We start from the raw sequence: 144,179 nt of genomic DNA, 5'->3' as shown, positions 1-144,179 counted from the left end.
CAAGCTATTCATGTTTCTTTATTTCAGCTGCCCATTGTCATGACAGTTACCTCCTCTTCATGCATTTATAGTTGCTTCAAGTATGTTTTTAACATTTTTTTTTTATTGGAAAGTCAGATATACAGAGAAGAGGAGAGACAGAGAGGAAGATCTTCCATCTGATGATTCACTCCCCAAGTGGCCACAACAGCCGGAGCTGAGCCAATCCGAAGCCAGGAGCTTCTTCCAGGTCTCCCATACGGATGCAGGGTCCCAAGACTTTGGGCCATCCTCAGCTGCTTTCCCGGGCCACAAGCAGGGAGCTGGATGGGAAGTGGGACAACTGGGATTAGAACTAGCACACATATGGGATCCTTGCACATTCAAGGCGAGGACTTTAGCCACTAGGCTACCATGCCAGTCCTGGAGCACATCGTTATTGAGGTTCTTCTGTACCTAATGTGTCTCTTTTAGTATGTTCTGGTAGTTTTGTTTCATATAGACAATGAGTACTTTGAGGGGAAGGATTGTTAATTTACATTGTGCAAGCAACACTTAATTGTTAGCACATACAGTCATGTGCAGCATGATAGAATTTTGGTCAGCAACCAACCAACCACTTGGACTTAGCTTCCAAACCTTAACTATTAGGGTCACAGTTTCACTAAGGGAGAGTGGCTTCAAAATGTGATACCATGGAATCCATGTTGTGAAACAAAAAAAGCTGCCACCTGCAATATTAGCACCCCATATATAGGTGCCAGTTTAACTCCTGCCTGCTCCACTTCCAGTCCAGCTCCCTGGTAATTGCTCGGGAAAACCAGTGAAAGATGGCCCATGGAAGTGGATTCCTGAAACTTACATGGGAGACCTGGCAGAAGCTCCTGGCAGCCATCTGTGGAGTCTACCAGCAGGTGGAAGACCTCTCTGTGTCTCCCCTCCCTCCATGTTTTAATTAAATAATTTCTTTTAAAAAATTATATCATTTAATAATATCAAGCTATATTCCTTTATGTAAGTATACTGTTTTGTGGCCACACAATGACAAAATTACCTAAGATTTCTCAGAACTTGTCCCTGTTATTAAGTGGCATGTGGTAGAATCAAAAATGGAGTTCGTTTGTGACATACCAGGTCAGACTGCCACGTGTAGTACCATTATCTCATATAGACACTGGTTCAAGACTCTGCTGCTCCACTTCCACTCCCCTCCCTGTTAATGAGCCTGGAAGGCAGTGGAAGATAGCCCAAGTCTTTGGGCCCCTCACCCCACAAGAGAGACTCGCATGAAGTTCCTGGCTTCTGCCTGGCTCCAGCCCCTGCCTTTGTAATCATTTGGGGAATAAGCCGACAGATCGGAGATCTCTGCTTCTCTCTTTTCCTGTCTCATTTTCTCTTTGTATCAAATAGATATATCTTCCTTTAAAAGATCATGATTATTAATTATGAAATAGTAGAAGCATCAAAACATCAAAATTTTGTATCTGAAGACTTTTCAAAATGTCATCATTTTAAAGAATTGTGTGTGTGTGTGAACTGAAGAATTCTTTGTTGTGGTACATAACTTGTGATGATGTGATTCACTGAACCGCAAGTGGTAAGTTAGTGATGCCATGTTGGCAGCTTCATACCATGGGAATGTGGTGTTGGAGATCACAAAACAGGACTACCTGAACACTAGTTTTATCAATTCTTACATATTTGTTCATTTGGGCAATAATAGCTGTTAAAGTTGAATTACAGTTATGTAAAAAATAGCATACATTTCCACATCTTAATCCATATAATATGAAAAACCAAAGAAATGTATTTGCAAAAATGTTGAGGACTGTATCAAGGTTTGTCTCAGCCATCATCAATTGTTTCTAACCCATCCGGGATTTAGATATTTCATTGGTCTGAAATCTGTGAAGTCCCAGAAGTGGCAGTAGTCGGTCAGTCATGTGTGATAGATAAAGGCCCGTGTGAGACATAACAAGAAGTGTAAAGGATCCTTTTTCAAAAAATGTTATAATTGGTTCGGTAATGTTCATGAAATTAAACTTAGTATCTTCAATTCTGAAAATGTCAATTTCCCTTTTATAACTGATTCTTTACCCCAAGATTTACTTGAGGAGATGACATTTAAGCAGAGACCAGAAATACACTATAGTTAACCAGCTAATAGAGGGTGGAACAGAAGGAAAAATAGCATGAAAAGGGAGATAGGTCACTTGTGAGGTCAGGTCTGGGTAGTTGCAGCGAAGTGGACGAGGGCAAGCGTCAAAGGAGGTAAGGTTGAACCTGGGGTAGGAGCAATGGGAAGCCACTTTGGAGAAAAAAAATAAGATAATTTTTATTTCGTGAAGATGGTTCTCTGGCTACCATGAGAAGATTGAAACTTGAAGATTAAAAAGGAGAATGGGAAGCATGTTGGAGAGGTGAAAATAGGTTGGCACAAAATTAGGGGCGGGGATTTGAGATTTACTTTGAAGGCAGAATCAAGTGATATTTTTTCTGTTCAATAATCTTATTTTTAGTTCTTCCTTGATTGTGCTTGTCTCTGTCACATTTTATTCAAATTTTGACTTTAAATTTCGTCAGTTTCATTGTAGTCAACTAGATTATATGAGTTAAGAAATGATTGTGCCATTATGAAATTTACTTACTACCTGATCTTGTCCCTAACAGAAGTGTTGTAAGGGATTTTCACATCTTAGCAGAATTCTGCATCTTAATGTTATTCATGTCCTCCTGCAAAGAAAAAGCTATCCTCCAGAGGGCGCACATTACCAAGCTACTATTTTGATTATTGAAAAACCGTCTTGTGTCAATATATTTTGAGTCTTCTAAACATTTATTACACTCAGTGTATCATTCCTCCCTCCTCTCTGCCTTTGAGAGACTTTGCAGGGTTTTCAATAGTTCTCTTACAAGGAAATTTATTAGCTGTTTTTGAATTTACAGTTAACTTTCTGTTACTGTTCACTTTTTGTGTTTATTTCCAGATATTGTTCTTAATTTAACATAAACTTGCTCCTTTGCTTGATCTGAGAGGTAGAGTTAGAGAGATAAAGGGAGAGACTGCGGTCTTCCATCTGCTGTTTCACTCCCCAAATGGCCTGGACTGTGCCATGCCGAAAACGGGAGCTTCTTCTGGGTCTCCCACAGGGTGCAAGGCCCAAACACTTGGGCCGTCTTCCACTGCTTTCCCAGGCACCAGAGCAGAGAGCTGGATATAAAACGGAACAGCTGAGTCTCGCCCATATGGAATGCCAGCATCACAGTTGGCAGCTTAATCCACTGTGCCAAAACACCAGCTCCAAACTTGCCCATTACTTTATATTGGCTTGTTACTGAGATTAAAGTAATCTACATCTTACGGCTTCCTAAAATATTATTTCTCATCATGACTATATGTGGGTTTCATAAGATTGAATACCGTGGAGCTACTTAAAACTCGTTTATATTACTCACAAAATAGTTGTTTTGTTTCACTTATCCCTTCTGCCTTGTTGTTTTTCAGCAACAACTAAGCTTATGTTAGGGAGTATCATAAAATTATGCTAATCTACTTCATTTTATTTATTTTGATTTGTTATATAGCTGCTGTAGCATGCACATAAAACAGTATTCTTAGTAGCGTATAATTGTATTTACCATTAGACTGCTCTGCCATATGTGAATTACCACTCTAACTAGTTAGTGTAAATGTAAATAAAATTTAGAAAGAAAAAGTAGTAATTAGATCACATTTGTGTTAGATTTTTCTCCAATTCCATAACAAGATTTAACTACTGCAGAATTGAGGGACATTAGCCAATAATAATTTTGCATCCTGGTTTTGTTTTGTTGTTGTATTGTTTTGCTTTGTTGTTGCTGTTGTTGTTATTGTTCAGATTGATGTTGAAAGTCAGAGCTAGTAACAGATCTGTCCGCTGGTTCACTCCCCAGATGGACGCAATGGCTAACACTTAGCCTGAAATCAGAGGTTTATTAGGTCTCCCATATGGAGGGCAGGGGCCAAAGACTTGGTTTGCTGCTTTTCCCAAGCCATTAGGGTAGAAGTGGATTAGAAACAGAGCAGCCAGCAGCAGACCCCTGTGGGATGCTCGTGTCTGAGGCGGCAGCCTTATCTACTACTGTACAACACTGGCCCTTCTACTTTTGTTTGGATAATAGTTTTAATCTGAAATAGGTATCTTTTCATTTTGATCTGAAAGAAAATTATGTTATATATCATTTACTCCAATTTTAAAATAATGGCTAAGCATCAATGACATTTTGCCTGTCATTCAAAGTGGCTTTGGTTTATATAAATGAATAATTTTGCCCTTTTTAATTTACAATGTACTGGTTTCCTTTTTTCCATCTGTTGACTCTTTCTTTCCAACATACAGGAATACTCTGAAGACAGCAACTCTGAGCCAAATGTGGATTTGGAAAATCAGTACTATAATTCCAAAGCATTAAAGGAGGATGACCCAAAAGCAGCATTAAGCAGTTTCCAAAAGGTTTCTATTTTTTCCCAACTATTTCTTTGTTAAGTTTTATTTTTTTGGAATCATGTTTTAGACAAAATTAAGTGCCTGAATGATTTTATTTCATAGGTGTGTTTTTCAATACCTAATGATAATTCCATAAGGTAAGTTTGCACTTTGCAGCACAGATAAATAGCCAGTCAAGTTGTATGTGCAACAGGACCTTTGTCCTGAAAAGCTGTGTGATTCTAGCAGGGAAAGCCAACATGATTAACAGGGATTATCGAAGCAGTCTTGTTCCTTTAGGTACCCATCATACAGGTGTGGTTTCTCTAGTGTAAGTTGATTTTTGGATTTACAGTACGCTGTAGGGTTATTCTTAGCAAAATTTACTTGGGAAGGAAATTATTTCTCTGACAATAATCAAGAAATTTCTCTGATTTTCTGATCATCAAAATGAACTCTGTAGGTAAGCATTGTAAAACTTGTCCTTTTTAAAAGCTTTAGGGGAGAAGAAGGGGTGGAATTGTAGGAGAAATGTTTTCATGAATATGATGTAAAGTTAATTCAAAACTAGACATTGAGTGCAATTTAAGAATAATATGTTCAATATTAAGTGAGACTAAAAATGTCTTCTGTTTTTAGGTTTTGGAACTTGAAGGAGAAAAAGGAGAATGGGGATTTAAAGCACTGAAACAGATGATTAAGATTAACTTCAAGTTGGTAAGGATTGTTTTGAGGAAAATCAGACTAATTTATAAATTCAGTAAAACTACAACAAAATACAGTTACATCTGCTCTGCTGTTGATTTTGGTATTCAGCCTCATTTGCAGTAGTACTACTCAGTAAAATATTCTGCATCGAATGTGAAAGTCTGTTTGAGAAATTAATGTTTTAGGTATACATGGACACTAATTTTCTGCTATACTTATTGAGTACATTTTCTACTAATGGTTAGTTTTTGGAGTTTCAAAATTTCATATTACAGACATTTTCTCTTGCACTGACTAAAACCAAAAAGCCATTATTTATCTTTCACCTGACAAATAATCCATTGGCAAATTAAGGTGCCCCACTATAGACTATGCTCTAGCGTGGCAACGTGACCATTTTAAAATGAAGTCAGGTTATGTCATTCCTTTGCTCCAAATCTTCTAGTGATCCTTTGCACCCCTAAATGAAAGCAAGGATCTTTGCCGTGGCCTAGAAAGGCTCGATGAGTTCACCCCTTGCTGCCTATGCAGTATGTTTGCTGCATACTGACCTCCTTGCTGGCCCTGCACACATCGCAAGTACACTGCTGAGTAAATGCCTTGACTCAGCTGTGTCCTCACCTCAGATGCTCTTCTGTTAATTCTGTTCTCTGTTCATATGACCCTAGTTATCAGGAGGTTTTTCCTGACAACTTAAAGTAACATCCTTTCTATTATCACTTAGTTTCATTTTACCATGCTTTTTTTTTTCTTTGCACATGTGACTACTTCTTCTATTTTCTTTAATACAGCTTGCTTCCTATCAGCTGCTCCCAACACCCTCATAATAAGCTGTAAGCTCCAAAATATGTCAAATGTTATTTAATATTATGTATATTATTTTTAAATTCTGTTTAAGGATAGTATCTGTGTTGATTGCATTAATGCTCTCTCCTCCTCTGAATTTCAGAGTATCTTATGATGCACAGAATCCCTGTACTTTCCTTTCTGCTTTTGCGTGTGGAAATATTAATTACAAATATTTACTATATTTAGTATAATAACTTACAGGGTTTGTGGGAAGAACTACCAAGAGTCTTAAGCAGCAAAAGTTTTTAAATAAGCTTAAGTGTAATGACATTAAGAGGCAAATTTGAAATATCTAGTGTTCCTGTAAAATTTGCTGTCTTAACACACTAGCTGTAGCTTCAGTTTTTGAGTCCATTTGAACAGTATGTTACTTTTATGAGGCTTGGTTTTTCCACTTTTATGTTGAGCAAAAACAGAGAAATAAAGGATATAGTTGTGTTTTATATTGTGATTTTCTTATCTGTGTTTTGATCTGTTCTGGGGCATCTATGAATATGTTATGATTTATAAGAGTGGTTTATGTCCAATCCCCACCACTTTTTAGTTGGATTCACTGTAGAACCCAAATTACCAGGTAGTTGCTTCAAACAATGAAACATCAAAGAGTTCTTTATCAACTTCTCTATTTCTTCATTACGGCATATAAAGCTGATTTACCCGATCATCCTTCAGTCTTTATTGATAAAACATAATCTTCAGAAAGCTAACTTTAAAGTTGTAGGTTAAGGAGATAAATTCAGAATTGTAACTTTTTGCTAAAATTATTTTCTCTGTAGCAAGATCAAATCTTAAGAGTTGGGGCATTCTCTGATTTCCCTTTTTCTGTAAGGTGCATCCTATAATATTTTATGTATTTTAGTTGCTCACTCATAGAATATTATCTGTTACTTTCCCACACAGGAAATTTATGTAATTGAGAGACAGAAATACAGAGAATGCACATGCTAAAGTTTTTGCAGTGGTTCTATCCATTTTTTCCACCTACTTCCACTACTATTTTTGTGTGTTTTTTTGTAAATCACAGCCTACTTAGAAGTTCCAGGAATAATTCTTATGTTTTCTTGTCTCTCTTGCTGTATTCCGTGACACAATATTGTCATAAGCAGAAAAGTTACTTTATTATTTTATTCCTCTAGTAACCACATATGCTCAGTTAGGAAAAAGGGCATAAATACACTTATCTGCCAGTACTTCATCTTCCTGATGAAAGAAATGGAGAGAAACCAATTTTTTTTCTTAAGACTTAAACTGGTTCATTACCTAAATGACTGCAGCTGCCAAATCAGGGACAGTCAGGAGCCAGGAGCATCTTTCAGGCCCCCCACGTGGGTACAGTGGTTCAAGGACTTGAGCCGTGCTCCACTTTCTCAAGGAGCTGGATCAGAAGTGGAGCAGCCAGGTTTCAATGGTGCCCTTATGGGGTGCTAGTGCTATAGGTGGAAGTTTAACGGGGTACACCACAGCACCAGCTCCAGAACCGAAAGTAATGGTAATGGGGGTAGTCAGGAAAGGAGGAGCAACCTCATCTATTGTTGACTATACAGCCTTCAGTGGGAGGATTTTTCTTGCATTGAGTCCTGGGGCTTCAAGAGATTCTTCCACTTCACATTTTTATGCAGTGACAGACAACCCGTGGCGGGGAGAATGAAAACATGCCAGTCTCATTAGAGAGCCTCCTAATGAAGACATAACTCCTTGGGGTGGGGGTGGCTCATGCCCATGTAGCTAATGACCCAGATATCTGAACAGTTGGTCTTGACAGCTGTGGGTCTATGAGTTTTATTAGTTTTTGTCACATACAAAAATGTATTGTTCAGTGAGGAACAATGTGTGAAATTTGAAGAGTTTATGTAAGTTGTTGTACATGTTTCATAGTTGAACTTACACATTTAATTTATGGATGAGTAATATTTCAAATTTAAGATACAATGTCTATAATGTTTTTATATAGTATGTGATCTAGTACATAGTTTCTCCTTCATATAATTATTATAAACTATATGAACTATATTTCATTTATGTATTTGTATATATGATAATTTAATTATGTGTGCTTATTTTGGCATCTAAACATGTATCTAATAATGCTTTCTTCTTCAATCACAGACAAACTTTCCAGAAATGATGAATAGATATAAACAGCTATTGACCTATATTCGGAGTGCAGTCACAAGAAATTATTCTGAAAAATCCATTAATTCTATTCTTGATTATATCTCCACTTCTAAACAGGTTAGACCCAATATTTCCTTTATGGTACCATCAATGTGATTATTTGTAATAATGAACTTTGTTGCTAAAAAAACAAAAGCCTAGAGGTTCTCTTCAGTCAGTTGTGCGAGTTATCAGAATAGTTTAGAAGTAATATGTAGTTTCATGAGTATAGAATTGTGTAACATTTAAAGGTAATAACTCCAACCTAATATCTTTAAATATCTTCAGATATCACAAATTGTTTTTGCATGCTTATATGAATGTTAGATTCCATGCAGTCACTATCACCATCCCTCCTAATGAGCCCCATCACCATGTCAGCCAGCCACTGAGAGGCTGAAGTAGTTAACAATCAGTCATGGGTTACTGATGTGTCTGTCATTAGGTTAAAATCCCTGAGAAAAGCCTAAGCTCCTATCAGTGCTTGACGTTACTCAGTACGTCCTCAGTAAAGGAATGGATGAGCAATGATGACAAGAAGGGCTACTGGTGCAAAAAACTAAAAGAAACACTGGGAGTGATATTACTTTCATTGTTCTAGATTTTTATTGTTAGAGAAAACATTGATTCCTATATATATTTTTGACTGAAGTTATTAAATAATTAGATCATTTGTGGGTTTTGTTTGAGTTTTGTTTTTGTTTTTTAAAGACTTACTCATTTGAAAGGCAGAGCTATAGAGCCATTGCACAGCAGGCTAATTTCTCCCTCTCTGTGCACCAGCATCCCCTATAGGCATTGGTTCATGTCCTGAGTGCTCCACTTCCCATCCAGCTTTCTGCTTATGGCCTGGATAACTAGTGAAGGATGGCCCAAGTGCTTGGGACCATACACCCTCATGGGAGACCCAGAAGAAGATCCTGGCTCCTTGCTTCACGTCAACTCCAATCATTGCAGCTCTTTGGGGCATGAACCCGGGGCTAGAAAATCTCACTCAATCTCCTTCTCTCTAAATCTGCCTTTCAAATGAAGATAAATATGGGAAAGAATTAAATAAAAATTTAAATTAAGAAGGCAAAGAAAGAATAAGAAACAGAAGGAGAAAGAAACACTGGCATCCACTGGAAGCTGGATCAGAAATGGAGCAGCTGGAACTCTAACAGGTGTGCTGGCATTGCAGGCAGTGACTTTACTCACTGTACCACAGCACCAGCCCCTGTGAAGGTTCTCTTAAATGATATAGTCTTAAACTTGAGTTTTCTTACTCTATGGTGTTTAAGCTCAAGGTGTGTTCTCTATTCTACATTTCTCAGGACATTTGATACTTTTTGTACTCAACATGTTCATTACAGGATCAGCCTCTCACTGTGTTTTGTATTAGATTTCATTTTAATTTCTTGAGATATTTTCTCTCAAGTCTTTACATTTAAAATGTATATAATGTGAATGTTCACCCTCAGTAGCACTAAGGGTTATTATGAGACTTTCTTAAATGAGAAAATGTTTGCCGAGCCTTAACAAACAGGTATTCTCATACATTTTTTTTAAATACTGTTTATCGATGTTATATCTAATGTTGGGGAATGATTGTGATTCTAAAATGTGAAGATATGTTCTAAGTGCTATTATATATAAGCTTTTTTTTAACTTCGAAAGAATAAATGTTGGCTGAGTGCTGCTCTGACTTGCTCTGTACTCCAGCAGTAGTCATGAGTAGATAGGCCGCCTCTCCTAAAGCACGTATCTTTCCTTCTCACGGCTCTTGTACTTCTTGATCCTACTGGGTAGAGACTGTGAGAATCATAGTCAAACAAAGAATAACAGTAGAAGGAAGGTGGGCATAGTTAACAAAAGCAGAGCTAGAAATAGGGAAAGGAGAGTGGGCAGAAAAGTAAATAGAGCAAACCTAGGGGGAAAATGGTACACTTGGAACTGAAATTAAACTAGACTTTTTCCACCCAGCTTCAAGGCTTATCAGTGACTAAAAACTGTCAGTAGGTAGTCTGTTTGTAAAAACAAATTTCGGGGAAGGAGTTCATTCTTTGTTTTTGTTTTTTTTCAGCATCGTGCAGATATTAGATGAGAGTTCAGTTAGTGGTATATACAGTGTTAAGGGTGCAGCACATCATTTACTTGTGTATGAGCTGATTTGATTAGAAGGGCAAATCAATGCTGTTACAACACTAGAAGTTATAGCACTATAGTTGTGGTTTTCCCACAACTAGAAGTTGTGGTGGGAAAATGTTTTCTGAGTTTTATAAATAGGAAAACAGGTTTTGACATGTATTCTATAATCTATATTTTGCTTCAGTTTTGTTCATTAAGGGGGCTAGAAGACAGTTGGTGAGATACAGATAGTGTATCTTATATGTATTGAAATTATTGAAGTTCAAAGATGCACTTTTAGTTTGCTCAAATAAACTTTATTAACAGGTACAAATTTGCTGTTTACAATTATAGAATTCTGATTTTTTATGTCAGATGGATTTACTGCAGGAATTCTATGAAACAACACTGGAAGCTTTGAAAGATGCTAAGAATGATAGACTGTGGTTTAAGACAAACACAAAGGTAACAGTTATATAATTACTTAAATGTATTTCTTCTGAAGAGTGGGTGGTTTTCCTTAATATCTTCTAAAGATTAACACCTTCTGTTGAAATGTTTCAACTTTAATAATTTTTTTTTCTTACAGCTTGGAAAATTATATTTAGAGCGAGAAGAATATGGAAAGCTTCAAAAAATTTTACGCCAGTTACATCAGTCCTGCCAGGTAGAGTGTTATCTTATTTTTTCTTAACATAAAATAGAAATAATTGTATTTGGAGATCATTTAGGGATATTTTGCCCAAAACATCAACCGAAAGTGGCATTTGGAAGATAAGCTGAAGTGCTGCTCTTCCTAAAAAGTTGCACTCTGTGTTATAATCCTAACTTCCAGTCGTCATCTCCTGTGAAATGAGTTACAGGTATCAGTGAGCAACCAGGTCAGTCATATTTAACTTCTTGTTGTTATAAACTTTGTTTTTCTTCCTGTTGTTGATTTTGTTTTATGGCTTTTGATTCAAGGGGATGTAAAGTAACAGTATAATAGACACTGTCATATCCAGATGTGAGGATACAATGCAGCATGCATCTCAACTTCCAAATCGAAAATGGACCCACAATGAAACTGTTAAATGTATCTTGACAATAGGATATTGGATTCTCTGCTATTGTCCATACCTGCAGTGTCAGGATACGCTTAAATGTTAGAATGATGGGCTTAGGACTGCTTATGAAGGACTCTAGGGGAAATCTGTGGGGAGGGATAGAAAATTTGGAGAGGGCAAAAAGAAAATTCCATAGCCTATGGAACTGAATCGTAAAATAATGAAATAAATAAGTTTAAAAAAAAACAAGAAAAAGAAAAAATGTTGATGGACCTGGCTTGGGGCAAGCAGGTTATGCCACCTATATGGGAGAATAGGGTAAGAATGCAATTTCTGCCTCCTGGCTTCACCCTTGCCCAGATCTGGCTGTTAAAGCCATTTGGGGAGTGAGCCAGTGAATGAAAGATCTCTCTTTCTCCCTCTCCCTTCCTCCATTTTCCTCTCTCTCACCCCCTTCATTTCCCTTCCACTCCCAGCCCTGTTTCTTTAAAAAAAAAAAAAAAACTTGACATTTAATTACACACTATAAAAATAGGACAAGTTGTAAACATCTGTTATAAACATATGTAGTATTGCAATTTATGATACATAGAGCCTATAGCAGCACTGCACAGAAGTTCAAGTGATACTGAAAAAATAAAGAAGGCTGTGTCAACGCTAGCAGTGTAGTGGTACCAACACTGCTTGTAGCTATCACACATTTGACATGCGGCCAGAGTAACAGGGAAACTGAGTTTTAATTTTAATGAATTTGGATTTGAACAGCCATATGGTTGTCAGTACTTTATAACTGTAGATTCTCATTTCCATTTCTTTTTTTTGTTCTGATCAAATTAGGCATTTGATATTTAAATTTTACAAAGAAATGCTATTTGATATTCCAAACTATTATTTTAATACTATATAGTTGTTTTTATAAAGAGGGAAATGATTAGGAACTTATTCTAAACAGATTATGTGCAATATTTTCTTTTAATAAGTTATTTTAAATGATTTACTATCTATACATTCTTAGGAATGTATTATTTGGTTCTCAAACAACTGTGGCTTCAGATCCGTGTAAAGTGAAAATGACCTAAATAAAAGAGTGTCTTTCAGTATACATAAGGTATACGTAAAGCCCTATGGAGAACGTTTGGCTGGTTTCCCTAGCAACATAAGGACATAATATCTGGATTAGCAGTATAGTTCTTAATATTTTGATGGAATTATTTTTAGCCAGAGACAGATGGAATTCCAGATGTAAAGATTTTACACTGATCATTATTAGTAAAAACTAAACAATTTTTAGTTGGAAGACACAATAAGCAAGTGTTTGCATAGTGTATAGCAGTGTCTGATGTTTCTGGATATCTCTTGAGTATGTGCTGTTTTCATGGCTCTCATTATGTGGGCTTCTGGTTGGTTATCCCTCGTAGTATAGCTGGTATGCCACCACATTTTGATCCGTTTGACATCTACCAGGTGAATTAGTCCTTTTTCTTCCATTTTTCCAGGTACTTGGTTCATGCTTCAGCTGGAATCATAATTGATCTCTTGAAAGTATTTGAGATGAGGAACTTTTGACTTAGGAAATAACTGTATTCCTTCAGGTTAAGCTCAGTGGCACGTGGATGACACTCAGCAGTGTTGTTTTGTTATTTTTGTTCTGTGGTGTTTTTTGTAATTGAATAAGTGAATCTAAAACAATTGTGGATATTTGGGCAAGATCATAAATAAAATTCTAAGAAAAAACCTGAGCAATTTAAAAAAAACCTTTCTGGTCACTTTACCTTCCAGTAACTAAAAGGTAGAAAGGACGCATGGATCCATTTGTTGTTGTTGAAGTGTTGTCTTAATACTGTAGTTCCAAAATAACATTTGGCATGCATTTTTGCACAAAAAGAATGAAATTCCCAGACTAAATCAAATACTTGTAAAAATTACCAAATTGTCTGCGAATTCTGTTTTGACTAAATGAAAGTATTTGCTTTCTTAGACTGATGATGGAGAAGATGACCTGAAGAAAGGTACACAGTTATTAGAAATATATGCTTTGGAAATTCAGATGTACACAGCACAGAAAAATAACAAAAAACTCAAAGCATTGTATGAGCAATCACTTCACATCAAGTCTGCCATCCCTCACCCCCTGATCATGGGAGTCATCAGAGGCAAGTATGATTGTGGGGGGTGGGTGATGATAGGCAGTGTCACATGCCAGAGCATGGGATTTTGCAGCTCTGTTACTGCTTCTGTTTCATTGCAAATAACTGGCTGATGTATTGAAATCAATGAAGTCTAGAAATTAGAAATTCTAATCTTAGAAATTAGGATGAATTCTCATCTTTTGAATTTTACAGCAGTAAAGATTCTTAATAGAAAATTTACTTTATCCTAAGTCCTGTTCCAGAATTATAATGATGTGTTTAAGATTACTGACTAAATGTGTATAACCTGGAGCCAGTAGTTTTCAAGATACAGAATTAAAGACTGAAAGCCACTGTAATACTTTCTTTTTCATCTTTATAAAGTGATTAATCTTCATATTACAAAACTTTTCTTGTGATTTGTTCTTTACAGAATGTGGTGGTAAAATGCACTTGAGAGAAGGTGAATTTGAAAAGGCACACACTGATTTTTTTGAAGCCTTTAAGAATTATGATGAATCAGGAAGTCCAAGAAGAACCACTTGCTTAAAATATTTGGTGTTAGCAAACATGCTAATGAAATCGGGAATAAACCCATTTGACTCACAAGAGGTGTGTATTTTAATTGTTAATTTCTTTTATTAATTTCGTTTTCTGGAGACAAATGCTTTTTTTTTTGTACATAGACATGTATTTCTTTTTTTTTACTGTGTTTAGGCCAAGCCGTATAAAAATGATCCAGAAATTCTAGCAATGACGAATTTAGTAAGGTAAGAAGGAAGTTTCCAGAATTCATTTAGTATTTGATATTTACTCTTTAGTGTTTTCAGATGAAATATGTAAATATTTGTAGTTTTAAACTATTTTCATTTGTTTTTATATTTGAGAGTAGAGAAACAAAGAGTCAGAGATCTCCTATCTGCTGGTTTGCTTCCCAAATGCCCAAAGTGGCCAAGGCTGGACCAGGCCAATTCTAGTAGCTGGTAACTTAATCCGTAACTTCCATGTACTGGCAGGGACCTACCTACATGAGCCATTTACTTGCGACTTAACAGAGTGTACATATGCAAAAAAACCTGAATATAAAGAGACTCTGGAATCAAATCTCGGTATCCCACTAGGGTTGGCATCCTAACCATTGGCTTAACCACTACATCCACACCTATGACAGTTAATCAATTTTTTAATCTCCTGAGGGCTTTTGTTACATTATCTTTGTTTTTTTCTTATTTATATGTATCTAATCCGTGTATATGTGCATGCATACATGCATACCTGCTTTTATCAGTGGAAAACTAATTGTAGATCTTTTTTTTTTATTACAAAGTCAGATATACAGAGAGGAGGAGAGATAAAGAGGAAGCTCTTCTGTCGAATGATTCACTCCCCAAGTGAGCGCAATGGCCGTAGCTGTGCCGATCCAAAGCCAGGAACCAGGAACTTTTTCTCGGTCTCCCACAGGGGTGCAGGATCTCAAAGCATTGGGCCGTCCTTGACTGCTTTCCTAGGCCACAAGCCGGGAGCTGGATGGGAAGTGGAGCTGCCAGGATTGGAACCGGCAGCCATATGGGATCCCAGTGCGTTCAAGGCGAGGACTTTAGCCACTAGGCCACACCGCCAGGCCCTGTAGATATCTTAAAACACTGCTTTACAACCTTTGTTACCTCTACCTACCCTATTCCAAAATGAAATTTTGAATGACAGGTGGAAAATATTTTTTTAAAGTATTACCCCAAATTCCTTGCTGAGGTGGAAGATGGGAAAGCAAGAGAGTTACTATTCAAAGATTCATTGAATATTTTTTTTTGTTTTTAAGATTTATTTTTATTAGAAAAGCATATCAGATTTACAGAGAGGAGAAACAAAAATGCATCTGCAGGTTCACTTTCCAAATGGCTGCAATGGCCGGACCCAGGCCCATCCAAAACCAGGAGCCAGGAGCTTCTTTGGGTGTCCCATGTGGGTGCAGGGTCCCAGAGCATTGGACCATCCTCCACTGCTTACCCCAGGCCATAAGCAAGGAGCTGAATGGGAAGTAGAGGAGCAAAGATAAGAACCCGTGTCTATATGGGATTCCAGCACTTGCAAGGTTAAGATTTAGCCATTGACCATCATGCCAGGCCCCGTTGAATATATCTTTGGAGAAAGATGTTGAACCATTGAAGAACCTGCCAGAATTAATTAATGTTAAACAAAATTGTGAGTCCAAACCAAAAAACCTCTAGATCAGGCTCATTTTTGCAAAAGATACCAGTTGAGCAAAGAAAACTGCTCTGTGCTTGGAAGAAACGGTGTTCTTTAGAGTGGCTTTCTTTGAAGAAAAGTAAAACAAGTCTAAGGGTTTTTTTAAGTCCTTTTGAAGTTATACAGCTGAGTATGTCACAACTGGGAAAATGTAGTTAGGGCAAAATTTTTTGTTTTGCTTGCAGGTATATGTAGATAATTTAGATGATTAAACATTTCTTACTAGTATTTTATCATTTGAAAATACTACTAAACATATAAATCATGAGCTACCTATATGTAGATTATGAACTTGGGGGAAATAGGTTATTTCATCATGTGAAATTCTTATGTACAATATTCTGATTTATTTTCTTTTTATTGGCCATTAGTTGTACAATTTACTAGATTCTGATTTTAAAGACATTTTAATTTTAGCTTTAGGACAAAATTTTTTGAGGAGGGAGACTAAGAATATTTGAGGTATAAACTCCTAACTTGCGATATTAAATCAATCTTTCTTTACCACTTTGTTCTAGTTTAATATGTGTTTGTTGGTTTAGGTTAATTTTAGTCATGAATAGTAACTTCTCCATCATTATTATGAACAGCATATTCTATCTACATCTGGCCATCTTAGCAAAAGCTAATTTAGTTAGGAATTAGCTTCAATATGCTTTTTAATGTTTTATGGTGTTAAATTGCCATTCAACAGTTTACACTTTTAAAACATTTTGAATTATTGAGGAAAGGTTTTTCTGTAGACATTGATATTTTATGCAAATAAATTGATTAGATTAACTTGGATTTGCGGACTGGATTGCTGTCCACTAAAAAGTACGGTTTCTATATATGTATGTTAACATCTGGCTGTTTATGCCAGTGAATTTAAGAGCTTAATTTAGTGATAAATTTTTTCCTAAACAAGTGATCCATGATGTCCCCAAATTTTATATAAAACTGTAAAAATAAATAAGTAAATAAACACCACTGCTGCAATGGAATAATATCTCATGGTTAAAATATAGTATGTGCGTATTTGAAGTAAAATGTACTTATGTGCAACTGTTTTCAATATTATTTGAGTATCTCCTCATACAGTATATTGGGTGAATGTATTTGGAACAGGTAAAAATGTAATACTTCCTAATTTTATCTTCCTAGTCAGTTGCCAGCAGTCTAGAGGAAAATAATTCCTGTTGAAGCACTTGAATCACCTGCCCCTAACATGAAGTTGCATTGCGACCCAACAGATGGAAGCCCATCAGAGAGCGTGCAGAATGGCTGTGATATGTCTTACATAAAAAGCAGACAGTGGTGCCATATCCAGAAGGTTGGCTTCTTCCTTCGCAGCACCTTGACATTCCCCATAGGGCCGTACAGAGTGCTTTCAGGAGTAGGTATTAGATGCCTCAGGGAAATGAGGAACATAAGTCAGCCTTCTGCGACAGGGAGTTCTATCACTCTACTGTGTGTGCCCACTTGGTGCTAATTTTCTGCTATTGATATTTCTGTTACAATATTTGGTGTGATTTTAAGGCTAGAGACACCTGAAATTGAAGTTTGTTTTTTTTTTTAAAGTTTTGGCAGTTTATGATAGCTCTCTGGAAGATGAAAATTAGAAACCTGCTTTTGTGAATAACCTTCAGAAAAGATATACTTTATTATTTTAAAGACAAGGCATTAGTCCTCCAGATAGTAATGTGCATGAAACCTGGTTTCTTCTGTTAATAATTACGATGTAAGATTTGCTTAGCTGTGAAGACACCTGGTTTTAGTGCCTGGCTCTGCCGCCTCCCTCCATCTTCCTGCAAGGCAAACCAGGGAGGCTGCAGTGATGGCTCCTGCCACCCATGTGGGAATCCTGGATTAAGTTCTTGCTTCTTCATTTTGGCCCTGATTAGGGCATTGGTTAGAACTCTTGCTCTGCCTCTCTAAAGTAGATTTTTAAATGATTAAATTTAATTTAAAAGTATTTGGTTTTCAAAACTGTTTAATAGTTATTTTTAGAAATCAGATGTTGCTCAATAGAAGTTTTGTTATCTTAAAATTGAAGATTTTGAGATGCTTTTAATTGCCTATGTAAAAACACAGTATAACCCCAAAAAAGATTTATTCAATCATTTAAAAAGCAGAAGAGAGGCTGGCACAGTGCCATAGAAAGCTAATTCTCCAGCTGCAGTGCTGGCATCTCTTTGGTGCCAGCTCCAGTCCTGGCTACTGCACTTCTGATCCAGCTCCCTGCTGATAGTCTGGAGTGCAGCAGGGGATGCCTTGATGCTTGGGCTCCTGTGGAAAGCAGTCCCTGGCCCTCAACGTCAGATCAGCCCACCTCTGGCCATTGCAAGCATTTGAGGAGTGAACCAGCAGATTTTCAGATTTCTCTTCCTCCTGCTAACTCTTTCAAGTAAAATAAATAAGTCTTTTTAAAAAGCAAAAGAACTAGAAAGAAAATTCTTTTTTGAGGGGAGGGAGCATAAAATGATGTGCTTGTGCGTATAATGCTAATTTCAGAGACAGAAACAATATACTTTAGATTTCTGTATATGAAAATTAAGAAAGAGGCACTTCAGATTGTCTGATTTTAATGACGTTTTCATGTTTGACAGTTTACATTTTCTTTTGTTAGTGCCTATCAGAATAATGACATCACTGAATTTGAAAAGATTCTGAAAACAAATCACAGCAACATCATGGATGATCCTTTCATAAGAGAACACATTGAAGGTATACTCTTTGTACTAACGGAATTCTATTTCCTTGTTGCTGTCAAACCAATGCTTAATAGAGCTGAAATTCATACAAAGTACAGAAACACTGCCATGAAATAGGAGGCCCTTAAAACGATATAGCAGTTTGGAACAATCCACTAATTGATTCTGCCTTGATGTGAGCATATTGTTGTGTCTGTCCCCTTACACACGGTAGCATGTTTATTGTTGCTTACAGAATATATATTTAGGATTTAGAGTTGACAAATAACAAAGGCATTGAAAAATACCCTGCTGTTAGTAGGCTGAGCTCTTTTACCACAAAAGTTCAGGTTGACATTGGGGTAGATTCATGTTAGTCCGTGAGTAAAATTTGTAGTAAGTGTTGTCAAGTTACCAAGGATGAAAGTCACTCCTTTATGCTCCCTCTTACAAAGGAGTTTTTCCTTTTTTACGATTTTTAGATCACATATCAGTAAAATCTGAAGGATACTTCAGAGGCCGTATTTTATTGTTCCCTAACTTCATTTCTTTGTCATGTAACAGACATTTTACAAGTCCTGATATGAATCTGGAATGAAACTGTACTTCACAGACATAGAAAAATATAGACTCATTGTCCATGAAATCCAATAGAATTTTTAAAAATTAAAAAACAAACCATCAAAAACAAAACAATTAAAAAACAATTGTGAAGAGACTGAGTATATAAAAGCATTGTATAAGATATGAATATTGAGAGTATGAAACAAGGAACTTGGCTGGTGTAAATCAGCCTCTTAAAGCATGTTGACTATTAAGGAAATGATTGGTGGAATCTTACTGGGAAGACAAAATACTTTAGTCCGAGTTGAATGTGTAAGAAATCAGGAGGTAGAAACAAGAAACCATGGGAGAGATGTCTGTAGCCATGGACTCACAAAGTTTCCAGACCTAAACACGTCAGGGTCTTGCACAGCAGAAAGATGTACTTTGAGAAATCAGAGGTGTGCATGATTACTGTGATTTAGAAATAGTAGTATTTCACAAATGTGTAATACCACAGATATTTGTGATAGTTGAGTCACAAAGACACCAAACTGCTAAATACAGATGGTTTAATTTTTGTCTTTTCTTTCAGAGCTTTTGCGAAACATCAGAACACAAGTGCTCATAAAGTTAATTAAGCCTTACACAAGAATACATATTCCTTTTATTTCTAAGGTACTTATGTTCTTGGATTTTAATGATATTTCTAATTTGTAGTTAATAAATGCAGTAAATTTGGTAACATTTTATAATATTGCATTATTTAAGTAAGTAGGTCTAAACTTTTCTTTTTGAATTCTTTATATAAATTTATATGATATAAACAGATTTCATGTGGTTCATATACAGTTCTAAAAAGGTAACCATACTTACCTTCTTCTAGAAATTGACTTGATATGTATTTTTGTTCTTGATATAAAATGAACTAACTCAAAAGCACTTAGCATTGTAACAAAAAGAAATTGAAATTCAATAAATTTTGTCTTAAATATTCCTTTAGCCTGAGAAAAGTATACAAGTGAAGGTAGTGGCTAAAATATTTTATTGATAAAGAATCTGTCTTAACTACAATAAAATTGAAATAAGGAAAATAATTCAAAAGTTACAAAGTTAAATCTTTAACTTGGGTCTTCAGAGATGTTGTACAATGATAATGGAATTTATTTTAAAATCTTCACTAATTTTCCTGTAGGTGTTAGAAATGACTTTAAAATCAAAATGATTATATAATTATTAAATCTTTAAAATGTTAGTAATAAGTCTTTCATCCTAGGAGTTAAACATAGATGTAGCTGATGTGGAGAGCTTGCTGGTACAGTGCATATTGGATAAGTAAGTACTTTACTGTTTTGTAAAAACCACAGAATGTTTCAGACCATAAATTTTAAATAATGAGTTGGCAGTTGAATTCTTTGTTTTTCATAGAAAACACTGACTCTGATTAGAAGATCTTTTGACAGTTTTTGATCACTGAATGAGCATATTAAACATGTCTCTGGAAAGTTTGAAATATTTTTTCAGAAGGATTTCTTATTCAGTAAATGCCTTTTATACAGTTGAAAGGATTCTTTAATGGATAATAGTTTTGTTTAATGCTCTGGTTGATAAAAGTTTAGAAGTTATCTGTAGTATATTATTTAAAGCTTCACAGTTGATATTTGCCTTTGATAATTCGGTAAGTTTATGTGTGGTGGTTCTTTCAATGAAACTGACAAAAGGTGACTGAAATCTTGTTTTTGACTCAGGTTTTGGTAAAACATTGTGCTGAAGTTTAACTCATTTAATGTAGATAGCAGTTTTTGTTTTTTTAAAGTTTAGTTACTATTTTTGAAAGGGGGCTTGGTGGGACATGGATGTTCAGTCTGCTGGTTCACTCAGTACCCTCAACAGCTGGGGTTGAGCCAGCCTTGAACTAAGCACTTGAGCCATCACCTGCTTCCCAGGGGCAGTAGTGGCTGCTTTTAGTAGTAGCGGTAGCAGTAGCAATAGCAATAAGCTGGATCAGAAGAGGAGGCACTGAGACTCTAACTAGCTGTCTAACATGAATTTCAGGGCATCTCAGGCTGGGACTTAATCCACTACACAACAATGCCTGTTCCAGCAGTAGCAATACTTGATGAAACACTAATCAGTAATTATGCTTAATGAAAATTGTTAGTAGAAATGCTTTCCTTTATTTCTAGCACTATTCATGGCCGAATTGATCAAGTCAACCAGCTCCTTGAACTGGATCATCAGAAGAGGGGAGGTGCACGGTATACTGCACTAGACAAATGGACCAACCAACTCAATTCTCTCAACCAGGCTGTCGTCAGTAAACTGGCATAACAGAACAGGCTTTGACAGACATCCTCGAGGCAACAGTGCAGAAATGTAAACCTTGAACTGGGAATGGCAAAACTACTGTCGGTTGATGTGTCCTGAAATTTATTGGAGTTATGGCAGAAGTGCTTTTTTGATCAACTGGTTTGTGTTTTGCTGCTGCATTTATCCCAAGAAAAACAGCTTTAATCTCCAGAAGAAAACCAAAATACCATGGGATTTATGCTGTATTGACATCTTGCCCTAAACATACAACATCATAGTAATTTGTCGTGGGCAACATGACCAGAGAGAAGATTTTTGTCATGATTTTAAATACACTGACACGCTACTGTTGGTTAAATTTAAACATGTTTTACCTGCAGAAATTCTCTCACAAATAACCTGCAATAACTTGAAACGCATACCCTTTTGAACACTTCCTTTTCTCATGTATAAATGGAAATGTTTGCTGCATTTTGCAAAATGTCAATTCTCCAAAAATGTGTCCATATATTTCTGTACCTGCAGTGTAGTAAAGGTTTAGATGAAACCCCATAATTATAGTGGCATACTGTCACTTAGGTTTCAAGCAGCAAAATAAACAGTGCAGCTCAGAAGTTGTAGTTTGGTTCTTGATGTGTTTTCATTACTTTTGGGATTGTTTTGTTTCTTAGTACCTTAGAAGTCTCAAGCTGTTTTATATTCAGTTGATTTTAAAAAGCCGGGGGCAAATAAGTTGTGGTTATTTGCTTTCAAGTTTATAAGTAGTCTTTATTGACGAAGTAAGGAGAACGACTTCCTAACAAAAATTCTTTTTTTAAATGATATTCCTTTAAAAAGAGTAAGTTCTAACTCAGAATGTCTCATATTTAAACAAATATGCCAGAACATAGACAGCTAAATGAATGTTACCTTGCATAGTGATCTTGCTGGAAGGTTATTTCCTGATGCCAGCAGTTTACCATTGCCCGAAACCTCTTGGGTTTGCTCTTTTATAATTGCATTCAAAGTTAACTCATACACAGTGTAATACCTTTATGATTATGCATTGTTTAAAAAAGAAAAAGAACATTTTTTTACGAAGCTGATTGTTTCTAGCTATCATCATTTTGACAGTTTCCAATAATAAAATCTGAGGTAATGCAGAAAGTATGCTCATGTCTGCAAGCAACACCAGAAGAGTTTTATAAAGATATTTTGAGCAGTGGCAGTTATAGTTCAAAGAATGAACTGTGGCCTTCCAAAGGTGACTACCTTAAAGGAACTAGGCTCATTTGAATGTATTGAGTTTTGGATGTATTTTGTTTTATTTTTTTCTTGAGTTCACATTAGTTTATAGTGTCAAAAGGAAGAACTAAGATGAACATAATTTCTTTGGTTTTTCTATTGCTTGTTATTATGTAAAAAGTGAGTGGCAGCGCAGAAGAAGACTGTTATAACTGAAGAGTTACAACCAAGAATTTTTGATCATTAAATCAGATTTTATAAACAGTGGAAGGAGCATGGACTTAAAGCAAGGCATGCTTATTCGGTTTTGTCAAAATTTTACGAAAATATGTGATATATATTTATACTAAAACTATATAATCCTTAGATTTAGGAAAGCGATCAGTTATTGTCTTTAGCAGAGTAAAGCAGTATTAAATACAGGTAAATGTTGGAAATTGTAGAAACCTGAGAGAAAACAAAAGACAAAATTACTGTCTATAGTAGGGAATAAAAAAGTTTAAGATATTATAAAAAAAATTATGTGTATTTTCTTCTCTTTTACATAAATCATTTGTGAAAAGTGTGTTAATTTTTTTTACAAGAGTGATAATTAGGATTTATTTTTCAGTATAATTTGGAGACCCTTTGTTATCCAAATAAAAATGACAAGTTTCTGTGCCTGTATTCCACTATGTATGCATGTGATAACCCTACAAAGCTGAAGTTCTACTTAACTCTAAATTTGTGGAATTACAATTCAAAAAATTTGAGTCATGTAATTTAACTCTTACTCTGCAACTCTTAAAATTTCCATTTGTCAGTTTCAAAAACAAAAAAGATTATCATTTGTCCTGTGATGAAGTCTTTACTGGGTATAATCCTGAATTTTCCAGATTCTAGGGAGAAAGCATATACTTTTCATATTCTTTGAAAAAGTGAGCTAGTTGTGGATATATGGCAGTATCCATTGCTATACACTAACCAGTTTAACTGTATATATATATCAGGCATATAATAACTTCAGATATACTTAATATCAGTCTACCATTTAAAACAAATTATTTTTCCCTTTTGAACATTTTTCTGAGTTAAATACTATAGCATTGAAATCTGAGAAATTGCTTTTCATATTATAACTAAAACTTTAAGTAAAAATCAATTTGGAATTTTCTAGTGATTATCCACTAGTTAAATCTTTTGCTCTTTCCCATAAGTAGCTTGTATCCTTGTAATGTAGTCTTTTTTTTTTTTTCTTTTTTATCCTAAACCTGGTTAAAGTTACTGCTACAAATACAGGCCATTGACTGCGAGAGCTGGACTTCTATTACTCATTCTTGCCCTTGGAATAGTTGAAGATGATTTGAGCTGATCCGTACTGAGTACTTCCTTTACTATTCCTCTGTAAGTGATTGTGGATGGTGTGCCTGTCAAGACTCTTAAGAACCTGGCATCACATGGGAATGTAGTTTTACACAAATCCTTATTTCAAAGAGCTGTGCTGTGAGTCATACCGTGGTGTGTGTTACCTGATATTAGACATAGATTTGTCCCGGATAAATTAAAAATTAAAAAAGATCTTGCTTTTTGAAATAGCAAATATAGAAGAAATTTTGGAAGAAACTTTATTCGGTAGTCCGTAATTCTTCAGTAAACAGGTAAGTGGATTTCTGTTTTAGAGGGGAAATGTGTAAATCAGCATCGGAAATGATTGTTTCGGTGTAGGACTCTGATCAGCTTAGTCCACAAGATAAAAAGTTAACTACCTGGTGGAGTCCACTTACCTCTAACAAGAATCTCAGAGATAACCCTAATGGTTCACTTACCAAGGCTTTTTGAAAAATTACTATGTTAATCCTGTTATTTAGTATTTATTTTATTGTATTCTATCTTTATTTGACAGGTTGAGTTATACAGAGAGAGGGATAGACAGATCTTCCATCTGCTGGTTCATTTCCAAAATGGCCACAGCAGCCAGAGCTAAGCTGGTTGGAAGCCAAACAATTTCCTCTGGGTCTCCCACGTAGGTGCAAGTGCTCAAGAATGTGGGCCATCTTCTGGTGCCCATATAAGATGCCAGTGACAGAGTCCCAACGTGCTGCCCCATGGCACCAGTGCCAAGTGTACAGTGAGATGAACATAAAATGTAAGTTAGGAATTTCATTCTTTGTGGCATTTACGGCAAGAAACTAGCATTTTGAAGGAGATAAACGTCATTTTTGACTAATAAATAAAGGGATTGACATTTGATTATTTTGTTTAAAAGAACATTGTGTACTTAGAACAAGAAAGATATCAGATCCCAAAACTCGAAACTTGGGTTTTTGATCTTCGTTTGTGTAAAATGTAAAATTTCCTTCTCTCTTTCGGAGGACTTTTTATTGTTGTTGTCTTTGTTTTAGACTTTAGGCCTTAGCTCCTCCTTCCCACGGCAGCATCCTGTAGATAATTACAAGTAGGAGTTTGTAAAAACTTAATGTGGACAAAACAGAATGTATTTTTTTTTAACTTACAAATTTCACTAGACTAACTTTTAGGATAGAGATTCAAATTCAGACGAAATTTGAAAAGGCCTAATTTGAATTTCAGGGTCAGCACTATAATATTAACACCATGAAGAGCCTTTACATTTTAATATCACATTCCATAATTAAAACTTAAATAGCTCTAAATATTTTTTGAAAAGCTAAGATTCAGTGTATAATTTATTTGATTTTGAGTGTTAAACTAATTTTTTCTCTTTCTAGTGTCATTATTAACTGCTGAAATAAAAACAGTTTTAAGCAAATTTTAGAATATCAAAGGTAGGTTTCAGCTGTGCCTTTAGCCTTTGATCATCAAGAAAATAATTATTCTCAAATACTTACCTTACTATTGGTAATGATTTTTTCTTATCTTGATAAAAACTAGATCTTGGTCAGGATTTCCAGATAAATGATTGACATGTACAATTTCTTGTGAGCATAGCTACATAACAAGATCTTTCCAGAAAGTCTTCAAAAAAGTCATCAAAACTGCATTTTCTGGAAAAAAAATAGTATTGGTTAAATTTTTTGAGCAAAAACTTATTCCATTTGGCATGAACTTTATGAAGTTCCCTTTATATTGAACATAGCTCACTCCTCAATGCTTCACAATATTTTTTTTCCAGTTTGCATTAAAGTTAGTATCACTTGTTTCTGACTCAAATATATTCCATGGAAAGAATTCCCCAAGACTTAAGTTTGGTGCCTAAACCCCCACCTTGTAAGCTCAGGATTCCATATTGGCACCAGGTCTTGTCCCAGCTGCTCCACTTACCTTCCTGCTCCCTGCTTATGGCCTGAGAAAGCAGTAGAGGATTTCGCAAATCCTTAGGACCCTATTCCCATCTGGGAGGCCTGGAAGAGCTCCTGGTTCCTGCCTTCAAATTGGCTCAATTCCAGCCGTTGGTGGCCACTTGGGGAATGAACCAGTGGATGAAAGATTTTTTTTTTCTTTCCATAAATCTGACTTTTCAATAAAAATAAAGTCTTAAGAAAATCCCCAGTGTACCTATAACTTGTCTTACAATCAATCATATGAGTAAAAATGTGTCTCATTTTAACCATCCCCTCAAATTGTACAACGTTTTGGCTATGCCTTATTATGTCTGTGGCCTACTCTAATACCAAGGGTTGGTTTTTGGCTTTTTTTTTTCTTAATATTTATTGAAAGCAGGCAAGACTGAGGAGGTTTTCCATCAGATGTTTGCTCCCCAAATGGCTGCAACAGCCAGGCTGAGCCAAGCCAAAGCTGGGTGCCAGGAGCTTCATCCAGGTCTCCCACATGGGTGACGGGAGCCCAGACACTTGCCATTTTCTGCTCTTCCCGTTCCACTAGCAGGGAGCTGGATCAGAGCAGCCAAAACATGATCGGGCATCCATATGGAATGTGAGCACCACAATGCCAGCCTCTTCAATACCAAATTTGTGATGCAAGTATTTCAAGTGAGACTTGAAAGACAATGACAGTTTTTAATTGCTCTTCATCCAAAACATGGAGCAATAATGCAAAATTGTTCAGTTTTGCGTTATGTAATTGGTTATGAAAAAAGTTTTCTGAATTTTGTTGTATGTAGTATTAAGATGCTTTGCTCACATTAATTAGGCAGTAAGCAATAGGTGAATTGGGGCATTGCAGACAATGGCTACCTTCTAAAATTGGAAATCCCACAAATTAACACTTGAGAATTGAACTAACCAATAACTGCAGGATGAGTCACAAGTGATACAAGACTTAGGGACGCCAGGTTTCTTTGACTCATTTGGAAATACACATGCCTTGTTGTTAATAAAAGTTATGTGATCTACCTCTTAGAAAAAGTTTGTAAATATTAATGACAATTAGCTCGAGACCAGCACAGTGATATAAACAGCATCAAAAAGTCATACAGGTTTGAGTACTTCTATAAAACAACTTTCTAGTGTTTTAAGATTTTTTTCTCAGGACAGACAACGAAAAGCTCATTACTTTGGTTTGAAAATAAAGGCTTTAGTCTTTTGAAATTTTATTTTTGTTCTTTGAATTATTCATGGAGGAATGGGCCTCTCGACCTGTTAAAAATCATCTGTTCTAGAACAATTCACATTGTATACAGCTATTTTTTTTAGAAACAACCACTTTAGTTTAAAATTAAACATGTCCAAGCAAGAAATAAAGACAGGAGAAGAACCAAGGGAGGAAATGTACTCTTCCAAATCCCTGTTAGGGTGCTTCAAGTTGAACTCCCTAACTACAACCTCTAAGACACGACGTAGGTGTTTACCAGGTATCCAAAAATAGTACCGTTCTCAGGTATGACCTTAAGCCCAGGAACAAAGGACCAACCCTAAATCTCAAAAACTGATTATGCAATCATTGCTTGAAAGTCAAAGATCAGAAGAACTTTGAGACTAATATCTTAAGTGACTAAGGATCCAAGGTGTAAGTGTTGAAAACCAAAGTCACTGGAAATTGCAGATCCTTTGACCTTGTACGTTGTAGGAGTACGTCAGGGGTAAAACAGCTTAGCTACTTACTTAAGCTACAACAATAACAGTACATCACATTACACTGGTAAGCAGTAAGTATGCCTGCAACATTTTGATTTGCTTGTTTAATTCTTTCATGTTCCCAACTCCTAATATTTAGGATAATGAAAAAATTAGTTTTCTTCTAGGAACCTTTTTTAAATTTTGATCAGTGGTCTTCAACAGAAGAAAGACTACCTCAGAATTGTTAACAGTTGTTCTTGAGAATGTAGCTTACAAACTGATGTGCTTTGCTGGCTAGTGCAGGATTGTGAGGACATGGTTTACTCTTACTGCCTTCACGCTAAGAGGCAGTTAGAAAAGGAATCCATGTGTGCTAGAATTCCCTTCAGCTGCTATTTGATAGGTTATGTGCTGTGCAGGTGTTGTGTGCTCGCCATCTGCCTGGGGCTATTCTAAAACTGAAGATATGTGAGCTAAATCGTCCTTTGCTCATCAAGCTTAGTTCTATGGCGAGAGGCAGATAAGCAATTTGGTTTTAAGTGGAGCAAAGATCTAGCAGCCATTAAGAGAAAGCTGGCTTCAGACTTGAGTGAGGAAAGGAGACTGTGCAAATCTAGGGTAAGAGCTGATCAGGTAAGGTACATCTTAGCTGGGACAAGTGTATCAATTGCAAGCAAGGTGGAATGAGATAAGTTTAGTGAAGTGGGCAGGAACCAGATTATGCAATTGTGTAACTTGGGGTTCTGAGTTAAGACCTTGTTCTAAATATTGGGAAGCCACCATTCTAAATATTGGATACCTAAAAGATGATTTGGGCTGTTGTGGAAAAATATGGAAAAATTATTATTCCGAGACCAGCAGGAACCTACAGCTGTAGGCTAGAATGATGGAGCTTTTTGGAGAGGGCTTCACATATCCAGGAAGGAACCAACAGAACTTGCTTATGAGCTGAAACTGATCCTTAATGAAAAAAGGCATCAAGGATGACTTTTATGTTTTTTACTAACTAGTAGATGATGGAATCGTTACCAAAAGGGAAAGTGCTCTTGTTCTTTTTTTCTTTTGCAACAGAGAAGTCAGCAAAAGAAAAGTGGACTAGGAGATTGCAAGTGAATGAATGCTATCATGAAGAGAGTGTTTCAGTGGAAAATTATCGTCAGAGACACTGCCATGGCATTTTAAGTTAAGCCTCCACCAACGATGCTAGCATCCCTTGTGGGCACTGGTTTGAGTCCCAGCTGCACCACTTCTGATCCAGCTCCCAGCTAAGTGCCTGGGATGATCCAAATGCTTGAACCCCTTGTATCTATGTGAGAACCCAGAAGAAACTCCAGGCTCCTGGCTTCAGACTGGCCCAACTACAGCCATTGTGGCCATTTGGGCAGTGAACCAGCAATTGGAAGATCTCCCTCTCTTTGTCACTCCTTTTCTCTCAAAATCTGCTTTTCAGATGAAAATATAAAATTTTATTTTAAGTGAAGTTATCAACTGAATGTTGCTGAGATGTAGAAAAGATGAAAGTAGAGACATGCTTAGGATTTAACAAGCTGCAAATTTTCATGAGCATTTTCAGTGGAGTGATGGGGTTGACTATGAGGAACTTCACATAAACTGTCCTTAATTTCCCACTGTAAATCAAAGGCTTTTACAAAGGCAGCAACTTCTCACCTATGCCAAGTCACACATCCTGAGGCTTCATTTGGATGTCCTGCCTGGATGGCAGGGGCCCAAGCCCTGGGGCCATCTGCTGCTGCTTTCCAGAGCATTACAAGGGGCTAGATCAGAACTGGAGCAACTGGGATTCAAAACAGCTTCCTTCTGGGACGGGACTATACCCATTATGCTGCATCACCAAGTGCGATAACATTCCCTTCTGTTGTGAAACTTTTAAGACGTTTTCCTCAGTGTTTGGGGCTTTAGTAAGTTTCTGGACTCTAAAATGAACATACCATTTTTTTTTTCTTTTAGTTCCTTCATGTGATGAGTTACAAGTCATAGGTTTTCTGATGTTAATCCCGCCTGCTTTGATAAACTCAGACTGATGATTCAATTTTTCAGGAGAATGTTGAATGTATTAACCCACATTTATTTAGAAAATTTCCTTTCTCATGAGGCCTTTGATCAGTTTTGCTTCCAGGATTAGTTTACATCATAACATGAATAGGTAGCTCTCACTCTATTTTTTAGATCATTGTATGTAACAAGAAAATAATCTGTTCTTCAGAAGAACTCATAATTTCTGTTGGAATGAGATTTTTTAAGAGCTAGTAAGATTTTAAATTAGTATTGCGATTCTTGTAGTGATTATTTTTCCTTTCAAGTATTCATCTTCTGCCATTCTGACATTTAAAGTGTTTAAAGTTTTAAGATATATGAAGATTGTTTACATATTTATGTGGTATTATATGGTATTCTGCTACCTTTACACATTGCTTAATGTCCATTCAGTGTGAATAAATTATTCTATCTAGCATTTAACATTTCTTTTATCATGAAAACACCCAAAATCCCATTTTTTCAGTTCTTCAGCAGAGAAGTATATGTTATCTATAATAATTGCTCCATGGAACACAATGCCAAACTTCTTACTCCTTTCCTGTCAATCGACTTTTCCCCATTCCCCCCATACCCACTGTGCCCTCCAGCCCCTGATAACCACCTTTATATCTTCAATTTCAGTGAGATGACCTGTATTTTAGGCTCCATAGGTGAGACCATGTAATTCTATGCATGACTTGTTTCATTTAACATAAGTTCCATGCATGCCTTTGCAATATTTTTGCATTTTATTTGTTGTCAGAAATATGTCTTTTTTTGTCTAGCTCTTCAGGTATATTAAGACATAGTTTGTAATACTCTGAATTTTTAATAGGATGTATTTATTTTTATTTGGAAAGCAGTTATATAGAAGGAGAGACAGATTTTCTGATATGGTCTTAGGCAGCTAAGCTAGTTCAGGATCACACGTTTGGAAACCTCCCCGACCTGTGAAATTCTTTTTGCCCGTCTGTGCATCGAAGGACATGTACCCATCGTTACCTGGGACCTGAGGCAAGATGGTATTGCCTTGTTGTGTAACCACTTCTCTTTTAAGCCCTGTAAGGCCCATGGGCTTAAAAGAGCATGGGCTGGGGAGGGGCTCTGTCTTCCTCACCCTCTGGGTCGTGTGCCTCCTCACACACTTCATCACTCCAGCTCTTGCACACCTACTTGCTCTCTTGCTTCCTATGGACGGACTCCAAGATTAAAAGGGAACAATCTCTCCCTTACCCTTTCACCTCTGATTCACGCACCCTGAAAATGGCCCACATATGTCTGTAATCCTCACCCTCTATTAAGCTTCACCACTTGCTGAAGCCATGTCAGCGCCTGCGCTTAAACTGCTTTTTAAGTGAAAAGCAAGCACACAGTAAGTAAATATTAGGTCCAAACCTAGAGCACAACACTTATATCAATTGGCCCAACTCCCCAAACAGCTGTCTTGGCTGGAGCTGGGTGGGTTCAATCCAGGAGCGAGGAGTTTCATCACAAGTTTTGTGGAAATGTTTACATGTAGTTCTTAATGGAACTTCTTATTCCCAAAAAGAATAAGAATGTATTTAACTATCATTGTAATAGATTTATATACACGTGCTTATCTTTTATCTGCATGTTTTCTTTTACCTTAAGACAATTTCAGATCACTTTTAATGTGTTCTTCCTCAGTTATTCCTAAATCCTTCAGATCCACTCAATCTGCAAATATATATCATTTCAAACATCTATTTATTTTGGGGGAAGGCAGATTTATGGAGAGAGGGAGAAACAGAAGGATCTTCTATCCACTAGCTTACTACCTAAGTGGCTGCAATAGCCAGAGCTAAACTAATCTGAAGCCAGGAGCAAGGAGCTGCTTCTGAATCACTGTCTTTGGGGGCAGGGTTCCAAGACTTTTGGGCCATCCTTTTCTGCTTTCCCAGGCTATAAGGCAGGGAGATAGATGGGAATTGGAGCAGTGGGACACGAGCTGGCGCCCATATGGGATCCTGGTGCTTGTAGGTAGAGGATTGCCCAATTGAGCCATCATGCCAGCCCTGAAAGTATAAATGTTTTCATTGCATTCATTTTCATATAGCCTAGGAAAATAGGCTGCAAATAATACATCCTTGTTATTTAAAAATTAATCCAAGAGTATATAAGAATATATATTAAGTAAAAGAATTCTGACTTGGGGGCCAGTGCTGTGGCATAGTAGGCTTAGCTTCCACCTGCAGCACCATTCTCATTAGTTGCTTGTAGCCAATGGTACTCCCTTTCTCAGTTAATTGGTTTGATCGTTAGAATCCATTCCTGAAAAACATGTTTACTCCTTTGCTGCTACCCTGATTGTTACTTCATTTCCTTGCTGGCTATCTTTAGAGGGGCTTTCCATGGTTGCCTAGGTAACCTGCCCATTATATATTCTGTTCAATAAATTGCGCATTGCTTCCCTTGCCTCATATCCCCTGTGTACTGATCAGTTGTCACACCTCGGGTCCTGGTCTCCTCGGAGGGATCATCCACAAATCCTGACTTTGGATATATGGCCATCTATATAACAGGTTTTTATTTGCCTTTTAGAAATTATCAGCATGTAGCCATGCATTTTTCATAAATGAAATCACATTGAATGTTCTATTACTGACTTTGTATCTAATGGTATATTTTAAGCTGATGCTAGAATGCAAAGCCTTCAGCATGACATTTCACGCACAGTATTGCATTCTTTTATTCTCAGCTGCAACATAAAGCGCCTTTAAAGTAACCTTTTGTTTCTGGGTGCATGGCAGGAACACAAGAGTTTTATTATAAACAATATCCCACAAGAATGACTTATTCTTTGGAGAAAAACTACAGCAAAAATCTTGGGGAAATGTCATATGCATCTATTGGTGAGCAAAGTTTGAGTGGGATTTCAGTCTAGTTCTGCATTCCACACCAAACTCACAAAGAATGGGATTGTGAGGAGACTCATTTTACCAGTGGGATGTTGGATGTTTGACCAAGACACTGCCATCATCCTCAAGACCAGTAAAGTAGATTTATTTAAAAGCGCCATAGAAAGCATAACAGTTATTATTTTTAGCACTGCAAATGCAGTTGCTGTACCTTTAAAGAAATATCTCTCACTCGTTAATGATTTCAATGCTAACTATCTGACATCTATGATGAATTCTTTTTTTTTAACTAGTACTAAAAAAATATTCACATTGATGCAGTGCCATGTGGTATTCACACACAAGGGTACATTATGCTAGGCTCAACTTAGAATGGCTTCTTTACGTACATGAAATTTGTCCTTTCAGAAGTCCATAGGATGAGTACTGTTCTGTTTTTCTTTCCTGTGAGTAAATAAGAGAAGCACTCAAAGGTTGGATGATCTGTTCAATGCCACACTACGTAAGGGGAAAGCTGAGATTTAGACTGAGGTCGACTTGACCTCACCGGCTGTGTTCTAAGTTGTTCCCACCTAATGTCCTTGTGTTAATGGCACTCCAGTCAGCCCTTCTGTAATGCCAACTTAAACAGAATATTGGCTTTTCACAATTTTCATAGAATCTTCCTCCTAGGAAGTCTTGTCTTCAGCAGACACTTCTCATCACAGTGAAAGCAAAGAATTCAGGTTGGCCGGGTATCCTCTTCTGAAACCCAGACAACACATCAGCTCTCAAGCCACAGATGCAACACTGCATTTCAACCTCTCTCTCTCTCTCTCCTTCTCTCTCTCTCTAAGGAAATAAAGCAAGCATTATTTTAAGAATAGATTTCAGACAGTTTTTTTAAAAAGATGCAAAGGGCAAGTTAAACATGTCTGATTTGGTTTTTGCACCTCACTAGTCCAAATCACAGTACTATTACTCCTAACCGTACTATCACTCAATTGTTTTGCTTAATGTATGTTTAGTTTTATCTTTCCAGGCAAATTGTGTAAGTTTACTGAGGGCAGAAATGGCAGAGCTTTTTTTTTTTTTTTCTATAATCCAATGGCAGAGTACTAGGCAGGAAGTCAACATTCATTACATTTTCATTATGACTAAATTCTATCGGCCATGAACCAGAGTCTTTCAAGGTGAAGCTGCCTACCAGAAAACTATAAAACTTTCCAAAGGAGCCAGGCAACCAAACAAAAAGTATACTTCCTTCCTGAGCCCTCAATTTCTATGTAATAGAAATTTCCATCCTCCAGAAAAGTTATGTTAAGAGAGTATTGCTTCTAGCTTAGGACTCATCAATAATTCCTATCATAATGACTTAGGGCACTGCAAGCATGGCCCTCCATTATAGAATAATCTCCTCAGTACCAGCTGAATCTGCTGAGATGGGGACAGGAAAGCAGATCCAGGTGAACACAGAAACCTTGAAAGCTGAGCTTGAGATCCTGGAGTTAATAAAAGCAGCAAATCCTAGGCATCTACCCAAGAGGAATAAAAATATATGCTCCAAGATTTACCAGGAATGCTCTTAGCAGCCATATTCATATTAGCCCCAAACTGAAAGTAACGCAAACGTCCATCAAGTTATGGATGGACAGATAACATGCTGCCTTCATACAGCAGGATACCAAGCAATAAGAAGAATACGCTGGTACACACCACAAGGATAAACCTCGAAAACATGCCACACAAAAGAAGCCAGACTCAAGTACCCAGATCTATACACCAAAGGTACATTTATCTATTTGAAAGTAAGAGAAAGAGGGAAAAATACAAAGAGCTAAAGAGAGAGAGAGATCTTCTATCCTCTTATTCATTCTCCACCTGGCCAAAACAGCCAGCGCTGGGACAGAGCAAAGCCAGGAGCCAGAAAATTCTCCCAGACAGGTGACAGGGGCCTAAGAACTTGTTACATCCTACACTGCCTAGCCTAAGTCATTAGTAGGGAGCTGGATCACAACTATAGCACATATAGGATGCCAGCAATGTAGGTGGTAGGTTCTCCCACTACACCACAATGTTGGCCACAGTAACCAGATATTTTGTAATTCTCTTGACAATCAATGTCCAAAAATGACAAATTTTTATCAGACACAAAGACAATTCGTGATTACTTGATCCTGGGCACAGGACCAAGGGATTTTATTGGGATGATGAAAATGTTCAAAAGCTGATCTATTAAGAGGGATGTAACACTGGATAAGTTAGTAAAATATGAATTGTACACTTGAGTAGTTTTTATGATATATAAAATATACTTCAACAAAGTTGTTTCCAAAAATAAATTAATAACCCTGTTTCTGATTGTAGGAGAAATCTATATCCCTTCTAGGAAGCACAGGAAAACTCAAAGAAAAATAAAACTTATCAAGAGATTAAAAATCATTGTGGCTTTTTCATTTTTGAAAGGGAGAATGGGAAAGAGAGATAGAGATCTTTTTTAAAAAAGAAGATTTATTTATTTTTATTGGAAAGTCAGATATACAGAGAGGAGGAGAGACAGAGAAGTAGATCTTTCATCCAGTGATTCACTCCCCAAGTTGCTACAATGGCCAGAGCTAATCCGATCCGAAGCCAGGAGCCAGGAGCTTCTTTGTGGGTCTCCCGTGCAGGTGAGGCACCTGCTTTCCCAGGCCACCAGCAGGAAGCTGGATTAGAAGTAGGGCCGCCAGCATTACAGCCAGCACCCATATGGGCTCCTGGCATGTTCAAGGCAAGGACTTTTGCTGCTTGACTATTACATCAGGACCAAGAGAGAATTCTTATATTCTCTGGTTCACAACTGGGCAAGACCAAAAGCCAGGTATCTAGAATTTCATGATACATTGATGGCAGGGGTGCAAGTACTTGAGTTGTCACCTGGTACCTCACTGAGTGTACATTAGTAAGAGGTGAAACCAGGATAGGAGCCTGAACTTGAATGCAGGCACACCAATATGGGATACCGGCATCCCAACAGCCAACTGTCCCAACAGCAACCATCCCTGATCGCTGGCTCGCTCGTTCTCCCTTTAATATGTCTGTTTTACACAATTGAAACCATTCTCTAGATGCAATTTTATATCCTAATTTTCTTATCAAACATTACAGCACTTAATCTCATTTGAGACTTAAATATATGTCAATAGTGGCATAATACATCATCCCTGGAATGTATAAGTATTTGTTCAACTACCTTTTGTTGGTGGATATTTCCATTGTATGACTAATACATGGTGAACATCTTTGTAGAAAATGTCACTGAGGCTAATTTTTCAATACAGTATTTCTCTGGTCCTTGGTCAATGTTATGTGGTTCACAGTTTGAATTTGGAAATGTGACCTTTGAAATGTGGGCTTCTTTATCTTAGGTTGGTGAAATGAGCCCTACTTAAGTGCAGAGAGCCACTTGGGATTTCAGAATAGGTCATGAGTGACTCGAGAGTAGTGCTGATCAGCTGGGCCTGTTTGCACTGGGGAGAAGGCCAAGCAGATATCAGGGACTGCGACCTGCACCCGGCAGGTGAGGCCTCCAGTGCAGCAAGAGGTTGGGAGCAAGTCCAAGGGCCCTGGGAAGGGTGAGAAAGGTGAGCAAGGCAAGTTAGAACAGACTCCTGGGTGTCAGTGGGTTACCTGGAGTGAGTATGCTGGAACCTCGAGGCCAAGATGGAGCCAAGCAGAAAGAGGCTGACTAGCTCTCCCCATCTCTCCAACAACTGAGGGCAGACTGAAATACAGTGTCAGCCGTAGGAGCCCCGCAGCGGGCCTGGCCCTGGACAGATTACCACCTTCTCCTTCACATGTTGGCAGAAAGGAGACTGTGTACTGTGCATGGGAGGCCCAGTTAGCCCTCCTACCAATCCAGTGGTAAGGATGGAGTTATGTGACCTAATTAGTGCACCAGTCTTGCTTGGTTTGAGAAATCTAATTTTAAATATATAATTCTAAATGAGTCAATGGAAATTGATTTCAAATGCTGTATGACTTAGAGGTGATTATGCTCTCATCATTCATAGCAATTGATTGCAAATATTATAAAATTTGCTGCATGCTGGCTGAACAAACAGCATATACTAAAGATCACCAAATGGTCTACTTGAATGGAAGCTTTGTTTGTATGTCAGTAATACTGACTAAGAAAAAAAAAAAAATAGAGACCAGCACACTACCCTGGTGGCTAAACTCCTGCCTTGCAGGAGCCTGGATCCCATATGAGCACTGATTCTAATCCTGACGACCCAGCCTCCCATCCAGCTCCATGCTCATGGACTGGGAATGCAGTTAAGGATGGCCCGAAGCCTTGGGACTCTGCACCTATGTGGGAGACTTGGAGGAAATTCCTGGCTCCTGGCTTTGGGTTGGCACAGCTCTGGTCGTTGCAGTCACTTGGGGAGTGAATCATTGGACAGAAGATCTCCCTGTCTGTCTTTCCTCCTCTCTGTATATCTGACTTTCAAAAAAAAGAAGAAGAAGAAAGATAACTTGATCATAAAGGACTACTCATTAGCATTTTACAATGGAGCCCAGGTTCAAGATCTCTACCTGCTTCCCAGAGAACCCACGTTTCATCACTGAGAGTTGACTCTTCTGTGTCCTTCTGTTTCTTCACCCAGTCCTCAACCTGCGAACCTCAATGTGGAGGAAAGGTGGCAGAGAAAATGATGCCATTTGCCTCTGAGAGTGCACGGCCCTTCCAGCCCAAGGTGACGGATCCATAGAGGTATTGTTACAGCAACATGGGGGGAAAGCCATGCAAAGAAAAAACATGAAAAACATTAACAAGCTAACTGCAGTACGGGAGATTTCCCAATGATTTGCATGCTCATGTTTTCTTGCCTGTCAAGAGAGAACACAGGGAGCTTATTATAATGTTGTGGTCTTATGCAAGTAGTTCAGGGTCACAAGCTTGGAAGCCACACCTCCCCACCCCCTACTTATGTGGTCCTATCTATCCACCTGTGACACTCACCTATCATCACCTGGAACCTAAGAGAGGGTGGCATTGTGTTGTTGTGTAACCACTTCCCTTGCAAGCCCCTATAAAGGCTCATGATTAGGAGGGGCTCACTCTCTTGGTTGCACGTGCTTCCATCATTCTAGCACTCCAACTCTTAGCCTCTTTAGTACCTGCTTGCTCTCTGGTTTCCTACAGACAGACTCCAAGGACAGGTAGCCCCTGGACATGGCTCCTGTGTGTCTGTATTCCTCACCCTCTGTTCATTATTTCGGTGAGTCAGTGAAGATGCAAATGCTAAGATGTTTTGTATTTCCAATTTGTGTACTTTCAAGAGCTGCAGGAGGGGTGAGGCCTAGCAGTAATGAAATGAGAACAGAGAAGCCAGGAAAAGGTGACTGTTTGCAGCTTTGTGAATTGGTCCAGGTTGTTTGCTGCACGTCTCTTAGGATAACTTATATAGCTGGGGAAGCTGGAACATAGATCTTCAGTTTAATGGACAGACTTCCTGGTAATGAACATTTGTTCCTCTCAGGGTTTTGATTCAGATTGGATTGCAACATTGACTTTCATTTGCTAATTTCTAGTGGGTCCTGCCATCACCAAGCTTGGCAATAAAGACTCCTTAATACATCCTAGACTTGTCTGGCATGGTCTCTCTCACACACAGGAACAATCTCTGAATAGACAATCACGCATGCAGTTTTGTTCAGAGAACTTGCTCCATGAAACCTGCTTTTTGTTCTGTAGCAGAAGGCATCCAGGACACTGAAAACTCGGTGTGCTGTAAGAGCTGAAAGAAGAAGAAAAAGCAGAAATGAAGACAGGAGAAGGGAGCATAAAAAGTTGCCTTTTTATTGCTTGTATCTGGAGCATGTGTATTTAATCACATGAAAAAAATCAGTTGGAGATTCCAGCTTTGTAAGATAATCTGAGTTATTTTCTCTCAAATTGACTTCTACCTCAAAATATCTTCTTCATGAAGATACCAAACAGTAGCTGCTAATTGCCTCTTACTGAAAACCTTGTACCAGAGTAGCTGAAATCAGTTTAAACCTGCTTTATCAGGCCCGGCAGCATGGCCTAGTGGCTGAAGTTCTCCTCTTATATGCGCCTGGATCCCATATGGGCACCAGTTCTAATCCCAGTAGCTCCACTTCCCATCCAGCTCCCTGCTTGTGCCCTGGGAAAGCAGTCGAGGACGGCCCAAAAGCCTTGGGACTCTGCACCTGTGTGGGAGACCTGGAATAGGTTCCTGGCTCCTGGCTTGGGAATGGCTCAGTTCCAGCCATTGCAGTCACTTGGGGAGTGAACCATTGGATGGAGGATCTTCCTCTCTATCTCTCCTCCTCTCTTTATATCTGACTTTGTAATAAGAAATAAAATAAATCTTTGAAAAAAAAAAAAACCCGTTTTATTTGCAAGGGGCCAAAGGGTAGCAGTGTAAATTAAAACATTTTTCTAGCCACCATAACTGAGTTGATGTGGAGGACAATGTTACTTTGCACTGAAGCTCCGAAGGTTGGATCCACACTGGGGACAGGATTATTTGCTCTGTGGTGGTTAATGCGTTTCTGTCTTGATAGGTGGATTCAGAGCAGCTGAACATATGCATGGAAGGGAACATAACCATTAGCTGCACTCTATTTTGTGAATGAGAAAAAAACCAAAGCCCAGAGAAGTGATGATCCCATGCCAGGCCTTTCTACAGCGGACACAAACCTGGCTCCATGGAGGGCCAGCAGGTACCCTGTCCTCACTCCCCCTCATGATCTTTGTGCAGATTTCTCTCCCAGCACTACCTACACTCAGAGCAGAGCTGGGTCAGGCTGAGCAGATGGAAGGGGGTCTGTGGTTGGACTCAGTGTATGATAGATTGGCTGGCTAAGAAGTCACTGGATGATTCTGCATTTCCATCTCCTCGTGTCAACACCAGAATGTTCGCTAAAAAGTAGCAAATGTGAAATGCTGATGGTTCTGGGACCTGTGGAAAGGCTAAGAAAATAGCAGCAAGCTGTTCGTTTGTGGCAGGGCTGGTGCACTTGCTTACAGCTTTGGGGCTTGGGGTAATCTAAAGCAGGCAGCATTCCTTCAGGCTGCGTGGGAGTGGCCAGGGATGTGCCAATGATGGAGCCTGGGAAAGAGGCAGTCCGCAGCTTTCTGTCTCTTCCTGCCAGTCAGCAGGCTGAGCGCTGCGAGCTGCTCTAAGACACTTTAATTCGTGTCTTGCAGGGCAAAATCAAAATCTGATACAGCAATCACAAGAAGAAATCCAAATGTTTTCATTTTGACAATCAGCAAGGCTGTTCATTATACAAAGAGGTTTAGCGATTCTTTTGGCCTTTTGCTGAAGTTTAAATATTCATGGACAGCTGGGGAATCAGCCATATTTAAACAGAACTGCTTTCATGTGAAAATTTAGGACTTGTCACTTAAGAGTAGTTTGTAATGGGATGTATCTGCTCTCTGCTGAAGTTATAGCCTTCAGTAGATGAGAAGACACTGCCCTTGGGGATGTTTTCAGGCTAGCAGTGACCTTCAAGGTAACATGACCTGTTCCCCTGTGTCACAAGTGCTTCTTGAGGCCGGGATTTAGCCTAGTGTTTTTTTGTTTTGTTTTGTTTTGTTTTATCTTAGGAGGTTTATTCCAGCGGGGCAGAACAGCAGGATGGGGTGGTGGGGAGGCGAGGGGGAAGGAGTAGAGAGACAGAGCCGCACCTCCACCCTAGTGGTTTTAACATTGGTGGAGGATCTATCCAGGTTGGCTACCTGGCTGCAGCTCCTGACACCAGACCCTGGGAGGGAGCAGTGACATCTCAAGACATTGTGTCCCTGTCACTATGTGAAAAGCCTGGGGTGAGTTCCTGGTTCCTGGCATATTGATGGAGCCCCCGTGCAATGCTTTAATACATGTATACACTGTTCACAGTCTAGTCATGATGAATAATGCTGACCTCTTAACATTTCTCGGTGGTGAAAATAGTCAAAATCCTGTCTTCTAGTTCTTCTTTTTCTTTAATGGAGAAATACACGATGCACTGACATTCTTCATGGGTACCCTCTTGTGTAACAGAGCCAAGAATTCTTGCCCCTGTTTATGAGCGGGTATCTGTCATCCCTTCCTCCTTTCTTCCTAGCCTCTGATAACTTTAACTTTCTATGAAATCACAATTTTATTAGATTTCACATCCTATTTTTGAATATTCATGGATTGGAAAATAAAAATGGCACCTTTATAATTCTTAAATGTTTTCTCAGGGTATTTCAAAGGCGGAACAAAAAGTTGGAGAGGTATATCATACATTGGATTTGCACAATACTTAGACATCTCTACAGAGCAAACTAATTCATGAAAACAACAAAAAAGATGTAGAAAGAATTAATATATAAATTTATCTTGGGTTTTAAAAAATGGTGACTCACTTGGAAGTGAGAAGATTTTGGAAGAAGAAAGAAAGATTCTATTTTTAAACACTCAAAGCAGATTCGGAGAAGGAGGAATTGGCTTTGCTTGTTCTTCCGGAAGTAGTCACCCTGAAACATCAGACTATGATAAGAGGAAATTTGTTTCAATTGTAGCTGAAAGCTGAGCAATGAGCATTCCACCACCCAGCCTCCTTCCCAAAGCCAGCACAGGTCCTGCTTGTGATGGACGCTCCCTGAATTTTTTTTTTCTGAGAATCTAAACTCTGGAATATAAACTTGATGCTTACTGCTTCACCATGGCAAAACTGAAGTTATACAAAACAATTAAAACCGGGCCCAGAGTGATAACCTAGCAGCTGAAGTCCTTGCCTTGCACATGCTGGAATTTTATATGGGTGCCAGTTAATATACCGGTGCCCCCGCTTCTCATCCAGCTTCCTGCTTGTGGCCTGGGAAAGCAGTCGAGAATGGCCCAAAGCCTTGGGACCCTGCACCCACTTGGGAGACATGGGGTAGGTTCCTCACTCCCGGCTTTAGATTAGCTTAGCAGCTTCACTTCCCATCCAGCTCCCTGCTTGTGGCCTGGGAAAGCAATCAAGGATGGCCCAAAGCCTTGGGACCCTGCATCCACCTGTGTGGGAGACCTGGGGAGGTTCCTGGCTCCTGGCTCCTGGCTTCGGATCAGCTTAGTTCAGGCCGTTGCGGTCACTTGGAGAGTGAATCATTGGATGGAAGATCATGTTCTCTGTCTCTCCTTCTCTCTGTGTATCTGACTTTGCGATAACAAATTTTTAAAAATGCTTTAAAAAAGAATAAATGAATTAAAAAACAATTAAAATCAAAATATGATGTGAATCTTAAAAGGACATTTTATCAAAAACTAAAGAAACATTTAAAATCCTTTTAAACTTCTAAAACATTTCTTTGAACATTGAAGATGTTTGACTGTTGACCACATTGCTGTGAACTTAAGGCCGTTGTGTGGATTATGAAATAAAAGCTTGTTGTCGTTGTCTGCAGGACTGTAAAAAAGGAAAATAAAAAAAAATATATTGAATTTTAACCCAACTAAGAAACGGAGAAACTCCATGTGCCACATCAGACAGTTATAAGAGACTTTGGGTTTGAAGACAATATTTTTACTACTAGAAAAACGTAGCCTTGGACATTGTTTGCATTTTGTTTTTTGGTTTTAGGGTTTTTTTTTTTTAATTGGAAAGGCAGATTTACAGAAAGGGGAGAAAGAGAGAAAGATCTTCCATCCACTGGTTCATTTTCCAAATGGCCACATATAGCTGGAGCTGAGTAATCTGAAGCCAGAAGCTTCTTCCAGGTGTCCCCTGTGGGTGCGAGATCCCGAGCCCTTGGGCCACCTTGGGCCCTGCTGCTTTCCCAAGTGATAAGCTAGGAGATGGGTCCGAAGTGGACCAACCAGAAGATGAACTGGTTCCCATATAGAATGCTGGCATTTACAGCTAGAGGATAGCACAATGAACTACTGCACTGAACCCATCTATTTGCATTTTTGAAAACAATACTTTCAAAAACAAGCAATACTTTCCCCCTACCCCTTTACTATATATAGGAGGTTCACTAATAAAATGCCATGCATAAATTGGAAAGTAAAAATTTAAAAAGACAGGAAAGAAGTGGCATTCTGGAATCCTTCCATCCAAAGAATGCAGAGCGCCTCACTCCATAACGTCTATGGATACAATGGCTTACCTAAGCCGGCAAACAAGATAAGCATCATACTCGTTTTCAGTTTTGATGCCTGCTACTTTGTTTTTACCTAGTAGTATGTTCTGGTCAAGATTTCTACATTTTGTAAATAAATAAATAAATAAAATTTAAAAATCTTTCCTGTAGCTTTCATACTTTGCCTCACAGTACCGGGTATTCCTACTCCATTCCCATGTGGCCCCCCACTTTAAAGAGAAGTTTCAGAGGCGTTTGTTCATCCTACTTGAATGTCATTGTTTAAAATTATGGATGGAAGAATTTGCAAATTCCTGAAGATGGAAATTAAGATAATCTTGCACGTTTTGTAATCAGAGCCTAGTCAATGTCCAGTTTGCAGTCTTTTTTTCCCCCTAGGAAACAAATTCCGCAGAGCTACACAGCATTCCAGAGCATCCTCCTGATTTATTTATTTATTTATTTGGGAGGATAAAAAAGCTTTTTTATAGCACCCCCACAAAATCTGTTAGGCCATGCCCCGCAAGAAGTCACACATACCACTGGGCCCAACACAAGGCCTGCACTTGTCACTCTCCCCCTCTTGCTTCTTGCCAGCTCCGTCCTTCAGGCTGTACTTGGTACTGTCTCTTCTGAAGCAAGTTTGACATGATGAGACCAGTCCCGCGCCCGGGTCTGCCTCATGGGTGCTGAGGGACTCAGCCTGGGTACTCTGCAACAGAGGATCACGTAGGAAGCCTTCTGCTGTCAGAAGACAGGAGGGCAATGCTTGCAAGGCACTACCAACTACAGGAAGGAAGCCTTTCATTTCAGTAGCTGTCTTTCAAAATGTTCCTGGCTTCTTCTTAATAACTCAACACGTGATTTTATTCAATTTTTATTTTATTTTCTTGTTTTAGTTTTATTTGGATAGCTACCCAGCCACACATTTGGCAAACAGTTCAGTTTAGAAATTACGAGAATATCACTCAGAGAGAGTTTCCCTGGGGAGTTTTATATATTTGCTTTTTGGAGGAGGGAAAAGGGAGGATGTTGGTGAAGTGTGCTCTAACATTTTTTTTCTCATTTTTAAAAGATTTATTTAATTTTATTTTATTTATTGGAAGCTCAGATATACAGAGAGGAGTAGAAACAGAGAGGAAGATCTTGCATCTGCTGATTCATTCCCTGAGCGGCTGCAACAGCCTGAACTAAGCTGATCCGAAGCCAGGAGCCAGGAGCCAGGAACCTCCCCAGGTCTCCCACACAGGTGGATGCAGGGTCCCAAGGCTTTGGGCCATCCTTGATTGCTTTCCCAGGCCACAAGCAGGGAGCTGGATGGGAAGTGGAGCAGCCGAGAGATAAACCAGCATCACTGCAGGTGAAGGATTAACCTACCACATCATAACATTTGGTCCTGTTTTTTTGTTTTGTTTTGTTTTGTTTTTTCTCATTTCATTTGAAAAGCAGAGAGATGGAGAGACAGATACTCAATCTGCAACAGCCACGGACAGCCCAGGCCAGAGCTAGGAGCCTCAGACTCCAGTGTGTCTCCCACTTGGGAGGCAGGGAGTCAGTTAGTTGACGCCCAGGGTGCACACTAGCAGAAAACATTCCTAGGAGCAGCTTAACCTCTGCACCAAATGCTCAATCTGAATCTTGATTTTAAAAACATTTCCTATCTGTGTCACTTCAATGTGCTTCCATGTTATGGAAGGTTAAGTCTTGAGTAACTGATCTGTCCCAGGTTGACGGAGATGAACAAGTGAAATGAATCCCCCTGGCTGTTCCAAGTGGCTGTGCCTCACCAGTTTCTAATTCACAGATCCTGTGAGTCCTCACTGGTTAAAACCCACGACTGCCAGAAGGACCCAGCCTATGCCTGTGGCTTACTCCAGGACATAAGCAGAGAGCTGAATGGAAAGTGGAGCAGGCGGGACACGAACTGGTGCCTATACGGATGCCAGCACTTGCAGGGGAAGGACTAACCCAGCTTCTTGATGACCATCTTGAATGATGAGGCCGTGGTACATTTGAATTTAAGATGAATTATGTGTTGGCTGTCTCCACCTGATTTCAGATATTAAAAAAAGTCTTCAGATTCTTTTGAATAGCTGATAACTATTTGTTCTTCTAGATATGGCAGAACTAAAAGTAGAATTCACTAATCTTGGATGTTTCTGTTTCAAATAAATTTTTTTTATATTAGCCTTTGATTTTCCATGCCACTGTTTGCTAGTAAGTACTATTTACTCACCTTAACTCTGATTTTTGTGATTTCTCATACCTAATTATTGTAGCTTTTTCTCTCATCTCTTACTTCACGTTAAACACTTGGAGTTGGTTGTGTAAATTGACATTGTGCAATTTTTTTTAATATTTCACACCATAAATTCTCTGTAATCTTACCTTGTTATCTATTGCAAACTTTGCTAAAGGTAAAACAAACATCCTGATAGAGTGCTTGAAGTATTTTATTTCAATCCAGTTTTACTACAAACTCTATTTCACCCCAAAGCTCAATAGCATTTCTCAAAAACTTCCAGTTATTTTTTTTTCACCAGAGACCCTCCATTTGTTTTTTATTAAAAAGGCCACTTTTTGTTGGCCCTAATTAGTTTGGCTCAATCCCTTGGCTCTGCGAACAATAAACTACTTGTCAGTGAAATTAGCCTTTATCTGTCGCCCTTTCTCCTCCTCCTCCGTTTTCTAGCTCAGTGTAGCGCCAAGAACAGATTCTGCTGATTTGAATCCAATTATTTCATCCCTCTGAGCTTCAGTCTTGTCATTTGCAAAACAAGCACGACAATACACACATGTTAGGGTACCTGGGCCAAACTGAGCCAATTCCTCCAAAAGAATCAGCATTCAGTAACAGAATTCCCTTGCTTTCAACTCTACACGCCCCAGGTGAGAAACAAACATTTGCAAAGTTAGTGCACTAGCTCAGAAGCCGCACCCCTGAGCATTGTAGGCAAATCCACTTTGAATTCGTTGTTGCTGTTTTTTTTTTTTTCTTTTCCTGAGGACTTACAGCAAAATGGTCACTAATGCCTCCTTCCCCTCTCAGATTGCTCTTTGCATAAAACAGTCACAGTAAGACCATCTATTTCTTATTGATGTTCTCCTTTGTAGATAAATGCTTTAAAAGGTGTGGGAGATGGGCTAAGGGGCTAAGCTTCTATTTGAAGATACGCTAATGCAGAATCACCTTAGCAAAAACAGTTATCTTCTTGACACACAGTGGTCCTGTATCTTGTGTTAATATTAAGCTTTCCCCTGTTGCAACTTTATAACATTGTGCACTGCTAATTTCCTCAGGACATTGAGTCAGAGTTCTAGTACCTATTCCCAAAAGAGAAAAAGCAGCAGCTTTAGGCAAATTCCATTTTAGTTTCTTTCTTATTCTATGCAACAATAGTCTAATTGCTACAATCCTATTGAATATTTTTCATTCATTATTTAACTAAAAGTCCATTAGAAAGAAAATTGGCCTTAAAATCCATCAATACAAAAGGGGGGAAAATGTAATATTTCAATAAAACCAGGGACTAGGAATGGAAAGAATGTAGAATGGGTTTGAATTCTTCGGCAGCTTTTTTTCCCTGGAGGTGGGGAGTGGTGGTGGAAGGATGCTGGGGATGGGAAGCTTTTCTCTAAGAGTTATTGTGACAGGATCTTGTAACAAAGACAGCTCTTTTTCAATTGTTTTCCTGACCCTTATGGGTTGGGATAAGAACCTATGTGGACGGAGCATAGGCAGACTCAACACAAGACATTTTTGAAGAACATGGAGACTCTTTAGCTTTGCAAAACACAGTTTGAAAATTACTCACCTAAATCTGAATGTAAGTAGTTCCCATCTCACTCCAATCCTTGGGCTAAGTCACCCTATGTGCTGATGAGTTACCTGGGAATGTATGAAGAATGCACATTCAGTGTGTGGGGGGTGGAGATAGGCACTGCCTGTTAACAAGGAGGCTCTGAGGTGTCTCTCTAGATGACCAGTAAACTATGCTTTGAGAAACACTAGGATTTTAAAGATGTCTGTTTAATTTCTTAAGCATTTTTTTTCTTTTTCTTATTTGAAAGGCAGAAAGAAATAGAGAGAACCAGAAGGAGATCTTCCATTCACTGGTTCATTATCCAATAGTGCTGGACTATGTCAAAGCAGGAGGGCGGGAACTCAAACCCAAGTACTCAACGTGTCAGGGCTCCAAATACCAGAGCTATTACAGCTGCCTCCCAGAGTGTGCAACGGCAGGAAGCTGGAATCAGAGGCAGAACTGAGACCTCAACCGGGACATACCAATGTGAGAAACAACACCTCAACGACTGCATCAAATGGTCACTGCAAAAGACAAGTGCAGCTATTTCAAGACAGAACGGAACTTTGGGATTTCAACTGACCTCGCCATTATTCCCATTTTTCCTTCTCCATTTCTAGTCAGTGCCTCCAGTAACCATCCAAACACTTTCCATTAGCTTTCTGCTAGTGTTGTGGGCTTCGAGATCACACCCTACAAGTATAGGATGTATCAAATAGTCTATTAGTCAATTTTGGTGATGGCAGGACCCACTAGAAATTAGCAAATGAAAAGTCTATATCGCAATCCAATCTGAATCAAAACCCTGAGGGTCATTACCAGGAAGTCCGTCTGTTAGACTGAAGATCTATGTTTCAACTTCCCCAGCTATATAAGTTATCCTAAGAGACGTGCAGCAAACAACCTGGACCAATTTACAAAGCTGCAAACAGTCACCTTTTCCTGGCTTCTCTGTTCTCATTTCATTACTGCTAGGCCTCACCCCTCCTGCAGCTCTTGAAAGTACACAAATTGGAAATACAAAACATCTTAGCATTTGTATCTTCACTGACTCACCGAAATAATGAACAGAGGGTGAGGAATACAGACACACAGGAGCCATGTCCAGGGGCTACCTGTCCTTGGAGTCTGTCTGTAGGAAGCCAGAGAGCAAGCAGGTACTAAAGAGGCTAAGAGTTGGAGTGCTAGAATGATGGAAGCACGTGCAACCAAGAGAGTGAGCCCTTCCTAATCATGAGCCTTTATAGGGGCTTGCAAGGGAAGTGGTTACACAACAACACAATGCCACCCTCTCTCAGGTTCCAGGTGATGATAGGTGAGTGTCACAGGTGGATAGATAGGACCACATAAGTAGGGGGTGGGGAAGTGTGGCTTCCAAGCTTGTGACCCTGAACTACTTGCATAAGACCACAACACCAGGATCAGTCTACCCAGACAAGGTTCATGATAACATGGGATCTCTGACTGCCACCTTGAGTCCCGAATCCTGCACCCTCCCATCTGACACTTTCTTCTAAAACCACTTCATATTTTGTTCCTCAGTCCACAGGTTCACCCTTAATATTTCTCCAGATGTGCTGTCCTGGACCTCTGGGGACCATAATGACAATCTAAGAATGTGTCTAGAGTAGAGTCACCAGAGAACCCACATCCAGGAAGAATCAGAACGGAAGTATGTGGCTTAGGGGGATTTAGATATGTCAAGACTTATGGAAATCATGTTAGATTCTTTCTGTGGAATTCCATTAGTCCTAACTAGGATAACTGAATGCAAGTTACCCAAAAGCCTATTCTAGCTAAGACTAAGGGAAATTATCCTAGTAAAATGGTAGCTTTGCAAATACAAAAAATTTAGTCCTTGGGCATGTGTAAACGAAAGATGGAGAGTTTCTTATATAGGAATAGGACAGGAAAATATTTTATTAATGAAGATCAGAGCTGATTCATGTGCTCATTACTTCATAAACCTTGTAGATGGTGCCCAATGTGATGGCAATCCAATGACGAATGAGACATTTATTGCTTGTTGTTTTGAGGAATTCAAAGCCTGGTAGAGATTTGGACGTTTGAACAAATACATTGCAATATGGCATGCAACAGTAGCACAGTTTACAAACTGCATGCTGTAGAGATGCCAGCTCTGAAACCCTGAGCTGCCCAGCTGACAGCAGAAAGAGCAGAAACTGGCTCCCTGCAACCCTGCCTTTCTTTGCCCAAGTTGCGTGTTTTGGGACAAAATAGCTATTATAATTGTTTGAAGCACTAAATTTTTGTGTGGTTTTTATGAAGCTACAGATGAGTGGAATGAGGATGAGATCAATTAATTTGTGTAAAGAGCATAGGACAATTGCCTAGCACATGGTAAGTGCTCAGTAAGCACAAACTTTGATTATGATTTGATCATTACAAACAAGTACTTATCATGATCTGTATCTAGTCACATGTGGACTATTACGCTGTCTTTGAATTATCACTCTCCTGCCTGGGCAGGTGGTTGTCCCTCCAATGCATTCTGGGAGATTTTTTTAAGTCCTCTTTTCCTCCTTAATTAATCCATTCATTCATTTTCCTACTGATTTGAGAGTGGTGGTGGGGTGGGATGGAAGCGGGGCGGAGATGGACATACACACACTTCCCACTCACCTGTTCACTCCCCAAATGCCCATGGTTTCAGGAGGGACTGAGCCAGGCCCAAAACACAAGCCAAGAATCCAGTCCAGGTCTCCCACATGGATGGTAGGACTCAATTACTTGAACCATCTCTTGCTGACTCCTAGGGTGTATATTAGCAGGAAATTGGAATTGGGAGTAGAGCAGTCTGATATGGGTGTGGGTGTCCCAAGCACTAGCTCAGCTGAATGGCCACCTGAGAGTGATTTGTTTTAAAAAAAAAAACAAAACTCAAAATCTAACTATATCAGTCTCCTATTTAAAATTTCTAGTGGGACACAGCTCCCAGCCCTGTATCGTCTGCCACCAGTTCACCTCCCCAGTCTTGCCTTCTTAGTTCCCTGTGCTGGGACTAGCCTGATGCCTGCCCCTCATCTGCCTCCTGCTCCCAAGCCCTAGAAAAACAAGTTCGTTTCCTTCAACACTTTGAAAAGGCTTTTATTGGGTTATCACTGTCTTTGAATTATCACCTTCAGTTCCACTCTCACCAAAGATATTCTACTTCACAGCACTTCCTAAATGCTGATAATATAATGATTACTGTATAACTGCTGTATGATATCTTCCTTTACAAAGGCAGAGATGATGTCTTCGCAGCCACACCCCCAACACCTGGTATGTAGGAGGCTGATTAGTGTCTAAGTGATATGTTTCACTCAGGTGCAGTTTACAGCACTGTTTGATGAGCAGGACAGAAGGGTTCCCATACAACCCCGTGCAATATATCTGCACCTTTTTTACTAATGTACTAAGTGTCGCCTTGATCGCAATCAGTGAATCTGGCCCCTGACAGCAAGTGCTGCTGGATCGCCAGGGAAGAAGTCAGTAAGGAGTTGGAGAACAGCGAACAGCAAGCAACACACATTTTATTGAGAAAGGAAAACAAATATTACACACTTCAGAATCAGAGTCGGCGCTCACTGACAAGGGAGTGGCCCTGTCTCTGAACTGTGTTTAAAATGATAGTTGTTTAATTAAAAGCGGAATATGTTCTAATAAAGATGAAGAATCATAGCTTTTCCAGGAAGCAGGGGTAGCTCTCAGACTCTACCTGCTGGCTCTGCTGGCTCTTTATGTGGGCCAATGTTTCCTGCCATGGGCAATGTGCATTTATCAGGCTAATGAATTAGATTGAGTGTATAATGAGCTGCAAGTCAATCTAGGTCAGTCTTGATAAACACCATGATATAGCACTTGAGCCTGGCATGGGGTGAAAAGATTCAGTAGGCATGGTCAGTGGAAGATCCATTCCTAGAGACATTGACACCTCAATTAAGATGTAAAAACAAGGCTGGCTAAGCAACCTAAGCCTCCACCTATGCAACTAGCATTCCATATGGGTGCCGGTTCTTGTCCTGGCTACTCCAGTTCTGATCCTGCCCCCTGCTTATGGCTTAGGAAGGTAGCAGAGTGTTGCTCAAGTCCTTGGGACCCTGTACCCATGTGGGAAACCCAGGAAAAGCTACTGGTTTCAGACTGGCCTAGCTCTGGTTATTGCAGCCATTTAGAAGGTAAACCAGTGGATGGAAGATTTCTCTTTGTGTGTCTCTCCTGTTCTCTCTAAACTCTGCCTTCAAATCTATGAAAAGATAGTTCTTCTTAAAAAAAAAAAAAAAAAAAAAAACTAGTAGGGTTTAACCAATATGGAGTGGGATTTTCCTAATAAAGGAAACTATACGAATACAAACTATTTCACAGATGTTAAATATATATATATATATATATATATAGAGAGAGAGAGAGAGAGAGAGAGAGAGAGAGAGAGACAGAGACAGAGAGAGAGAGAAAATAAGAAACCATTTTAAAGCTAGCAATTATGCTTTAAAGGTTACAGGTATTTTGTTATGTCTAGGCCTTACAACAATCCTAGCAAGAAGTGTTTTTAATGTAGGCACAGAGAAGCCACCAAACTCCTCAGGAATGAGCTGCAGTTGGAACACAGTACCTGAGGAGATTAGCTTAGCTGCTGCCTGAGGCAGGGCCTTCAGAATCCGCAGTGACACAGTGAAGGTCAAGTGGCCTCCCTCCAGCAAGGGAGGAGGATTGAGTCAAGTGCATTTGTTTAACAACTATTCCTGAAATAGGGGGCAAAGCTGGGAGAAACAAAAGAGGAGGGGATCACTCAGGATGCTTTGAATGACAAGGAACAGAGGACTCAACTAAAAGCAGAGGCAAGGTAGCTGGTGTCTGCGGGGAGATTTGGAGGCCCCAGGCACCATCAAGGAGTGTCTTGGGCAGGCTGGTGCCATGCTCCTCAGGCCTTAGAATGTCTGCTATGCTTTCTGCTCTGGCAGATGCTCATGACTGTCCCACCACTAACCTTTTCCAGGCAAGAGTCTAACAGGTGCCCCCTCAACTATCACAGGCCGCTGCATTCTGTACATGCATGCATGGGACACTCCAGTACATCTCTCCCTGCAACCGGCCACCCCCGGAGCCAGGGACTAGATCCACTAGCAGCCTGGGCTGCTTGTCAAGAGACAAAAGGGCTAGAGACTCTCGTGGGCCCTGGGTTCTAGAGGACTCGGTTGTCCTGAGTTCCCATACAGTGGAGTAGAAGAGGACCACCAATTATATATGAAAATGTCCCCTTGATTCTTGGGCTAAGTTAGGGAACCATCAAAGAATTACCAGGGAGTTCTAGTCCATCCTTCATGGCATCCAGGGTCCTCTTCTCACTCCTCCATAACCGAGAGGAGCCACGGGCACTCACCATTAAAGCAAAGGTCCTGGGAAAGTAAACCTCACTTTTTAGCTTAGACAGCGGAAAAGACAGTGTAGCATAGAGAATGAAATGTAAGGTGGCTGTCACCATTATGGCCCCAGAAAGTCAAAAAGTAACATTACAAAGTTTTAAAAATTAGCACATTAGAACATATCAACTATTACCAAAGCTCCAAACTGAAAACAAACCATATTTTCACAAACAAATGGATGAATAAATAAATTATGGATTATCTATGAGTGACATTTTATTCACCAACACAAAGGAATCAACTATTAACACACAGAGTTGGATCCAGTGAATGAAACCACTCAAAAGAGTACATGCTGGGCCCGGTATGGTAGGCTGGAAATAAAGTCCTCGCCTTGCATGTGCCGGGATCCTATATGGGCACTGGTTTGTATACTGGCAACCCTTCTTCCCATCCAGCTCCCTGCTTGTGGCTTGGGAAAGCAGTTGAAGACGGCCCAAAGCTTTGGGACCCTGCACCCGTGCGGGAGACCCGGAAGGGGCTCCTGGCTACTGCTTTTGAATTGACTCAGCTCCAGCCATTGCGGCCACATGGAGAATGAACCATTAGACAGAGGATCTTCCTCTCTGTGTCTTCTCCTCTCTGTGTATCTGACTTTCCAGTTTTTTTTTTTTTAAGAGTGTATGTTACATGATTCTATTTAAATAAACTCCTGAAAACTTAAAACTAAACCATTAGAAAAGTTGACCAGCAAATATGGGCAATTTGTTAATGTTATGTCAGTTATATCTCAATGAATCTGCTTAGAAAATAAAAACAAAAGCATTGCTTAAGTGTTTCCTAGCTGGGTGGTTCAACAAGATTCATTTACCTGAAAATCTGTCTTAATCTATTTTCTGCTTCTATAGCTGAATACCATTCATTGAGTAACTTATTTTTTGGAAGATTTATTTATTCATTTATTTGAAAAGCAAAATAACAGAGAAATCTCTTCCATCTCCTGGTTCTCTTCCAAAATGGCTGCAGCATCTCAGACTGGACCAGGTTGAAGCCAAAGAGCCAGGGACCCCACCCGAATATCCCATGTAGATGGCAGGGACCCAATTACTTGGGCCGTTCTGCTGCTTTCTCAGGTGCATAGCAAGGACATGAATTGGAAACTGAGCAAGCCAGGAGAGGAACTGTTGCTTTAATATGTGATGCTGGTGTTGCAAGCTGCAGCTTAGCTCATGTGCCACAATGAGGAGCTGATGTTTAGAGCTGTGTTCCCATGGGAGACACAAATTGTGCTTCCTGCTCCTGACGTTGGACTCAGCTTAGTCCTGGCCAATGTGGGTATCTGGGGAGTGAATCAGCAGCTTTCTTTCTCTATGTTTCTCTCATTGTGTAATCTCCTTCTCAGATAAACAAATTAAAATGTTAAAAACAGAATTCAGCAGAAACAGGATTTCATAATTTGAAGTGAATAGATCTGAGAACCAAGGAGCCCCTGGGGAGCAGAAGTGGTTGGACATAGTGCTCACAGCCAAGCTTACTTTATATGATACAAATGGGTGTGCTTATGATACTGGCGAACTTGATGATACGACCAACTGATACATAGCCAAGCAGGGACTGATGCTAAGCATAGACAACAAGACCAAGTGTCACAACACATGCATATTGCAAATAAAGAGCAGAGTTATCATTGTAGCAGAGAGTTTAATTCAAACATAGTCAAGACAATACATTTATTCTTAAAATAGAATCTCCCCCCAAAATACCTGTGCTGAGCTTAAATTGTTAAAATTTGGTCCAAGAGAATGACTCCCTCGATCTCAGAAGGATTTCCTAGTCAACAAACATGCTGTTCCTTACAACAAGGAACACTATCATTAGGTACAATCTGTACCTTCGCACCACTTGGGATTGGTGGCCAAACAGAATGAAGACCAGGAAGGTAGGAAGAAGCGCCTCTGGCACCAGTGTTCTCTTTTTATGATAATAAATTAGTGCAGGCTTTGAAGTTGACAACTGTTGAACCTGCTAAGTATTGCATTACGAAGTGTAAAGTTTGACTTTCCACTAGTAATGCAATAACATAGGCTTTAATTTTTTATTTTGATTTATTTTTTGAGAGACAGAAAGACAGAATTCCTATTTACTGATGCTATCCTTAAATGCCAGCAGCAGGCTGGACTGGGCTGTGCTGAAGTGAGGATCCCAGAATTCCATCCAGATTTCCCACAAGAGTGTCAGATCCTGTGACTTGAGCCATCACCAGCTGCCTGTCAGGATCTATACTGGCAGACAGTCGGAGCCAGGAGTAAGGGCCGGGTGTTGAGCCAGGTAATCTAATGTGGTGCTTTTCTAATGCATCTCAAGGGGTTGGGTTTCTGTGGTATTCTGTGCTGAATTCAGGCACAACATTTACTGTACTGCATTTTAAGCTTTGATCATCCCTTTTCCTTCCAGTGTATTGTGCACAGCTTGAGATAAAAGACTGATCTTTCATTAGATCCCATAACATTATATACCCTCATAAGAAAGATTTTTAAAAATAAGTACAGGAAAAGTTGTATTATCATATAGAAATCAAAGCAAACAATGTTAGGTAACAAAGTCCTTTTCTCAATAAAAAGGCAAGGCTGTGTGATTGCCAAGATGGCCAAATTTTGAGGACATCTTTTGCCTCACACTTAATGTATTGAAATGGTTGAGAACTTCCCAAGATTCCCCCATGAAACCATTCATTGTTGAGTAAACTACTTCACCTAAGTCAAGCAGTTCATTAACAGAGGGCAGAACTGTAGTTCTTAGAGGCGGGGCTCTGCATAAAGCACTGGGAAGGTTCAAGGATTTTAGAGATGAGGGAATGATGCGATAGAGACCAAACTCTTGGAAGTCAATGATTTCATTTTCAAGTGGAAGGAGCCAGACACAGTCACAGGCTGTTTGATTTCACTAATATGAAATATCCAGAGTAGATAAATCCTAAGGACATCAAGTTAGTAGTTGCTGGCAAATGGGGAGCAATGGGGCTAACACAGTGTGATTGCTTGGGAATCTGCTTTAGGCGTGATGGAAATAGTCTGGAACTGGGTACAATTTTGTAAATGCAGTAAATATCACTGAATTTTACACTTTAACTTGGTTATAGGAGTCCTTGGTAAATTATTTGTGTAAATATTGTAATATTGATGAAGTGCTGGCTTATCTGTAATCCTGGCAAAACATCTTATGAAAAGATATTGTGAGTGAAGTCTATATTGTTTATGGAAATATGCTGTGTTTCACTTATTCGTTCATTAATTTATTTCTGTTACACATTCTGAAGCATCCTACGGTATACATCTTCAATATTTATTAACAAAACAACAAAAATCACTGCTAACCTTGTGATAGGTGAATATTTAGTACCAAACTTCTGTTTCTGTAATTACTAAAACAATAGTATTAGCTGACTGCAGAAACTTGATGAAGTACCTTAATTGTATCAAACAATTTCAAAACTCTTTTCAGTGAGCTTTAAGTTGTTACTGTTAACAGTAGCAGTTACCATTTATTGTGTTTATTATGTTTAAAATACTGTTCTTATCTCTTTGAGAATGTAAGTTCATTTAATTCTCACAATAATCCAATGATGTACTATGGTTATTTGCATTTTATTGTTGCCAAAGTTCACCCATCATAATAAACAACGGTGTTGGACTCAAAACTCCATTCTGACTAACTCAGGCCTATTTTATTAATAATGACTCAGAGGACATAATTAATACAGTCCATGGTAGGATGGATTGTTGGATGAAATAACCAAGTTTCTGTAAGTTTTTCTTAAAATACATCTCTGTGAGGTACACCTGTCTAGTAGTCAAGTGAATGAGTACAATGATGAGGTCTAGTTGATGAGCACAACCTTGAAGCGGATGTTAAACATACTTGATTCCATCAAAGTGAACAAAACCAGAGTGAGCCTTCTAAGTTCCCAGCGGAACTTAGATGTTGGGAAATCTGCCAACATCGTCTTACAGCAGATTTTCCAATGGCACAGACCCTGGGTCAGAACCCAGGGCCCTAAATTCCTTCTTAACAGGCTTCACCTCCAAAAGGATGGTAATAGCCTTTCCACAAAGGAATCCTTGCCATCATCATCTTTGTAACCATCATAATGCTGACAGACTCTTGGCTCACTGGTAATTCTGGAAAAACATCTTTTGAAAAGATACCGTGAGCGCTATCTTCATTGATTATGAAAATAAAGTCCTGTGCTTCATTGTCATTCATTCATTTATCTTGTTACACAGTCTGAATTATCCTTAGGCTTATGTCTTCAACTTTCTGAATATGATGCAACCCTTAGATCTTGCTGTCCTATGAATAATCCAGATCACCTGATATCGGGTGATGTGACCTTTTGGCATAAACTCTGGGCCTCTATCCAGCAGCATTTGAATATTATGCTCTTTCAAGGTTAATGTTCCTTATCCAGAGTCCACACTTACCTTGTTATCTCTGTGACTCACCACATTCTCCAAAAGAGGTTGATATGCCCGAAGCTGATCTTCAGTTGTTGTAGAACAAATGCTCTTATACATAGCTGCTTCAACTAGCCAGTGTTTCTGCCAGGGTAATAGATAATATTTAAAGAATGTGGTTTCATTGACTGGGACCAGGGTCCTTCTGAAATGTCCAAGTCTAATTGCTCAAGGGGTACTTATGGGGGCCACCAATGTGGCACGGTGGGTTAAGCTGCTACCTAAGATGCTGGATTTCCATATTAGAGAGCTAGTTCAAGTCCTGCCTGTCCCACTTCTGATACAGTTCTATGTTAACGTGTGTAGGAAGGCAGCAGAAAACGGTCCAAGCACTTGGGCCTCAGACACTCAAATGGGAGATTTGGATAGCCTTCTGGTCTCCTGGTTTCACTAGGAAGTGAATGAGTAGGTGGAAAGTCTCTTTCCTTCACAAACAAATCATCATCATGTCCTTTTATGTCTGCCAATAAAACATATCCCGAATCTGAGATCCCCCCATCCCGTCTTCCTTGGCTACTCAGCTTGAAGTTGTTTTCACTGTTTCCACTCTTTGTCTATTATATAGCTAAAGGTCAAACTGATCTTTCGAAAACATAAATCATGTCACTTTCTGTTCAGCCCCTGCAGTGACTTTTCATCATGTTTACAACACAATGGAAACTTTGAACTATAGCCTCCTGGGCTTAGCATACCTTTGTAACCACAAAGATACTGCCTCCCTGCCGAGTGTATTCTTCAGACTGACCCAGCCCATTCCCATCTGAAGACCTTGGTGCTTGCTCTTCTTTCTCCCTGGGGCACTATACTTTCCCCAGATGTTTTGCACTGTTCTTCCTTCCTTTTTTTCCAGGATCTATGTAAATGTCACATTTTCAACAAGGTCATCTTTGACTAGCTTATATACAACAGCCTCTTCTATCTAAGCTATTCTTGAACTACAATACATTTTTATTCCTTGTGGAAGTCATTTCTGACTATTAAGCGTATGGAAGGAATGTGTGACCAACTACCACAAGGTGAATTTTCAGTGCCTAATGTTGTCCAATTTTCTATCCAATAGCATCCATTCTTTTTGCCTTTGCATATGGTGTACTTGCGTCAGAACATATTCTCTCTCAGCAGTAAAAGCATATAATCATGCTTTCCCCCCCTGCGTCCAAACTAGTGACACTAATCTAAAATTTCAAGAATACAAAGTCTAAAATCACCATCCTAAATTTCAAGAAGATGTAAAGGTAAAAGCACTGAATCACAGGGTGCCACAGCCTGCAACCTTCTCTCCCACATCAGCACAGTTGTAAAATGGTACAGGGGATGTAGGTGAAAGACTGCCATGGGGTCCTGGATGAAGGAGGCAGAGACTCTTGCTATCGTGGTATCAAATTCCAACCGATGGAATTTAACCCCACTGAGAACCAGGACACTAAATCCTGTGCACTCAGATGATTCACTTCAATTCATTTCCTACTACAACAAACCTGGTAACGAGCCACACCCCAGAGCCGGGACCAGCAGCTCTGCTGTGCTTTCTGCTTCTGCGAAGAGCATTAACAGCATGAGAATGCAGGAGAGTGAAGCGATGGGAAAAGGAATGTGGCAGAATGGGCAAAGACCTGAGGGAAAGAAATAAACAGATCCTTGATGACCGGGGTGGAGCTGACACGATGAGCATTGTCGGTGAGATTCTGTCAGAGCATCATGCCCCTCAGCTGCCCCTGCTCCTGTTGATGGATAGCGCTGTTCCGGCCTGTAGTAATGGACCCGAGGAGAAGCAGGAGAGCCCAGGTTAGAGACAAGCTGTAAGGAGCACTCGGCCTCACTGGTTAGGGCCCTTCCTGCACACCAACATTAATTGCTCAAGAGGTACTTTTAGAAGCTATGATGATGAACTCCATAATCCAGGTGATTCCTTAACATTTCATCTAATCCTCCTCCTCCACCTGCGGTTTTGAAACAGAGAGCAGTTTCTCTGTATCTTCTCTGCTTGAGGCTCTTACTTCTCCTCTTTCTTTCCTTTCCTCTGTACATACACCTGGGCTCTCTGCTTTCTTCCTCTTAATGCCCTGGCTTCCCCTACACTCCGCACCCCCCCATCATTTATTGCCTGCAAAAGGAGACAATAGGTTTTCCTTACAGACTGGGAAATATATTACCAGATGTATGGACACCTGTGCTTCTAGGACAGCTTTGCCAAAGCAGTTGCTGCTCTTTTCTGGTCAGTTGGTTGGGACACCCCAGACCACAGGCTATGAGCAAGTTCGTGAATTCGCCTGGAAGGCCCCTTCTTTCCTTTAACCATTTCACCATGTTGAAGGGTGTTTTCCATGCAGGAAATTTCCACTTGGAATAGGGACAAGCAGCTGAGAGTTGCACTGTCTGGGATCATGTGATGAGAGGCAGCATTTTGGAAGGCTTGTCCAACTTAGAACCTAAAAGCCCATGAATTTCTTTCTTTTTTTTTTTTGTTTTTAAGATTTATTTATTTCATTGGAAAGGCAGATATACAAAGAGGAGGAGGAGAGACAGATAGGAAGGGCTTCCATCCAATGGTTCACTCCCCAGATGACTGCAACGGCTGGAACTGAGCTGATCCGAAGCCAGGAGCCAGGAGCTCTTCCAGGTCTCCCACACGGGTGCAGGGTCCCAAGGCTTTGGGTCATCCTTGACTGCTTTTCCAGGCCACAAACATGGAGCTGGATGGGAAGGAGGGCCACCAGGATTAGAACCAGTGACCATATGGGATCCTGGTGTGTGCAAGGCGAGGACCTTAACCACTGCACTATCGTGCCGGGCCCAAGCCCATGGGTTTCAACTCACGTTAGATGTCTCCTGCTGCAAGAATGGTCGGGGGAAGGCAGTATCCTTTGATTTGCAATATTCAAATCTCAGTGTTGTTACTTTCTAGCTATAGGATGTTTTGTGTGAGCTCATTAATGATTGCAGACATCAGTGACCTACCTCAAGGATTGCGGTGAAGACCACACTTGCTGTGGGAGGGCTTGCAGTGTTTCTGGGAGTCAGTGCAAATCATTGTTATAGTCACTATGCAGTAAGAAGTCATTGTCAACAGCCTTTGCTACTCATTCACCCATTGTTTCTCTTCCAGAGACCACTACTAGGTTTGTGCATGAGAGCCCATTAGGATGTAGCACAGTGGAAAATCTAGAGAGCCAGTGGTCAGCTAGCAAGTGAGTAGTATTTCAAGTCCAGGTGAAGAAACAGGGCAGAGCAGCCAGAAGGAACAAGCCTAGCAATGCTGCAGGCATTCTGCCAACCCCGTGCAAGGGCTGGAAAGAGCAGGGGGTACAGTCAGCAAGCGTGGTTTCTTGTTAACAGGTCTTAGATCAAAGTAGCACAGGATAGCTGTCATGCCTTCTCTATATCTCCGACACAATTTTAGAATCTTTTTATAAAAGATTTACTTGTTTTTATTGCAAAGTCAAATATACAGAGAGGAGGAGAGACAGAGAGCAAGATCTTAAGTCCGATGATTCACTCCCCATATGGCCACAATGGCTGGAGTTGAGCCAATTCAAAGCCGGGAGCCAGGAGCCTCTTCCAGGTCTCCCACACAGGCACAGGGACCCAAGGCTTTGGGCCATCCTCAATTGTCTTCACAGGCTGCAAGCAGATTATTGCTTGGGAAGCAGGTTTGCCGGGATACGAACCGGCGGCCATATGGGATCCTGGCGCATGCGAGGCGAGGACTTTAGCCACTAGGCTATCACACAGGACCCAGAATCTTTTATCATTACTTTTATTCTCCCAATACTTACTTCATATGAATTTCTGCTTGCAGGCTCAGAGCCAAGATATCTTAGACTTGATCTAATTGTCAACATGAAGACTCCAGCTGTTCTTTTTTTTTTTTTTTTAAAGATTTATTTATTTATTGGAAAGTCAGATATACAGAGAGGAGGAGAGACAGATAGGAAGGGCTTCCATCCAATGATTCACTCCCCAAGTGAGCCGCAACGGCCGATGCTATGCTGATCCGAAGCCAGGATCCAGGAACTTCTTCCGGGTCTCCCACACGGGTGCAGCGTCCCAAGGCTTTGGGCCATCCTCGACTGCTTTCCCAGGTCACAAGCAGGGAGCTGGATGGGAAGTGGAGCTGCCAGGATTAGAACCGGTGCCCATATGAGATCCTGGCGCGTTCAAGGCGAGGACTTTAACTGCTAGGCCACGCCGCCGGGCCCTCCAGCTGTTCTTTAAATGAAAGAAAATATTTGACATTTGTGGGAAAGTATTCTACTCTCCGATCAGTGATGGGCATCTGGACTTCCTGACTGGGTGGTGATCTGACCAAGGAACTCACACTTTGGAGTCAGTCATGGATCTCAACTCTCAAATATCTCTAGTTTGGTTGAATTCTTCTCAGGCTTCCAGATGTCGTTTGTACAGGTCCCCGAGCAAGGGAAAAAGATTTCTTCTTTCCCCATTTCTAGAGTGGACAGATACTCCTAAGGCCACGTGGTTACAGAAATGAAGACTGTCATATATGTCTATGCATATATGCATATATGGATGCACCAGGAACTAGCTTAAAAAAATCCCTTTTATCTTGGAAAGGTAAGTTGCTGAGTGGCTTTTTTTCTTATTCTGCTTTTATTGTTTTATTGCTAGGGATACTGAAAAAGAAAAATACCAATTTCTGTTGTTTATAATGTGTATTACTCTGGAGGTATCCTTAGCAGCGACTTTTTATTTTCCCCCTTGTGCTTGAAGTCTTGGCGGCATACCAGAGCTATAAGAGCTACTCGGTCACAGGTAGAGTGTTTCAAATTCCTAGGTCCGACCATCAGGTCCTGTAGGTGAGGGTTTTGCGAAGTTCAGAGAGGACATTCCAGAAAGAACCTAAGTTTGGGCAGCTGCAGATATGACTCACCGATTTGACGAATCTTGATAATTTGTTTACAAAGGCTTATTAAACAGAAGGCAGGGAAAACCATTTAGTTGAAGGAGACTTTTCAATTCATATTCTGTGACGTTTCCAAATGAAGGGAAACCATCAGAGAGTATTTTTATTATTGTGAACAGTATCTCTTAACAAAAGATTAACATTTGGAATAGCTATTGAAAATATTGAGAAGAACATCACAATAAATCTGGACCATTTCTCATTTGTATTCAGGATGGCCTGACTGCAATGTAACTTTCTATGTGGTTCTGCATCCATTTAAGAAATAGTTTTTTTTCCAGCTCATTCACACCTAAACCAGATTATTATTCACAAGATTATTGTATTTATCATTTTGTTGATCTTACCACCTGCCAATTATTTTTGGATGTTATCACCTTCTGTTTTTATTTTACTCACATGCAGCCTGTGTTCTGGAAGCATCTAGGGAGTTCCCTATGGAATCTACCATCTGATTACTTCTCTTTCTTCTTCTGTGAATGCTTGACTCAGTGATAAAGGCCAGCTCATTTGACCAATATTATTGAGTAACACTGTTCCTCTTAGAAAGGCAATAATTACATAAATAATTACACACAGTATACTAGCAGTCTATTGCAAGAAGTGGCACAGCAAGCTAGAGGAATTTTAAGAAGAATTCTTTTCACCCAGGAAATTATTTTTAATATGGGAGGGGGATCCTATGTAGAAAAAACATGAATAAAGCCAGGGAAGCAAGAAGACGCAGCACATGTGTGAGGCAGACAGTGAGCCATGGTAGCAGTTTTTAGACTGAGCTTGATAGAGAGCAGCAACAGTATCTATGTTCTGAGGGCTTGCTATGCTAACCAGGGTTCCAAACACTGAATACCTATTAGCAAGCAAAATTAACCCACAAAATCCCTTCCCTTGTTTGAGTGGGAGATGCTCCTCAGTTTTAGGCAATGATGAGTGGTATGGAGAACAACTTGGGAAGGGAAGGTGTATTTATGTTCTGGTTTAACAGGGGCTCAGAAAAGACCTCACTCAAAGGCCACAGTGATTCAATTGAGGCCTTGACTTGGGGCTTGGGTCGTGTAGGTTAACGGAGGGAAGAGTAGTCCAGGCTGTGAAATCAGCAAGACCAAAAGGCTCCCTTTTAGGAGAAGTGTTTGGAATCACAGGAGAATAGCCCAGAGGCCAATGTGGTTAAACACATTGAGTGAGGGTGAGGAGGAAGAGGAAATGAAGACATAACTTGGGGGCCTGGATGCTGCCGAGTTGAGGACTTTGGGAAGTTCCGCAGGAGAGTTTGAAAAGTGCAATGACATGATCTAAGACTTTATGACTCACTCTGTCTGACTCGGATATATTTGCTCTGGAGACTGCCAACTCTTCATTTTAATGTCCCTCATATTAGGGGCCATTCCTCTCAGGAGGGGAACCATTTTTCTGCTTAGGGCCAATTTAGATATTTATAACATCCTTCATGGGCAATATAAAATGATCAATCTAAAAAGTAGCCTGATATAGATCTATTGAACTTAAAACTCCACTTATGTTGCCTTGGCAGGCTCAACCAAATGATTGTGTGGGCCTTATATGGCCTGCGGGCCAGACCTTCCGCACCCCTAGGACTGATTACCGTATTCTAATGTTGGTGACTGCAACACAATCCTCTCTACCACTATGTAATGAGCAGTTGAGCAAACTGATGCCCAGGGAGGCTTAAGTGCTTTTCAAGGGCCCACAGCCTATAATTATAAGGCATAGTTGAGAGTTCTGAGCTCTTAGTTTCAAAGTGTTCTTCCCATCATAACACTGACATTATTAATGGGACCTTTCTTCTCTCGATTTTCTAGTAATACACTGGATTTCTGATGGGCTAATCTCAGCTGCAAACATGCAACCATGACCACCAGGAATCTTTTCCACTATATTGTCTTTATCCAGCTCGGATTCTGTTTTCTGTGACTTTTTTTTTTTATTGCAAAGTCAGATATACAGAGAGGAGGAGAGATAGAGAGGAAGATCTTCTGTCTGATGATTTACTTCCCAAGTAGCCGCTATGGCCAGAGCTGAGCCAATCCCAAGCCAGGAGCCAGGAACCTCTTCTGGGTCTCCCACGCAGGTGCAGGCTCCCAAGGCTTTGGGCCGTCCTCGATTGCTTTCCCAGGCCACAAGCTTGGAGCTGGATGGGAAGCAGGGCTGCTGGGATTAGAACTGGCACCTATATGGAATCTCAGCACATGCAAGGTGAGGACTTAGCCACTGAGCAACCACGCCAAGTTCCTGTTTTCTGTGACTTTAATTGCTCTCTTGCCATTACACCATCTTACTCTCCTGAGAAATAAATAAGACAGATAACTCAAACTGAGTTGTGTTCTGGCCTTAGCATTTGGTTCAAATCTGCTTTTCAGCTTTGTCTTCAACATTGATGTTTGGAAAAACCAAATTGTCAAATTCCTGTTTCACCTCTTGCAACACTAATCTGTGATAACATATGATCCCTCATCACACAGTGATCTCACTGGGTAACAGTCATCCATTCAGTACCACTTTGTAACAACAGAAACAAAGTATACAGGTCAGAGTTAGTGTTAACATGTGCATATGCACGCTCAAGTAAGTTAAGAATTTTGGATAGAACTCTTTATAACGAAGTACAACTAGTACTCGGAGTATGAAGCGTATTTCAGTAAAGATGATAGTTATGAAAATTGTACAATTATGTAATTGTTCCAATTAGGACTTTCCAATATTTAAATAAAAACCTACCAGTATTATATTAAAAATTGCCAATATGTAAATAAAAAGAGAAATAAATGAAAGTGAACACAATTATAAGAATGGTTGGATTGGTAAATTTAGGAAGAAGTGACAAGTATAGTTATACAAGGTATGTAGAAATAAACACATAGGAGAAATCAAAACTCCAAACACGAATACTAACCTTGGGTCTGCATCTCAAGATATCCACAAAGTATATCCTTTCTGCACAACACAAACTTGAGCTTCTAGGAGGAGGCTTCACTGAAATTGAATTGTTTCTGCTGGTCAAATCTTCCCAGCCCGAGAGTGGAAGAGGACATAAAACTATCTTAATTCTCTTAGATAGGAATGGAAATTTGACAACAGGGGGGCAGTATCACCTTCAGAAGTATCCGATCCCAGCAGAGCTGGCCAAAATTTATCTTGCACCTCATCTGACTTTAGCTGAGAGTGAACTTTCATTTAAAATTGCAATGTGTAGGGCAAGGTGGCACGATAACTGAATTGACTAATCCTCTGCCTGCTAGCACCTGCATCCCCTATGGGTACTGATTTGTATCCTGGCTGCTCCACTTTTGATCCAGCTCCCTGCTTGTGGCTTGGAAAAGCAGAGGAGAATGACTCAAAGTCTTGGGTTCCTGCACCCACATGGGAAACCCAGAAGAAGCCCCTGACTTCTGGCTTCAAATCAGCTCAGCTCTGGCCTTTGCAGCCATCTGAGGAGTGAACCAGTCGATGGAAGAGTTTTCTTTCTCTCTCTCTCTCTCTCACTTCTTTGTAAATCTTCTTTTCCAGTAAAAAATAAATACATCTTAAAAAAAAAACTTGCAATGTATAGGGATGAACATCAGTACAGTGATTAAACTGCTTCTTAGTCAATGACACATAAGGCAGTTCCTGGGTGAAGTCCTGGCTAATCTTAATCCTCCAATCCAACTTCCCGCTGATGCATACTCTGGAAGGCAGCAGGTGATGAGTCAAGTGCTTGGACCTCTGCCATGTAGGAGACCTGGTTTGAGTTTGGGGTCCCTAGTTTTGGCCTGGCCAAGTACCATTGTGGGAATTTGAAGAGTGAACCAAGAGATGGACGATCTCTCTGCTTTCCAAATTAAAAAAAAAAAAAGAAAAATAAATACATTTAATTTTTTTAAGATTTATATTTTTTTTTATTGGAAAGGCAGAATTACAGAAAGAGAAGGACAGACACATCCACAGAGAAAGAGATCTTCTATCTGTTGGTTCACTTCCCAAATGCCCACAATGACTGGAGTTGAACCCGTCTGAGACTGGGAGCCAGGAACCTGTCCTGAGTCTCCAATGTAGGTGCCAGGGCCTGAGGACTTGGGCCAGTCTCTGCTTGTGTTTTAAGCCATAAGTAGGGAACCAGATTGGAAGTGAAACAACTGAAACTTGTACCTGTGCCCTTATGAGATGCTGGTATTGTGGGCATTAGTGTAGATTTTCGAAGTTCACTAACAATGTTAACATATGTTAACATAAAGTTGTAATAATGATCCAATTCTTTTTAAAATACAGTGATTCATTTTTTAAAAACATTTATTTATTTGAAAGTCAGAGTTACAGAGACTGAGAGAGTGAGTCCCCAGATGGCTACAAGGGCAAGTGCTGTACCAGGCCAAAGTCCAGGAGCCTGGAGTTTCAGTTAGGTCTCCAGTGTGACTGGCAGAGTCCTAAACACTTGGGTCACCTTCTGCTGCCCTTCCCAGCCATTACCAGGGAGCTGGAGCAGAAGTGGAGCATTCAGAACACAAACGGGTGCCCCAATGAGATGCTGGCATTCCAGGCAGCAGCTTTACCTGCTGTGTCACAATGTCGGCTCCAATATTTCAGCTCTTTAGCTTTCAGATTTGTTTTTATATCCCAGAAGTATTAACTGTAATCTTTGACTTCTCGATATTCAGACAGAACGTGAATTCTGTGTACCTTTTCAAAATTCCTGAATGGTTTCAATGTGTGTCTGTGTGTGTGTGTGTGTGTAATAATTATTTTAAGAAGCAGAGAAGAAAATTCTTTTTTGCTGGCTCGCTTTCTAAATGTCTCCAACAGCAAAAACTGGGCCAGCTCAAAGCCAGTACACAACAATCCAGGAGCTGGGAACCCAATTCAAGTCCCCCACCCATGTGGCAAGGATCCAAATACTTGAGCTATCACTGCTACAAGGTCAGGAAACCGAAGTCAGGAACCCATGCCAAGAACTGAACCTTGCATTCCAACCGAACACCTGCGCCACCTCTCCAACTCCACTCCCCACGACATTTTGACTTAAAATTAAATTCAAATTCCTAGCCAAGGCCTGTAAGCTCCTACATGGTCTTATTCTGGTTACCATTCTGTTCATTGTTCTTCCCCTCCCACCATTCTCTATTCCCACTGGTCTCTCTGTTCCTCCAATGCACGATTGTCCCCTCCCAGGCCTTACTTTGCCATTCTCTCTCTCTCTTTTTTTTTTTTTTTTTTGTAGTCCTCAAATCTCAGGTCCATCTCCCTCTCCATCTGCAGTTATCAGAGTAACATGATCTGTTTCCTTCACGGTGTTCAGCTTTATTTGAAACTGACTTCCTTCTTCTTCTTCTTTTTTTCTTTTATAAATATATGCTCATTGTCTTCCAGACTAAGTCATACATTCCATGAGAACAAGAACTTGGTTTTGTCCATGATTGTATTATTTAGCATGAGACATGTTCTCAAACAGTATTTGTTAAATAAATAAACAAACAAGTCATTTGCTATGCAGTAGGGGCTCCCAAAGGACAATAGGCACCAAGTACCCTTATATCTTAAACCCAGGTGTTAGTCTCTCATGCAAGATGTTGGAAGACAGTGTAGCCTGGCATTATTCATCACTTATCTCCAGTCCTGAGAGGTGAGATAGGAGGGCAATGGGGGGACAGATGACTCATGAAGAGTATTGCTTTGGAGACATTTGATCCTTACGTATACCTCCCATGGGAAAAAAGGAGACGCTTCTCTTATCTCCAGCTATGTGAGAGGAGCTTTCAGGGAAATGCATGGTGAACTTGATACATATTACCTGGAGTGTGGCTGAGTACAGGGACTTGGGGGTCTGATACTATGTGGAGAGAGAGAGGGAGAGAGAGAGAGAGAGAAACAAGAAGGAAATGCTGGGAATAAGTTTCACTTTTACTGGCTATAGGTACATGACTTTTCTTCAAAGGAAAGTGCTAAAGTCTTTAATCTACTTTTATAAGCACCCAACACAAGACAGATTAATGCATAGATAAAGGAAACTATAGACGAATAGTTATGTGATAAAAGCAAGTATAGCAAAATGATCCCTGGGATTGGTGGAGGGAAATTCTGCCTGATGCCAGCTCACAAGCTTGCCTGGCTGAGTTCTCATGGGATCAAGCAGGGCTTTGAACCAAGGGCTGAGAGCTAGGTTCCTATGGGATGGCTCTAAAAGGTCACTTTTTTTTCAATACATATTTATTGAGCACCTGCTATGTGCTAGGCATTGCTATAGTAGTGAGAATGCAACAGATCATAATAAGGCTTTTATTGTAAGTAGAAAAATTTAAATTTCACAGGGGTTAGTGATAGTGTTCTGCATCTTGGCAGAGATTTGGGTGACATAGGGGCATGTATTTGTTAATGCCCAAGCTGGTTCTAGTTGTTTTTTTTGTTATGCAGTTTACTCTAGGTTGACACAGACAAGTCTTAAGTACATGTTTTCTGTGCTTTGACCAGTGAGTGACCACTACAGCTTTGCCTTCTTTCGTTGTCCTCAAGTAACCTTGCTATTTCACTAAGAAAAGAGAAGCCATCAGAGATGCTTCAGCTCTTAGCAGTGACCTTCGTATCTGCAGCCATTATCTATTTTTTGTTCCTTTCCTCCTGTTACAGTGTGCAACTTGTTCTGGCTCCCATGGGAGGTCATCTTCTATTGGTTTTTTCTTTGTATTGTAAGATCTCACGGGGGGTAGGGGTGGGTGGTGAGCACAAGGACACATGCTGAATTCTCTCATCAGGTGCTAACCATGCCATTTTCTCTCTCCTTTTCTTCTTTCCTCCTTTTTTTTTTTTGGAAAGAATTTTCCTTAATTTTTTTTTTTTTTAACTTGAAAGGCAGACAGAGTTAGGGGTAGACAAAGAGGGAGGGAGGGATGGAGGAAAGAGAGAAATCTCCCATCTACTGGTTCACTTCCCAAATGTCAGTCAGAGCCAGGCTCAAGCCAGGGACTCAGACGTCAATGGAAGGGACTCAAGTATTTGGGCTGTCACCTGCTGCTCCGCTAGGTGGGCATTAGCAAGGAGCTGGGATTGGAATCAGAGTTAGGTCTTGCACCCAGGCACTCCAATTAAGAGATGCAGGTGCGTTAAGAGGGGCTTAATCTCACTGCACCAGATGGCCCAATCCTTGTATTGAAATCACTTCCCTGCTTCTTTTCCTTTACCCAAAGCAACTCCTGCTCCAGGTCTTTGCTTAGATTCTGTTTGTTCGGAAATGCATTCCCAACCTTCCATCTGCATCTCATAATAGGACCAACTGATCTTGTTTATTTTTCACAAAACTCACATGACTTTTAATTGCTTATTTTGTGCATGGGTTGCTTCCAAGACAAATATTTTTTCTTTTTTTAAAAAGATTTATTTATTTTTATTGCAAAGTCAGATATACAGAGAGGAGGAGAGACAGAGAGGAAGATCTTCCATCTGCTGATGATTTACTCCCCAAGTGACCTCCATGGCCAGAGGAGAGCCGATTCGAAGCCTGGAACCTGGAACCTGGAGCCTCTTCTGGGTCTCCCATGTGGGTGCAGGGTCCCAAGGCTTTGGACCGTCCTCGACTGCTTTCCCAGGCCACAAGCCAGGAGCTGGATGAGTAGTGGAGCTGCTGGGATTAGAACCAGTGTCCATATGGGATCCTGGTTTGTTCAAAGCGAGGATTTCAGTTGCTAGATCACGGTGCCGGGCCCAGCAAATATTTTTTCTGCCTCACAGTGTTTTCTCAAGTATTATACACTTTCAGAACTTATCATAGCACCTGATACGCTCAATTCAGTATTGATACATAAATGAAATTATTAATTCAAATCCATTCATATCTGCAAATTCAGTCTTTTTGACATGTCTTCACAGACATTTTTTTTTAGGTAAGATTTTGTTTATTTATATTAGAAAGTCATATATAGAGAGAGGAGAGGAGAGAGAGGAAGATCTTCTGTCCAATGATTCATTCCCCAAGTGGCAGTAACTACCGGAGCTGAGCCAATCTGAAGCCAGGGGCCAGGAGCTTCCTCTGAGTCTCCTATGCAGGTGCAGGTTCCCCTAACTTTGGGCCATCCTCAACTGCTTTCCCAGGCTACAAGCAGGGAGCTGCTTGGGAAATAGGGCCACCAGGACATGAACCAGTGCCCATATGGGATCCTGGCGCATGCAAGGCGAGGACTCTAGCCACTAGGCTACCACATTGGGCTCCCTACCTTTGTTTTAGTAGTCTCAGTAGTCTTGGCTGTCTTAGCCTGGCTCTTTTCAGTGTGTTTTTCCATCAGATGTACCTGCTACCCTTACTAGTTAAGAGTCCATACATAAGATATTTTGAGTGCACAGAAAGTTCATATCATGAAAAAATTGTGCATGGATTGATTTTTTTTAATCTGCTAAAATTGACTTAGCAATTATTTCTCTTTTTTTCCTCCACAATATTTAAAATATTACGTTTAAAACATTATGTTAAAACACGTTTTTGAGAGGCAGAGACAAACAGCTCTTATTTACTGTGACTGGAACGGAGAACTGATCCAATTAAGGTTTCCCATGTGGAATGCAATCATAAGGACCATTACTAGTGTCTCCCAGGGTCTGCATTGGCGGAAAACCTCAACCAGCAACAGAGCTGAGTAAGGATCCTGCAGTGCAGGTGGGATGGGAGCATCTGTACTGTCAAGCCAAGTACTTGTCCTGCTATGCACCTTTTGAAGAACCGTTCAAGTGTTCTGACTGTAGTCAAGTTCAGCTAAGTCGTTCTAGGCATCTTGAACGGCACAAACTAGAACTCCTCCAGCCCTTCAGTCCACTGTGTAAATATGTAATTCCTCACAGATTTTTTTCTAATACCTATCACCATCTTTTTAACGATTACGTTGAATAAGAAGAGCACTTGTAATTTTTAAAACTTTTGACCGTCTTTATAGTTTAAATAAACAAACCTTTTTGTACATAGAAGATACTTGACAGGAACTATTTCCTGGCCTAGATTTCATGTCAGGTGGGCAGATACGTCGAGATTGTGTGTTTAAACCTCCTCAGGTCATTCTTCAGGACAAAGCCTTGCTGTGCTGTGGGTTAAGCGGCCTGCAGTGCTGATGCCCTACATGGGAGCTTGTTTGGGTTCCTGGCTGCTCGGCTTCTACTCCTCCTCCCTGCCGAGGTGCCTGGGAAGGCAGCAGAGGAAGGCCTACCTGCGTGGGCCCATGTGGCAGACCCAGATAAAGCTCCTGACTCTTGGCTTCAGTTTGGCACAGCCCACATTGTGGCAGTCATTGATTTGGAAAAGGAATCAGCAGGAGGAAGCCCTTTCTCAATCTTTCTCTTTCTCTATAACTCAGCCTTCCAAATAGATCGGTAAATCTTTAAAAAAAAAAAAATAAGTAATCAGAAGAAACAAACACCAAGGTACTGTGGCATTTTCATGACTCTATCATTTTTAGCTTTTTACTCAGAAGGGGTATCTTATGGCTGGAGACAAGCAGTGGGGAAGATCTGAAACTCGGCATGCATTCTTTCAGTTTTGAGGCGGATGATCATCTGTTCGGTTATATAACTAGACCTTATAAATAGCACAGTTTTTCTGAGCAACTCTAAATTCATTCAGAATTCATTGAATTCTGACAAGGTGCACCATAGGCAACAGGAGCCCAACATCATATTAATCGTACACACATGTAACAATCATACATACATGTGCAATTTATATCCACAAACATTAAATTTGAGGTGGTAGAAGAATGAATAAGATCAAATAAATAAGGGCTGTCCATGTAGCGGTATAAATATTGGTCTTTGCAAACCGTTCTTCCCGCAGCGTTCATAAAGCCTGGCTGACACAACACAGCTTCGTCTCAGCAGGCCAAAATTCAATACCAAGACAAGTACCAGCAGGGGCTTCACAGAACGGCCTCATCCTGGGAGTCTTAATCAGACAAAGCCAGAGTAGCCACCTAGGCTAACTCAAGAGTTCAGTGATGCCTGTTGATGTGTGACAAAGCACGTCTCTCAAAGTTCCCTTTCGCTTTAGCTGATTCTGCTTTTTCTATTCCTTCTTCTTCACCCTGGAGCTGACCTGTCTTGGGGGGAGGGTGTGTCTAGAATTTTCATGCTAAGAAAGTGCACAGTGTCACAGCAGTCTTTGCCCGCGAGGAGCTAACCTGAACAACTGCGGTGCATTCCATTGAGTGTAATTGCCTGGTGGGCGGTATGGCATGTGTTCTAGGTACAATAGAGGCGGGCCTGGACCCGAACCATGAATGAACTGATCAATAAGTATTTGTGGAGTGACTTCTAAGGTGGCCTTTCTGTGTAGACATTTTATATATGCGTTCTTCACTGCTATTTTCACCCTAATTCTCATTCGTTTCTGGTCAGTCCTCCTTTTATCTGGGGAACAGGAAGATGAATCCTATGAACAGCGGGCTGCTAACAGCTCTTACATCATGGTTAAGAGGTTGTTTGAGATCTTGAAGAAGTGTTTGAGGACTGCACTCCCTCCGGGTCCAAGGGGCCCGGCAGTCACTGGTGGACGGCACCTGTTCCTGGGCACCTCCTACTGACCTCACCCGGGCCAGTCCTCCTCCCCGCCCTCAGGCCATTTGCCGTCACTCGGCCTCCTCCCCGCCCTGCTTTCCCTTCCGTCAACGTCTCCATTTCCGACTACGCCTCCGCGCTTTTGGGCCCTCCGCGGCTTCCGTCCCAGATGATCCCTCCCCCGAAGCTGCCACCGCCTCCTCAGTCTCCCGGCGCTCGGGCCGCCTCCTCGGCCAGTGGCGTAGCCGACTCGGTGTCTCTGCCTGGCAGCTAGGGGCGGAGGTCCCGAGCCCAGCCTGGACCCGAGCGGAGGGCCATGGAGAAAGCGGCCCGCGGCATTCTCCTCACTGACTAGAGCGGGCCCTTTGCGGCTGCCGACGCCATGGACCGAGCCCCCAGCGACCAGGTACGCGGGCTCGGGCCGGGGCCGGCCGGGCCAGGGGTGCGAGGTCGCGACTGCCTCCCGGGCCGGGCCGGGTCGGGTCGGGTGGTTCTCCGACCCCCGTGGTGCGGGGGCCCGGCAGCTCCCCGCTCTCTGCATTGTTCCAGTTTTTGCCTCAGGTTGGGGGTGGAGGGTGCTTTGGGTGCCCGGCGTCCGTCCCCTGGCGCCCGGGGCCTCGCTTTCCCGGCTGGGCTCTTCGGTGAGGAGGGGTTCGAACTCCCAGCGGGGCTACCCCGCTCAGTTCTGGAATGTGTTGTTCAGGCGGGGAGGCTGCTGAAGGCTTGCCCCTTGCCCAGAAGAGCGTCCCACACTGCTTGATGACAGCGACGTGGGACGCACGGCCTTTGCGCTTGCAGGGGCTTGACGGAGGCTGTGCCTTCTGACAAACCCTACTTCGATTTCTCCTGGCTCCTCTGTCCTTTTTTTTTTGTTCGAAGAAAGTGTAGTTAGTCCCCCTCCCCCCCCCAACCCCCTTCTTAAACTCGAACTGAGATTTCCAAGGTTTCTTTGAGTTCATTTCCGAGTCGTCCATTTGGTCCCCCCCGTGTTGTGTTTTGTTTTCAGTTGCGTCAGATGCTTGGTGGTCCATGCTGGGAGGAGCTGGGTGGCAGGGATAACGCAGTGGGTATCCCCCTAGTGTTTTCCGCTCTGACGGTATCTACGAAACAGCTGTATTCGGTGAAGTCTAAGTTTATTCCCTCCTCCGTTGCAGTCTCCGAAGGCTTTGTCCAGTTTTGAGCTAGACAGACGCACGAAGAGGGGAGGCGAGTGGTCCGCCCGTCACTTCTACCACCTGAACAGATGAGACAGGGTTTCCCTAGTTCTTGCAGATGGCTGAGTGTCGTTGGAACCAGTTTTGAACTCGACATCAGACTCTATAAACAGTCCAAGCATACTTTCCTAAGAGGAGTGTTTTCTCCTTTGAGGTTTAACAGAAAAGCTTTATGTGGCAGTAGGTCCACAACAATGATTTTTGTTAAACAGTACATGGAATTACCAAAGCAAAGTTTGGGTGGGGGTGGGGGAGCCTCTTGCCACATTCACACAGATTTACCCCCCCCCCCCCGTAAAGCAGGAAGATTCTGTATAATCTATAACTAGTTTAAAAATACTTTCTCAAGATATGCATCAAAAAATACCCATGACTTTTAAAGTTCAGCAAGTGGTAGATTTCTTGGAGCACTTTTCCTTGTTATGTGTGTCACTAATGAAAGGGTTCATGGTCTCGGTCCTCCACCAGCGAGCTATAGCTGTAACCAGTAACGCTGCTACATATATACTTAGGGTTCCTTTCATCCTAGGGGAAATGTAATTAACTCATGAGATTGTGACTTGCAGCATAGCTGTTTGTGTGTGATTATCTTAACAGCAAGTGCTAGGAGCAGTTTATTTAAAATAGGCAACCTCTTCCTCTTTTCATCCTGCATCTTCCCAAAGTCCACTTCCTACTAAAATCTTGTAAAAATTTAAGAAATAGGAAAAAAAAAAAAGTCATGAGAGAAAGATTTTCTTTTGAAGAATTTTTTCAATACCTGCTGTTAATTCCTACCCCAAGCTGACAGGATAATTTGCAACTCTCCCACTCCTGAATACTTCCCCAGCCCTTGAAACATTCAGAAAAATAATGTATCTTTGCCTGGTTAGTTTAGGGATCTGTGAGTGAAGTGGGAGGCCTGTGCTTCATTTTCTGTGTGTGTTTTTCTGGGAAATGATTCCATTAGTTTCATCATGTTCTCAAGCAGGGCCGGGGCTGTTTCATTGAGGAAAATGTAAAGACCATTCACCTAATGGGTAGGGGCTGAGACTTATCAGCTTTCGGAAATCTCCGTTCTTTTCATTATGTTGTAAAACAATAGAATGGCTTTTAAAGATTATTTGGAATAGATCTTATACTTTACTGAAGTCAGTTTCAGTAGGGTAAAATCTATGAAAGTATATGTGATACTTTTCCATTTTGCTCACAGTTTTTTTTTCTTCCAATGTTGACTTGCATCCAGAGTTTCTAAATGCTTACAAGCGTTAAGATGCCTATAATGATAACCAGTTCGTAGAAGTTTGGTTTTTAAGAAAAGATTGTATTTAACTTTTTTTTGCATTTTTTAGTACCTTCATTACTATATTACTGTATATTCAAGTACCTCACTTACTGTATATTAATTCAAGTACCCCTAGAGATACTGCACAAGTGTAACTTTTTAGAAATTCTCAACTTTCTTTGCCAGAAAGTTTATGTTGTTGTGACTTCCTTTTAACTTTTATGTAAATTCTTCTTATAAAAAATAAGTTATGTATATTTTGATCAGATTATAACGAGTCCCTTGGAATACAAATGCTAGGCGGTTTGTCTTATTTGCAGTGAATGACTGTTTGAAGGACTGGTATAACCAGCGAGTGCCTTTAGTAAGACTGCATTAAATCAAAAGAAGCAGCTTAATTTTAACTGCTAGAGTTCCATGTTCTAAGAACAGATATTACATGGCAAGAATGAATTTTTTTCCTCTTAAAAAAGCTAGTGCAGGGAGGCGTGAAGGATACATCATGAGCTTCATTTTATTTAAAAGGCTTAGTGTTTTCAGTTTTAGAAAATTTAGAAAAATGTTTCGTGGTTTTTCCGTTTTCAAAAACAGTGGGCTTATCAGTGACCAAACACTTTAAGTTCCCAAACTCTTAAGTTATCACAGTGAATTTAAATATCAGCTTAATCTTTGGTGTATTAATATTAGATATATTCTTCTAAAATAATTTATGATTATTCACTATTAACGTGTTTAATTCTTAGGAAAGTAAACATGGAATGCATGGTTGCATGCAGTGCTGTTCAGCAATAGGGATATAAAGCAATCTGTTTTATAACTTTTAAGTAATTTATAAATTTCAAGTAATATTAGCATAACGAACTAAGTATACAGTTGACCCTCTGAATCCTGGTTAGTTGGTAGGTTGAAAAAATTTAGTGAAAATAAACACATCTGTAATAAACATATGTGCTTTTTGGGAGGAGGTTTCATTATTCCCTAAACAATATAGTTTGATAACTATTTACGTAATATTTACCTTGTGTCAGGTATTGTAAGAAATCTAAATATATTGATAGAGGAAAATGTATGTATGTTATAAGACAACATATAAGAAATTTGATCATTGAGGCTTTTGGTATCTATGGGGAGGCTTGAAAATGGCCCCAAATACCAAGGGATGAATGTTTTCTGAATGAGTTTCTGTAAATAGTTATTATCTAGCAATACTTGTATTTTTATATGTGAATAAAAGTAAATAATACATCTTATCAGTTAATGCTCTTGTAACCAGAAATAAATACATGCTCATTTAGAGAAAATGGCATTTGAAAATTGATGAAGACATTTTCAAGTCACTGTGTCAAGAAGGAAATAAAAAGTACAGTGTAGATAATTGAAAAAAATGATAGCAGTAAGATGTTATATATGAAAACCTTTGAAATATGGTTGAAGCGATACTCTGAGGCAAATGCATAGCAAATGCTTTCATTGTTCAACAGTTTCAAAATGAAGTAAAAATTAAGTACCCAAGGCAAGAAGTTAGCAGGGTGGGGAGGCCATCAAAGCAAGAGAGACAATAATATTTCTAAAAACTAAGTAATAGGTTAGATAATCTAAGAATTGGAAAGGTTATTTTTAGCAAAATTCCCTCAGAGTTGGACAGGATTAGATTTAATCTGTATTGGTAAAAGAGGAAATGTGTGGATAGAAAACAGCTGGGACAAGTCTAAATTAAATGTTTTTTTTTCAGTGTTTTCTGAACTCTTACAAAACTTACATAACTACAGCAGTTTGTTTTGGCAAGTGGTTTACTTTCAGTATAAGCCAATGAAGGCAGAAAGCAGTATAACCAGCAGGTTTCTTTTAGTTGTTTGTTGTCTCTTTTTTTCTTTAGAAAAGGAGATGTGGTGTAAAATATCCTAATATTTGCTGTATTTTTACTTTACTGTGGACGAAGAGGTGGGGTTTGCATGGGCCTCTTTTCCTTGTGGGTGGTTGGGACTTACTAAGTTTCACTGCGAGAGTCTTGTTAAGCTCTACTTTAGTTTTGACTTTGTGAGTATTCTGTCTTTCTGTTTGTAAATGCTGTTCGGTAGCAGTTTTGTTTGTATATATGAATATGTAGTCTTTATTTTGAGATAATTTTCTGCTGTAAAATTTCTGATCACTAAAATGTTGACTGTGGCAATATAGAGCAAGCACAGACATATAAGCTGAGAAAAACAGATGAGGGTAACTATTCAGAGTTTTCATAGCATGTGCCTATGCAACACATTTTTCTTTTCTTTTTTTTCTTGAAGATTTATTTATTTTTATTGCAATGTCAGATATACAGAGAGGAGGAGAGACAGAGAGCAAGATCTTAAGTCCAATGATTCCCTTCCCAAGTGACTGCCGTAACTGGAGATGAGCCGATCCGAAGCCAGGAGCTAGGAGCCTCTTCTGGGTCTCCCACGTGGGTGCAGGGTCCAAAGGTTTTGAGCCATCCTCCACTGCTTTCCTAGGCCACCAGCAGGGAGCTGGATGGGAAGTGGAGCAGTTGGGACACACAAACCGGTACCTGTGTGGAATCCTGGCGCATGCAAGGCAAGGATTTAGCCACTAGGCTATCACACAAGGCCAAGACATTTTTCTCTGATGTCTACATTAACACATGAATATTTCCAAAAGTTTGTGAAGTGAAAGCGGAGCCAAAAGATGCGCTTATTTTTGTGCAAATTTTGTGTGTGCAGAATTTTTGACATCCACCAATATAAGAGGTCTTCAAAATATTCACAGAAATGCATATTATGAAAAATACACTTAATTTTTCTGCACCAAAATATATTATTTAGTTTTATTTTCCCCACATTTTGTAAGTTACCTTATATAATTCATATATTACAAGTTTATGTTGTTTGCTTATTTTGTTACCTTTTATTGTGTGAAATTTTCAGAGTAGCTGTGTTTTTTACATTGCTTCTCAGGCCTGAGAACACATGCTGTATTTCGATATGTGCTGCCAAGGGCCTTAAAATCACAATACATGACTTTGGAGCATGCAGAGTTGCAGCGATAGGAAAAAGTTTGCCAGTCTGTTCCTGCTGGTGACATCTTCTGTTTGTGCAGCTGTTGACTGTAGCAGCTTTGCTCTCTCTTTCTCTTTTTTTTTCTTTCTGAAAACAAAGGAGCATTTCACTGTTTCTGAGTTTTATTGTTGAACTTTGATATCTAGAATTGCATTCAGAGTAAAAGCCAGTGCAGATTTTAATATTTAACGAAATATGCTATGCATATTTGCACATATTCATTTTAAATTATGCATGATATCTTTTGAATGGTAGGCTGCCTGGGTTTATAAAGCAGATATGAAATTAAGAGTAAGTTTATTGAAACATTTGACCTGAGCCAGGCTTTGAAACGGATTCATTAATTGTAGTAGTGATTAATATGGTTTCTTTTTGCATTTTAGATTGAGAATTTGATGTAGTTGTATTTATGAATATAAACAAAACTACCTACTGGTGCAGATTTATAAAATTTTAAAGAGTTTTTTTTAAAAAGATTTATTTATTTTTCACTTAATAGGTAGATTTGCACAGACAACAAAAGACAGAGAGGAAGATCTTCCACCTGCTAGTTTACTCCCCAAATGGCCGCAATGGCCAGAGCTGAGCCAGTCTGAAGCCAGGAGCCAAGAGCTTCTTCCAGGTCTCCACGTACTCATGTGGATCCGAAGGCTTTGGGCCATCCTGCACTGCTTTTCCAGGCCACAAGCAGGAAGCTGGATGGGAAGTGGAGTGGTTGGCACTAGAACTCACACCCATATGAGATGCTGGTGCTTCCAGGAAGGGGATTAGCTAATTGAGCTATTGTACTGGCCTTGAAGAGTTCTTTTTTTTTAAAAAAAAGATTGTTTTATTATTAATTTGAAAGGCTGAGTTAGAGTGAGAGAGAGAAAACGAGTGCTTCAGTTTGTTGGTTCCTTTCTCAGAATAGCCTCAGTAGCTGGGGTTGAGCTAGGCTGAAGCCAGGAGCTGGAAAATCCATCCAGGTCTCTCGTGTGGGAGCAAGACTCCTAGGCTAGGGGCTTTTTCTGCTTTCCCTAGGCACATTGGCAGAAAGTTGGATGGGAAGTGGAGCAGCTGGGATTTAAACTGGCACCTATTCGGGGTGCTTGTATTGTAGGCAGCAGCCTTATTTGCTGCACAATAGTGCTGGATCCATTCAGAGAATTCTTTTATATTCAAAAGGAATCCTCACTTTCAAAATAAAAAAATTTTTTTAAGATTTTCATTTTATTTTTTTTTAAAGATTTGTTTTTTAATTATTTTTTTTTTTATTGGAAAGGCGGATATACAGAGAGGAGAGACAGAGAGGAAGATCTTCTGTCCTATGATTCACTCCCCAAGTGAGCGCAACAGCTCCGGATCTCCCACGTGGGTGCAGGGTCCCAAAGCTTTGGGCCATCCTCGACTGTTTTCCCAGGCCACAGGCAGGGAGCTGGAAGGGAAGCGGGGCTGCCGGGATAGAACCAGCGCCCATATGGGATCCCGGGCGTGCAAGGTGAGGACCTTAACCACTGCGCCACCGCGCCGGGCCCAAGATTTTCATTTTATTTAAAGGACAAAGTTATGGAGAGATTGGGGGCAAAAGAGAAACCTTCCCTTTACTGGTTTACTCCCTAAATGATTATAACATCTGGGGTTGGACCAATCCAAAACCAGGAGCCAGGAGCTAATCTGGAAGCAGGGATCCAGGGATTTGGGCCATCTTGCACTGCTTTCACAAGAGCAGTACCAGGAAGCTAAGTTGGTGTTCAAAGGAGATGTCATTGTTACAGGTGGCAGCTTAATTTGCTATACTACAACACAATCTTAACGCTTACATTTAAAATGTGAATCAGCTTTTTCCCCCTTTTATACATATATGTGAACTGTGTAAAGCAAGTTACCATTTTTTTGTGTATTATCATGAGAGATTGCTTTATCCTAATTGGGGAAGTATTATATTGATTTGATCTGTTATACTTTATCTAAGTTTGAGGTTCTAATGAATCCATAAAGTGAAAATTACTAAATTATTAACATTTGAAGGAGTTTTGCTGCTTATGTTAAAATTAAAAAATCTGGGCTTGACACAGTGGCCTAATGGCTAAAGTCCTTGCCTTGAATGCACCGGGTTCCCATATGGGTACCAGTTTTAGTCCCAGCAGCTCCCTGCTTGTGGCCTGGGAAGGCAGTCGAGGACAGCCCAAAGCCTTGGGATCCTGCAGCCATGTGGGAGACCCAGAAGAGGCTCCTGACTCCTGGCTTCGGATGGGTGTGTAGCAGCACTGGCTGTTGTGGCCATTTGGGGAGTGAATCATCGGACAAAAGATATTTCTGTCTCTCCTCTTCTCTATATATCTGACTTTGCAATAAAAACAAATAAGTCTTCAAGAAAAAAATTCAAGAATCAACTGAGTTAATAATAAATGTTTATAAATGTTATCATTCTCCAGTATTTAGATTTGATTCATGCAGATATAAACTTCAAACTTAAATGAGCTAGGAAAGTTACTGAATGAATATTGTTAGAGTGTTTAGATTTTGTGTTTTCCATCCTCTTTCCCTTCTTTTTTAAGCAAGCATTTGTGAATATTTACAATGAACTATTTTTTGAAAAAAAGTTTTCCAAATAAAGACCATGTAATTGAATATATCAATTCTTTTTTTTTTTAAAAGATTTATTTTTATTATTTTGTTATTGGAAAGGCGGATGTACAGAGAGGAGAGACAGAGAGGAAGATCTTCCATCCGATGATTCACTCCCCAAGTGAGCGCAACGGGCCGATACTACGCCGATCAGAAGCCAGGAGCCTCTTCCGGGTCTCCCACGCGGGTGCAGGTTCCCAAAGCTTTGGGCTGTCCTCGACTGCTTTCCCAGACCACAGGCAGGGAGCTGGAAGGGAAGCGGGGCTGCCGGGATTAGAACCGGCGCCCATATGGGATCCCGGGCATGCAATGCGAGGACCTTTAACCACTTGCACCACCGCGCCGGGCCCGAATATATCAATTCTTGTCTTTAGATTTTCATAGATTTGCGGTTGATTACACTGTAAAACATGACTGAAATTTATTCTGGAAACCATGACAACTTCTTATTAGTGTCACCTTGGACAATTTGTTTTGATGCTAAGTTCTAATTAGGATCATTGGTGTCTATAGTAATTGTTTTGAGTCATTAGAAACTTGACTTTTATCATATTGGTTTCATTAAGGAGTTTAATTTTATTTAGATTGTATCATTTATGTATTTTTGAAAAATATTTTTATTTTGAAAGTGAGAGAGAGAGAAGTGGATGGATCCGTCAAGATCTCCCAGCCACAGACGAACTCTGCAGATGTCTACAAAGACCTGCTACAGGCTGGACAAGGTCTTCCTGAGCAGGGTCCTGGAGCAGGGTGTTAAAGCCAGGCACTGCAGTGTGAGTCTGCACATGTCTTAACCACAAAGCTAAATAGTTGCCCTTAGGCCTGGTGCAGTAGCCTAGCAGCTAAAGTCCTCGCCTTGAACGTGCCGGGATCCCATATGGGTGCTGGCAGCCCAAGTCCTTGGGACCCTGCACCCACTTGGGAGACCTGGAAGAGGCTCCTGGCTTTGAATCTAATGTTGTTATAGATACTTTGTAAACTAAAATTTGCCATTTAATGCACTGAAAAACATGTAAATCCAGTATTGAGTTTAATGATTCATTGGAAAATGAACGCCTCCTGAGTTACACACACACACACACAAACATACATATACACTTCACCGTAAGACACAGCTCTGTCAGGCATCTAGAAGCTCTCCCTAGGACTGATTCTTTTGACTTTCATGGAATTTACTTACTTTTCTTTAAGGCTTTTTGCTCAGTATATCCCTAAATAGTGTAGTTTCTTTGTCTTCTAAACCTCTGTGAATTTGGTATAAGGAAAAATGCAGAACGTAAACCAGAAGGGAGTACATGTTACAGACGACTTCAGTTGCTGATTTGTCTGCTTGGAAAACTCAAGTATTCATCCTCTCTTCCCATCGCCATTGAATTTTGAGCCAGAGACTTTTCCCTGTCTGGTTTTTTGTTTTGCTTTGTTCATCTTAGACATTTTCCTTCCTTTTAATTTAATGATACTAATCTAATTTCCTGAAATGGTCAAAAATAGGGTTTTTCTAGACTATTCAAACAAATATAATTATCCTTCAAAACTCTGTTTAGTGGTTTTTTTCCCTCTAAGAAAATTAGTTAAAAACGCACTGTTTTGTCTGAAGAGCCAGTTTTTATTACCAGCTTTATTTTTAGACCCTGAGGTATGACTTCCTTGTACTCTTGATTGTTTTAACAGCTTTGATTACGTAAGCCATGATTTCATTGAGATTTGGTAATCTTTGATAATTTTCCTCTTTGAAGACTGTCTAGATAATTTGATCATTAAAGTTGATGTTGTTATTCCTTTGGATATTTTGTGAACACTAAGAAGAGATCTGATTACTGTTTGGAAAGGCTGTTAATTTGTCAACTTATATTAAGTTATTTGCTCATGTGTTTGTAATCATTCCACCTTTTCTTTGAAGAATGTCAAGCTGTCAGCGGAGGTGGAGCCGTTTATCCCCCAGAAGAAGAATCCCGATACGTTTATGATCCCTATGGCTCTACCAAATGAAAATGGGAGTGTTTCTGGTGTAGAACCAACTCCAATTCCCAGCTACCTGATCACCTGTTACCCGTTTGTGCAGGAAAATCAATCTAATAGGTAATTATTTATTACTGTTTTCTGCATATTGGAGTGGTAGAGAATATCAAAGAGCATACTTCCAAAATTTTTTCTGTACCTGTAAAATAAAATTTATGATTTAATTTTACTTTCTAAAAGGAGTAAATAAAACCAAGTGATAGGAGAATGGGAACATTTTTATCAAAGGTTGTCTTACTCTTTCTAAGAAGAAATGGAATGTTTTGGATATATCTCCTGTGTTGCCATTGAACTGCATTGAGTTAAACTGACCGAGGGGAGGAATGAAGTATGTAGAAAGAAGTGAACAGGAACACTTTTGACAATAGGTATTTAATCTTAAAATTGCCAACGTAGTCTGGCATGAGAAGAAAATACCAAGCTACAGTACAAGCCTTTGATGTTTTTGGGGTTAGTTAGCACACATTTCTAGACTCCAGTTTTGATTTGGTGTGTAGACTATATTCACAAATTGAATTTGCACAGTGCTTACAGTTCATTTAACGTGTGGCCTGGGGCTGAAGGGTAGGTGCTGTGATACGCAGGATAGCCTTTCTAACCCTGCTTTAGCTTACCTGAGTGATTGGCAGCTCAGTGGTGTAGTTCCTTCTTTGAAGTATTGAAGTACTTTCAATCTTTTTCAAGTTATGTCAGATATAGAATAGTATGAAATAAATGGATGAGGCAGCTGTTGACTTCAGGTTCTGCCCAGCAGACTGTGAGGGCTGAGATGGTCAATATTGATACACAATTATAATGTATTTGTGTCACTGTAGTTTTTTTTAGAAATTCTGCGTACATGATATCTGAGACCATTGAGCTACCTTCTGATGTGTAAAGTATGCAAGTTATTATTATGAGTTTCTTAAAACATAGTCTAGCAGGTTGGACAAACAGTAGCATCTAAAGGATCCTTTTTAGTTATAGTTGAAGTTCATGTTAAAGCTCTTTGACCTGTTAGATAATGTGCAAGATGATTTACAAACTCAATTTAAATGGTACTTTTTTTTTCTCTTTGAAAAAAATGACTGGTGTAAAGTATGCTAATTTCTTGTCTTAACAAATAACCTGATAATTCATGAGCAGGACAGCAGATTATTCTAAAATATTTTTAGGATTTAAAAAAATCTTGTCATGTGACTATTGAAGAAAAACTCTATGTTTCAGCACCTTCCATTTCAAACTTCTCATTTGTCAGCAGCAGTGTGGAGTAGGGATGCTGGGACAGGAAGAATCTTGCTGGTGCTTTATAGGAGTCCTGTTAGAAGCAGTTGTAATGTCGGAGATGTTGGTAGATGAACTTGCTTTTGTTGCTAAGGAGGGGAGCCAGGAAAGCAGGTGCACTTTGCCAGGTGGTTAAGAAGGATGGAAAAGAGGAGGTCCTGGAATAAACAGAGTGAGAGTCAGAGGAATTCAGTCACCCTGCTTAACGAGTATCTTATACAGTGCTCTGCTGTCACAGTTAGTGCCAGCTGAAAACATTGTGCTGCCCTTGTTTGCTTATTCAGCAGCAATGTGTTAAACTTACAAGCAGAAATATCTTGAGGTTGAGGGCAGAGTTGCATACACATAGTAATGATTTGTGAATTGCAATAAAACTCATCAGTTTGCATTCCTTTATACTGCCATTTAAATAGTTATTTCACGTACCTAATCTGTAATTAAGCCAAGGAAAATTAAGAGATGGTATGTTTGTCTCTTTTTCCAGAATTTTTATGAGGGCACTGTTACTCAGTTTTTTATTAAACAGTTAAGATTTTGCTTTAGTTTGTTTTTAGACTTGTCAGTGGATTTGTTCTTGTTTGTATTTGGTTTTACAGACAATTCCCTTTATATAACAATGATATACGATGGCAGCAGCCCAATCCAAACCCCACTGGACCATACCTTGCCTACCCCATTCTGTCTGCTCAGCCACCTGTTTCTACAGAGTATACATATTATCAGCTGATGCCAGCGCCATGTGCCCAAGTTATGGGTTTCTATCATCCTTTTCCTACACCTTACTCCAACACCTTTCAAGCTACAAATACTGTCAATGCTATAACCACAGAATGCACTGAGCGTCCAAGTCAGCTTGGACAAGTCTTCCCATTGTCCAGCCACCGAGGCAGAAGCAGTAATCGAGGACCAGTGGTACCAAAAGTAAGTGACAGTTTTTGATTGGCCTTTACAGCTAATATTTCTGTTAATATAATTAGTCTGCTTCTTGTATTGATTGGTCTTTAATGCTGATTTTACTACAGAGCATTCACTAGCATAAATTATCAAGGGTATGTTACTTGAAAGTATTTTTTTCCTGTGGAAAAATTGGTTGGTAATATGACTTGCGACCACCTTTGTGATCTTTGCAATAATTTTATATAAACGGGATGTATAAGTATTTCTGAGTTACTTTAGTTTAAAACTAGTCATGAAAATTACATGGTGATGTCAACATTAATAAATGGTTAGCATGCTTCCTGTGCTAACAGGGTTGAACAGCTAGCATATTAAAAGATATTTTAGTTTTCTGTATTAGCGGGGGAAATTATTCTGGAAAAGGACATTTGTGATTCATTTAAATCACTTCAATTTCATTGCTTTAATTCTATGAATGTTTAGAAATTCATAGGGATTGTACTTTGTTGTTTAAGAGATAATTTACTGTTTTGTGAACAGTCTCCTAAAGTTGGAAAAAAATGAAAGATAAACATTTGAAATTAGTTTTATTTAGGCACAGCTGTTTGACTAAATTTTTCTTTAAAAAAAAAATGTCTCAAGAGGTCCTGGTGCAGTAGCTTAGTGGCTAAAGATGTCACCTTGCACATACCGGGATGCCATATGGGTGCTGTTTCAAATTCTGGCAGCCCTACTTCCCATCTAGCTCCCTGCCTGTGGCCTGGCAGTCAAGGGCGACAGCAAACCGTGGGACACTGTACCCACATGGGAGACCTGGGAAAAGCTCCTGGCTCCTGGCTCTTGTCTTCGTATTGGCACAGGTCCGGCCATTGCGCTCACTTGGGGAGTGAATCATCAGATGGAAGACATTCCTCTTCTGTCTCTCCTCCTCTTTGTATATCTGACTTTGCAATAAAAATAAATAAATCTTAAAAAAAAAAAATCTCAAGAGAGTTAAGGTTTCATTGTAGGCTTCTTTTTCATTATGATCTTAAAAAGCTAGTAAGAGGAAAAGCCATGCTTCTGGTGAGCACATTTAAGGTCCTGAAAGACGCATCTTCATGATTGTATCATCAAAAGATTGGTGCTTTTTCCAGGTTCCATTAGTCCAGCTCCTTTAGTGGGGAAAAAAAAAGATCGTTATTGCTTCTTTCATAATTTTTAAAAATTAAAAAAGTAAACAAGCAACTGAAGTTACTTAAATAAATTTATAGTCCTTGCTGGTGGCAACCCTTTGAGTCCTTTGTGAGTGAAGAGGTGAGTGAAGGAAACCACACGATAATACATAGTTAGAGAGCTTAAAGGATGTTGTTTTTCAGAATCTACTTCTAGCACTTTAAGGGAGTTTAAGTAGTTACATTTGGAATTAAATGTATTCTGTCAATTAATAAGCATCTACTTTAAAAAGTGAAGGAAGGGATTAGCTTTTATATATTTTCTTTTTGAACTGTGACAAATTTTTGTTTGCATTATTATAAAATTTAGTCTTGATGTTACCATTCTTTTTTGCCCCTTTAAATAAATATCTAGAACCCCTGGTGATGCAATTATACTCTTGTGATTTATTAAAATAAAAATCCAAGTAACAAGTTCATAGTTTATTGATCATAGTAATACTAACAGTTACTTGCCTATGGAATTTTACATAAAATAAAAAGGGAATGATGAAAAAAAATTATTAGAAAATACAGGTCAGTATATAATACATTATTAAGACTGTTTTGCAAATACTTTCATGAAACCTTGATATGGTAACTTTCTCCATAATGCTGTAGAACCTGCATTTAAATATATTTGGTGGTGAATATGTATTTTACACTTAGTGTACTGAATACTTTCTTGTTTTGTTTTGACTTAAATCAGCAGCAGCTTTTACAACAGCACATAAAAAGCAAAAGACCTCTGGTGAAAAATGTGGCTACTCAGAAAGAAACAAATGCAGTGGGTCCTGATAATCGATCAAAAATTGTGCTTTTGGTGGATGCGTCACAACAAACGGGTAAGACAAAGGTTCCTATATCACTGATTTCTGTCTTTTCTCACACATAGACTTTATATTTGTGGATTGTGCTATGTTTCAGGATTCTATACTTTCATCTTTCCTTTTGCCCTGCCTCTTGTGAAATTCTATATATAGGAAGCATAAAACAGTGCTCTTTCAGCTTGCTCACTGGTGTGTTTATGTAAAACCTGGAGCAGGATTTGAGGTTTCCATTTTTGCTATTGTAGTAGAGGAGTTATGACAGAAATTTGAGTACCCTGTTTTGGTAGAAATCAAAATTGTAAGTGTTTTTGATAACTAGATTACAACTCTTTATAAATCATTTAACATCCTTTATAGCACCTTTTTGAAATAACCTGGTTTTTCTCAGCTATATTTAAGCATATAACTGATAAGATCAGATAAGAATTAATAGCCTTTAACATTCTTTTTTTCCTAGATTTTTTTTTTTTCGTTTTAAAAAAAATTTAGAGATTCATTGATTTGCAAGGCAGAGTTAGAGAGAGAAGAGAGATCCATCTTCTATCTGCTGGTTCACTCTCCAGCTGGCTACAACAGCTGCAGCTGGGCCAGGCCAAAGCCAGGAGCGTGAAGCTCCGTCTCCATCTGAGACTCCCAGGATGTGGTGCCAGGATGCAAGCACTTGGCCGTCTGCTACTCTCCTGCTGAGTGGGCACTTTAGCAGAAAACTAAATCAGAAGTGGAGCAGCCAGAACTTAAACCAGTGCTTAAATGGGACACTGGTGTCACAGGCAGTGGTTTCACCTCCTATGCCGCAGTACCAGTCCCCAGAAACATTTGTAATTGGGAAGATCCATTGGAGAGTGCAGAGGTCTGTCCAGTGAGAGCAGTAGTCTGGTGTGCTCCATGGTGGAAAGAGCTTTTAAACAAGAAATGGTTTTTATTGTTTTGTTTTTTTTTAAGATTTGTTTTATTTTTTTTGAAAAGGCATATCAGATTTATGGAGAAAAGGAGACACAGAAAGATTGTCCATCCGCTGAGATTAATTGAGAGGTGATTGTGAGGGGTTTTGTTTCAGGAATTTCTTATCATGATTGAAGTTCATGAAATAAAAACTAACACAGCACAACTCCATAAGCAAATGGGTAGAAGTGAAAAAAAAAAATTCCAGGAATAAAAGTAACAGAGCTTCATAAAGGTGAAAATATTAGGGTTTCTACAAGCACCAGAAAAGATGCTAAACCTCATTATTAAGTTGAAAAATGCAAATTGAAACCCACAGTTTCTCTTTTTAAATACAAATCGGCAAAGATTATAGTCTAGAGAACTGTATCAAATATATGGTGAAGTGTGGATTCCTGAAGATATGTGTATGTATATATATATATATATATATACTGCTGGTAGTTTTCATTGTTTCAATCAACTTGAAAAATGATTAATTTACATTATTAAAGCTAGCAGCTGTCACCTTTGAGAAGCTTTCACACACACACACCAACATTTTTGTGTCTGTAAGAATGATTATAGTAGTATATATATATTTTTAATTTGTTTTTCATTTGAAAAGCAGAGTTAGAGGGAGAGGCAAAAATTTTCCATCTACTGGTTCATTCCCCAGATGGCCGGCCGCATTGCTGGAACTGAGCAAATCCAAATCAAATCCATTAATGAATTTCAGCCGCATTCATAAAAAAATAAGTCACAAAAGAATATTAACATTTAAAAAAAGTTAAGAACTGTAAAATTATGATTTATGTTTTAGGAATACAAAAAATCCACACTGAAACTAACAAAAAACACAGAGCTCTGAGTAGAGGTGATCTCTGCAGGACAGAGCGGGTGCGGTCACGGTCACAGGGCGCGTGGTGAACTTGAGATGATTGTGTTTTCTTTAATGGATGATCGTTTTTAAACAACATTAATGAGATTTTCATTCTGTTTTCATACTAACTTGTTAAAAGCCAGTGTGTCAGGAACATCTTACCTTTCCATGATCTCGTCATTATTTTCTTATGCCCTAATGGTGAGAATTTGTCACTCTGACCCTCACAAGGAACTGTCGTTACTCTTTGGTTCTTTGTAGATTTTCCATCAGATATTGCTAACAAGTCTCTCTCGGAGAGCACTGCCATGATGCTCTGGAAGGCCAAAGGCAGGAGGAGAAGGACGTCCCACCCCACCGCCGAGTCCTCTAGCGAACAGGGTGCTAGCGAGGCGGACATCGACAGTGACAGCGGTTACTGCAGTCCCAAACACAGCAACAACCAGCCTGCTGCCGGGGCTTTGAGAAATCCTGAATCGGGGGCGGTGACTGTGTGTACCTAGATTTCTTTCTCTTTCATAGAACTTAGTATTTATTATCTTTGCACGTTTTGATACCTAGGTGTCTATGTGCATTAGCAATTCCTGTACTAATATGTTAAAATAGTATTCTGAGATTTAATAAGCATGTTTTCAAATTAGATTGTCATGAAATATCTTGTAAAGTCTATAATGTTGAGAGGCTTAACTAGAAAATAATTCTTTTTTTGTTTGTTTTTAAGCATGTGGAGTCGTCCGTCTGTGCAGGTAATTATTTTCTACATGGTTTTTTTTTTTACATAGTTTCATTCATGTCAGTTTTCTGTTGATGCACGAAGCTTGTCATACTGCAAGAAAAAAATAGAATTCAAGTTATATCTAAGTACAGATTTGCCAAACACATTAGGAAAATACCAGTTGCAGGTATTCTGCAAAATGATACTTGTTTTACTATAAATTGATATACTTCTAAAAATTTAAAAAAATTAATAGCAAATTTATAGTGACTGAATTTCAGTACATAAAGGTAGGAAAATTTTGGTTTTGGTATCTTTTATAAGACAGTAATATTCTTGGGTCTGGTGCAGTGGCCTAGCAGCTAAAGTCCTTGCCTTGAACGCTCCAGGATCCCATATGGGCGCCGTTTCTAATCCTGGCAGCCCCACTTCCCATCCAGCTCCCTGCTTGTGGCTTGGGAAGGCAGTCAAGACGGCCCAAAGCCTTGGGACCCTGCACCCGCATGGGAGACCTGGAAAGAAATTCCTGGCTCCTGGCTTGGGATCAGCTCAGCATTGGCTGTTATGGTCACTTGGGGAGTGAATCATTCGATGGAAGATCTTTCTGTCTGTCCTCCTCTCTGTATATCTCACTTTGTAATAAAAATAAATAAATATTTTTAAAAAAGAAAGTCATGTTCTTATATCTCATTTGTTAATAGGTGGTGTAAATTGGTCCAGTGTAACTTGCCAGGCAACTCAGAAGAAACTTTGGATGGAAAAAAATCAGACGTTTTCTAGAAGTGGAAGGCAAATTGAACAAAGAAATAATTCACAGGTAATTTGGATTATTTTGGAGAAATCTGATCAGGTGTGAGAAGAGTTATTATAAATATGTTGGCAGTAAATGCGTATTTAGTTATATAAAATGAGCTAATACAGTGTCTGAAATATATTTCAAAATGGCTTAGCCAATAACATAGTTAAATGTTGAGACAAAATGGAAAGAGGTTGAATGAAAGTGATAATGAGTATGTGAGTAAGGAGTGTGGCCTTGTCAGTATTTTGACTTGGTCGTGAGCCCTGGCTGTGGGGATGGCAGTCCCTGGGAGAGGTTGGCTGACGCTTCCAAGCATCCCTTTGGGCAGTCTGTTGCAGGTCTTGAGCAAAGCCTATCCTCAGTGTGGCAGAGTCTGCCTTGACTGGCTATGAAATAGGGTGTTGTTTATTGATTAATATTTTCCTTTTCCCTTTTTTTTTAGATGTTGGATTCCTTAATCTACTTAAGGAATTAAAAGCTATCATAGGAATAGATTTGTGGATGAGTGAAAATAAGAGCTAGTAACTAATTGATCAATTTTGTCCTTGGTTTGCCCGTTTCCTTGCCTCCTGGAAATACACTTCACATTTACCTTAACATTAATTAGGTTACCAGGAAAGCACACAGTGCAATACCTTCTGCCCTGTAATTGCAAAATGGAATTATTGTTGCAGTTTTATTTGAATAAAAGCAAAAGAACTAAAATAAGAACAATGTGTGTAGTTTAAAGAAAATCTTCACCATGTTTTTGTGTGCTGAAATTTTCAGTTCTCATTGTAACAGTCTTGCCAGGTTTGCAGGCTTGATACTGTCTGTGGTATCAGTAGCCTGCTGGGGTAGGAATAGTACTGCGATGAGAAACATTTCTCAAACATTTCTCATCCCTGTCTCAAAACTGATAAGAGAGATTGCAAAAAAAAAAAAAAAAAAAAAGATAGTGTAAACACATGGTGGTGTTTTAAGTTTGGTGTTTTCTCTCTCTCTCCATTCCCAAAGTGGATACAACTGCTCACAGTGTGTTTATTTTCTTAACTACATCTGATGACTTGTTATTCGTGTACTTTTCTTCATTTGTGTGATTTTTAGGATGCAAAATCTTTATCTTTAAAGTCAAAATGTTTTTCCTTTTTGAAATTTATCATTATTTTTGAGCTTTAAAAATATTCTGGAAATCAAACAAATATTTGTAGTTTCTGCTACTTTTTAGTGGGGAAATATTTCAAAACTTTTTAGCTGAGATTTAATATGTGATGGAACATGATATAGTCTTACTTTATTTTTACGCACGATGAAAACATAATAGTGCAGATTTTCCGACTTCTTTTTTTTTTTTTTTCAAAGATTTGTTTATTGTTTGGAGGTCAGAGTTACAGAGAGAGAAGATCTTTTTTCCTAGGGTAGAGGAAGAAATCTTCCAGCTGCTTATCTACTCCCCAAATGACTGTGACAGCCAGAGCTGGGCCAGGCCAGAACCAGGAGCCAGGAGCTTCTTCTGGGTCTCCTACGAGGGTACAGGAGCCCAGAGACTTGGTCTCTCCTCCATTGCCTTCCCTGGCCATTAGAAGGGAACTGGATTGATGGAGCCACTTGGCCTTGAAACTGCGCCTGTATAGGATGCTGGTACCACTGGCTGAGGTGTAGCATACTGTGCCATGCCTCTGGCCCCAATGGTGTAGGTTTTCAAAGTTATTCTAACTTTGTAACCCATTATTTTGTGCTTTCATTTTAATTATTTGCTGATTTCTTGCAGCTAAGTTTGGTTTCTGTATTTGTTTTGCTTCTATTTTCCGCTATGTCATGCTGTTGAATTACAGTGAGTTTAGACCTTTTTCCAGTGTTTTAACATTTGATAAGGCACATCATTTTATGTGTGCTGATATGACTTTAATTTTAAATGATGAGAAGAGTATAAAAACTTTATAAAGCTTTATCTCTTGTTGAAAGGCAGAGTTTACAGAGAGAAGAGAGAGATAGCTTTCATCTGCTGGTTCCCTCCCCAAATGACCGCAACAGCTGGGGTGAGCCCAGGCTGAAGCTTGTAGCCCAGAGCTGCTTCTGAGTCTCCACATGGGTGCAGGGACCCAGGCACTTCTTGGGTCATTTTCTACTGCTTTTCAGGCACATTTATCAGGGAACTGAATCAGGAGTAAAACAACAAGGTCTTGAACTGGCACATTCATATGGGAGGCTGGCATGTAACAGGTGTTGTCTCAATGTGCTGTGCCCCAATACTGCCCCGATGTAAAAACTTTTAAAATGACTATTTTTTGAAATCAGTTGAAAAGTGAAAAAAGATGAATACAGTTCCAAACAAAAAATTCGTTTTCATCCTTTTCTCTCTTTGTCTTCTCCATCCTTTTTGCCTGTCCCACTTTGCTTGCTTTCTTGTACAGTCTCCCAGAGTTTCTTCATGTTATTATAAGTAAATATAAGTGTGTCATGCCAGGCCCATGTTTTTGTTCAGTTGTAGCACAGTAGATACCAAACCTACCTTTTTTAATACTCAGTGATATATCTTGGAGACATTAATATCATTTCCATGAAACCACAAACTTTTCTTTGTAAAGGTTTATTTTATTTTTTATTAGAAAGTTAGATATACAGAGTGGAAGATTGTCCATCCACTGATGACACACTCCCCAAGTGGCCGCGACGGCCAGAACTGCACCAATCCAAAGCCAGGAGCCCGGAACCAGGAGCCTCATCTGGGTCTCGTACGCAGGTGCAGGGTCCCAAGGCTTTGGGTCACCCTTGACTGTTTTCCCAGGCTGCAAGCAGGGAGCAGGATGGAAAGTGAGGCTGCTGGGGTATGAACCGGTGCCCATATGGGATCCTGATGCTTGCAATGAGAGGCCTGTAGCTGCTAGGCTACTGTGCCGGACCCTGGAGTCCCTTTTAGTAAAGTGACTGCTTCTGTCAGTGGTGCCTTGTACTCATGACTTATTCAGGGTTGGCATAAGCAGAGAGGTGAAAAGTGGGAAAAAGATGTGTCTACATTTATCATTCATCTTGTATCCATAGCCAGGGGAGCGGTTATACTATATCAACCTCTAGTCCCCAGAGTGGGGGAGTACAACCTGAAGGAGCAGGCCATTGGATGGACAACAGGCAGAGTATTACATAGTGGCAGGGCAATTTTTCAGTCCATATGTTGTGTGTTTTTAAGTTAAAGATGTCAGAAGACTTTTAGCAGTTGAATACAAAAGTAACATTGAGGTTTCCCCACAGGTAGCATCTTGTAGTACAACATCACATCACACGTATTAACATTCAGCAAGTTAAGATACAGAACAAATCCATCACAGTGCCCCCTCATGTGGTGCTTTCCATAGCAGTGCCTTTTTTTGTTGTTGTTCTCTACCAGCCATTCCTTAATCCCTACAATCCAGTCAGTTAGCATCCTTTCGTCTAAATATTTGTTGTTTCAAAAACTTTGTATATGTCTGTAATTTATACTCTTTGGGATTGGTTTTTCCTTTTTTTTTTTTTAAATTCATGTGGCTCTTTGGCAATGCATTCAGATTGTTGGGTTTATCTGCAGTTCATTTATTTTGCAGCTGATGGTCATGCTAGAGGATACAGTACATTTAGTTTAATTATTCACCCACTGAGCATCTGGCTTGCTTCAGTATTGAGTACTTAGGAAATGTTTATGTACAGAAAAGAAAATGTACACTAATTGTCACATTATTGTATTTTCTTCAAAATTCCCTTTTCCTATCAGTTTTGACTTTTAAAAATAAATTATCTGCTTGATAAAACTTCATTGAGTTGTAGCACTTTTATATACTTTTCTGCAAATATGCTATGCTTCATTAAAATACTTACCTAAAAATAATACAATATCTTTTCCCCTGCTGGGATTTGCTTAGGTTGGATTCAAATGTCGAGGACACAGTACTTCCTCAGAACGAAGACAAAATTTGCAAAAGAGACAAGATAATAAGCATGCAAATTCTAGTCAGCCCCACAGAAGTGACCCAAATTCTGAGTCTTTATACTTTGAGGTATCTTTTTCAAATTGTATTTGTAAACTGTTTTAGAGAATGCTGTATAAAGACATGAATTTTTCAATTTGTAAACACTGAAAATACTTGTTATGTTTTAACATGTGACCCTACAGCTCAATTGTAAATATTAAGTGCTAACTTTTCAATTATTTTGCTTATATGTATTAATCTAACAAGTTCATTAATGTTAATTTTTTATACATTTTTGTCATATTCATCACTTTGAGGTTATGTGTAGAGGTAGATCTTCATTCTTGTTGCTGCTGTTTAGTACATTTCTAAGGTTTTTCAGATTTGAACAGTTTGATTAATTTTATGCTGCCAGCAAGGGGGATCTTGGAAAGAATTAAATAGCTTTTAATTAAATACTTTCTCTGGTAGGCCACTTGTATTCCCCTTACTTACACTGTTTTTTTCTTTATTCATCTAACCAACTCTTTTTGGTGGCCTATCTTGTATGTGTAAAGTATGCTTTGAGGAACACCTACAAAGGTACACTAACTCAAGGAGGTTTACTAAGTCATAGAGGAGTATGTAGACATGTACATAATTGAATGTGGTTAGAGTTAAAAGAAATGGTGACATGGGTCTGTGTTGGGGAAATCAATAATTATTAGAATGGATTTTAAAGAATTAGGGGAATTTAGTTAATGTCAAGATGTTTCTACCAAATATTCCTGATAACTCTTTTCACTTACTCATTTTGATTGGATCATGGATTCTAAAAATGGGTTAATAAGTAGCGTTTAATATAGAAAACTCAGTTGAATCCATAGGGAAGGAACGAGCAACTTTTTGAGTTAGAAATTGACCTGAATTACTTGAGTGTATCTCAATTGTTCTATCAGTAGTAGTTTTAGTATAGCTGATTTTTTGAATATTTTTTAAAGGATTTATTTATCTGAAAGGCAGAGTGATGGCAAGAGGGAGAGAGAGAGAAAGAGAAAGATCTTATAATTGTTGTGTAACTCTCCAAATGGCTGCAGTGACCAGGGTTGGGCTAGGCCAAATCAGGAACCTGGCACTCTGTTCTAGTCTCCTATGTAGATGGCAGAGGCCCAAGTACTTAGCTGCTTTCCCTGGCACATCGTCTGGTTGCTGGATCAGAGGGTAGCAGTCTGATCTTGAAGTGGCCTCTGATATGCCATGTCAGTGTCAAAGGCTGCAGCTTAACCTACTGTGCCATACCACCAGTCCCACTGTGTCTGATGTTGGCAGCTTTATATGTATGTTGTATTGTATGATTGTTTCTGTGTTTTTATTTAGCTAAAGGTATTAGATACAATTTTCAGTTAAAAGAGAGATATATTGGCCAAGAAATTATTTTGAATAGATTTTTAAAAATTCTTTCAAATTTTAACCATATTAATACCTGTATGTAGTAATGTAGGATAGGAAAAACATTAGTGAAATTCATAAATTGCTTAAACTATTTTTTAAATTATCTGGATGTGATACAAATCTATTTTCAATTTTTTACCTACTCTCATCTGAGGATATAATTATGAAAAAATGAAATGGTAAGTGGAACACTTCAAAGGGTAGACATGTGTGGATATGTCCTTTTGAATATCTATGTTTTAGCCTGTGAAAAACGAGATGGCATTTTTAAGAATAGTAGAGTCCAGCTTCCCCATTATTCATTACCCTTAAGCATTATAAGAAATTTTTCCTAGAAGTTTGCCTTGAACTCTTAATTTTTTTTTACTTAAAATATATAACTCTTTCATTTCAGGGTGAAGATAGGTTTCAAGAACTAAGTGAGAATGGAAATACCAAGGATGAGAATATTCAACAGAAACTCTCTTCAAAAGTAGTAAGTGACTCTTTAAAAAGATAAGCAAAACAAAATATTTTTGAACTATGATTATGTTGAAAAGAAATATTAAAAGTAATTTGAAAACCGTGAGGCACTGTCTGATGCTGAAGTAGTGATTATCACTTACCTTTAGTATTTCTTTTCAACATATCCAAAACAAAGATACTTTTATATGAAATCCACAGTTCTATGCTAGACAAAAAAAGAGCACTAATCAAATGACACGTGGTCTGTAACAGAATGAATTGCCCCATTGTTATAAGATTTTGCTGTGGAGCTATTTTGTTTCCTTTTAGTCAGGGTTCTAGACAAGTATCTCCCACTGTTGTTAAAGTCTTTGGTCTCATTACTTCCCAATCTAAACTAATCCCACCATCTCACTGTGATTTTGACTTTGGCTCTTTTGAAGCCCTAGTCTTGCTAAAGTACAGAAGATCCCACATTCTGAATCGTTTCCTTGTGATGAGACTTTATGAGATCACTAACGAGCGTTTTTCTTGGGTTGTCATAGTTGGATGATTTACCAGAAAACTCACCAATCAATATAGTTCAAACTCCAATTCCCATTACCACTTCAGTTCCTAAACGTGCAAAAAGTCAAAAGAAGAAAGCTTTAGCAGCAGCCCTTGCGACAGCACAGGAATACTCAGAAATAAGTATGGAGCAAAAGAAATTGCAGGTATGTAGTCATTGTTTGAACAAATGTGATAGTTTATTTGGTAGGTTTAGGAGTTTGGATAGAGGAATGATAAATATCTTAACTTACTGCACTTTTACACTGTAACAAAAAAAGTATTTTCATGTTCCCCTTACAGGAAGCTTTATCAAAGGCAGCTGGAAAAAAGAATAAAACACCTGTGCAGCTAGATTTGGGGGACATGTTAGCTGCTTTGGAAAAACAGCAGCAAGCAATGAAAGCACGGCAGATTACTAATACCAGACCGCTCTCATATACAGGTAATACATTAGTATGAGTAGTTTGTTGTTTGGCTTTGGTAGTATATTTTGATTATTGATAATTAAAATTTTTAACTACAAACATAAAATATACAAAATGTATATGTACATATTTTAAGTCAGTTCAAACCCTAGTGCTTGAAATTGTTCAGGTTCTTCTGTTTGCACATCCTGCCTATTCCACTTTCTCAACATGTCCATAATCCTTACCGCTCACCAGGTCTTTCCTTCTTCTCTAGTAGCTCCATCGTCATACTGTTGAGTAGCAGTCTGTTAGCTACTAGCTGTCTTTCCTTACCCCAGTCCTCAGGTTATCTGAAAACATACAAACAGGAGTCTATAAAATCATGATTATAGACAAGATTGGTTGTATCACTCTACTGCTCATAGCTCTCTATTAGCTCTGCATCTCATTTTGCATGAAGTTAGAGTCCTAAGCCCATGTGGAAGTGGATCCTACTATTTCTTTGCCTTGGTCATCATCATAATTTTCTGCTGACACACACCGTCTTTCCCATATAAGTTGTCTTCTGCCACACTCAAGCTCAAGTACCTTTGGAGCTGCTATTCTCTATTCTTGGAATGCTCCTTGGATATCACTATAACTTGTTCCCAAGGGTCTTTTAGAACCCTGTTTTAGTGTCAGTTGGTATGCATTTTGAACCAACCACATTTCTTTTCTTTTTTCAAATGTTAAAAAAAAATCACAAGTAATGTGGCTCTTTTAACTAATAAATTGCCCAATTTAAAACCCAATGTCCAATAAGATGCTGGACTCTATGCTTGGTATATGTTTGCAAAGAAAGAATCTGGACTTAATTTGATCTGTAATACTACAACAAGGTGGAGGAATCCACCATGGGGAGAGGGCATGGGGAGGGATTGGGGGAATCCCAGAGCCTATGAAACTCTGTCACATAATGCAGCGTAATAAAAAAAAAAAAACCCAATAGCAAACAGGAGTTTTGGTCAAATTGTGTGTGTGTGTAACATACATGCATGACTTCCTGCTAAAATGTTAATTTTTATCTTAACAAACCTTGTCAGATTTAGAGTGTTAAAGTCCTAGTACACTTTTTGTTTGAGGAATTGGGTAAAGGAAAGGGAAAGGCATCTATTAAAAAGTGGTTATGCTAAAAGGCAGAATTGAGGTTTTTTCTGTTTCTTCTGTTCCCATGTGTAAGGATGTTTGCTTAGTAGACAAAGGCAAGTAATAATGTATCAATTTAAATGTGTACAGAATGTTTCAACGTATAGCTTGTTAATCCATGTAGTATAAATTTTTGCTTTGAGTAATTATTAGTTAAAAAAAAATCTCAAATGTATTGTAAGCCTTAGAGTCACATGTTCTTGAGATGGAGAGAGTGGCAGTAATATCAGATTGAAAGACCACAGGAAATAGAATTGAGATGGTAGTGTTTAGAAAGGCAGCATGGCTTGATGGCTAAAAGGAACCCTGGAATCAAGCTGCCTAGATTTGAATCCTCTTGTTCCATGTTTTCTCTAAGTTATTTAACCTTCCTATGCTAAAACTTCTTACATTAAACTAAGAATAATGGTACTACTGACTTGAAAGATTGTCTTAAGGATTAAATGAGGTGATATGTGTAAAGTCCTTCCAAAATCTGCCTTATGATTATTCAGTAAATTGAAATGGATATAGAGAAGAGATAGTTAACATTTGATGTTTTCAAATAATTTATTGTTAAAACTATGATTCCTTTAGTAAATGTTGATAAGTACACATATCAAATATCTGTATGCAAAACATAGTGACAGGAACTACTAATTAGAGATGATTAAGATACACCATTTGTCAAGTTTATGATTTGTAATTTAGTGAGGCAAAATACATAAATAAGCAAAAGCAGTGTCTTAGGAAAAATGACAACAAAAATTTATGACCTTGCAAAAGAATGATTTATGTCAACAGGAACGTAGGAGAAAGGTCTTAGTAGTATTTGGTCTAGGCTATGAAGAGGGAATAAGATTCTTGATAGAAATGAGGGTAAACTAATAACCTCTGTTTAAAATGGAAAATGTTGATTTTAAAGGAAGTCTGGGAACAATGAAAAAGGATTGTGAGTGAATGTGGAAATCTAAAATAACAAAATGACCCCATACCTTTTGACTTGGAGTGCTGTAGTGGTAAATACCGTGGTCATGGTGTGTCAAGGGAAGTATCACAGCAGAACTTTCTTGGGAAGAACAGATGCTGGTCCTATTGTTTTGACATGCTAACAAGAAGATCTAGTGATTCCTGTTTGGAATGAATGAAGGAAGTGTATGAGTTTCCCATGGAGGTGATTGTGATTGGAAAAAGATTGTTGGGAGGAAAAGATTAGGAGAAGATGTTCGGGGGATAAGGTCTGTGAAATGCTCAAAATTGTTAAGACAAAAGGAAATAGAACAAGAAAAGACAAATGTGGGAAAAAGAAAAATAGAACACTGTAATGTTCCAAAAGGCAAAAGGATTAAATTCTGGTACCAAGCACATAAAAAACTAGTAGAGTAAACATTTAATTATGTTTTGGCAGTTGCAAGGCTATGTATGATTTTGACAATAAGTTTTAAAAGAGTGGCTAGGGTAGAGGCCAGATGTGGAAAGTGATAATGAAGGACTCTTCAAAGGGTTTAACAGTGAAAAAGCAGAGAGTAATGGTAGTTTGGGTTGACTGGAAGACTTGAAAGCCAGGCAAACGTAGAACTTTTTGTTTTGTTTTACCCCCTTTTTTCTTTTATGTGAGATTTTAGTTTATTGAGTAGGATCAGAGAAGGATTGTAGCTGAAGATATGGGATTAGGAGCACATGATATCAGTAAACCTTGAAAGGGGTGAGGATGTCTGCCACATCCTTTCAAGTTGGTTTATCAGTTTATATTGGAGAACATTTGGGGGAAGTGGCAAGAAAGACCTGTTGGAGTGAGAGCATTGAGATTGGAGGTTTAGGAATATGAAAGGACTTGATTAAGCACTGGAGAATGAAGATATTGACATAAAAGGCATAGAAAATTACTGAGTCATCGCAAGAGTACAGCAGCTAAGGGAGGAAAATTAGCATTTTTTAATGACCAAGTGAAAGGAGGAGAGGTGGGATCTTATATGAGAACGAACCATAGGTTTCATAGGAATAGAGTACAGTCTCATAAACTTCAAAGATAAAGCAAAGACCAGTTGCAAGGACTTGCCATGCTTTTGTTGTTGTAGTAGGCGAGTACTACTTATTTCTGCCTCTTGGGGTCTCTAAATTGACTAGTTGCATAGTTGCCATCTCCTTTATACTATAGAGGCTAAAAAGATGGATAAAAGCTTTTCCATGCTGGGGTTACTGTGTAACTATGTACTACTTAATACTATGAGATGTATTCACTTCTACAGGAAGAAAATGTATTTTTATAGATTTTAGAGATTTTGAAAGTATGTAGAATTGTCTGGAGCATTAATATTCTTATTTATTCTTAGTGGTGGCTGCTGCTTCATTCCACTCGAAGGATTCAACTAACAGAAAATCTTTCACCAAAAATCAGCCCTGTTTGACATCCTTTAATTCTTTGGATGTTACTTCCTCTAAAGCAAAAAAAGGAAAGGAGAAGGAAATCGCAAGACTGAAACGACCCACAGCGCTTAAAAAGGTAAGCCAAGATCTGGAGGTTTACTTTACAGGATGCATAAAAAGTATTCATTCATTTTGCAGAAATGGTGGTGTGCTAGGCATTTGTCTTGGTGGTTAAATTGCCAGTTCAGATGTCCATGTCCCACTTGTGAGTATCTGAGTTTAATTCCCAGCTCTTCCTGTCTTACTCCAGTAGATTCTGTGATGAAATGATAATTGTCACAGATAAATGTCAAATTGTCACAGGAGAAATTGGATCGAGTTTCCAGTGATTTTCTCAGAGCCCAGTCCTGCCCTTATGGCATCTGGGGAGAGAACTAACAGTTAGGAATGCTTTCTTTTCTTTTCTTTTCTTTTTCTTTTCCTTTTTCTTTTCTTTTCCTTTTTTTTTCTTTCTTTCAAGATTTATTTTGTTATTGCTAATTCAGATATTCAGAGAGGAGGAGAGACAGAGAGGAAGATCTTTCGGCCATTGATTCATTGCCCAAGTGGCCGCAAAGGCCGGAGCTGTACCGATCTGGAGCCAGGAGCCTCTTCTGGGTCTACCATGCAAGTGCAGGGTCCCAAAGCTTTGGGTCATCTTCAGCTGCTTTCCCAGGCCACAGGCAAAGAACTGGATGGGAAGCAGGACTGTTGGGATTAGAACCGGTGCCCATATGGGATCCTGGCACATGCAAGGCAAGCACTTTAGTCACTGAGCTACCGTGCCAGGTCCATCTGTCTTTCTTTTCTCTCTCTCTTTTTCAGCTGGGTACGGGGGGATGATTGTGTCGTTTTAGCCAAACTCTCATTGTGCAGCATTCCTAGGCGTGCATCGTTAAGATGACGAGTTACATACCAAATCCTTGGACTCAGATTTAGAAACCCTGCATTTGCATTTCAGTGCATTCTGTATATGTAATGGATTATTGTAACAGAATAATATAATTCATGACCAAATAATTAAAAATGGTAAAATATTCTAATTGTGTGATATGGTTTCCAGATTCTTATATTTTTGGGAAAGTATAATTTGGTATCCTGGATTTAAAAATTATAGTAGATATTGTTTGATAGCTGTATATTCTACAATATAATTGCCTCTTTTTATTTTTGTTCAAAGTGTTTCATTTAACAGTGTCTAAAAGTACATTTCATTTTACTGAATTTTTATATAGCCAATTAAATTCATAACCAAGGAAAATCCTCATATGTATGGCTAAATGAACTACTATACCTGTGTGATAGTGTATTATAATCATTCAACACATAGTTAAGAACTGATAAGTAATTAAAGACCTGGTATACTGACTTTTAGGTTATTTTGAAAGAAAGAGAGGAAAAGAAGGGGCGTTTAACTGTGGACCATAATCCTTTGGGACCGGAGGAACCAGCAGAAATGCACTTAGATTTTATTGATGATTTGCCACAAGAGATTGTTTCCCAGGAAGGTAAGGAGGTTCTCTTTCCCTTTCATTCAGGGAGCAGTCTGGAGTGCTTTGGTTGATTAATTAAACCAACACTGCTTAGGCTCTTAGTTAGAGGATGTGATTTGATATAAATTTCTATATTGTTGAGAGTGATTTCTTTTGAAAAGGCAAAGTGAGTGGTAGTTGTTAGGCAATAGATCCGTTATATTTGGGGGGCTAAAAATCCCCAATTTTAGTAAACTTTCAGAACCTTTCATTTTTGTCTTCAGTTAACTTTACTTGTAGTTTTGATATTTTATTGAGTCATAATTTGCTAATGCTCCTTTTTGGTTTCAAGGGATTAGTACGTATGCCATAACAAAGAGTAGTATAAAGCAGAGTCTAGTTGGTCAGTAAAATTTAGTTACCCACATGAAGTAGGCAGCATAAGATACCAGTAACTTGACGAAATGATGCATTTCTTTCAGTATTTATAATACAACAAAGGAAGGTTTTTCTGCTGTTTTGTTATGTATTATTCTTAACCTTTTGATAACATTTTTAAGTCTGATTGATGCATAGATTAAGCAGTAGGGTTCAGTTACTTTTAGGGAAAAAATTACTTCTAAGGATTGTTCACCTAGGCAGATTTGGTTAGAAATCCTCTTTCTTATGTATTATGTATGTATTATGTATTATTATCGATCCATCCTTTCATCCAGGAAATTCTTGTTGAATACCCTGCTACTTGTGTTTAGTAATAAGAATGGGAGTAGTGAGGTTGGAGAATATAAAGATACCTAATGTACAGATCCCAGAATCACGAAATGCTTACAATATAGTAGGGAGATAAGATATATTTGTGATTTTCCTGGTTAATGAGTTAGATATATAAATATGGATTCCAATCCTGAGCTCAGCTGTTTAGAAAAGAAATAGTGATGAAGGAATATGGAAAATGAATGAGGGGGTAGTAAAGTCAAGAGAAGAATTCTGAAAACATGGCTCTCTGGACAGAACCAAAAATGGATAAAAGAGAAAAGGTATTATGCCTGAGAACTAGGAATGGTATGGAGAAAATGTATTGTTAGCAACAATGAGACTTTTTAGACGATAAAAAATCCTAAGCAATAGGTGGAAATGGGAAGCAAGGAGAGTAGGTGATACCATCTGGAAAGAAGTGCACTTCTTTATTCTTTTAATTCTGCAGTAAAACAAGTTTTAGGTTATTTGGTGTTTTGCTATCTCTTCTGTATACACTTATAGGCTATGCTTGAATTTTTTAAAGACTGTATTTTAGTAGGTAATAGGAACATAACATTTTTGTGGTGTATGAGAAATGTTATTTGTGATATGAGTGATGCTGAACCTGTTAGCTTCCAGAAAGTTGAGAAGTTACCCAAAAGACAACTGTCATTTCAAATTGTGTTTATCAGTCTAGAGCTTTTCGTCATTTGAAGTTTCTGAATTCTTTTCTATCTCCCACTTCTCTGTAGACACTGGACTGAGCATGCCTAGTGATGCGTCACTTTCTCCAGCAAGTCAAAACTCTCCGTACTGTATGACTCCTGTGTCACAAGGCTCTCCAGCCAGTTCTGGGATTGGCAGTCCAATGGCATCTTCAACAATAACTAAAATCCACAGCAAAAGATTTAGAGAGTAAGTATTGTTTTAAAAAATATTTATTTATTTTTATTGGAAAGGCATATATACAGAGAGGAGGAGAGACAGAGAGGAAGATCCTCCATCTGATGGTTCACTCCCCAAGTGACCGCAACAGCTGGAATTGAGCCATTTTGAAACCAGGAGCCAGGAGCTTCCTCCAGATACAGAGGTGCAGGGTCTCAAAGCTTTGGGCCGTCCTCGATTGCTTTCCCAGGCCACAAGCAGGGAGGTGGATGGGAAGTGGGGCCACCAGGCTTAGAACTGGCTCACATGTGGGATCCCAGCACGTTCAAGGTGAGGCTTTTAACTGCTACACTATCGCGCTGGGCCCAAGTATTTTATTTTTTAGGGGTGACTAGTATAAAGATCATCATTTTGAATGTATTATTACTTGGTAAGTTAAGCAGACAAAGTCAAAACATTTTAAGTTCTTTTAGGTTTTGGTTTCATGATTGATTTTTGGTTTACTTAAAGTATTGCTTTTTGTCGGTGTCCTTATTAAAGTGATTTGATAGTAAACATACTCTCTGGGTATCAGCGTTTTAACCCTGGCAACTTTACCACTATCATCTTTTTTTCAAAATGGGGGCAGGCATTTGGTGAAGCAATTAAGCTACTGCTTGAGACACCTGCAGTCCACACCACAGTGGTTGGGTTCGAGAAAAAGCTTCCCTCTCCATTCCAGCTTCCTGTCATTGGGTAACAGTTCAAGTACTTGGGTCCTGCAACCAATAAGACATTAGGATTGCGTTCCAAGCTTCTGGCTTTGGTCTGACTCAAGTCTTGGCTGTTGCAGGCATTTGAGAAATGCATCAATGGATGTGATCCTTGCCTGTCTGTCTCCTCAAACATATACAATAAATAAAGAAATTTTAGGAAGCGATACTGTGAGTTTTACCCCTATTTTGTTTATATTAAAACTTTTGTAGGCAGTTAATACCAAATATCTAAGAATATGTTACACAAGCTATTGATTTTTTTGTTGTGTTGTTTGGGTTTTTTTCCAAAGATTTATTGATTTTTTTATTTGAACGTCAGATTATAGAGAGGAGGAGAGATAGAGAGGAAGATCTTCCACCCATTCATTCACTCCCCGAGTGATCGCAACGGCTGGAGCTGTGCCGATATACTAATGAGGACTTTGCAGATATCTGATTCCAGGAGTCAGGATCCTCTTTGGGTCTCCCACATGGGTGCAGGGTCCCAAGGCTTTGGGCCGTCCTCGACTGTTTTTCCAGGCCACAAGCAGGGAGCTGGATGGGAAGCAGGGCTGCCGGGATTAGAACTGGTGCCCATATGGGATCTCTGCACATGCAAGGCAAGAACATTAGCTGCTAGGCTACTGCACCAGGCCCAAGCTATTTGTTTTTAAGCAAATATTTTAAGTTTTAGAATTGAGATAGAGGATCCTTAAAGTATGAGTTATTGTTGTGAAGGATTTTAACATTTGTGTAGATAAGTTAATTTGAACTTTAAAATGACATATGGAGCAAGTGTTTGCAGTTTGTCGTTTGAGACACCCACGTCTCATATCTGGAATTTCTGGATCCAAGTTGACCCTGCTCTCAATATGGTAGTTTTCCTGTTAATGTGCATTTCAGGAAGCAGAAAGTAATGACTCAGGACAGATGCGCATTGGGCACTTGGGAGTGTTTACTTAGTTCCCAGTTCGTGCCTGTGGCATGTCCCATACCTGGCTGGAGTGGGCTTTTGTGGAGTGAACCAGCAGATGTGAATTCTCTTTCATTTTATGTGTGTGCCTCTCAAATAAGCAAGAATAATAAATAAAAAATTGTAAGTGATGTATACTAATATAATCTGTGTGAGTCCAAATGATTTATCTATTGCTTTTCCTTATGCCATTGCTTTTGAGCAAATGCTTCTTGCTTAATTTTGAAAAGTTAATTAAATATCAAATAGCAGATGTGGAACAAATTAAACACTTGGAAAATAAAATATTACGTATGAATGAAGTAAGCAGCTTGAAAGAAAAAAAGAATGAAGAAAATTATTTTTTAATTGCATGCCTTAATTTTGCATACCTTATGACGATGAACGTTTCCTTAGTTTGCCCATTTATTCCTTCTGAAGTAGTTTTGTACTTTAAGTAGTTTTCATATAAGAGTTTCCCTCATAATTTTTTTTTGCACTAATGAAGGAAAGGTTTTTCTCTTGCATAATTTGGAAGTAGAAATGTGCTTTTGTGTTGTTGTTACTAGACTAGAAATTATCTCAGCTCTCCCTGGATATATTTTTCTCAGATGAATTTTCCTAATTTTTAATAATTTTTATAGAAAAATGTTAGAATGAGTTCATCTGTGTTTGTTTTCCTTTCCAGGTATTGTAATCAGGTTCTTTGCAAAGAGATTGATGAATGTGTGACTCTTCTTCTCCAAGAGCTTGTCAGTTTCCAGGAACGCATTTATCAGAAGGATCCTGTGAGAGCCAAAGCAAGACGACGACTGGTTATGGGCCTAAGGGAGGTTACCAAACACATGAAGTTAAACAAGATCAAGTGTGTTATAATTTCTCCAAACTGTGAAAAAATCCAGTCAAAAGGTATGCACATGATGCTTTTGAAGTGTTTTATTTTTTTTTAAAGATTGATTTGTTTTACTTGAATGGATTACAGAGAAAAGGAACGAGGGAAAGAGAGAGAGAAATCTTCCATATGCTGGTTCACTCACCAAATGGCCACAGTGGTTGGAGCTCTCCTGATCTGAAGTCAGGAGCCAGGAGCTCCTCCTGGGTCTCCCACATGGTTGCAGGGACCCAAGGATTTGGCCCATCCTTGACTGCCTTCCCAAGCCATTAAGCAGGGAGCTGGATCAGAAGTGGAGCAGCCTAGACACAAACCAGCACCCTTTTGGGATGCTGGCCAGCCCCTTGGTATTTACTTAGTAAAATTGTAGAATATATACCGTTTTGAAGTGGAACCCATATATCTTTCTCAATGGAGTATAGATATAAAACAAAATCTCCAGGATGAAAAAGAAAAAAAATTTCAGTACTGAAAGTAAGTCATGTGCTGAGATTGGACTGTACAGAAAGTGCTCTTGTGTGAACACTAGTGTAGAGAGTTTCGATCAGATCTGCAGAATGTCCCTCCTGTTGAGATCCTAGTGGGAGCCACTTGGGCCATTTCTTTATTTCTATATATTTCCTGTTTAAAAACTTTTAATATTAGCTTCTTTTATGTTTCTTTCTTCTGGAAAAGACTTAGGGCCAGCCTCTTCCCGAGACACTGGCATCTCATATGAGAGCTTATTAGAGTCTCAGCTACTCTGCTTCAATGTTGCTCCCAGCTAATGTGCCTGGGAAAGAGCCCAAGATAGCCTAAGAGCTTGGGCTTTGCACCCGTGTGGGAGACCCAAAAGGTGCTCCAGGCTCCTGAATTTCATCTAGCCGTTGTGGCCATTTGGGGAGTGACCCAGTGGATGGAAGATCTCTCTCTTTTCATTCTGTCTCTCCCCCTTGTCTGTACTGTTTATCAAATAATAAATTTAAAAAATGTTAAACTCTAAAAAAAATTAGATAGACAGGCGACGTTCTCTGCTTCTGTTGGAGATTTGTCAGAAGCCAGAGATTGCATGGATCAAGATGCATATACTTTGGGTGAAGCACTTTTTACCGTGTCTGTGTCCTTGCTTGTCCTGTTTGATGGAAGAGCTGTTTGGGTGACTGGCATAGGTAGAAGCATCTAGTAGTATTGTTAGGCACAAGCACAGGAAAAAGAGACCAGCTGAACCATATGTATTATCTGTCTGCACTGTGACAAGTCCCTGTCTGACCCAAAACATTGGTTATTAAAAGTTTTAATTAACTTATTTATAATGAATTTTGAATTGAAATTTGATTTTTGCTTTGTTAATTTCCATAAAGAAACTAAATTATTGTGCTCGAAGGAATTTAGAATTTAACTGGGGAGAAGGAGAACAAGTATCTCCATTTCTAAGAGACAAGGTCATTTAGAGTGTGTGTAACAGTATAAGTGCTACTAGCATCAATAAAATTCTTTACTGCAGTGTTTTGTGCTTTCACTGTGGCATGCTCTGTGAGCTCCACTTAGGAAATAACTAAATGAAAACCTCCGTGTGTGTGTTGATTTTCTCAGGCGGTCTGGATGAGGCTCTGTATAATGTTATAGCCATGGCACGAGAACAAGAAATTCCTTTTGTGTTTGCCCTTGGAAGAAAAGCTCTAGGGCGCTGTGTGAACAAGCTAGTTCCTGTCAGTGTAGTGGGAATCTTCAACTACTTCGGTGCTGAGGTAAGAAACACTGATCCTTCACACATCCCCTTGTTGAAACAGGCCAGCATTATCTTCACGCATTTGAAGGAGTGATGACTCTGAAAGAATCAATGGAAAATTCTTGACTATTATATTTCCTTTATGAATAGTGAAAAATTTACATAGATTAATCTTACAGCAATTTGAAAAACTTGTACTTTGTTTTCCTGGATCAGATAGGTAGTAGTTGATGATATCCTGGCTAAAAAGATCCAGTATTATGTAATGTGAAACAATTTCTTCTGCTTCTTTGATGGGTATGTTATTATGCTACCGGAAGTCAAGAGAGAAAAGAACCCTTTAAGTGGAAGGAACTTCTCCTTTAGAAAATGAAATTCTGAGCTCAGTGCAATAGCCTAGTGGTTAATCCTCACCTTGCAGGACTTAGTATCCCTTGCTGGTGCATGTTCCAGCTTCTCCGTTTCCCAACCAGTTGTCTGCCCGTAACCTGGGAGAGCAGGTTTGAGGATGGCCCAAAGCCTTGGGATCCTCTATCTACATGGGAGACCTGGAAGAGGTTCCTGGCTCCTGACTTCAGATTGGCTGAGCTCCAATGGTTGCAGCTGATGGAGAGTGGACCAGCAGATGGAAGATTCTTTCCCTCTGTATCTCCTTCTCTTCCTGTATATCTGCCTTTCCAGTAAAAATAAATAAATCTTAAAAAAAAAAGAAATGAAAATGAAATTTCTAAGCAAATTGTTAAAATACTTTGCATCTGTCGCACCCATTTCTCTCCTATTGAAATAAAGCTGAAAACTAAAAAGGTTATTAATACAGAATTTTAGACTTTTTTTGAAGTTGATCCTTTGTTACTTCTTGATGACACTGACACGCATTACTGTGCTAGTTTGTATATTTTAAAGTGCCCATCCCTTGCTTTTCAGTCACCGTGTTTGCATGCTTCCATTTCCTTATCCATTGAGCTTCTCTCCTGCCTATCACCTACTTTCTACTTTCTATGAAAATATAAGTTAATATTTATGCTCCCTCATTAGCCCATATTTTTCTCCTAGCTTACCATACTGCTTTGCTGTGGTTTATGTACCTTTCTTTCCTTTTAACAAATGTGACTTATTTGGCAGCAAGTCCCTTGTCTTTATATTGCTGACACTTCTCATTATTTGATCTTGAACAGCCTATAAACATTTATTGACGAATGTGATACTGTTTGTCTGCCAGCTATTCAAGTAAGCTGTTTGTGAAAATTTTATAAAAGCCTCTATGGAAAAGAAAGCTCATATATAAAGATCAAAATAAAGGTAATAAAAAAGAGGTTGATCATAATCTTTCTGTTTTCAGAACCTGTTCAATAAGTTAGTTGAACTCACTGAAGAAGCTAGGAAGGCATATAAAGATATGGTTGCCGCAATGGAACAAGAACAAGCAGAGGAGGCCTTAAAGAACGTGAAAAAGGTACCGCACCACATGGGGCATTCCCGGAATCCCTCTGCAGCAAGCGCCATCTCCTTCTGCAGTGTTATTTCTGAGCCCATCTCTGAAGTAAATGAAAAGGAGTATGGTAAGTTGTGTGCCATATTAAATTACTTTGAAATGAAACCATTTACAGGTTGCAGATCATTCCGTATAGGCATCTATGCTACTGTTTACTTTCAATTTTATTATTCAGATTTTGTTCAATGTTTTGGTTTAGAAATGTGTATGTGTCCATTAAAATTAGGTCGTATTTGAGACCTTCTGTGAGACCCTGGAGTTTAACCAGTTTCAGAAATCTTAAAAAGACCGTAATGATTTCCAAAACAGTGTATTATACTTGTGATGTATCACTAAGTGAATACTAGCAAGTTTTATTCTAATATTTTCAGTCTAAGCAAAACTTAGTTACAAAGCATTTGCTTTGAGCTAAATCTAATTGTAGAAAGAAAAACAGATTGAAAATAGCATTTACCTTTAATATTTTTATTTTGGTCTATGGCTTAGTACATTCCTTGTTTTAATTTTGTAATACTTTGAACTTTTGAAGTTCTCTTTCTGGGATCTCGTTTCTGATTCATGTCCCTATAGCCCTGTTCCTCTTTTTAGTCCTCTGTTCATCCTTTGCTTCTCCTGTTAATCTTATCTGCGAATTTTCTAAATAGCTGGTTGCCATCTAAAACCTAACATGCAAAGGCCAGAGTTCTCAATAAAGAAGGTGAAGAGAAAGCACTAGTTTTGTAAGTAAAGTAGATTCTGTGTGTATACTGAAGTGCCGAGTCTCAGGGGAAAATGACAATAAATGCATAAAGCTGTGAGTTTGTGCAGATGACACAGTAACGGATAATCTTCCTATGGATGCAAGTAAAGTAGTGGAGGCCAGTGTTGTGGTATAGCAGGTTAAGCCAACAGCCTGTAGTGCTGGCTGGCATACCATGGGCACTAGAGCAAGTTCCAACTGCTGCACTTCCAATTCAGCTCCTGTGTAGTGCACCTAAGATGACCCAAGTACTTGGGCCCGTGCATCCAGGGAGACCTGGATGGAGTTCTTGCTTCAGCCTGGCTCAGCCTCAGCCATGGCAGCCTTTTGGTGGGAATGAAAAGATAAATGCATTTGAAATGTTTTGTTTTGTTTTATGACACAGTTTAATAGGCATTTGGTTTCCCCTTCCCCTTCCCCTTCCGAAGTACCCTCCCCTCCTTGCTGATTTTCCTTTCAGTTTTACAGTGGATGTCTTTCATGAACTTTCATAAATCTGTCATGCTGCTACTGAGGTGTCTCCCAACAATGTAGGCATAGACAGTGTTGGAGAGTCCAACATCCAACTGTCAGGACATTATCAGCCATTTCACTGGGAGTCCATGCTTGTACTGTATTCATAGAGACATACTGTTCTCTGTCTCCACCTCTGAACTTACCATTATCCACTACATTTCCATTAAAATGCACTCGAAATTTAAGAAAAAAATCTATTGTTAATTTTCTTTTCATACTCGAGTGTGTCTGTGACAATTTTCATTAGATAGACTCCCTGCTGCTCCTAAAGCTCACTGCACACCCACTTGAGGGACACAGCTGCACTAGAGTGGGAGTCCAGGGGGCTAAGACGGGGTAGAACAGCGAATGAAAAGCAATGGGTTTTCAACTGTATATGTAAAAAATTGCTGTGGGAGTTTGTATTACTGAATGCTTCTTAAGAAAATCAGGGAAGACTTTCATGAAGAGCCTGCCATTTAAGGGTGATTATCAAAGATGAGTAGGAATTTAAAGGGGGAAGGAGGAAAATGCATCTTATTCCAAAAGGTGAGTGTGTGCTACAGTGTAGAATATGTTGTAACTTCAGTCAACGGGTAGGATTCACAACTACACTGAGCGTGGACACCATGAGACAGGACTGAGGCAGGTAAGGACTGGATTATTGAGGACTCAGCTATACCAAATCAAGGAGTGATGGTCTAGGATAACACAAAGCCAGTTAGACAATGATGGGATCCAGTGACAAAATGGCTAGGATGTTAGATAGTGAAAATGGACAATCAGATAAAGAAGGCCTGAACCAAGGTAGTAGTGAACAAACATTATAACTTTTGAATTAGTAGTGACATGGTTTATGAATGAAAAATATGTTAAGGAAAAAAAATAGGATCAAGGTTTACTATCAGTTTCTTCTGCTCTGAGACTTTGTAAATGACAGTGCCATTAACTGAGAATGAGAACGTAAGAGGAAGAGATTTCGTTTTCTTGAGCCTGAAGTGAGCGACAGGAAGGAAGGATTGTTTTTCTAAACCATGTGCCGTGACTTGGAGTGCCAAAAATGTGGCCTGTGTTAGCATGTAGTCCATGAGAGATAGGGTGAGTACATTTATGTGTGTAGTTTGCTTCTGTTACTATAACTTGATAAGAATATCATGCCCTTAAAATGCAAGTAGTAGCGGGGCACCGTACTGATTCCTGGTATGTTATTTTGTCCTGTGTCAATTTCTTATCATTGAAAATAGCCTAGATTATCACTGCTCTGTCATAACACTTGCCTTTGCCCTCCACAGTCACTTTGTAAACAAGCCACTTAAACAGATATTCCAAAATGTTAGAAATGCATGGATGGGTTATTTGCCTGTGTGTGGAAACACATTCATACCGGGCCAAAGACATATTGGGCCACTTGCTCAGTGAGTATGATGCAAATTCAGGAAATCAGAACTGTTTTCACTGGACATGCTGGCCCCAGCATCTCTCAGCTGTGGGTCCTTGAGGCTAGTGTCCCACTAAGTTGCACAAATAAACAAATTTTAAAAATTGAAAATTCATTGATTTTTTTGGAATATACAAATTTTATGTGAATGCCAGTGAGTTTCTGTTATATCTTTTACTCTCTGAAATATTATTCTTTTGTCTCCTTCCTTTTAATGTACATGTTTGACAAATGTTTTCTCTTTATAATATTTAAACTAGTACTAGAATAAATTGAATTTTAGTTTTCCAGACAGTTGCTGAGCCAACATATTTCTGTATTGTATTCTTCCCTTTTATTTGGGGAGGGGTTTCTGGCTTTTAAAATTCTGTTTGATATTTGTAGAAACAAATTGGAGAAACATGGTGGAAACTTCAGATGGACTAGAGACGTCTGAGAATGAGAGAGAGGTTTCTTGTAAGCACAGCACATCTGAAAAACCCAGTACACTTCCACTTGACACAAGCCCTGTTGTTAAGCAGCCATCATTAGTGGCTGCAGGCAGTACTACCTCAGCTACAAACCCTGGGAAATCTGCAGCAAGTGATAAAGAGGAAGTGAAGCCGGATGACCTAGAATGGGCCTCCCAGCAGAGCACAGAGACCGGCTCTTTGGATGGCAGTTGCCGAGACCTTTTGAATTCCTCCATAACTAGCACCACCAGCACTCTTGTACCTGGAATGCTGGAAGAGGAAGATGATGAAGAAGAGGAAGAGGATGAAGACTATACTCATGAACCCATATCTGTAGAAGTGCAGCTCAATAGTAGAATTGAGTCTTGGGTCTCAGAGACCCAGAGAACTATGGAAACCCTGCAGCTTGGAAAAACCCTGAATGGTTCCGAGGAAGATAATGTAGAGCAGAGTGGAGAAGAGGAAGCCGAGACAGCCGAAGTGTTGGAGCCAGGGGTTGACAGTGAGGCCTGGTCTGCAGATCAGCAAGCTGGTCCCGAGCAGCCACAACGGAAGCCCAGCAAGTGCAGCTCCCTGAACCAAGAGCACTCGGAGTTTGATTCTTCACCCCAGAATGCGTAACTCAGGAAACGTTTGCGTTCTCCAACTGTGTAAGGGTTGTAGCCATTACCTTTTATGCTTCATCTCAACGTTTTGCACTGTCTAGTATTTAATATATATGTTTAATTCCTGATAACTATTTTTGTAGCTTTGACCTGTTTTGTTATGATCTAGAGCTTAGCTTTTAATTAGCATCTAAGTGTTTTTCTAGGAAATGCGTGGATAATTCAGACCTGTTTTGGCTTATTTTGTAATGGAAACAATGATTACAAAAAGACCAGGTTTTAAAGTAAATAAAATTTAAAACGCCTATTTAAAGTCATTTTGAAAGTTAATGATCAGGGTTATAGAAAGATAGAAGCAGTCACCAATGTTTGCTTTAAGACTATGCCATCTTCATTCTGACTTATCTGACCTAAAAGTTTTTGCAGCTTCTTTATGAAAGAACTGGAGGTCGAGTCAGAAAAATAAACAAAAGCTGCAGATAACCCAGGTAACCAAGAAACAAAGTGTTTCATATTTAAAAAGAAAAGAGAAGTTTGACACAGCTTTTACTTGATCCACACTTGCTTGTTTCAGAGGTTACAGAGGATGGTAATCCATTAAGTCAGGAAGAATTAACAGAGTCTTCAAGTCTTGGGCCAGCACTGGAGCCACCATGGTAGAGTAAAACAAGCTGGCACCATTGGTGGAAAGTGATGAATGTTGTCTGGATCAGTGAGCATCACTCATGACAGGACCTGCCAGAGTCTGTTCACGTTTGCTTCTCACTTACCTCAGGAATGCTTTTGTACATAGTGTTATTTACATGAAGTTAGGTGAATAACCATAACCAGTAGTATGATGACAGCACTTACACGGACACTCCCCGAAACGAAGTCTTATACTGGTGTGTTCTTATGCACGCTCTGGTTCTGGACACTCTTGACGGGAGATACAGATGTGACTGAGTCTCTAAATTTCTCCAGAGTGTGAAACCAGTTGATCTTATTTTATAATAGATTTTTACACCTCGCTTTGAGCTCCTTCCATTTTAGGACCATGGCTAACTGATAGGAGGTCAAGGAAAGGAATTTTGCACATCTTGTAATGTGTATCTTAGTAATCAAGGCTTAGAAGAGGAAGGTTGAGAAGAGAAAGTTGTTCTGATGGTGGTGAAACTATTAGATTATTTAGCGTATACACATATATGCAGATATTAATTCTTTACTCATTATTAGTTATCTCTGTCCTTCTCTAGGAATGTATATACCTGTTTGGGAGGAATTAAACTTACTGAGCCAGATGTTTTATTTACTAGTTAGTCACTGCCTGGGCTTTAGTGATTTACAGTATGTGTACGTAATGGTGTGAGAAATTACAAATTATTTTCTGTCTTACCTCCAACTCCCTCTTTTTCCCCCAACAGCTCTCCGTCTCCCTGTCCCCCACCCCACAGATATACACACTAACTTCCCACATAGAGGCTCCCATAAGCAGGCACAAAAATGAGGAGGAAGGGGTATTTTCTCCGCCCTGGTTAGATTGAACAGGGCTTTGCCTTACAGAGGCAGGAAAGAAGTCAGAAGGTTATTTATTGAAATCCTTGGAACTACTGTGCTAGTTTTGATGTTTTATATTGTATACATTTAATTATTGAAGAAATTGGATTCTTGGTCGATGACTTAGTGTTGGTGCATTGTGCAAGTTTAGGAGCAATGCTGTGTAGAAAATGTCAGTGTATCATCTTTATCAGCATGCCAAGAAGGGGGCATTATTACATTGTCCTACCTAAACTGTTCTCCAGCATAGAATTCCTAGGCACCAGTTATCCAGTACTTGAGGGAACACAGTATGTAAGGAATGATGCCTCCGGAGTAGTGATCATAGATTTATACACGGCAGATCTTACAACCTCTGTACATTTGGAAGTATTTGTTTAAGAAATGATAGATGTTTTGAACTACTGACAATCTTTACAACAAATTTTAAAACTTTCATACTTTTCTGATGTAAATTTCCTTTGCTCAATGTCAGTGATTCAGATAACTCTTGATCTTGAGGTAATGGCTTTTCAAAGGTTTCTTATATTTTATATCTCTTCTGAACATGAATTATCATTTCAGATTTTTGACATTTGTATTAAAAAGTTGAGGAAATCTTCAGAACACCAACAAAACTTTTGCTGTAGACTTCAGATTCAATGATGTGTTCAGTAAACGTTTCTGTACTTGCAGTACCGCCTCTGCCAACAAATCCAAGGGACCACGGCGTTTTTTTATACGAGACAGGTCAGCTCCAGCGCACAGCCTGAGCTTTCCTAAAGGAAGTGCTACTGTGTTGAAAGGGGGTGCTTGAAGAAGTGTTAATAAAGTCTTGATAATTGCTTTCTTTAGATAGATTTTGAAATTTGTGTACCTTGAGTCACAGGCTTTGGAGAGGTAGGAACATTGAGTTTTTTTTTTTTTTTTGTCTGTTTGTTTCACTTTGGAAGTGGATGTAGTTGGCTCTTTGGAGATCTAGAAAGAGATTTAATGGTGAGATTAGGGTTTCAGCATCACAAGAACCACAACCATAGCAGTTTTTTCTTAGTGTATAGAGAATAGAGATTGTTTTACTGGCAATAATAAATACTAGATTTCTATTCTAGCACATAAATATATGAATTGCAATATAAATTACACTCTCAAAATTAGATTTCTGCTTCAGTAGGTTTTTTTTTTTTTACTGTGAAGGTTACTTCTCAAAAGACAAATGTTCATATTACTTTAATTTTGGTTTCAATGTTTGTAAATGATGTGTAATATATTTCTTTTGACTAAACATGGAAAAATAATGCGTGTTATACATTGAAATGTTTTTTACAGGCTTTGATTGGAGGTCATTTTTGCAGAGATGGTATTTTATATGCTTCCAGTATTTGGAAAAGAATTAGTCAAAAGGAATTCACATAGTTTAAATATTGAGAAATTAATATCCAAATAATATACTTGTCTGATTTCTTAATAAGCTGGGGGAGGTGGGTGGGGTGGGAATGGTAATGTGCAAACAAGCAGTTACTCCATGTTCATTTTCAACTCTAACATAAAATCACTCGATGTTAACACATTGTTACTTTAATATTTGTATAAAGAAGTATTATTGTTTGTAAGGCTGCTGTTTGCTTAAAAAAAAAAAGAAAGCCCTTGTTATGTAAGTATTTTCTGTACATTGTGCCAACAGGTTAGAATATTAATTTAATCCAGGTGAAAATTTTATTATTTTGATTTTTTTAAATTATCTGTAAGATAATTTATTTACAGACATCTTCTTCCTCCTCCCTCATTCTTTGCAACCTTTTATACGCATCACAGATTCAACCAAATTGTTGCCTACACCGAATCTCAGTCCTAATTAATGGCAAAAATTTAAACTTTGTTGGCACATTCCACATTAAAAATATTTGTATTCTTTTGTAATTTAATTTCTGAATAGACCACATGAACTTATAATTTAATGTCTTAATTGTAATGTTCTAATAATAAAAGTAGTGAAATTAGTATGAGTTGTAAAATGAAGGGATTTTTCATCTTGTTCTTTTGCTTTATGAAGGATAATTGTTGTATCACATTTGGGGGTTAACAACAGCTTTTTTTTTTTTTTGCACTATGTAAATACCAGTGGGGATTGTTCTGTACTAATAAAATGATTATTGAAAAGTGGTCTGTCATTTCAGAATATGTTACTGAAAGCGTTTGTGACTTATCTAATATGTAGGCTAGAGGGAAAAAGTCGCACTTGGAGTATTGCTCAGTGCTTGCATGAATTTGCCAAGAAATCCACGGGAAGTAATTAATCATACAGAGCTCTATGTGGGATGAGTGGTGTGGTCTGCAGACCTGGATGTTGACCAGAGCCCATGCTGGGAGTAAGAGAAAGCTGCTGCAGATTCTGTCTCCATATTCCATCTCCTATTCATTGAAGCTTCTAATAGCCCTTTGGATGCTGTTAACTGATTCTCAATTTCCAGATCAGAAAGAGTCATGAAGATACCGAATAATTGCACAAGATCAGTGTAATGGTTCCATGGCAGAACTGAAACTCGGTCCTATCCGAGTTCATTGAAGCATTTCATCAGTGCTGTGTAGTATCCAACACCAAGTACTCAGTCTATGCAAACCAAACATGCTCCCTAGCCAGCTTCAGGTGCCTTCTGGAATGTGAAATGTGGAGACCTGGTAGACTTTGGGATTGGATTTATTGGGAGTCACCTGATCACTCCTGAGGGTATTCCCAGATCTTATCACTGTATCACGTTGAAATGTAGAGAAAGTCTGAGGAGACTTGTCAGTTAGGAAAAACAATAAACTTCTTTAGTAATCACAAAGAGAAGGGATAACTCATCCATTGTGCCAGGTGTCTCAGTTTTTGAAAATGTTTGTATCACTCTCTGTAGTTGTTTTCTCAGTAGTGATTGGTTTTTCTCCTAACTGGCCAGTAGAGGGTGTGCATGGCACCTGAAAGCAGTCAAAAGTGCCAAGGTAAAAACTTATTTATTAATTTGTTTGTTTATTTTAATATGAAGTTGGGAAGAGAAGTATTCTGAGCTATGGGCCTTGCTGTAAAAAGTACAACTTCTGAGTTTTAAGCATAGAGCTCAGAAACTGTGCCCATAAGGATATCATTTCATTTTAGAGAACTTAGACTGCTGTTAAGGGATCAGTTGTGTGACATTTCTAAATTATTTTGAGCCAATATTTTTGGCATGCTTAGATTGTTCTGATGTTACTGAGAGGAAGTATAACTTTTGTAAAATATTTGTTTCTAGACGTCACTGATAGCTTGGGAAATGGCAGGGCCATAGCATCCTCCTTTGGGATCTCACAAGGCAACATTTGGAGAAATGTCAAGTGTTTCTGTTCCAAGCCCAGTCTGAATGCTTGGATTCCTCCCTAGTCTTATCTCTCCATCTTGACAGGTGACAGCAAATAAAAACATGTAACAACCACTGCCTTATAATGGTGGACCTCTGATTTCAGCTTTCAGTTGCACTCTTGTCTAGCAGAATAGTGACAGGAATAGCAGAGGTGCCTATTAAAGTATGCACATACCATGAGTGCTTGCTTTCACCCCTCCCCCTTCTTACCAAGCTTTGTTTAACTGAGTTGGAGACTTTCATTGCTTTGTAAACTCTCAGTTTGGGAACAGGATAAAGAATTGAAACCTATGCAGTTTTGTTATGGTTGAAGAGAAAGGAAAGACTTGTTTAAAAGTATTATCTTTTCGGTCAAAGTATCAGATATATCTTTCCTTATTGTTTTTTTCTCTTGCTTCTCCTTTTCTATAACCACTGTTGCAAGAAAAATAGTTTCTTTTTTGTTTTCTCTATGTAAGTTTGACTAGGGATATCATGCTTTCCTTTGCAGTCTTTACAGCAATTTGCAGTGCTCGATTTTTTTCAATTATTGTTATTTTTAGTAGCATTTTATGATACATTCCATAGGCCCTGGGATTTCCCTTATCCCTTCCCCAAATCTCCTCCCCTCAAAACACACTGATTTCCTCTATATTATTGCAATTGTGTAGTTCTTCGTAAATAGTCATAAGTTCATTATTGCGGGCGTAGAAAATGGCAGAGAGTCCAGCATCCTATTGTCAAGATATATTTAGGAGTTTCATTGGGAGTCCATTTTTGATCTGCAAGTAGAGATCCTTACTGCATTGTCTCCTCACATCTAGATATGCTAGTCTCTATTATAGTTAGTATACATCCCCTTAAATGGAAAGCCACAAAACAAAATCAACAGGAAGCAAAATAGAAATTTACAATGCCATGAAGTTGAATAACATGCTACTACTGACTAATGTGTCATTGAGGAATTGAAAAAAATGAAAAACCTTTTTGAAAATGATACTACTGTGTTACCTATAGGTTAGTGAAGAATTTAATGAGAAAAAAAGACTGTTTTGAAGAAATGAAAACAAAAACTTCAAAATCCATGAAATATAGTATCTACTGGTTTTTGTTGGTGAGATGTGTTTCTTGTAGGCAACAAATAGATGGGTTTTGCTTTTTTAATCTAGTCTACTAATCTGATGTTTCATTGATGGGTTTAAGCCATTTACATTCAGCATTAATATGATTAGGTGGTAATTTGGTTCTGTCATTTTAACAATGGATTGTTCATTGACTGATTTAATCTTCTGTTGTTATTTTGCAGAATGTTCTTCACATTTGCTTTGGGTTTTGATGGATGCTATTACTTTTCCCTGTCAAGAGAACATCTTTAAATATCATTTATAGGGCAGGTCTGGAAGAAGCATATTCTTTGAGCTTTTCTTTAATGTGGAAGAATTTTATTTTCAAAGACATATTCTGGTCCAACAATTTTTTCCTTTTAGAATCTGGAATATGTCACTCCATTCTCTTCTGGCCTGTAGAGTTTCCTGTGAGAGATCAACTGTGATTCTGATTGGGTTTCCTGTATATGTCAATTGATTTTTTCCACATGCACATTTAAGGATCTTTTCCTTATGTTTAATTGAAGAGAGCTTAATTATCATGTGTGGTGGTGAAGATTGTTTTTGGTTACCCCTTTTGGGAGTTGTATGCCCCTCCTATATTCTGTTTCCAAATTCTTTCTCCAGATTATGGAAGTTTTCCTTTTTTATTAAATACATTTTAAAAATGTATTTATTTTGGGTCTGGCACTGTAGACTAGTGGCTAAAATGCTCATCTTGCATGTGCCAGGATCTCATATGGGCACCAGTTTTTTTTTTTCTAATTTTGATGATTTTTACATAGTTGATTAGGGCTCAAAGGGTCAAGGGCTACAGGAAAGTGGGTAAGACCATTGTTTCCACATTCTCTTTTGTCCTTCTTGTATCTGGGGGAAGGGGAGAGACAAAGGGAGAAACCACACCCACCCTCTCAACCATCCCAGGGTCCCTGATATAGACCATGGTCCAATGGCACTGCTCAAGTGGTTTTGATAGTTCAACTGTTCTGAATTGTTGCCAATCTTGCCATTCCAAGCATGATGCAATTTCTTCAGACTCCACTGGCTGACATAGTCTACCTTAGTGTCTCCACTTGCCCAGATTTTCACTGCCGACACTTGGATGGGGTAGTTGATCAATTTGTTCTGTCTTCTGTTGTGGTGCCAGGTGTCCTCTGCCAGCTCCAATGTACTACCATATCCACCATGTGCATTTGGATATACTGTCCACTGCTCCATCTGAGCTACTGAGGTGGTTCAGCTTTGACATATGGACTCCATGATCAGACCATGGAACCTGCAATTCTCTTCATGGTTGGGGTCCTGAGTCCAACAGTTCAACTGAGGGGATCCCCAAAGAAGCTGTCTGAAGTGATCCCAGACCTGATTCGTGGGTGTGCTTGCCAGTACAGGGTCTGGCATAGTCCGTCACCCCTATCAGCCTATGCATATGTTGATGGTTGTCATTGTTGGGTCACTTCTGCCTCCAGCCCTGTCTTCTACACAAACCAGTGGGTGTTGGAGCCATTGCAATCCTGCCCACCATACACTTGGCCACATAAACCAGTGGGAGCTGCAGCCTAGTTAGGGAGACCCCCAGTATCCCTCACCAGGCCTGTCAACTGCCCTGGTTCCCATGCTTGCCAATATGTACAGCAGACTGGTCCATTCTGTTCCACATCCCATTCAGCTCTCCTACGTGTCAATGCACATTGAAGCCTAGTTCAACCCAATCAACCCCACTATCCAACCCACACACCTCCTAACGGGTGCCACTCTCTGTCTAGCCATGCCTGCCCAGTCCTGGTTCTCATGCTCACCAGATGGAGTGGCAACCCAGGAGGGAGGTGCCCACTGTTTCCCTCCTGGGTCCACTCTGGATCATACACTCTCCAGGTGATTCTGCAGTTTGGCTTGACAGAATTAGTCCCCTTTGCTACCATCTGCTAGCTGATGCTATGGTAGAGTCCTACCAACCCACACTCACTCTGACCTATGCTTGCACCAGCAAGAACAGTCATCCCAGCCTGGCTTTTCTCTGGTCCAGCTCACATGAGGCCCACAGGTGTTGTAGCCCTGCCTGGTCTGGTCTGCCCCATCCCAACTAAAGCTCTACAGTGAGAGTGGTGATCCAGCAGGGAAGGCGCCACAATCCGCCTACAAGCTTTCCCCCCTCTTCCCCCCTCCCTCTGCCCGGGTCTCACGTGTCCTGGTTGGGTGCTGTGGCCCTGTCTGGCATGGCCTGCTTCACCTTGGCATTTGCCAGTGGGTGCTATAATCTGGCCTATCCTGGCCCACCCCCAATTTCAGCTCAGGTTGGTGGGGGCTACAGCCTAGCCCAACCCAGCCGACACCCAGTCCAAGCCCTCATGTATGCTGGTGTGTGTTGCAACCAAACCTGGTCTGACCCACACTCGATTCTGCTGCTTGGTTTCGCCAGCGGGTGATGTGAACTGGCCCTGCCTGGTTCGGCCCTGACCTGTGCCATATGTATGCCGGTGGGTACTATTCCCTGGCCTGGTCTGGGCTGTTCCCTATCATGGTTTGTGCTCTCACATGCATGGACTGTGTCCTGATGAAGAGGTTCCTCCATCAGAACCTCTCCCAATGCCAGATATCACACACGGGTGGGTCCATGAACCAGCCCTACTCAGTCCATCTCCTGATCTAGCAGGAACAGTGGCCTTTCCTGACTGGCCTTCAACCCATTTTGGTTAATATTGTTGGGTGTTATAGCCCAGTCTAGCCTGGTCCACATGCAGACACAGCTCACACATGGCTCAGCAGGGGAAAAAAACCCTAGTCCTATACCTACTCCTATACCTGTCCTCTACCTACTCTGGTCCTCATGAGCACCAGTGGATGCTGGGGTCTAGTCCAGTGTGGCACATTCAGCCCCAGTCCACACTTGTGCCAAGGTGCACTGCAGCCATTTTGAGACCAGAATGTGTCTCCTATTTCAGCCCTGTGCTTACCAGTGGGAATCACAACCTAGCCAGGACGTCCCCTCTGCTCCCCAACCAGGTCTGTTCCCAGCTACAGATCTTGTATATTGCAGTGGTTGCTCTGACCCAGCTTGGCCTAGTCCCTCACCTGTCATGACCTTTGCCCTTGGATGCTGTAGCCTCGCCTGACCTCACCTATCTCAAGTCCAACTACCTGCTGGTGGGTGCTGGAACCTGACTCTGTTCTGTCTGCTCACATCCCAGTCTTATGAAACCTGGTAGGTATGACAGCCTAGCTGAGCTTGACCTGTGCTCCAGCCTTGTTTCTGCTCTTGCTGGTGAGGTAAGGTTGGCTCAGCCCTGCCGGGTCGACTACTTCCAAAGCCAGCCCAGACATTATCCAACAGTTGGAGTTATCCTGCTCAGGTTGCCCAACACCCAGGCCTGGAACACGTACTCACCAGTGGGAGCTGTGACCTCAATACGGGAGTTTCCTGGGTTCCCCCACTTGGCCCACTCCCTGACCCAGATCTCACATGCTTCAGCAGGTGTTAGGCCCTTGCCCAGCATAGGCTGCCACTCCATCTTGGCCTTTGTATGAGCTGGAGAATGTTGCAGATGAATGCCAGTTCTAATCCCAGCATCTCTACTTCCCATCCAGCTCCCTGCCTATGGCCTGGGAAAATAGTTGAGGATGGTCCAAATCCTTGGGATCCTGCACCCACATGGGAGACCCAAGGAGGCTCCAGGCTCCTGGTTTCAAAATGGCTCAACTCCAGCTGTTGCAGCAGCTTGGGGAGTGAATCAATGGATGAAAGATTTTCCTTCCTGTCTCTCCTCCTCTCTGTATATCTGACTTTCCAATAAATAAAATAAGTACATCTTTTTGAATAAAGATTTATTTTTATTGGAAAGGCGGATATACAGAGAGGAGAGACAGAGAGGAAGATCTTCTGTCCGATGATTCACTCCCCAGGTGGCTGCAAAGGCTGGACCTGAACCAGTCCGAAGCCAGGAGCCTCTTCCGGGTCTCCCATGTGGGTGCAGGGTCCCAAAGCTTTGGGCCATCCTCAACTGCTTTCCCAGGCCACAGGCAGGCGGGGCTGCCGAGATTAGAACCGGTGCCCATATGGGATCCCGGGCGTGCAAGGCGAGGACCTTAACCACTGCGCCATTGCACCAGGCCCAAAATAAGTACATTTTTAAACCTAGCTTCTTTTTCTGTGCTTCTGGAATTCCCATAACTCATATATTTGGCCTTTTAATAGTGTCTCTTAATTCTTTAAATTTTTTTTAAGCTTGATCCAGCTCTAATTCCAGCTTTTTTATTGTTTCGCTTTGTGGCAAGAAATATCTTCCAATTCTGAGTTTCTTTCTTCTGCTTCCTTCATTCCATTATAGAGGCTTTCCACTGAAATTTTAATTTACGTCATTCATTTATAATATTTTGGGCTTGATTTTGTTTCATTGTTGCTCTTTCCTGTATTACATACTCCTTAAGTTCCTTGAACTCCTGTTTGTGCTTCTCTGTTGATAAGAGGTTTTATAATGAGGTTTCAGAATTCTGTATCCTCCGTTTTCTCGAGGTGTTCTTTAATTTACTGTGAGGTTGGCAAAGGCTTTTGCTCCTTTGCAGGGGCATCTTCAGTAATATTCATTGTGCCTGTGTCTCTTCTTTTGCTCTTTATCATTGTACTTCTGGTTAGTAGAGTCTTCTTCTTGGGGCAGGTTTCTAAGCTGTGTCACCCACAGGTTTACAGGTCAGTTTTGTTGATTTGGTACCTGGTTCTTCATTTGTTGTCACTTGTGCCACTCCAGTGAGTTTCAGGTCTGGGCTCATGTGTTAGATTTCCACCATGGTTTCCGTAGCCCCAGCTCCTGGCTCATCACTCTCCACTTCTTTTGCTTCTGTGCTGAGGCTGCACCATTGTCTGTATAATTCTCCCACTTCGGTTGGCGCAGGTCCCAGGATTAGGGAGACACCAGCTGTCCTAAATAGCTAGGTTGTTGGTGGTGCTGATCTTGCCAGAACCTGTTGGCCATTAAGTCTAAGGGCCACAGGGACCATTTTGAGTCATAAGATGCAAAAGTGAGGATTATTTGTGACATGGACCAGTGCAATGCACTGAACTGGAAGTGAGTTTGCTCCTAGTTCGGTGCGTGTGCAGCTCACTGTTTTCTCTCCAGTCCTGAAGCCTGCAAATAGTGAGCTTCTAATGCTGTAACATGTCATTAAGAAAATAAAGTGCTGTGTTCTTACTTTACAGATACTCAAGTAAGAAGGATACAGATGCTCCTTTCATTTTTATTCGTTCCTAACAGCACATACTGTTTGAACTATTTTATAATCTTTTAGGTAAGGTGATCTTTACTTTGCCATCCTTTAAATTTGAGATACTCTGAATGACACTTTATACTCATGTGATCCCCCCTTTTGGAGTTTTATTTCTTTTTTTCATGAAGATGTATATATTATGGATTTATGTGTTAAAAAAACACTTTAACCTTTGCCCAGTGGTAGAATTATGTGGATGCATTACAGAATCACCATCAAGAGCAAACCCAAATGCTTTAATTCCATATCTTGGGAGTCCTGGTCCCTATTTACTCATATACCCTTGGGCAAATCTCTTGAAATTATTTCTTGGTTTCCTTCTCTATGGATGAGGAATGTAAAAGATGAGTCAGCCACAAGCCCTGAAGCTTGATTCTTTTTAGGGAAATGAAAAGATTGTAACTGCCAACAGAGGTAGGGCATTTTCTTAAAACTCACCCCAAGACTATAGGCACCATCAAGAGAATTGGTACCCAGAATGGGTGATGCTAATTAAACCACTCTACTTCCCATGAAAATAATAAAGTGCAGTCAGCAGAATGGAACACATAAGCAAATAGGCTGAACAAGTAGTGGAGCAAGGAGCCACCTTCTATCCTGATAGCTTTGCATCTTGAGCCTTTAGTCAATACTTTTGATCAACTTTAGGGCAAACCATTTTCTGTATATAGTTGACTTCTCAAGCTTGGCATAGTCTGACTTTAAAACATTGATCAAGAAGATTAGCTGTAGAAATTGAACCAGAAGCCATTTTTAAACCATTACCTTGATTCACATGTCACATAGCTTCTATTTACTAAATAGCCAAGTGCTACCATTTTTTATCTTCCCGTAAACCAAAGGCTGTCTGCATTCATTCTTCTGCTGGCCTTCTCACATGAGAAATGTGAGTACCACTTTTGATTCTCCTATCTGCTCTTTAGTTATAGCAAGGTGCTTTAATTTAATCTTTATGGGAAAGTAGGAGATTGTGTTAGCAAGCTGCTTACTTGTTCCCTTAGCAACCAGAACACATTATTTAGAGGGATGGCGTCCCTTACTCAGAATAGCAATTGAGTAAGCTTCATCATGGTGCCTTTGGTCTGTTCAGAGGTGTTTTATGTCTTTTCCACAGGCTATTCATGGTAGCCAGCCTCTAAAGTGGCAACCACCTGAATTCAAACATAGCAAAAGCTCTAAATCTCAATCCATAGCCAACTTGCATGCTTGCCAGTCACAGTGACCCTTTTCTCCAGTTCCTGGAAATATTGACCAGAATTCCAGAACTGAAGAAAAGATTTCTAAGGCCTTCTAACTTTGGCAGCAGTTTTGGTAAGGTGCAACCAGTTTCCATGAAATTGGACATAATGCAGCTGTTCAAGCTTTTATAAAATGCATAAAGAAAATGACTTAATGGGCATGATTATCAAAGAACTATTCAGCATACATTTATTGTTACTGGTTAGTTTGTTCCTTCTTTGCAAAATGGCTTGTTGCTCTCCATCTATCCCATGTCTCCATTAGTGATATGTTCTGTCTTATAAATTTATGTATTTGGAAGAGAGAGGGAGGTGTGTGTGTGTGTGTGTGTGTGTGTGTGTGTGTGTGTGTGTATGTTTAGGGGAGTGGGTAGAGAGAGATCTTCCTTCTGCTGATTCACAACTCAAATGCTGGCAAAACTGGAGCAGAACTGGGGCAAAGCCAGAACTTGGAATACCAACTAGGTCTCTCATGTGGGTAACAGGAACCCAAGTACTTGTATCATCTTCTGCTGCCTTCCTAGGCACATTAGCAGAGAGTTGGATCACAAGTGGAACAGCCGGGACTTGAACAGGTTCTTGAATATGGGATGCCAGTATTAAAAGGGGTGGCTCAATCGACGACATTACCATGTTGGACCTGTAATATGATCTTTTAATGGTGGAAAGAACAGCCAGTTAACAGATCCTAAAAACATAGATTGGTTTGGGATTCCTGAAACAGCTGGTCAGTGCTGGGCTAAGAGGGATTTTCTTTGTGGTTAAGATTGCTTGTGGGTAAGAAAGATTGCTTAGTTAGTTTAGGGTACCAAGATTTTAAGAGAGAAATCTAGAAATCTTTGGTGGCCATAAAAAAGCAAAGTCTAGGTCAAGCATGTTTTAAACAGAATAATTTATTGTCAGAAATTTTAGAGTCTTCAGTTTCATAGAGCATTTTGACTCTGTAGGAAGAGAATGATTTGGTGCATGTTGGGCCATGGAACTCTCCAAATTGGCCTGGTCACAGAGCACTTTCTCTGTTCAACAACCACATCTGGAGAAGCTGTTGTTCTATGTGTGTGTAACAGGCATCAAGACCTGCTGCATAGACTGTGAGAGTGCAAGCAGGAAACCTGGACTGCTAGCTCAGAAATTCTCAGAGATAACCCTCTGCACCCCAAGGTGACATCTGGCAAGATGTGGGAATATTTTTGATAATCACAGTTGGACAGAGTGCTACTGGCACCTAGTGGGTAGACGCTGAAAATGCTGTTCAACCTCTCTCAATTTGCTAGACAGCACCCATTACCTCATTAAGAATAAATTGTTTGCCTTAAATGTCAGTAGTGCAGGGCTGAGAACCCAGGCATACACTCAACACTGGGACATTGTCTTACTCCCATGTAGATTCAGGACCTTCATAGGTGAGCACATGTTCATTTAGTTCCATCATAATGGTTTTAACTTCTGTTCCTGGTGCATGCTTGGATATTCCTGAAGGTGTCAGAATGCTTGGCCAGATACGATCTGATCTGATCTTCTGGATAAACTATCCTTTCTTTTACAACTTCCTGGTGAAGAGAATAAGGAGAGTTTGACCCAGAGCTTCTGCTCATATGCCAGTGCTTCCTCCCCTGTCTCCCACTAATCTCCCATCACAAGGGCAGCCATGTGAGAAGCAAAAGAACAGGAAGGTATCTCTGACATGGCCAAATGAATGTTCCAATAAAAACCCAAGTCAGGTGCCAACAAGAGGCCTGAGGAATGATCTTGTCCTGTCTGAGCTCACAGTTGAATCAAGCAAGAATGGCAAGGGCTGTAGTTTGAGAGCTGATTCCCTGGTTCACTCCCCAAATGCACATGATGACCAGAACTAGGCCAAGCCACTCCTGTGGGTGGCAGGAGTCCAGTGACTTGAGCCATCACCCACTGTTTCCCAGGACCTGCATCAGCAGGAAGCTGGAATTGGGAGCTGAAGCAGGGGATTAAATCCAAGCACTGATGTGGGATGTCCACCTCTGAATCACTAGGTAAAGTGTTCGCCCTGGTACTTAATTTCTAAATGGGCACTGTCCTCAATAATCTTGGAAGAGGTGATCATTCTGCTGGTCAAACACACAGATTTACTAAGTCATGAAATAAGGGTTCTGTATCACATTTTAATAGGATTCATATTGGCTGGTGCTTATTATGGTCTCAAGGTTGGGTTTGGTGCCATTGGCAGAGTTGAGAGACAGTTGATCCTGGCTCACACATAGCTGTGTGCTTAGAGTCAGTAGCCATCTGCTTGGGAATGAAAACCATTTTCCGAGAGAAACCATATTGAAGTGTTCATTGTACTCCCTGACCAAACTAGAATTCCTTGAATACATCTCAAATGGAGTTGAAATCATAGCGGGGAAATATACAGCTATATGAAGCAGTGCTATTATTGTAAATGTCCTGTTTCAGCTTTGTGGCTTAGAAGTACTTTTCAGTCCCCCCTTGTTTCTAGGAGCAAGTAAACTTCAGGATATATACACATTTGTAACCTCCTCACCCCTTTTACTAGCTTACATGCAGTCTGTCTCTTGGCAATGTGAGGCTCAAAGAAGGCTTCCCATGTGAAAGATAGGCCATTGGCACTTAGTGACTCTTGCCCCCTCATTCAGTGCTGATGTCAGGATTCACACTGTCCTATGTCCTTCAAATGCTGAAGACAGATGTGTGAAAACAGCTCACTATTCCTGCGCGACCTGCCCACAACCACTTAACTTTTGGAAACATCTTAAGGACAATCCATATTCCCCAGCTCCCAAGTAGTGTTCCTTCTACTCCTTGTGCATATTAGAAACTAAAATCCTCTGGGACTGTCCCCTTCCTCAGATTCTACTTAAACAACAGATTCTCCTAAGATCTGTTTTTAGTTTAAAAGAACTGTGCTTGGGCCCATCACGATGACTCAGTGGCTAAGTCCTCACCTTGCATGTGCCGGTATCTGATGTGGTCACTGATTCATGTCCTGGCTGTTCTACTTCCCATCCAGCTGTCTGTTTGTGGCCTAGGGAAGGGAGAGTGCAGTAGAGGATGGCCCAAAGCTATCTTGCACCCACAGAACATGGGTAGGGGAGTGCTGCTCCTGGTTCCTGGATTCAGATTGGATGGAAGATCTTTCTTTCTGTATCTCCTCTCTGTAGGTGTGATCTGCCTTTCCATAAAAATACATTTTTAAAATTAAAAAAATAAATGTAAAGGAACTGTGCTCACCGAATTGGGCTCAAAGGATTCCCGAGGCATAGATGGCTACACTTTACTACTCTCCTTTCCCTATAGACACTGCAGTTTCCCAGAGCCTGGACTCTTCTTCCTACTGAACAGAAAACAGTGACAGCAGCAGCACTCCTCCTAATCCTGTATTATTTACTTACACTAATTGGAAAGGGACTGCTTGACATCTGGCCAGCCTCTAGTGTCTGTAAATGTGTAAAAATTCCCAGAGGAATGAAGCCATTCCATGTAGGTTGGTGTGATGGTGACAGAAGGGAAATGCAAACACTTCATTGAAAAATTTAACCCTGGTGTTTTGTTGCTGTTCTATGTGTAGATGTTAGGTATATATGCAAACTATTGTTCCAATCTGATTACTGGAGTGGGTGAATTAAGAGTTGACCCTACTGGAGAATCAAGATGGCGGAATGGGGTAAGGACACATTTAAACAGAGAAACATTAACGAGTATGAAGCAGAGAGGGCACCTTCCAGGAAATAGGAGAGGACACCACAACAGCAGAGGGGTACCTGGAGAGTGACAGACACAGGAAAGCAGTGAAAACAATGGTGTGGTGTTGCAGTGACCAATACCCCAGCAGCATTCAGCCAACAGCGATCTGAACTCTACCAACAGTTGAATTCCATCAGCAACCAGGAAAATAATACCGACTATGACATCGTACACGTCAAAATACGTCCATGTGGCCCTCAGACCTAACAGCCAACAGATTCCTGCAAGATTATCACCACCGACAACCGAGCTATATAGGACGTCTGGTGTCTCCCTAATCCTGGGAGCTGTGTCAACCGGAAGTGTGAGAAAATTTGTCCAGACAACTGTGCAGCCTCAGCATGGTATCACAGGAGGTGCAGATTGGTGAGCCAAGAGCTGGGGTTACAGAGACCATGGTGGAAATCCAACATAGGAACCCAGACCTGAAACTCGCTAGAGGGAGTGGCACAAGTGACTGCAAACAAAGAGCCGTGTACCAACTGCAATAAGTAAAATCAAACTGTAGACCTGTGGGTGACACAGCTTAGAAACCTCCCCCAAGGAGAAGACTCTGATAACCAGAAGTACAATGACCAAGAACAAAAGAAGAGACAAAGGCACAATGAATATTACTGAAGACTCCCCTGCAAAGGAGCGAAACCCTATGACAACCTCAGAGTTCACTGAGGAAGACATCAAGAAAATGGGGGGTACAGAATCTAAAACACTTGTTATAAAGCTTCTTATCAACAATGAGAAGCACATAAAGCAGATGTTCAAGGAATTTAAGGAATATGTCACACACAGGAAATGAATCAAATGAAAACTGATACGTTAGAAATGAAGAATACAGTGGAGCAAACAAAGTACGGTGGAGAGTCTTCAAAATAGAATGAAGCAAGCAGAAGAAAGAATCTCAGAATTGGAAGATATTTCCTGTCACCAGGGGAAACAAACAAAAAGCTGGCAGCAGAGCTGGATCAGGCCAAAAAAAGTATTCGAGAATTGAAAGACACTATTAAAAGACCAGATATAAGAGTTATGGGAGTTCCAGAAAGTGCAGAAAGAGAAGGTGGGTTTAAAAATGTAGTTAATGAAATAATAAGGGCAAATTTCCCTAATCTGGAGAAAGAATTGGGAAACAAGATCCAGGAGAAGCACAGAACTCCCAAAAGTGTTAACCAAAAGCCATCTTCACCAGCATACATGATAATCAAGCTCTCTTCAATCGAACATAAGGAAAAGACCCTTAAATATGCACATGAAAAAATCAATTGACATATAAAGGAATACCAATTAAACTCACAGGAGACCTCTCACAGGAAACTCTACAGGCCAGAAGAGAATGGAGCGACATATTCCAGATTCTAAAAGAAAAAAAAAATTGTCAGCCCAGGATAACATATCCAGCAAAACTTTCTTTTGTCTTTGAAAATGAAATAAAATTCTTCTACAGTAAAGAAAAGTTAGAAGAGTTTGCCTCTTTCAAACCTGCCCTACAAATGATACTTCAAGATATTCTCTGGGTAGAGAAGAATAGCACTCACCAAAACCAAAGGCAAATGGGAAGAACATCCCAATAAAATACAACAGAAGACCAAATCAACGAACAACCCATTTGCAAAATGACAGGACCAAATTACCATCTATTTGTGTTAACTCTAATTGTAAATGGCTTAAGCTCAATCAAACATCGTAGATTGGTAGACTGGATCAAAAAACAAAACCCCTTTGTTGCCTACAGGAGACACATTTCACCAAAAAAGCAGCAGAAACTGTATCTCATGGATTTTGATTTTTTTTGTTGTTATTAGTGTCATCTCTTTAAAACACTTTCTTCTGATTAAATTCAATGACTCATACATCATACAGTAGCATCAATTTCTTCAAGAAGGTTCTTGATTTTCTTTTTTATCTCTTCAGCGACACATTAGTCATTCAGTAGCATGTTGTTTAACTTCATGGTGTTGTTAATTTCTTTTTTTCCTTCCTGTTGTTAATTTTGTATTGTGGCTTTTCATTTAAGGGGATGTGTAGTAGCTGTGTAATAGAAACTGTCATATCTAGTAACATGTTATTTAACTTCATAGCATTATAAATTTCTATATTTTTTCCTATTATTGATTTTGTATTGTGGCTTTTAATTTAAGGGGGATACACAATAACTGTGAAATGGAAACTATCATATCCAGATGTGAGGATACAATGCAGTATGCATCTCTACTTCCAGACAAAGATGGACCCCCAATGAAACTGTTAACTATATGATAATAGGATGATGGACTCTCTGCCATTGACCATGCCCACAATAATGGACTTAAGACTGTGTATGAAGAACTATACTTTAGTAATGATATAGGGGAACTCGGTAGTGGGGGGGAATTGGGGATAAGGGAAATCCCAGGGGGCTATGGAACTGTATCATAAAATGTTGTTGATGATGATGATGATGATGTTAAAGATAAAGATACTAAAAGCCAAAAAAAAAAAAAGAATTGATGCTACTGAATAAATTATGATATAGTGATGTATCCCATGTACAGTGTTTTTGGCACCTTGCAAAATAATTGCAGAGGTGATCTTACTGATTGTGGGAAGGGAGTAGGACAATATGGATGAGGAACTGAAGACAAATTTGACTATTCTTCACATTTTCCCTGGGGGTTGGGGGATTGTAATGCAGTAAGTTTAGCTGCTGCTTGAGACATCCACACCCCATATTGAGCTGGGTGGTCTGTTTGTAGCTACCCTGCTTCCTCAAAGATTCCTCACATGCATGCCTTATGAGGCAGCATGCAATGGCTGAAGCACTTGTAACCTTCTCACTCATGTGGGAGACCTAGACAGAATTCTTGGTTTTGGCCTGACCTAGCTGTAGTTGTTGTGAGCATTTGTGGAGTGAATAGCAGATGGAAAAGTTCTCTATTTCTCTTCCTCTCTCTTCCTCCTTATCTTTCAAATGCATTTTTTTTAAAGATTTATTTTTATTATTTTTTCATTGGAAAGGCGGATATACAGAGAGGAGAGACAGAGAGGAAGATCTTCCGTCCGATGATTCACTCCCCAAGTGAGCGCAACGGGCCGATACTATGCCGATCCGAAGCCAGGAGCCTCTTCCGGGTCTCCCACGCGAGTGCAGGTTCCCAAAGCTTTGGGCCGTCCTCGACTGCCTTCCCGGGCCACAGGCAGGGAGCTGGAAGGGAAGCGGGGCTGCCGGGATTAGAACCGGCGCCCATATGGGATCCCGGGCGTGCAAGGTGAGGACCTTTAACCACTTGCGCCACCGCGCCGGGCCCTCAAATGCATTTTAAAAAAATTATTTTTGATGATGTGTACACAGTCTGTTAGGGTGGGAAGGGTTGAGGATTAGGGGAAAGAGGGTGAGACCGTTGTTTCCAAATTTTCTTTTTCTTCCTCCTTTATCTGGGGGAAAGGGGTGACAAGGGGAGAAGCCACACCTAGCCTCTCAACTGCCTCAGTACCCAAGGATGGGGAACCCACTAGGATGATCCCGTGTTCATCCCAGGATCCCCAGTGTAAAGCATTCTCTTGAGAGTTCTGCTCAAGTGGTTTCAATAGTTCTGAAATGTTGTTGATTTAATTGTTTCAAGGATGAGGAAATCCTTCCAAGGTCCATGGGCTGACATAGTCCAATCTGGAGTCTGTTTATCCAGATATTTGTTGTCAATGCTTGGGTGGGGTAGCCAACCAATTTGTTATGCCCTTCATCTTCTGCTGTGGTCCCAGATGTCTTCTGTAGGCTCCAATGGACTGTCATATCCTTCATGTGCATCTGGGCACGCTGTCCACTGTTCTATCTTACCCACTGAAGAGTCCCAGTTCTGACACACGCACTCCACAGTCAGACCACAGATCCTAATATTCTTCCCATGGTTGGAGCTCTGAGTCCAGTAGTTCAGTTGGGGAATCCCCAAAGAAACCTCATCTGAGATGATCCCAGACCTGACTCATGTGTACTTCCCAGTACAAGGTCTGGCTCAGTCTGTCATCCACATCAGCCTACACATACACTTGTATTTGCAATTGCTGGGTCAGTTTTGCCACAAGCCCTGTCTCTTATCTAAACCAATGGGTGGTATAGCCCAGGCCACCTCTGCCCACCACACACTCGGCCCTCACCTACACTAATGGGAGCTGCAGCCTAGATGGAGTGACCCCCAATAAGCTCCACTAGCCCTATCCCCAGCCCTGGTTCCTGTGCTTGCCAATATTTGTAGCAGATTAGTCCAGTCTGTTCTATATCCTATTCAGCTCTCGTACACATCAATGGGCATTGTAGCTTAACCCAGCCATTCCCACTATTCAGCCCATACTCATGGTGGCAGATGCTACCACCTGTCTAGCCATGCCACCTCCAGCCCTGGTTCTCATGCTTACCCATGGAAGCTACAGCCCCTCAGAGATGTGCCCACAGTTTTCCTACTAGGCCCACCCCCAGTCCCAGATCTTGTAGTTTCCAGATGGTTCTGTAGTCTAGCTTGACAGGGTTTGCCCCCAGTCCCACAACTTGCCAGCTGATGCTGTGGCAAAGCCCAACCAGCCTATATTTACTCTGGCTCATGTATGTACCAATGGATATAATTGGTTAGCCCAGCCTGGTCTCCTCCAACCCAGTTCATATGCTGGCTAATAGCTGTTGTGGCCCTGTCCAACCTTATCTGCCCATAGTTCCAGCTCTCACTCAACAATGGGAGCAGTGGCCCAGCAGGGGAGCCTCCTATAGCCTGCCTGCAGGGCTCAGACTGTCCTTCTAGGACTCACGTGAGCTGTTGTGTGCTGCAGTGACTGTCCTGACAGAGGAGTTCCTTAAGCCCCTTTATCAGGTCTCCTGCCAGTCACAGATCTTGCACACACAGGTGGGTCCTTGATCCAGACTTAGTCCGTTTCCTGTCTTAGCAGGAACAGTGGCCTTGCCCAGTTGGCCCACACTCATTCTGATTCTTACTATTGAGGTACTACACTGTTGGTAGGCATACCTGGTCCATGCCCAGACACAGCTCTCACATAGTTCAGTGGGTGTCACGACCTAACCTAGCCCATCCTACACCCACCCTGGTTCCCATGAGCACCAGTGGGTTCTGGAACCTCACTACTCTGACACACCCCAAACCCAGTCCACACCCATGCCAAAGGACACATAAAACCATGTCCAGCCCAGTTCGCTGCCCCCATTCTGGCTCTTGCACTCACCAGCGGGAATCAGAACCCAGCTAGGATGTCTTCTTAGCTCCTCAACCACAGATCTTATGTGGGCCAGTGATTGTGCTGACCCAGGTCAGCCCATTCCCCAACTTGGCCTTTGCCATCAGATGCTGCAGTTTGGCCTGTTCCAGCCCCCTTATTCACTCTCGCTGGCCAGTGCTGCAGCCTAGCCCTGCCCAGTCTGCCCCCACCCTGGCCGTGCAAACTGGTAAGTATGATAGCCTAGCTCAGCATGATCTACACTCCAGTCTGGCTCCTGCATGTGCTAGTGGGCTAAGGTTTGGTCCAGCCCTTTCTGGTGCTTCCCTCGCCCCAACCAGCCCATACACTTGCTAACAAGAGGACTAGCATACCTGGCCTGACCAACACCTAGGCCTGAATCACATGCTCACCAGTGGGAGCTGTGATCCACAAATGGAGTTGTCCAAGTTCCACCACCAGGCCCATTCCCAGACTCATATCTCACATGTGCCAGTGGGTGTTAGGTCCTTATCTGGCATAGTCTGCCAACTCTGACCTGCCCTTTGTATGAACTAGTGAATGTTGTGCCCCAGCCCACCCATACCCTATTCTTGGGTGTGCCTATAGATGCTGTAGCCTGGAACAGCTAGGCCTGTTCCAATACCTGTGAGTGTCAGAGGGTCATGCCTAGATCAAGCCATCACTACCCTCAGCACCTAAGCAAACCAGCCTAAATTGTCATTCCACAGGGGTGAGTCCACAGATTCTCTACAGTATTTTCCCCCAGACTTGGTTCTCTTGCATGCTGGTTAGTGACATGGCCCAGCCTACCATTACTTGTCTCCTGTTTTGACTTTCATGGTGGCTACTGTGATCTAGGCATTCCAGGTAGGCCCCCAGTCATAGTCCCTGTGCTCAGGAGTACATGGGCTTCCCAGCCAAGTCTTATGCTTCATTTGATTTACAGTGAGAGAGAACAATGCTGAGCTGTGTAGGTGGGCCGTCAGGAACTGCTCACCACCACTGCTATGTACCTCATATACACAATTTTCCTTTTTCTGAGGTGCACTATGTATAAAATGCAATTAGCTCCATTTCACCAATGAGGAGACAGGTTGATAGTTTTTCAAGGACTTGGCCAAGTTCACAGAGCTCATGCACCACGAAGTTAGATGTATGATTGGTAGAAAAAATTCTTAAAAGATTTATATATTTGAAAGGTAGAGTTACAGAGAGGGGAGAGGGTCTGGAGGAAGAAGGGAAAGAGAGAGAGACAGAGAGACACAGAGAGACACAGAGAGAGAGATATGTCATTCTTCCTTTTGCTGCTTCTGCTGGTTCACTCCCCAAATCGCTGCAATGGCCAGAGCTCGGCCAGTCCAGATCTAGGAGCCAGGAGCTTCCTCTAGGCCTTTTACAAGGGTGGTAGAACTTTAGCACCTGGGCCATGCACTGTTGACTTCTTGAGCACGTTAGCAAGGAGCTGGATCAGAAATGGAACAGCCAGGACTGAAGTTGTCACCCATATGGAATGCTAGCACTGTAGGTGGTGGCTTGCTCCACTATAACCTAGGATAAGATTCTTGCACTAATGTGCTGTGATGCTGCATGTGGATCCCCATGTCAGGCCTGGCCCAGATTTCACCCTGTACTGAAGAACCTCTCGATGCTTCTTTAAAATTATTTGTTTCCATTTTGTACTTTAAAAGTAGAGAGACAGAAAGCCAGGCAGACACACAGAGATCTTGCATCCTCAGCATCACAGCCCTACTACCCCAAAAGGGCAGGACCAGGCCTGGCTGAAGCCAGGAGCTGGGAATTCAGTTCACTTCTCCTGTGTGGGTGATGGGAACTCAGGTACTGGAGTCATCACTGGCTGCTCCCCAGGGCGTTCGTGAGCAGGAAGGTGGTTGGGATATTCAAGCAGGACTCACCCAGCATGGGCTATGTGTGTCCCTAGTGGTGTCTACCACTCTGCCAAACAACACCCCATGACTATGTTCTTTGCCAGGTAGAATTAATCTGTGCCCTCCCAGTTCAATAGTCCTGGGAAAGTTGGGTTCCTATTGGCCAGCTTGAACTTTGTTCCTTCCCTGTTTTCTAGGGACACTAACTCCTCCCACTCCGTTTCCTGTTATGAACTGAATTGTATACTGCCCATTCATATGTTGAAGCCCTGATAGCCAATGTGACATATTTGGCATTAGGGCCTTTGGAAAGGTAGTGTTGAATGAGATCATTATTCCAGTATGACTTGTGTCTTTCAACAAAGTGAGGAAAATACCCAATCTATCTCTCCAAGAGATGTGGAGGAAAGGCCAAGTGATGGCACAGCAGGAAGTTGGCAGGCACTCTGCAAGGCAAGATGAGAGCTCTTACCACATACTCAATTGACCATCCCCTTTATCCCAGACCTTCACCTTCTAGAACAAGGAGATGACCAACTTAACATTGTTAAAACCACCTGCTATGTCGCATTTTTTATGACAATCTAATACACCTTATATGTCTTAACTTCTGCCCTCTATCTTCACCCTAAGGCCTCAAGCCTAGGTGATTTACCCCATCCATTTTCTGCTTCCATAGTAAGCCTTCTTGCCTCCTCTTGCTTAGCTTCCCAGCTTCAAGCCTTCACCCATAACCAACGTCGTTGCTTTGAGTCAGGTAACTTCTTATCATTTCCTCTCTAGTCCATTCAATGGTATCATTGCAAGACTGTCAGTCAATTTATGGTCTCTGTGCTTCCCTGTACTTGCTCATAACTTATTCAGAGTTGGTCGAGTCAAGCGTGCAGGTGTAGGAAAATCTGGTTGGTTAGAGAGGAATGAAGTCGTGTATGTGAGAAGGACATGACAACTGGAAGAGTGAAGGACAGGAGTGGTGCTGTGGAAGTTGCTGTTGGGGGGCAAAATTGCCGCTTCAGTGAGAGGCTGAGTGGAGCTTGATCACTCGGGCTGACTTGAGGCTATCAGTAAGGACTGTTAGGAGAAGCAGCCCTGTGAAACTCACTCTGCCTGTGTTCACCTGAGCACAGGGTTCATTTCACACCAACGTTCAAAAGAAAGGAATAACTTGTGGTCTTGAGTCATTAGTGAATGTCATGAATTATGAAAGTAATCCCGTTTTGGTTTTTGTAGTGGCCGTTTGGGAGCTCAGAATTAAAGGGACAACTTACTTCTAGCAAGTTAATTTGACTTTTTGTCAAAGACCTTGAACACTATCACCTTAACTTCAATTGTGTGCTTATTTCCCCTTCATTTTGTTTTTAAATTCATTTATTTCACAAGTTAATGGGTTAACAGATGAAAAAGATTAGTAGATGTAATAGGTGAAGAGAACAGAGCAAAACTTGAAAGTATGCATTTACTATTCATATTAATAATAGCAGTATTCTTGATGTGTGTGAGTAGCCTCAGATTCACTTGGAACAATATTAGGGATGGTCTTGTAACTGAACATTACTATTGTGTTAGGAACAGTTATATGTGTTTCATCTTTTAATTCTCACAACAGTATTGCAATCAGTTATTATACAGTCGTTCCACAGATAAGGCAGTGGAATGTGGTTATTGCTTAAATTTACAAACAATATAATGGCAAAGGTAGAATGAGCTCAGATTTGACATTTAGTTTTTGTGTTAGCTCATTTTAAAAAGTTAACTTTCCTTTATTTACTAGAGAGAGAGAGACAGAGAGAAAGAGGGAGAGAGCTTTAATCCTCCAAATGATTTCCCAAATGCTCAACCAGTGATGCCCGTCGGGAGCTGGAACTCAGTGTGGGTGTCCTGCACTGGTGGACAAGATCCATCCACTTGACCCAGCACCTGCTGCTTCCCAGGCTCTGTGTCAGCAGGAGGAAGTAAGGAGAGCAGGAGCTAGACCTCAAACCTGAGTGGGATCTGAGCAGCCCAACCACTCAACCCTGCTTCTTGTTGTCCGCTTTTAAAAACAATCTTTCTGGTAAAACGAAACAGATTACAGTATGTGTGTGTGTGTGTGTGTGTGTGTGTGTGTGTGTGGCTTGTGAACTACTCTGTGTCACATGTCACTCCTCACTCTGCTACGAGCCGGTCTAATTATTTAGATAATTCAACCAAGGGCTAAGAGAGGTCTGGCCCAAGACAGCCAATCCGGAGTTGGCCAAGGGTGAGGATGGCAGCCCTCAACTAGTCCTCCACTATGGACAACAGGCTGCAGCTGTGGGGCCAGGATTCTGCCTGAAGTCTCACTGGGGCAGAGGCCACAGCAGTGCTGTGGGGCAGCTGAGAGCTGATTAACTTGGGTTTGTTGGGTGGTGAGAGGGGTGGGGGAAAGGGGAGAGGATCAATGCACCCACCTCCCACACCCGCTCCTAGCATTCGCAGCTTGGCGGCCCTGGGCGACCCCTGCTTCCAGTCATTTGTCCTGGCTTCCCCTCCATTGACATAAACACTGACTGCCGTCCCAGCGAGCGCATTTCTATTTTCATCTGAGTTCCCAGCATCTTGGAGAAAGCCTTTAGCCCTTCCCATCAACCAGAATCCACCCCCATCCTGCAGGAGGGCGGGGCGCCTGCAGGCTCCCTCTGTAACCTTCCTTTGACTTGGACGCCGCAGACAAAGGTGAACTTGAGTGCCGCCGAGACACAGCTCCCCTTTATGCTTGCCCCAGGCCCCCGGGCTGCCTTCTCACCAGCACTGAGGTCCTTTTGTCCCAGCGGGGCACCCACGGCCTGACTGCCCGCACTGTTCCAAAGCAGTGCCAGCGCCCTCAGCCCTCCCCCGGGAGTCGCTGTGCTCCGAGAGGGCCTTGGCCGCCTCGCTGGCGCACAGGGGCCCTTTTCTTCTCTGCGCGCCTGCAGCTTTGATGCTGCGCGCCTGGCGGCCTGACGTTCCCTGGCTCTTTTCAGGGAGGCCGTGCGAAAGCGCGCCCAGGCGCTCTCCCCGCCGCCGCCGCCGCCGCCGCTGCCGCTGCCACTGCGGAGGCTTCTCCCGTCACCGGGTAAGCCCGTGGTCCGCAGCTCAGGTCGGTGCAGTACAGAGGCTGTGCTGGCCTGTGAGGAGTCACCAAGTCCGCATTTACCCAGACACTGACCTGCAGCCCCCACATCTCAGAACTCTGGCCCCATGGTGCTTTCAGGAACGCATCTAAGAGGGGCATTAGGGATTGTCGCCAGGGTGTTTTCAAAAGCCACCTTGGCTTGTTGCAGCGGGTTAACTCACTGCTATGGGATACACTGTTGGCGTCCTGGCTGCTCTGCTTCGGATTCAGCTTGCTGTTAATGTACCTGGGAAAGAAGCAGAGGATGGCCTACGGGGTTGGGCCCTTGCACCCTCCTGGGAGCCAGGGTGCAGCCCCAAGGCCCCTGACTTTAGTAGTTAGGGATCATTGGGAGAGTGAGCAGAGGATGGACTCCTGCCTCAGTCTCTGCCTGTCTCTGTAATTCTGCCTTTCAGATAGATAGAACAGTTTTTTAAGTTGCTGAAATTTTATTTTGCATAAAATGACAAGCAGGCAGAGTAGTTGGAAGAATAGTACAGTAGTAATATTGCACAGCCGTTAAAATGACACCTCGGAGAGGCAGCCTTGTGGCTCGTCAGGTGAAGCCGTAGCATGGGACACCCACATCCAGTGGGAACCAGGCTGACCTCTGCTTCGGAGCCAGTTCCCTGCTGATGTGTTGCAAAGACACAGGGGACTGAATTTCATTCCTGGCTTCTGGGTTGCCCTGGCAGCTGTGAGCATTTGGGGAACTGAGTGAATGGAAAGAAGATGGCAGGAAACCCTGTTGCTAGAGCCTTCACTGCTGCCATCAAGGGACATAGTGCCAGGAAGCTGGATGGGAAACAACAGAGAGCCCTCAGGCTCCTTGATATGGAGTGTGCTCATCCCAAGGGACTTAACTGGCATCCTACAACACCAGCTCCTTGAGGTGTTGTTTTTTTGCAAAAGTGTTAACAGGGATTGTATCTAAATGGAGCTATGGATGGGCTTAATTTTCATCTCTGGCTCATTTGTATTTCTTTCCATGAATTGTTGTGAAATGAGATGGGGAATTTAAGACATGTGTGCAGCTGAGAGGCTAGAAGCACTCCCTCTCTTTGTTCCATCTGGATTTCTCCCCACAGAAGTCCTGGGTGGGCTCAAGACTGCCCTTCCCAGCCATGCCCAGTCCCACCAGCCCCGTAGTTTCTGAAAGCACCAAGGCCTCCTTGCTTCTCTCCTCCTTACCCCCTCCTGCAGCAAACTGCACTCCTCCCACTCAACACTCTCCCTGAGGACAGAGTCGTCACTGGACATCAAAGTCTCATAGGGTGAAAATCCTGTCTCGGGGTCAAGACAGCATGTGAATCAGCTGTTGGCCTGCTGGCGCTGAGCCTGGAGAGTGCTCTGTGAGATGCCTAGTCCTGCTAGGCTCCTAGAGAAAGTCTTGTTTAGGCGTGGGGCTTTGTGGCAACTTCAGGATCAGCTGGATGCTACAAACAGTGGCACTTGGGGACACTACAGTACTTTGTCCACACATTTTGGGTTCGTAAAATCAGTCTATATACTCTCTTACGTTGGTTCCCACAGTATCAGAATTGTTTAGCAATGGATGTAGGGTTACTAACTTTTATTTTGCCACATGAATCTATTTTAGAAGATTTATTTATTAGTATTTATAAACGGGCAGAATTATAGAGAGAAGGACAGACAGAATGGGAGATCTTCTACCCACTGGTTCATTTTTCAAATGGCCTCACTGAGCCGATACAAAGCCAGGAGCTTCCTCTGGGTCTCCTATGTGCACGGGCCTAAGGACTTGAGTCATCCTATGCTGTTTCCTCAGTCCTTTAGCAGGGAGTTGGATGGGAAGTGAAGCAGTGGGACTCAAACTGGCACCTGTTTGGGATGCTGGTGCTATGGGTGGAGGATTAGTGCTGCTAATTTCTGATTATTATTTCTGATATTTCTGACTGCTATTTCTGATTATTGCCATTTTATAACAGAAAAGAAACATGGTAGATCTCACACACACACAAATAGGAAGGACAATCTAAAAAAATCTTTTAAACATTAGTGTAACTTTGTAAAATCCTAACTATGAAGTTCTCCTTTTCTTAGTACATACTTTAGAAATTACTACTATTTCCATGCAAAGTGGTCAAAGGCTTTTTTAAAAAACAGACAAGCACTGACTTGGGAACAATTAGCTCATCGTTTTTTGAGATTGCTATCCATTGTTGTTGGTTGTAGAAAATCAACCTTGGATCTCTGCTTGCTTGGCCTGTGTAGGAGGAGGCCATAGGAACATGGCACACCATATCCTCTGGGGGAACCACCGACAATGGTTTTGGCTAACCGAGATATCGATCTGGCCTGACCACTGGCCATACAGGCGAGAATGGTGGGTCGACCCCATTCTCTCTTCTCTGTCTTTGGATGAGCTTTGCTGTGCTGTGCTGGGACTTCCTTGACAAGAAACTCTGAGAAGTCAAGTGCAACCCACAGCCTACCTGTTAGCCACACATGGTGAACGTGATCTGGGGCATACCTGCCAGCTGTGTCTGTTGCATATAACCTGTGACATGAGGGTCCAGAGAGAGATAGACATGCCTTCTAGCCAATTACAGTGTCATTGTTGGGTGGCAGGACTTTTGGGAGATGCCTTTCTGCCTTCATCCTTCCTTAGTCTATATAAGTTTGTGTTTGTATTACAATAAACAGTCATGCTCGACCAGACTCTCTCCAGTGGTTCTTGCTGGTTAACACTGTTGCCTTACCCCCTAACTGGTTATGGGGGGCGCGGCGGGGGGGGTGGTGGTCTGCTGGTCAAGAAACCCCTGAGAGTTGGCAATGCCTGAAATTCTTTCAGTTTGGTCTCTTCCATGGATATGCCTTTAAAAAGTCATTGTAAAGGCTTGGTGTGGCAGCCTAGTGAGTAAATTCTTGCCTTGCATGCATCTGTATCCCATATGGGCTCCAGATCAAGTTCTGGCTGTTCCACTTCCCATGCTTATGGCCTGGAAAAACAGTAGAGGATGGCCCAAAGCCTTGGGCCCACCCATGTGGAGACTCAGAAGAACATCCTGGTTCCTGGCTTTGGATCAGCTCATCTCTGTCCATTGTGGACACTTGGGGAGTAAACAAGTAAATGAAAGATCTTTCTGTCTCTCCTTTTCTCTGTAAATCTGACTTTCCAATAAAAATAAGATCTTTAAAAAAAACTTAAAAACTTGAGAATAAGGCAACAAATGTAGGTAGCATGTCCTTTCACTTTTGTATTGAAGGAGTGTTCAACAGGTTCAGTCAACATTTAGTTATACAGGAGAATATCTGTTTTTTTTGAAAAAAACAATTAAGGGTTCAGGCTCTAATGTTATGTATTAGCATGTAGACTTTAGTGATATGTGGGCAAATAATTTCTGTCTAGTAGAAAAGATAGCTTGAAAGACTATAGATGGTTGTCCTGTAGGATGTTAACCAGTTTTGTTTATTACTTAGCAAGTTTATTTCATAGTGACTTTCCTGATGGACTACATAAACCTGTTTCTCTAATTCCCATTTTAATTAATCTTTTCATTTTGACTTGGTGTGAATGAAGAATTTGAGAACAGATTTTGAGAAGTTGAAGATGCAATATTTAGGAAATGAGGAAGATGAAGATGCTTGGGTATGGGGTAAAGGAGTTAAACTGTTCAGGGTAGCTGGCCAGAATGCTGTTGAATTCTTTCACATAGCTCCTTGATTTTGACCAATGGTCAGTAGCATGGTTCCTTAGAAATAGTATTTTCAGAGAAGAGTGACTGAAGTAGAGACTGACAATCTAGTTGGGGTTCTCTGTGACAAAACATTAGAATTTTGTTCTGTAAATTTCAGAAGTCATTGACATTCTACTTTTTTTCAATCCAGGAACTATTGTGATCATATATTTGAATTAGAAAAAAAGACATGAGTAATTCTGAAAGAATGTAGTAAATGAGTAAAGTGAAGTTCTCTGTGAGCAATGGCTGGGGCTTGACCTGGTATATGAAAATGGATATTATCTATTAGCGAGGATAGTATCAAAAGGCCAAGGTTGGAAGGTAGAACGGACAGATGTGATGGAGTGGTCAGGTGCAGGACCAAGAAGAGAAGGAGGAGTCTGGCATGGCAGCTGGAGTGGTAGACGCACAATGATGCTGTTTTTAAAAATCAACAGCATCATGTTGAAGAAGAAATTTGCTACCTTTGAAGTTTTAGGATGGTCAAAATTTATTCTGAGAGTTTGGACTAGAAAGAAAACTTGGGGTTTAGCAGTGTAATGAATGAATGCTGTGGAAATATGCTTGATGGCTAAAGAAAAGTGTTATGGTAGAAAGCCTCCCCACTAATTCATTGGATAGGAAACAATGGCATGATGGCCCAGGAGACCACCTTTTCCATTATGGTGCTAGGGCCCTGAACAGTCTCTGGCCAACAGATAGGCTCTGAAAAACTAGAGACCATTCACTGCCTATCACCTCACATAGAATATTTGTCCTCTGACCCATTTTACTGTTGTAAAAATAGAGGCTCAGAGAGACAAATTCTACCAAATATGGGCTGCAGGAATGGAATATTAAATTTCAAACATTTCATAGCACGAACCTTGCAACCTTACCAAGTACAGACAACCTAATCCCAATGTCCTGTGCCCAATGTCTTCTGTTGACAAGCCTGACAAGGGCAGAGCTGGGTATGGGGTGACTTGCCTCCTCTAACTTGTATTCCTCCCCAACTACACTGCTTTTGTGACCTCCCATACCATACCTGAAATGGCAATATTATTCTAGATTGCATAAGTGTAGAGAACAAAACATAGCTGAATCTGATATGTTCATCCCTAGCCCTAACAATCAACAGCAGCCAATCTTGTGTTCCTTGTGCTCCTTCTTCCCCCTAACCAACTTTTCCCCTTCTGTTGGGTTATTTTAAAGTAAATCTCAATGACTGTAATAATTCATCTGTAAATACTTCTGAATGCATCTCTAAAAGTTATATAAGGATTCCTTTAAAAACATATGGAAGACAGTATGGAGATTCCTCAGAAATCTGAAAATAGATCCACCGTACGACCTGGAAATTTACCACCCTATACCTGGGAATTTATCTAAATGAAATGCAGTCAGACCATGAGTTATTTTACCTCCATGTTTATTGTAGCTCAGTTCACAAAAGCTAAAATATGGAATCAAGCCGTGTGCTCATCAGCTGATGACTCGATAATGAAAAAGTCATGGGGAGATAGTGTTGTCTCTGTGGCAGTAGCAGCCCATATGGGCTAATCCTCTCTGGCATCTCATCTGGGGAGTACCAGCTGCTCTACTTTCCATCCAGCTCTCTGCTAATGTACCTTGGAAAGCAACAGAAGATGGTACAAGAGCTTGGGTTCCTGCACCCACATGGGGACTGAGAAGAAGTTCCTGGCTGCTAGATTTGGCCTGGCCCAGCCCTGGCCATAGTGGCCATTTAGTGAGTAAATCAGTGGAGAGAAGATCTCTCTCTGTGTCCCTCTTCTCCTCTTTGTCACTCTGCCATTCGAAGAAATAAAAAATAATTTTTTTGAGAAAGAAAATGTGATGTATGTGTGTATATGACATATGTGTGTATATATATACACATACATACACATACATACTATGGAATTCTACTCAGCCATAAAGAAGAATGAAATAGCATTTTTTTGCAGCAAAATAGATGCAACTAGCAACT

General features: G+C 40.2%; 2 protein-coding genes across 6 annotated transcripts in view; both read left to right on the top strand.

Moving 5' to 3' along the window:
• COPS2 (COP9 signalosome subunit 2) overlaps positions 1-24,009 on the top strand; it is a 29,501-nt gene extending 5,492 nt beyond the window's left edge. Inside the window, exons 2-13 of one of the 3 annotated variants that reach the window (XM_040968490.1) lie at positions 4,359-4,472; positions 5,085-5,162; positions 8,109-8,234; positions 10,638-10,727; positions 10,852-10,929; positions 13,287-13,461; positions 13,871-14,049; positions 14,155-14,207; positions 18,290-18,387; positions 19,492-19,574; positions 20,173-20,231; positions 21,083-24,009. In XM_040968490.1, the coding sequence (XP_040824424.1) occupies positions 4,359-4,472; positions 5,085-5,162; positions 8,109-8,234; positions 10,638-10,727; positions 10,852-10,929; positions 13,287-13,461; positions 13,871-14,049; positions 14,155-14,207; positions 18,290-18,387; positions 19,492-19,574; positions 20,173-20,231; positions 21,083-21,227 (1,278 nt within the window). In that variant the 3' untranslated portion in view covers positions 21,228-24,009. Of the gene's footprint in view, positions 1-4,358; positions 4,473-5,084; positions 5,163-8,108; positions 8,235-10,616; positions 10,728-10,851; positions 10,930-13,286; positions 13,462-13,870; positions 14,050-14,154; positions 14,208-18,289; positions 18,388-19,491; positions 19,575-20,172; positions 20,232-21,082 lie in introns of all 3 variants that reach the window. The other 2 variants (XM_040968489.1, XM_040968491.1) reach the window with 2 other exon arrangements.
• Positions 24,010-71,717: 47,708 nt separating this feature from the next.
• On the top strand, positions 71,718-115,787 carry SECISBP2L (SECIS binding protein 2 like). Of its 3 annotated transcripts, none has more exons than XM_040970189.1 (18): positions 71,718-71,940; positions 81,570-81,748; positions 83,548-83,872; positions 85,751-85,886; positions 87,937-88,166; positions 88,397-88,421; positions 89,092-89,207; positions 93,062-93,196; positions 94,935-95,015; positions 95,530-95,697; positions 95,834-95,975; positions 99,438-99,607; positions 100,886-101,018; positions 102,473-102,635; positions 104,980-105,200; positions 106,756-106,910; positions 108,231-108,450; positions 111,440-115,787. In XM_040970189.1, the coding sequence occupies exons 1-18, from the start codon at positions 71,917-71,919 to the stop codon at positions 112,126-112,128; spliced, it is 3,312 nt and encodes a 1,103-aa protein (XP_040826123.1). In that variant the 5' UTR covers positions 71,718-71,916; the 3' UTR covers positions 112,129-115,787. The 3 variants fall into 3 exon arrangements, with proteins under 3 accessions (XP_040826123.1, XP_040826125.1, XP_040826124.1); XM_040970190.1 differs by having other exon boundaries at positions 71,787-71,940; positions 85,754-85,886; XM_040970191.1 differs by lacking the exon at positions 93,062-93,196 and having other exon boundaries at positions 71,785-71,940.
• The last annotated feature ends 28,392 nt before the right edge of the window (positions 115,788-144,179 follow it).

Source organism: Ochotona curzoniae, unplaced genomic scaffold (assembly GCF_017591425.1).
Source record: "Ochotona curzoniae isolate NIBS_2020 unplaced genomic scaffold, NIBS_Ocur_1.0 scaffold_4701, whole genome shotgun sequence".
NCBI lineage: Eukaryota > Metazoa > Chordata > Mammalia > Lagomorpha > Ochotonidae > Ochotona > Ochotona curzoniae.
Note: the sequence above shows the minus strand (reverse complement) of the source record. Positions and strands in the feature narration are given on the sequence as shown.

What these genes read in the sequence shown, in the direction of transcription:
- SECISBP2L (XM_040970189.1), top strand. Translation starts at nt 71,917, where the DNA reads ATGGACCGAGCCCCCAGCGACCAG. An exon ending in CTGAGTCTTTATACTTTGAG is followed by an intron (nt 93,197 to 94,934) that starts GTATCTTTTTCA and finishes CTTTCATTTCAG; the next exon opens with GGTGAAGATAGGTTTCAAGA. An exon ending in CAGACCGCTCTCATATACAG is followed by an intron (nt 95,976 to 99,437) that starts GTAATACATTAG and finishes ATTTATTCTTAG; the next exon opens with TGGTGGCTGCTGCTTCATTC.